The 144,179-nt window shown below is 37.1% G+C and overlaps 8 protein-coding genes and 1 non-coding gene across 11 annotated transcripts; 4 read left to right on the plus strand and 5 right to left on the minus strand.

Moving 5' to 3' along the window:
• Positions 1-12,004: 12,004 nt before the first annotated feature.
• Positions 12,005-12,111, minus strand: LOC140842199 (small nucleolar RNA R71). Its single transcript, XR_012120331.1, has one exon. It is a non-coding gene; the product is annotated as a small nucleolar RNA R71 (small nucleolar RNA).
• Positions 12,112-21,439: 9,328 nt separating this feature from the next.
• On the minus strand, positions 21,440-22,063 carry LOC140840689 (uncharacterized). Its single transcript, XM_073207862.1, has 2 exons — positions 22,043-22,063; positions 21,440-21,817 (listed from the first exon to the last, which is right to left on the minus strand). The coding sequence occupies exons 1-2, from the start codon at positions 22,061-22,063 to the stop codon at positions 21,440-21,442; spliced, it is 399 nt and encodes a 132-aa protein (XP_073063963.1).
• A 5,828-nt stretch (positions 22,064-27,891) lies between these two features.
• On the plus strand, positions 27,892-29,046 carry LOC140840690 (protein ANTAGONIST OF LIKE HETEROCHROMATIN PROTEIN 1-like). Its single transcript, XM_073207863.1, has one exon. The coding sequence runs from the start codon at positions 27,892-27,894 to the stop codon at positions 29,044-29,046; it is 1,155 nt and encodes a 384-aa protein (XP_073063964.1).
• A 7,388-nt stretch (positions 29,047-36,434) lies between these two features.
• Positions 36,435-40,451, plus strand: LOC140841220 (protein MANNAN SYNTHESIS-RELATED 2). Of its 2 annotated transcripts, none has more exons than XM_073208486.1 (6): positions 36,435-36,685; positions 37,294-37,417; positions 37,507-37,580; positions 38,104-38,189; positions 38,692-39,274; positions 39,911-40,451. In XM_073208486.1, exons 1-6 carry the CDS (start codon positions 36,584-36,586, stop codon positions 40,187-40,189), a joined length of 1,248 nt encoding a protein of 415 aa, XP_073064587.1. In that variant the 5' UTR covers positions 36,435-36,583; the 3' UTR covers positions 40,190-40,451. The 2 variants fall into 2 exon arrangements, with proteins under 2 accessions (XP_073064587.1, XP_073064588.1); XM_073208487.1 differs by having other exon boundaries at positions 37,510-37,580.
• A 1,333-nt stretch (positions 40,452-41,784) lies between these two features.
• On the minus strand, positions 41,785-46,345 carry LOC140841221 (GATA transcription factor 24-like). Of its 2 annotated transcripts, XM_073208489.1 has the most exons (8): positions 46,153-46,345; positions 45,590-46,030; positions 44,375-44,458; positions 44,164-44,297; positions 43,921-44,052; positions 42,794-42,899; positions 42,144-42,218; positions 41,785-42,066 (listed from the first exon to the last, which is right to left on the minus strand). In XM_073208489.1, exons 2-8 carry the CDS (start codon positions 45,893-45,895, stop codon positions 41,995-41,997), a joined length of 909 nt encoding a protein of 302 aa, XP_073064590.1. In that variant the 5' UTR covers positions 45,896-46,030; positions 46,153-46,345; the 3' UTR covers positions 41,785-41,994. The 2 variants fall into 2 exon arrangements, with proteins under 2 accessions (XP_073064590.1, XP_073064589.1); XM_073208488.1 differs by having other exon boundaries at positions 41,785-42,068; positions 42,143-42,218; positions 45,590-46,345.
• A 23,912-nt stretch (positions 46,346-70,257) lies between these two features.
• On the plus strand, positions 70,258-71,498 carry LOC140840414 (B-box zinc finger protein 32). Its single transcript, XM_073207616.1, has one exon. It carries the CDS (start codon positions 70,549-70,551, stop codon positions 71,173-71,175), a length of 627 nt encoding a protein of 208 aa, XP_073063717.1. The 5' UTR covers positions 70,258-70,548; the 3' UTR covers positions 71,176-71,498.
• A 9,201-nt stretch (positions 71,499-80,699) lies between these two features.
• LOC140841223 (F-box/kelch-repeat protein At1g51550-like) lies at positions 80,700-83,062 on the plus strand. Its single transcript, XM_073208490.1, is given in 3 exon segments — positions 80,700-81,155; positions 81,676-82,457; positions 82,459-83,062. Coding segments are annotated over 3 exon segments (1,323 nt in total). The 5' UTR covers positions 80,700-80,782; the 3' UTR covers positions 82,627-83,062.
• Positions 82,924-92,415, minus strand: LOC140841224 (kelch repeat-containing protein At3g27220). Its single transcript, XM_073208491.1, has 7 exons — positions 91,930-92,415; positions 91,634-91,822; positions 91,026-91,255; positions 90,392-90,562; positions 88,995-89,100; positions 88,348-88,554; positions 82,924-83,293 (listed from the first exon to the last, which is right to left on the minus strand). The coding sequence occupies exons 1-7, from the start codon at positions 92,128-92,130 to the stop codon at positions 83,129-83,131; spliced, it is 1,269 nt and encodes a 422-aa protein (XP_073064592.1). The 5' UTR covers positions 92,131-92,415; the 3' UTR covers positions 82,924-83,128.
• A 932-nt stretch (positions 92,416-93,347) lies between these two features.
• On the minus strand, positions 93,348-100,468 carry LOC140841225 (uncharacterized). The gene is made up of 2 exons (XM_073208493.1): positions 100,091-100,468; positions 93,348-93,538 (listed from the first exon to the last, which is right to left on the minus strand). The coding sequence occupies exon 1, from the start codon at positions 100,369-100,371 to the stop codon at positions 100,111-100,113; it is 261 nt and encodes an 86-aa protein (XP_073064594.1). The 5' UTR covers positions 100,372-100,468; the 3' UTR covers positions 93,348-93,538; positions 100,091-100,110.
• Between the last annotated feature and the right edge of the window lie 43,711 nt (positions 100,469-144,179).

A 144,179-nucleotide genomic window follows, 5' to 3' on the forward strand; every position in this document is an offset into this window, starting at 1 on the left:
GATATGCCGTCTAAACATCAGTTGGCGCAGATTGGTCAGATTCAGTATTGATTTATGTTATATTATGATCTTGTTGATATGAATCAGATTGTGGTTTGTTCAGATATGGATCAGATTATATACTGAATTGGGTATTGTTCAGAACAGATTGTGATTTGAACTACATATTGATACAGTGTATTTGTTATTGTCGTTTCAGATCAGGGATGAACAGATTCGACTTCGAGACGTCGTCTTCATCAGATCAGGAAGACAAAGGTATAATTCATGTGATATTCGGGACGCATAACTCAAATTAGATTAATTTGAGTTTCCCAATAAAATCACATACTAGATTATTGTTTATATTGTTATCTGATTATGCTTTGATTATAGAATCTGTATTCAAGCAGGTAAGATAATTGTGATATTCAGTTATGAATATGATTATGCTTTGTTTACAGATTGTTATTCATTGCAGTTAAGATAGGAAAGTCTTTGACAGGCATTGTCAAATATCTAGACGTTTCGGTGTATCTCAGCATAGGAGTAGGTATTACTCTTATTGCCGCCGTTGATACAGCTCAGACCGAAGTCTAGGAATGAGACGTTCATTACCCCGATTGGAGGGTAGGTAGTGACGTCTTATTCACACCGGGATCCCTAGAGTTCTAGTCGAGTCAAGTCTAGACGTGATTTGATTAGGACTGCATGCTTATATGGATGTGGTTCCTAGATCATAGGACCCATCATTATTGCTTCCAATTGTGCTAGCATGTTTTTATGATTTAGATTGGTTATATGCATGGTTGGTTGATTTGAAGTGCATGCTTGTTGTGTGATTAGATTTCATAGCTTATGAAATCTAATGTTTCGATTTTATTCGTAACAGCATGTTTCATGAATTATTTTATGTATATACATGTTTACCATGTTTTATACTGGGATTTATTCTCACCGGAGTTATCCGGCTGTTGTCTTGTTTTGTATGTGTGCATGACAACAGGTGGGGCTGGATCAGGGTCGAGATGACGATGAGAGAAGACGAGTTAGCGTGGTGATTCCGGACTTACAGTAGATTGGGTTTTATTACTTGAATTTAGTAGTTGAACCTTAGATTAGATTATTGTATGTTAATACTGAAATGTATTTTATACAGATATGTATATTATTAGATGCCATTACCTTCCGCGTTTATATTTTAAAAAGAAGAATTTTTAGACCCTGTTTATCAGAATAGATAATTACATCCCAGTGATGATTAAGAAGATGATTAGCGTCCGGGTCCCCACAACAGGTGGTATCAGAGCCGATAGTTCCTTTAGCGATAGTTCCTTTAGCGATAGTTCCTTTAGAGATAGATCTTTTAGATTGAGATAGTAAGAACTGATAGATCTTTTAGACTGACTCAGATTAAGATAGAAGAGAATGAGCGGGGTAGATGAATTTTCTTTCCTTGCATGTCTGTGCTAGCATGAGATTGATTTTCATGTTGATTGACATTGTGTGCTAGCATGAGACTATGTGTTATTGCTTTAAGATACATGCTTACCTGATTATATGATTTGAATTGGGATTATGTATTCTTGAATATGAATCGGATCGGATTCATGATCAGCAGTAAGATGATCATGATCAGCAAAAGATTGGCACATATTTGTATTATTGGGTTACTAATGTGTGTGGTAATCAGATGTACCTCCCAGAAGGATTGTGGAAACAGGCAGTACTTCGTATGATCCGCCATACATACCAGAACCGCAGATAGATGTGTCAGCGACTCCGATGGAAACTAAGTTGGCAGAATTTCAGTTATTTGAGCCGCCGATTCTGAATGGTACAGAGACGGCTGAAACGTGTCAGCACTGGGTTGAGGACATAGAGATATTGTTTGATCTACTGGATTGTACAGATGACCAAAGAGTTAAATTGGTATTTCACCAATTACAAGAGGTTGCCAGAAGTTGGTGGATTACAATCAAAAGAGTATTAGCACTACGGGGTACCGTGATCACGTGGGAAGTCTTCAAGACTGAATTCTATCAAAGGTTTTTCTCCGCCTCGTACCGAGAAGACAAGAAAGCAGAATTTGAGAATTTAAGTCAAGGTCAATTGAATATTGATGATTATGCTGCTAAATTTTCTACTCTGTTGCGTTTTGCTCCTCATATGGCTAGGGATGATGAAGCTGTAGTGAATCAATTCATTAGAGGATTGAATTCGGAGATAGTTGCATTCATGAATCTACAGCGACCCTATCACTTTGCTGATGTTTTGAGTAAAGCAAAGAGAGCAGAAGAGAGTCTGATTCGGCAATTAGCAAGGTTGTGTGTGAAGCAACCCCAGACACCACAATTCCCTTCGAGATTCGAACGTGGCAGCACGAGTGGAAAGCAAGATTTGCTGAAAGCTCGGAAGAAACAGTTCAAGAAGTTAGGCAGTGGTTCCTCCAGTTCCAGTGGTTCCAGTCCGAGTTATACTGGAGTTTATTGCGCTAGGTGTGGAGGGAGACATCCCACCGAACAATGCCAGGGAGTGACTGGTAGATGCAATGTCTGCGGACAACATGGGCATTTTGCTAGAGTGTGTCCTCAGAAGGGTTCCCAAAGATTTTGGGGAGCAGGACCATCGGGTGGCAATGCGTGAGAAACAAACCCAGAAACTACCACAGGTACTATTCTTTATGATTATACTGCAGATGTATTGATATATACTAATGCATTCGCCATGAGTATCTGTGATTGAGTAGCATGATGATATGCTATATTTATGGGGTCTGTTTGTGCTGTAGTATTGATTTCCTTACTGTTTGGAAGAATATGTTGATATCAGAGATTTCTGTGACATGTTATATACTACAGTAGAATGAAACCGGGATTGGGCTAGATATGATGTACTGGTGTTATATGATTTCGATCTCAGTATGGATATGTACTGCTAAACAAGTACAGAAATATTGTAGCATGTGTTCTGGAAATAGTTGATAAATGAGGATTCTAGATCTAGAATTCCTTAGATCATTGTACTGTTCTTGACTCGATTAGTACAGAAAGGAATAGATAGTATCCTTATGTATTCAGTAGATCCACTGAAATCGAGTCTAGCAGTAACACATGGGCTAGTAATCTAATAGTTGACTGGTGTTGGCCTAGATAGGATGTCAGATGTGTTTTATATCAGAATGAACAGGAAGAAGTGACAGATTAAAGTATGGGCTAAGGAATCCAGTTGATTGTGTATTTCTCTGGAAGACATTTTAGTTGGTTTCTAAATTGACAGATTATGTGTTCAGGGGTATTTTGAAGAATTATGCTTGTTATATCTATGATTCCGGGATATATCCATAGCATCTGATTGTTTATATTGAATATTTGAAGACTGGGTTAAATATTCCGAGAACTGTGATTATTGTATACAGCAATGGGTCAGGTATGGATCCGAATGCAGTTATTGATACAGGTTTATATTCAGACTATGTGGTATCAGGAATGTCAGAATTAGCAGAATGTCAGATATGTCAGAACTTCCTTATCTGATTTGGACAGATTATCTTATTCTGATTATCTTTTTCTTGTATTACTTTACATCTGCTGAGTATTGTTATGATTCTAAATCAGTATTTGAGACATCTTATATTGGTTGGGAGTATATTCTATTTGCAGATGAAATATAGCAGTTGATCTGGACAGTATGAAGATTGGTCAGCCAGCCAGAATCTATTATGTTATGAGTTTTCTTAAACTCACTAGATCAGCATAGGATATTTATATTCTGAGTTTGATTTGGTGTTATTGTAATTATTATTCAGTGTGTGATACTATGCAGTTCCAATTGTATCAGAGTTGTTTGTGGAAAATACAGTAGTCCCGAACAGTGATCCGAATTTTCAGACCTGTATTTTGTTGATCAGATCAATTTAACAGCTATATGAATTTGCATTTTATATGGGTTTGGTTATCGTGTGTTATCAGAATTGTTTACAGCTTTTGGTATTGATAGTCAGAGCCGAATACCAGGTAGGTATTTCTTCGTTCTTTTATGTTATTAACTGATCTTGTACAGCATTAGTTCGAATCTGAAGTCACAGGTAGTGTCAGAACTGCACTGGGGTGGATTCAGGTTTCATTCAGCTATTTCAGAATGTAAGATATTCGAACAGATAATGTGGCATAGATAGATGAGATCAGTTGGGACAGCAAATTATGTTGTAAGATTGGTAGAAATGGTACTGATATGTTTGAATTGAGAACAAAAGAAGCCAGAAAGATATGAATCAGAAGATGATTACCGATTTAGTATATTTCTGAATAAGAAAATGTGAGTATGGCTTTCGGGATAAAAGTACCGTCAATTCTACAGCTTATGATATGATATGATTATGATTGACAGAATATTCAATCTATATCTATCAGTTTGTACCAGATTACGTACAAACAGAACCAGATGACATAGATCAATGTCAAAGGAATTGTCAGATTTACTAGAATGCTGCATTAGATGATATCAGATTGTGATTTGGATGGAGCGGTACTTGTGACGGAAATATCATGAGTTCTCCCTCGCAGAGTTGTTACAGATTGACAGGTAGTCAGCGTGTAGTAACCAGATATTGGCGGATATGGGTAGAACTTTAGTACTAGATGTTAGTACTAGCTGTTATGAATGGTTGTCAGGGTATGACTTACGGTATGACCATAACTATCCAGCTAGATTAGAATGAATAGATGTAAGAAACCAATGTCGGATGATGACGATTGGTATTGGGAGCCGAAGATGGAATAGCAACTACAGGTGGTATTGCTTTGTTATAAATTGCAATTGGCGTATACAGGTGTTATATAGCCAGTAATATGGGATTGATTCGGCTAGTGAAATGAGTTTGGATGTTAAACTCTGTCATATATTTCTTCTGACAGATTTGGTTTGATGATTGGTGAGTTCGAGGACGAACTCAGATCTAAGAGGGGGAGAAATGTAATGCCCGAGAATTTAATTAACGTAATCTGAGATGATTTGTTGATTATGACTTGATGTAATTATAGCCGGGCCAGTTCGAGATCAAATTGGAAAAAATTATGAGGGACACAAGATTTGGGCCGAATGTCATTCGCCCGGGCGGGAGTTTATGACCGCCCGAGCGAGAGGGTTTAATGGTAGAAAGCCGAGAGTCCTTCGCCCGGGCGGCACTTTTTGTCCGCCCGAGCGCGCATGTAGAATTGTGAGGGCCGAGAGTGCTTCGCCCTAGCGAGCAAGTTTTGACCGCCCTAGCGAGCGACGTGCAGCATGAAGAATAAGCCACTTGCCTTTCATGCGAGATGTGTATATATATATGTATATACAAACGTAATTAACAAGAATCAGAAAGAAATAAGAAGGAGAAGGGAAAAAGAAGAAACCGAGGGAAAAGTTGGAGATTGTGAACAATCCGCCCGTCCGATTTTAAATCCGCCTACAGTACTGTGTTCCTATCAAAGCAGGCTTCATCTGGACGTAAGTTTTGTTACGTTTAGACCAGATTTGAATTTATGATATTGTCAGAATTGAATATGATTCAGATATGGTGTTTATACTACCGTAGATATTGTATAATCGAAGACAGATTTAAGAATAAGTTGGTTATACAATTGTTATGAATTTTAGAAGATATTGACTGAGACTTCAAACTAAATGGTAGTATTCTTGATTTAAGAATGAATAGAGGATTATTCTTATGGGTCTGGATAGGTTATTCAGTAGTTATGTGAAGTCAGATAGAGGAAATAATACCGTATGTCTGTATTATATATTTCAGCATTTCTGAAGATGCAGTTGTTAGACATTCATATGCTGGAATTAGAAGAATGATATTATGGTATTGACTCCAAGTTCTGATAGGTTATTTGTGATGTTGAGATTGTCGGGTTATCGACATGATATGATATGCCGTCTAAACATCAGTTGGCGCAGATTGGTCAGATTCAGTATTGATTTATGTTATATTATGATCTTGTTGATATGAATCAGATTGTGGTTTGTTCAGATATGGATCAGATTATATACTGAATTGGGTATTGTTCAGAACAGATTGTGATTTGAACTACATATTGATACAGTGTATTTGTTATTGTCGTTTCAGATCAGGGATGAACAGATTCGACTTCGAGACGTCGTCTTCATCAGATCAGGAAGACAAAGGTATAATTCATGTGATATTCGGGACGCATAACTCAAATTAGATTAATTTGAGTTTCCCAATAAAATCACATACTAGATTATTGTTTATATTGTTATCTGATTATGCTTTGATTATAGAATCTGTATTCAAGCAGGTAAGATAATTGTGATATTCAGTTATGAATATGATTATGCTTTGTTTACAGATTGTTATTCATTGCAGTTAAGATAGGAAAGTCTTTGACAGGCATTGTCAAATATCTAGACGTTTCGGTGTATCTCAGCATAGGAGTAGGTATTACTCTTATTGCCGCCGTTGATACAGCTCAGACCGAAGTCTAGGAATGAGACGTTCATTACCCCGATTGGAGGGTAGGTAGTGACGTCTTATTCACACCGGGATCCCTAGAGTTCTAGTCGAGTCAAGTCTAGACGTGATTTGATTAGGACTGCATGCTTATATGGATGTGGTTCCTAGATCATAGGACCCATCATTATTGCTTCCAATTGTGCTAGCATGTTTTTATGATTTAGATTGGTTATATGCATGGTTGGTTGATTTGAAGTGCATGCTTGTTGTGTGATTAGATTTCATAGCTTATGAAATCTAATGTTTCGATTTTATTCGTAACAGCATGTTTCATGAATTATTTTATGTATATACATGTTTACCATGTTTTATACTGGGATTTATTCTCACCGGAGTTATCCGGCTGTTGTCTTGTTTTGTATGTGTGCATGACAACAGGTGGGGCTGGATCAGGGTCGAGATGACGATGAGAGAAGACGAGTTAGCGTGGTGATTCCGGACTTACAGTAGATTGGGTTTTATTACTTGAATTTAGTAGTTGAACCTTAGATTAGATTATTGTATGTTAATACTGAAATGTATTTTATACAGATATGTATATTATTAGATGCCATTACCTTCCGCGTTTATATTTTAAAAAGAAGAATTTTTAGACCCTGTTTATCAGAATAGATAATTACATCCCAGTGATGATTAAGAAGATGATTAGCGTCCGGGTCCCCACAGCAAAAGCCTTATTTAAGAAATCAGTTGGGTCGACTTAGCGGTTGGATCATGTATGGTCTTTGCTTAAGGACCAAGAGAAGTTTAGGTCATCAAACGCTATTTTACCTAATTTCATACCAAACCACGGGATTATCGACTCATCCCAGTCTGGCTATTCTCCCAACACCGAATCACCGACACCCGATTCTCCAGGGCTATCTGGGTTTGCTATAAACTTGGATGAAGATAATCCGTCAAAAGAGAGTTCTCAGCGTCCAATTGACATATAAAAGGCCAAAGCCAAAAGAAAAGCTACTGAAGAACACTTGAAGCACATCTCCACCATGGACAAATGTACTGAGAAAATGGTGGCTATGATGGAGAATGATGAGGTACATCGACAACAGCTCATTGATATTGAGAAACAAAGGAATGCGATAATGACTTTTAAAGAAGAAAATAAAATACTAAGGATGAACCCTATGTACGTTGATGAATCAGTCCGTGCATACTTGATAAAAGAACAACAAAAAATTTGGCAGAAAAGAATGGAGACGGTGGATGGCTCTGACGGGAATTCTACACCGTTTGGGGAGTTCCTCGGAGGAACTTCACCATCCGAGTCCGACCTTCCACCGTACTAATTTACTCTCATGATTGCAATGAACTAAAAATATGTTTATCTTTATTGTTGTTGTGTGTGTGTGTTTTTTTTTATTGTTGGTGATACGTCACTTTTAGTATTGTCTACTTTTTTATGTCTAAAAATATCACATGTTTATCAATTTAAATTAAGTCGATAATAAGTGTTTGCAATAAATTGTGTTATGTATTTATTTGTCATTAAATTGTTCACTAGTTCCATTTGATAACTATTATAAATAATGAATTATAATTAATTCATTAAAAAATTAAAACAACGTTTGATCAACAAAACCGACCCACTTCCAAGCTTTATCTTGGTCGACCAAAGCAAAATACTTTTGTATCTTGCGACCAAAGTATACCATGAAATGGTATGCTTTGGTCGACCAAAGCACATGCTTTGGTCGAGTTGTGCTTTGGTTGGTCGACCAAAGCACCCAAAGCACAAGTGTTGTGCTTTGGTCGACCAAAGCACATGGGTGGCACAACACACTGCTTCCAAAGCACAAGTGTTGTGCTTTGGTCGACCAAAGCACAACACATGTGCTTTGTTGTGCTTTGGTCGACCAACCAAAGCACAACTCGACCAAAGCATGTGCTTTGGTCGACCAAAGTATACCATGAATTGTATGCTTTGGTCGACACACATATGTTGTGCCACCCATGTGCTTTGGTCGACCAAAGCACAACACATGTGCTTTGGGTGCTTTGGTCGGTCGACCAAAGCACAAAGTGACCAAAGTCCATGCTTTGGTTGGTGCTTTGGTCGATCTAAGTGTGGGTGTGTGAGTCGACAAAGTTTGTGTGTTGGTCGATCTTTTCTTCTTCAAATCACCAGTCGATCGAGAACAGTGATATTTTCTTAATTTTTTTTTTTCAAATGGACTATATTGCAATTGTTATGATGGCATTTCAGTAATTTGGTGGAATCTCTTTATTGATCTTCAAATGAATAGTGATCCTCCAAAAATAGAGGATCATTGTTGCAGTCTCTAAAATGGAGAGGGTTGGTGCTCCAACCCAACTCCAAATGCAATCTCCATTTTAGAGACTGCAACAATGATCCTCTATTTTTGGAGGATCACTATTCATTTGAAGATCAATATAGAGATTCCACCAAATTACTGAAATGACATCATAACAATTGCAATATATTCCTTTTGAAAAAAAAATTAAGAAAGTATCACTGTTCTCCATCGACTTGTGATTTGAAGGAGAAAAGATCGACCAACACACAAACTTGATCGACTCACACACCTACACTTAGGTCGACCAAACCACCAACCAAAGCATGGACTTTGGTCGCTTTGGTCGACCAAAGCACGTGCTTTGGTCGACCGACCAAAGCACCCAAAGCACATGTGTTGTGCTTTGGTGGACCAAAGCCCCAAAGCACATCACATGTGTTGTGCCACCCAAAACACTTGTGATGTGCTTTGGGTGGCACAACACATGTGATGTGCTTTGGGGCTTTGGTCCACCAAAGCACAACACATGTGCTTTGGGTGCTTCGGTCGGTCGACCAAAGCACATTTGGTCGACCAACCAAAGCACAACTCGACCAAAGCATGTGCTTTGGTCGACCAAAGCAAGATACAAAAGTATTTTGCTTTGGTCGACCAAGATAAAGCTTGGAAGTGGGTTGGTTTTGTTGATCAAACGTTGTTTTAATTTTTTAATGAATTAATTATAATTTATTATTTATAATAGTTATCAAATGGAACTAGTGAACAATTTAATGACAAAAAAATACATAAAACAATTTATTACAAACACTTATTATAGACTTAATTTAAATTGATAAACATGTGATATTTTTAGACATAAAAACGTAGACAATACTAAAAGTGACGTATCACCAACAATAAAAAAAACACACAACAACAATAAAGATAAAAATATTTTTAGTTCATTGCAATCATGAGAGTAAATTAGTACTGTGGAAGGTCGGACTCGGATGGTGAAGTTCCTCCGAGGAACTCCCCAAACGGTGTAGAATTCCCGTCAGAGCCATCCGCCGTCTCCATTCTTTTCTGCCAAATTTTTTGTTGTTCTTTTATCAAGTATGCACGGACTGATTCATCAACGTACATAGGGTTCATCCTTAGTATTTTATTTTCTTCTTTAAAAGCCATTATCGCATTCCTTTGTTTCTCAATATCAATGAGCTGTTGTCGATGTACCTCAGCATTCTTGATAGGACTCGTTTTTACGTGTTTTTAGTGTTGGTTTTGAGTCGCATTCATGCATCATATTAGTTTGTTTAGTTTAATTTTGCATCTTTTTAGCATTATTTAGCATTTGACTGACCTCGTATATTTTGTGGTGATTTTGTAGGAATTGAACCAAAAAAGTGGGAGAAACTTGGGCATAATGTCGAAGAGGATTCGCTAGGGCGGTCAAAAGTGACCGCCCCAGCGAGCATTGTGGTCTGCCGAGGATTTTTGCGCTAGTGTCTCGCTAGGGCGGTCACCCAGCGAAACCTGGGATATGATCGAGGAAGTTTATTCGAGGACCACTCGCTAGGGCGGTCAAAATATACCGCCCTAGCGAGAAGCGAGATTGAGAAAGATTTGTTTCCAAATTTTGAGGGACTCTATCCTACACCTAAACCTAACACACGAGATCAGCAGCCGTTTTTCACACTTTATCAGACTTTTCATCATTTTTCTTGGAGACGAGGCTAGGAGCAAAGGAGATTTCGAAGACCTCGAGATTTCCACGCGTCGTGGCCGTCACCCGTCGTCATCTTTAGTATTTTCATTATTCAGTATTTGATTTCTTACATTGATTGTGGTTTTTATCATGAATTTCAGTAGCTAAAACTCTAGATTTGTTGGGATTTGAGGGGATCCTACCCCGTACTCGTTGTTTAACATTATTTCTCGACGTTTTATTAGTGATTTGTTTATGCTATTGTTCTTTCTTATTTCAATCGAAGCCTAGCTAACTTCCTTTGATTATTTCATGTTGTTAATGATTTCGATAGAATAATTAACAATACGATCAAATAGTATAAACCACAGATTTACAATTTTAGTAGATATACGGAATTTGGTACGTGTCGATAGTGATAGTTCACCCGGATGAAAGCTAGTGGATTCCATAGAATGTAATGCAATCTTGAACTGTTAAATATTTGAGGACACTTGAGTACTGTATGTTTTTGATTAGTATTAATATAGCTCGACAGAGTATATTAATTAGTCTAGGGAATTCCGTCGAATGCACGAGTAAAAGTCGAGTGTAGTTAGTTAAACACGAGTGGTAGGTGAACTGATAATTTCCCAACAAATTCATTTCTCATTTGATTTAATCCAAATTAATCATTGCTCTCTTGAATACATTTTCTTTGCATTTTAATTATTTGAATTGTTTATTCTATAGTTCAATCATCAAATCAATTTATCGTTGCTAAAGGAATTTTACTTGAACATAAAAAGAGTGTGACGCAGTCCTCGTGGATCGATACTCGTATTCACTTACGTTTATTATAACTTGACTATTGTGCACTTGCGATATTTAAATCGAGCTTTCTTTTACAAAATAAATTTTGGGACTATTCACTGTGCAAGTTTTGCTCGATCAAGTTTTTGGCGCCGTTGCCGGGGACTGTTGATTCACAAATTTTTATTTTTCATTTAAATTCTTTAGTATTATTTATTTTATTATTATTTGATACTCTCATTGTGTTGCAGACTTTTCTTGTGGTGCATGCGAAGATCACTCGAGTTTAAGCTTGAGCCTTTTGACCCCGAGATCGAACGCACAGCTAGACGTCGACTACAGCAGCAAAGAGCGAAGGAAAGAATGGAAGGCGATCAACAAAGAGAGGAGCCAAGGCGTATACCGATGTTGGATTATGCACAGCCGTCTCTCGATGGAGCACGTCCGAGCATCGTTAGACCAGTCATCCGAGTCAATCAGTTTGAGATCAAGCCAGCTATCATTCAGATGATTCAGAACACTGTCCAATTTGGGGGAAGTGCACTTGACGACCCTAATTCTCATATAGCTGACTTTCTTGAAATTTGTGATACTTTTAAGTTTAATGGCGTGTCTGATGATGCTGTTCGTTTGCGTTTATTTCCATTTTCACTAAGAGATAAAGCTAAGTCGTGGTTAAACTGTTTGCCTGTAGGGTCTATTACTACATGGGAGGATATGGCAAAGGCATTCCTAATCAAGTACTTTCCTCCGTCGAAGACTATGAAGCTTAGAGCCGACATTACTACTTTTGCCCAATATGAGCAAGAGTCACTTTACGAGGCATGGGAGCGCTACAAGGACTTGTTGAGGAGATGTCCACACCATGAGCTGCCTCTTGGGTTAGTTGTTCAAACTTTCTACTACGGTCTGCTTACTCCTAACCGTACTATGATAGATGCTGCTGCCTGTGGTAACTTACTGAGAAAGACGGCGGAGGAAGGATATGAGTTATTGGAGGAGATGGCTGCTAGTAGCTATCATCCTCAGTCTGATAGGCATAGACGAGGTGCTGGAGTTAATCAAGTTAATGATTTGTCGGCGGTTTCAGCACAGTTAGAGGCTTTGAATAGAAAGATTGATGGGATGAGCATGAGTGGGTCGGCTATGCGTCTGCAAGAAATTTTCTGTGATAAGTGTGGGGGCGAGCATGATGTGCAGGATTGCCAAGATGGCAATCCATTCTATGTGCCTGAGGGAGCACCGGTAAAACAAGTGGGATTCCAGAACCGTCCTAGAAATGACCCTTACTCGAACACATATAATCCGGGATGGAGGAATCACCCAAACTTTTCATGGGGAGGTCTAAACAACCAAATCGCCAACAAAGAGGTCCACCATATGGGATGCACCAAGGATTCAAGCCAGAACCGTCTCGGGAGGAGAAGTCCAATTTAGAGCAAATGATGACTAAATTTATTTCTGCAACAGAGACGAGATTTCAGAACCAAGATGCATCCATAAAGGGGTTAGAGAATCAAATTGGACAATTGGCTAAGTTGATTGCTAACAGGGAGCAAGGAGCTTTGCCAAGCAACACGGAAACTAACCCAAGAGAACAATGTGAAGGCGGTGGAATTGCGTAGTGGAAAAACACTCGAGTCTAATGAGGAAAAGACCAAGCACGGTGAGGATGAGGTGGAAACTCGAGGAGGTAAGTCTTCTAACTCTACATCTACACCTATTGCACAAAATAAAATTGTTATCCCTCTACCTTTTCCTGCAGCAATGAAGAAAGCTAAATTAGATGCACAATTTGGTAAATTTCTTGAGATATTTAAAAAACTGCATATTAACATTCCTTTTGCTGATGCTTTATTGAATATGCCAAGTTATGCAAAATTCTTGAAAGATATCTTAGCAAATAAGCGGAAGCTAGAAGATCATATGATGGTGAATTTGACTGAAAATTGCTCCGCTTTAGTTCAAAACAAGATGCCTCCTAAGCAAAAAGATCCAGGGAGTATCTCTATACCTTGCATTATTGGTGACATTAATTTTCATAAAGCTCTATGTGATCTTGGTGCGAGTATTAATCTGATGCCTTTTTCTGTGTTCAGGAGACTGGGATTAGGTGAACCCAAGCCAACCAGGATGTCGTTGCAGCTGGCTGACAGATCTGTCAAGTATCCACGTGGGATTATCGAAGATGTTTTGGTGAAAGTGGATAAGTTCATTTTTCCTGCAGACTTTGTGGTGCTTGACATGGAGGAAGATTTAGAGATGCCTTTAATCCTAGGGAGACCGTTTCTGGCTACAGGGAAAGCACTGATTGATGTTGAGGAGGGGAAATTGAGACTGAGAGTTGGAGAAGAAGAAATTATTTTTATGTTTTCAATACTCTCAAGCACACAATGCACAATGATAGTTGCTTTCGTATTGATGTCTTGGATTCTCTTGTTTGTGATTTTGTGCAGGATGGATTGAAAGAACCATTGGAGGCCACTCTCACTACTGAAAAGCAGGCGGACGAGCTAGACGAGGAAAAGATGGAGATGGTAGCTCATTTGAATACCATTCCACCTTGGAGAAAGCAAGTGAGGCTTAGACTAGAGGAATTGGGAGACAGAAAAGATTTAATGCCTCAAAAGTCAAGCCTAGAGGAGCCACCTACTTTGGAGCTCAAACCACTACCTCCACATCTCAAGTACGTATATTTAGGAGAAAATAATAAATTGCCTGTTATTATTTTCTCTTCTTTGACAGATGATGTGGAGAGTAAGCTCTTGGGAGTCCTCAAGGAGCATAAAGGGGCGTTCGCTTGGAAGGTTTCAGACATAAAAGGGATAAGTCCTTCGATCTGCATGCACAAAATTCTGATGGAAGATAAATACTCACCTCTAGCACAACCACAAAGGAGACTCAATCCAAAGATGCAAGAGGTAGTAAAAGCTGAAACCATTAAACTTTTGGATGCAGGTATTATCTATCCTATCTCTAATAGTGCGTGGGTAAGCCCTGTACAATGTGTGCCTAAAAAGGGTGGGATTACTGTTATTACTAATGAAAAAAATGAGTTGATTCCCACTAGAACTGTTACGGGTTGGCGTGTGTGCATAGATTATAGGAAATTGAATGATGCAACCCGTAAAGATCACTTTCCCTTGCCATTTATCGATCAAATGATTGAACGATTAGCAGGTCATGAATTTTATTGCTTTTTAGATGGATATTCGGGATACAATCAAATCACAATTGCACCTGAGGACCAAGAGAAAACTACTTTCACTTGCCCTTATGGTACTTTTGCATTTAGGCGTATGCCCTTTGGTTTATGCAATGCACCTGCAACATTTCAAAGATGCATGACCGCTATCTTTCATGACATGACTGAAAATTTCCTTGAAATCTTTATGGATGACTTTTCTATTTTTGGCTCCTCATTTAATGAATGTTTAGAGAATTTGAACTTGGTGTTAGTTAGATGTGAGGAGAGCAATTTGGTGTTGAATTGGGAGAAGTGTCATTTTATGGTTCAAGAGGGGATTGTGTTAGGACACAAGGTATCGGAGAATGGAATTGAGGTTGACAAAGCCAAAGTGGAAGTAATCAAAAACTTACCCCCACCTTCATCAATAAAAGGAGTTAGAAGTTTCCTAGGGCATGCTGGTTTTTATAAGCGTTTCATTAAAGATTTTTCCAAAATTGCTTAACCTTTATCCTCTTTGTTGATGAAAGATGCTGAATTTAATTTTGATTCTACTTGTCTGCATGCATTCGAGATACTCAAGGAAAGTTTGGTGACAGCACCTGTTCTGACTGTCCCTGATTGGGAGCTACCGTTTGAGGTGATGTGCGATGCTAGTGATACAGCTGTTGGTGCGGTGTTGGGTCAAAGGAAGAACAAGGTATTTCATACCATCTACTATGCAAGTAAGACTTTAAATGATGCTCAATTGAATTACGCTACTACTGAAAAGGAATTGCTTGCTATAGTATTTGCTTTCGACAAATTTCATTCGTACCTTGTTCTGTCTAAAGTAACTGTGTATACAGATCATTCTGCCCTAAAATACTTGCTTGCTAAGAAAGATGCGAAACCTAGGTTAATTAGGTGGATTTTATTATTGCAAGAATTTGATCTCGAAATTCGAGATAAAAAGGGTGTGGAAAATGTAGTTGCTGACCACCTGTCTAGGCTTGAGTATGTTAGAATTAAGGGCAGTGACGATGATATAGATGACTGGTTTCCGGATGAACAATTGCTTGAGATGAAACTTTGTCCATGGTATGCAAATTTCGCTAACTTTCTTGTCACAGGCACACCTCCACCAAACCTATCGTTTCACCAATGAAAGAAATTCTTTTCTGACGTGAAATACTATTTTTGGGAGGAACCGTTTTTGTTTAAAATTTGTGCAGATTACATGATAAGACGGTGTTTTGCGGAGGAAGAGTTTGATCGAATTCTCAACCAATGCCATGACCGTGAGGTAGGTGGTCATTTCGGACCAATAAGGACGGCATCCAAGGTACTTGAAAGTGGTTTCTATTGGCCAACTCTTTTTAAAGATGCTCGTTCTTATGTGCTACATTGTGATAAATGCCAGCGGACAGGTAACATCTCTAACCATCACGAAATGCCTTTAAATAATATCATGGAGTGTGAGGTTTTTGATGTGTGGGGGATAGACTTTATGGGACCGTTTCCTAGTTCTTTCACGAAAAAATACATCTTGATTGCGATGGATTATGTGTCTAAGTGGGTAGAGGTGGAAGCGTATGCCACTAATGATGCTCAAGTGGTCCTAAAATTTTTAAAGAAAAACATTTTTAACCGATTTGGAACACCACGAGCAATCATTAGTGATGGTGGCACGCATTTTTGCAACAAACTATTTGAAAAACTTTTGAGCAAATATGGTGTCACACATAAGATATCTACCCCCTATCACCCCCAGACGAGTGGTCAAGTGGAAGTGTCGAACCGAGAGATAAAGCGAATTTTGGAGAAAGTGGTAGGTGTCAATAGGAAAGATTGGTCGGTGAGGTTAGATGATGCTTTGTGGGCGTATCGTACTACTTTTAAAACACCTATAGGCACTACACCATATAGGTTGCTTTTTGGTAAAGCATGTCCTCTACCAGTCGAATTAGAGCATAGAGCATATTGGGCGACCAAAGCACTAAGCTTTGATTTTGCTCTTGCAGGTGAAAAACGATTGCTGCAGTTGAATCAGTTAGATGAGTTTCGGGGAAGAGCTTATGATCTTGCACTATCTTACAAGGAACGCACCAAACGAGCCCATGACAAACACATTATAAGAAGGGAATTCAAAGTGGGTGAAGCGGTGTTGGTATACAATTCTCGCTTACGACTCTTTCCGGGCAAGCTAAAGTCAAGGTGGTCAGGACCATTCACTATAGCCAAGGTGTTCCCATCGGGTGCAGTGGTGTTGCATGATGGCAAGGAAGGGACATTTACTGTGAACGCGCAAATATTGAAGCACTATATCGGTGGCACAATTGAGCCACAAATTGGAGTCACTCGGCTCCATGACAGTCATTGAGGACATGGGTGAAAAGTCGAGCTCTAGACTATAAATTGAGAACTACTTCTACTCCTTATATTGATTTTGATTATATTTTTTTAGTTATTAATTGCATCATTTGCATTTAGGTAGTTGCATGGCATTGCATTCAATTGTTTTTTCCCGAACACTTCTCGCTCGGGCGGACAAAACTGACCGCCCCAGCGGGTACTCATTTTTTTAAAAATAAGTCTTTTGCGAAAACTTTTCGCTAGGGCGGGCGAAATATACCGCCCTAGCAAGTCGCGCAGAGTAAAAATGTTTTTTCCCCGAAAACTTCTCGCTCGGGCGTTCATTGTTGACCGCCCTAGCGAGTCGCACAGATTAACAAAAAAAATATATATATTTCCGAAAACTTCTCGCTCGGGCGGTCAGTTTTGACCGCCCTAGCGAGTCGCACAAATTTTTAAAAAAACTTTGTCGGCGAGAACCCCTCGCTAGGGCGGACACAATTGACCGCCCTAGCGAGTCGCACAGATCATAAATATTTTGTCGGCGAGAACCCCTCGCTAGGGCGGACACAATTGACCGCCCTAGCGAGTCGCGCAGAATATAAAAACTTTCCCCTTCTCTTTTCTTCTCCACTTCGAACCCTACTCTTTCCTCTCCAAATCTCGGCGCCCCCTTCCCTCTTTTGTGCTCAACACTCATTTATTTGGTGATTTTTCAGGGTAAAGACTCCATCTTGGTCCATACCCTCCACAAGGAAGCACTTAGGCTACAAGATTTTCTTCTCCGGTCATCTTCCACAGATTCCGGTGAGATTCTCCAGCGACCTTCAACAATTCTCCGGCGGTTGGATACTTGTGCTCTTCTCCAATTTCCCACAATGGCACCCAAAAGATCTAAGGTAACTCACGGTGCTTCTAGCTCTCGGTCCACTCCGTCTATGTTTGTGAATGATAATGCTAGGGAGAGATATGAAAATGCTAGACTACATAGGAAACCAATCCCTGAGCGAGGATTTAGCTCGTCTATTATCCATCATTTTGCGGAGTTCCTAGTAGCAGGAAGAGGGTGGACTGCCTTTGTGGCACAACCGAACGCAACAGTGGTTCCGGTTGTGCGTGAATTTTATGCCAATGCTCCGGAGGGGAATGAGCACAAGGCATTTGTGAGGGGACGTCTAGTCCCGTATGATTCCCATACTATCAATGACATGTTGGGTCTACCGCCGGTGGATGATTCGGTGTTTCAGGCGTGGGTGCTTAACCCGGATTATGATTTGATTATTCGCACACTCTGTTATCCGGGCACCATGTGGAAACAACCGGGGACGTATACGGTTTTTCTTGAAATTTTTTTGAAAGTGGACGCGTCATTGTGGTATGCGTTTTTGTCTAAGAGATTGATGCCGGTCGGTCATATGAGTGATGTGCAGCGTGAGCGGGCGGTTGTTCTTTATGCCATCTATACTGGGATGGTGATTGATGTGGGCAGGCTCATTTTCGGACAGCTTAACATGTGTATAAACAGCAGCAATTTGGCTTTTTACTTTCCGACGATAGTTACTGAGCTGTGTGCCCGAGCGGGGGTGATATTTGCAGATGATGATGAGTGGTTACCGCCGATGAGAGCCATTGATGAGGCTCTTTATAGAGCGAAGAGGGAGAAAAGACAGGCTGAGCTGCCCGAGGAGGTATTTTTCGATTATGGGGGAGCAGCTCAACCACCTCCGGCCTTAGGACATGCACCACCACTTCCGCAGCCACGCCGCCGTGCCATGCGAGATCGCATCGACGAATTGGGCGCTTGGGCCACTTATCAGACTGAGTACCAGGCCGTTAATCAAGCCCACATTCAGAACATCGAATACCTGGTGCAGGGGATCTCAACCCATTTGGGCATCGACACGTCCGGACGGCCACCTACACCAGCATACCTGCCACCCTTCCAGTTTCAGTACCATTATCCTATGCCCCCAGCGGCTGAAGAGGGAGTCCCACCGCCTGAGAATGAGGAGGAGGACGATTTCTGATTAGGGGAGTTTACTGTTTCCCCTTTCTTTTTATTTTGCATATTCTATCTTTGCATTTACATTCATGAGTTTTTTATGTTTTTAGTGTTTGTTTCGTTTTGTGCACTGAGGGCATTGCACAACTCTAGTATAAGGGGGGTAGATTGTTATGTTTGCTTAGTTAATTGGTTTTAAATTGTTGCATTTCTTTTATTTGGTGTCGTTTATGGTGAGAAGACGTAGTGTATGAGCCAATGATGATGTTGAATTGATAGTATACAAAAGTATTGATTGGGTCACCTCATGAATGGTACTCTTGATTGTTAAAGCATGAATTTTGGCACAAAATTGAACTTTTTGAGCACATATGTGTGGGGACTAGAATTTTGTAGGAATAATGGTGAAATTTGAAAGTTTTGTGTGGTTAACTTGAAAGGCATCATTTATGAGTTGATTTAGCATGTAAACCCGTGAAAATAAGTCACTAATTGGGACCTTGAATGAGAACATGTGATTTGCCTTGAACTCTACATATACCCCCTTTTTCAATGCACTGAATTAAAATATCATACTCCTAACCAGCTGTAATCCAAAGTATATATTCTTAGCCTAGGGAGTACACGTGTGAAAATTGTGCATCAAAAAAAATATATCGAAAAAGAAAAAATTGGTGGAGATGTAAGGTGAGGGGGAGCCGAAATAAAAGGAATGAAATTCTATTCCTGGGCTAAAAGTTGGAGATGTAAGGAGACGAGGAAATTCAGACGAAAAGTCTTGACGATTGCACAATGAAAATGATCGGTGTACTCCCGACTGTTAGCCACTTGAGCTTACTTTCCTTCTTTTCGACACCCTTCTCTGCACTTAAGAATCGAATAAAGTTCAAATTATGGTTAGTGATAAATGGACACGGGGGTGCATGCTAGTGAGACTTGTATTGAAGTGCTAATTGAGTGACTCGCATGATCGGATGATTGATCTATTTGAAGTACGAATGACTAGACCCATCATGACACACACGCACGTTCAAATTAGTGTCGAGATTTATGTGTAGATGAGAATGAGTATTCGTTTGTGATTTGACTTGATTATGATTTGTATGTGGGAAAGTTCATTGAGGCATGAGCATAACAGTTGTTAACTCACCATTGACATTTACTTGTGTTGGTTATTTCATGTTTAAGTATTTTGTGTTTGTTTTGTTAGTTTAGAATCTCGTGCTTTAACATATTTTGCTCGAGGGCGAGCAAAAGGTTAGTATGAGGGGGTTGATAGGACTCGTTTTTACGTGTTTTTAGTGTTGGTTTTGAGTCGCATTCATGCATAATATTAGTTTGTTTAGTTTAATTTTGCATATTTTTAGCATTATTTAGCATTTGACTGACCTCGTGTATTTTTTGGTGATTTTGTAGGAATTGAACCAAAAAAGTGGGAGAAACTTGGGCATAATGTCGAAGAGGATTCGCTAGGCAGGTCAAAAGTGACCGCCCCAGCGAGCATTGTGGTCTGCCGAGGATTTTTGCGCGAGTGTCTCGCTAGGACGGTCAAAAGTGACCGCCCCAGCGAAACCTGGGATATGATCGAGGAAGTTTATTCGAGGACCACTCGCTAGGGCGGTCAAAATATACCGCTCTAGCGAGAAGCGAGATTGAGAAAGATTTGTTTCCAAATTTTGAGGAACTCTATCCTACACCTAAACCTAACACACGAGATCAGCAGCCGTTTTCACACTTTATCAGACTTTTCATCATTTTTCTTGGAGACGAGGCTAGGAGCAAAGGAGATTTCGAAGACCTCGAGATTTCCACGCGTCGTGGCCGTCACCCGTCGTCATCTTTAGTATTTTCATTATTCAGTATTTGATTTCTTACATTGATTGTGGTTTTTATCATGAATTTCAGTAGCTAAAACTCTAGATTTGTTGGGATTTGAGGGGATCCTACCCCGTACTCGTTGTTTAACATTATTTCTCGATGTTTTATTAGTGATTTGTTTATGCTATTGTTCTTTCTTATTTCAATCGAAGCCTAGCTAACTTCCTTTGATTATTTCATGTTGTTAATGATTTCGATAGAATAATTAACAATACGATCAAATAGTATAAACCACGGATTTACAATTTTAGTAGATATACAGAATTGGGTACGTGTCGATAGTGATTGTTCACCCGGATGAAAGCTAGTGGATTCCATAGAATGTAATGCAATCTTGAACTGTTAAATATTTGAGGACACTTGAGTACTGTATGTTTTTTATTAGTATTAATATAGCTCGACAGAGTATATTAATTAGTCTAGGGAATTCCGTCGAATGCACGAGTAAAAGTCGAGTGTAGTTAGTTAAACACGAGTGGTAGGTGAACTGATAATTTCCCAACAAATTCATTTCTCATTTGATTTAATCCAAATTAATCATTGCTCTCTTGAATACATTTCCTTTGCATTTTAATTATTTGAATTGTTTATTCTACATTAGTTCAATCATCAAATCAATTTATCGTTGCTAAAGAAATTTTACTTGAAAATAAAAAGAGTGTGACGCAGTCCTCGTGGATCGATACTCGTATTCACTTACGTTTATTATAACTTGACTATCGTGCACTTGCGATATTTAAATCGAGCTTTCTTTTATAAAATAAATTTTGGGACTATTCACTGTGCAAGTTTTGCTCGATCAATTCTCCATCACAACCACCATTTTCTCAGTACATTTGGCCATGGTGGAGATGTCCTTCAAGTGTTCTTCAGTAGCTTTTCTTTTGGCTTTGGCCTTTTTTATGCCAATTGAACGCTGAGAACTCTCTCCTGACGGATTATCTTCATCCAGGTTTATTGCAAACCCAGATAGCCCTGGAGAATTGGGTGTCGGTGATTCGGTGTTGGGAGAATAGTCAGACTTGGATGAGTCGATACTCCCGTGGTTTGGTATGAAATTAGGTAAAATAGCGTTTGATGACCTAAACTTCTCTTGGTCCTTAAGCAAAGACCATACATGATCCAACCGCCAAGTCGACCCAGCTGATTGCTTAAATAAGGCGTTTGCTTGATCCAACTATAATAAGGTATGAATTGTATCTTAGTCACATAAAGTAAAAAAAAAATATAGTTTCACAGAAATATGATAAAAAAAAAATTAATTACTCACAATGTCTTTCTCAGAAGCACCACTTGGACGGCTAAGTTCCACCTGGCTAACAAATGAACTAAAGTGTAAGGCCCGAGATTTAATTACTGTAATCAGACGTTGATTAATTGACATGATTGAGGTTATACGAACTTGAATAAAGAAGCAGGGCATCGTTACATTATAAGCCAAGATGTTGAACCGAACATCTCAAGATGTTGGGCCGAACATCTCGCGCCCGAGCGGTAGAAAAAAACCTCCCGAGCGCCAATTTTACTTCTTGGACAGAATGTTTGGCGCCCGAGCGGTAGAATATTACCGCCCGAGCGCCAGGAGATGTTCAACTGAGTATCTCGAAAGAAAATTCCGCGCCCGAGCGGTCAAAATTAACCGCCCGAGCGCCGCTTGCAAAATATGGAAAATCAGCCACGTATCGTGGCATGCAAGTGGTATATATATATAGATATATATCCTTCATATTCCTCAGAACAAAAGGAAGAAACGAGGAAAGGGAAGCACGAGAAAGAATTGAAGAATTCTTACGCCTTTAGATTTCGATCCGCCCGTCTGATTTTGAATCCAACTTCAGTACCGAGTTCCTATTGACGCAGGCTACAACTGGATGTAAGTTTTGTTACGTTTAGACACGAGTTGAAATTATGCTATTGTCAGAATCAAATATGAATCATATATGGTGTTTCTGATACAGTAGACATTGTAAAATTGAAGTCAGATTGAAGAACAGAATGTTTTTGTCATTGTTATGATTTTCAGAGTTGAATTGATTGAGATTTGATATCAGAGTTGTGTTGTTACTGATTTTAAGTGTACCGATATGGAGCTTATAAATGGTATTGATACTGATTATGAATTCTGGTAGTATCTCTGTGATGTTGAGATTGACGGGGTTATCAAGATTGTATTGTTATGCTGTCGAAACATCAGTTGATTGAGATTGATCAGATTCAGTAATGATTTCGAGTGTATCGTGATATCGTTGATATGAATAAGATTGTACATTGTTCCGATATGGATCAGATTATGTATTGATTTGAGTATTGACCAGAATAGGTTTTGAATTGAGTTATATACTGATATTGTCATTGCCAGGCTGGGTATGGACAGATTGGAATACAAGACTTCGTCTTCGTCAGACCGGGAAGACAGAGGTATAATTCATGTTTTGTTTTGGGAAGACACAACTCAAATGAGATTCAATTTGAGTTTCCCAACAAAATCATATACTAGAATTGTTGTTTATCTTTTGATATGATTTTGATTTGTTTATAGACTTATATTCATATCTCTTGATATGATGATGTCTTGTTTATAGATTTATATTCAAGCATTTGTGATAGGAGAGTCATTGGCAGACTTGCCAAACTAGACGTTCGGTGGTATCGACGCTTCGGATCAGAGTCACTCCGATTGTAGACATTCGATACAGACATGACCGATGTAAGGTCCAAATTTAAGGCGACGTAATCCAACTGCATGCAAATCTAAAAATTATGAAAAATGAGTAATTTATTCTAATTGCTATTAAATTATGTGACATACATGCTTATTATGATTTTTATTGTCACTATTGCATGAAAATACATTTTTAAAAGTTTATTCAGGTGACGATCGAGGAACGGAGACCGGGGGCTGAAAAATGTGAAAAAGGTGTTAATTAAATAATTAATTTTAATTATTTAATTTAGGGGAGTTGTTTTCTTATTCTTTTGAAATCAAGAATTTTTTAAAGTGATTTTATACGCCGGGACTAATTTTTATCGGTGTTGGAATTTTTTTAACAAAAACTCGATCTTTTAGAAGTCCGGCTATTTAATTCACTAATTAATTTTTTTTATGAAAACTTTTTGACTTTTATTTAAGTCTAGCTTGCACTAGTGGGCTTAATTAAATTTATCTAGCCTTAAGCCTTTTTATCATTTAGTTAGCATATTAAAGTGAGATTAACCTAAACCTAACACTCACTCTCACGCCTCACACATCATACACGCCGCACAGAATTTAAAAAAAAAAAAAAAGAACCGCAGATCTTTCCTCGGCCAGCTTCACCTCTCGGCCGTGAGGAAATCACTTTGTTCTTCAAGGTTTTTAGCGGTTCTAGCCTCGGTTCTTCCCGTTCTTCGTCGTCGTCGGTATATCGTGCGTTTATTACGCAAAGGCACGCCAATATCTTCCTTTTTCTCATCCAATACATCATATACCGATTGTTTGATTGCATGTGTAAAGATTATGAAATTTTAGTACGGTTTTTACGTATTCGTGTTGCGATCTAACGTGTTCATGTGTCGATTCATGTCTTGCTTGTTTTAGGGGACTGCCATGATGTTACATGTTGTCTAGATAACGTTTTTTTGGCAAGACACAGCCACACGAACTCACCACAACCAGCAGAAAACAGAAAACCAATGGAACCATCGGCTGTGGTGTTGTCAAGGGGGGTTTGGGTTTCGGGTTCTATGTTAGAGGTAGAGGCTTGGCCGGGGCTGGGGCCAGGGCTCGGCCAGGGGTTGTTCATGGTCTAGGGAGAGTCCTAGCCATGCTAGGACTCGATCTGGATGGGGCAGGGAGGAGTCCTTGCAAGCAAGGACTCCACCCGAGGAGCTGCACCATGAGGTGCAGGCTTCGCACGTTCGGACTAGGGCAGGGGCTCGTTCCAGGCTTGCTGGGCGGTGTCAAGGCGAGTCCTCAGGGTCCTAGGTAAGGGTTAGGCACGTGGGTTCGTGGCCAGGGTAGTCGGCTCGAGACCAGTGGGCAGAAACGAGGGTGCATCCACAGCACAGCTCTCGGCAGAACATGGGGGGAACTTGGGGTGGTTAGTTTGTGTTGTTGGCTAGTAACTTGACAAATTACGAGGTCCAGTAGGGCTACTTTGACATGTTGGGGACGGGAAGGGAAAAGGAGAACAAAAAAAGAAAAGGAGAGAGCAAGTTTGGGGGGGAGAGGACAGGGAATTTGGTAGAGGAGAAAGGAGTCAGGATATGGTAATCTGCGGGGGTTTGGAACTCTAGATTGTAAGGTGTGTTGGATTGTACAGTGAGGTTGAGGGAAGTCCTGTGACTATGAGATGAATGATGAAGATGCAAACACACCCCCCCGAGAGGACCATCGCTTTTCTATCTGTTTTTCCGCACTCATGTTATTATTATGATTGTTACGTTAAAAAGTATTTTTAAAACCATTTATTTATGCTGTTATAGTGGTTGTTGGAGCGGGAAAAATGACTTTCCCAACGATTATTGCTTTTCCTATAGTTTGGTAATAGTGCCATTTATTTATGTTTAATTTAATGACGATTGCAATTGATTTTTAAATGCTAGCTAGCGAATGTTCTAGATCATGGACAAAAATATTTTATTAAAATATTTTTACAAGGACCGAAATTTAAAAAAAAAAAAATTTCTAGTACATTTTAAACACAAGAACATGGGACGTTACAACCGAAGTCTAGGAATAAGACGTACTGTCACCCCGATTGGGAGGGTAATTGACAGACAGTGACGTCTTATTCACACCGGGATCCCTAGAGTTAGAGTCGAGTCGAGTCAAGATATGAATTGAATTGAGCTGCATGCTTATTTCGTTTTGGTTTCATAGATTATGGAACCCATTGTTACTGCATGCATATTTTGATTTGATTTCATAGACTATGGAACCTATTGTTATTGATTTTATGCATGCTAATGTGCTTTATGATTTATATTGTGTATATGCATGTCTACCATGTTTTATATTGGGATTTATTCTCACCCGAGTATCCGGCTGTTGTCTTATTTTGTATGTGTACATGACAACAGGTGGGACAAGATCGGGGTCAAGAAGATGATGAGGGAAGACGAGTTTAGAGTGGTGATTTCGGACTTATTGTAGACTTGGTATAATACTTGAAATTTAGTAGTTGAACCTTAGACTAGTTTGAATAATTGATGTACCTTATTATACTTATATACTGAGATGTATATTAGTTACACTCCATTACGTTCCGCATTTACATTTTAAAAAGAAAAATTTTTAGACCATGTTTATCTTAATTGATAATTAAATCCCCAAAGATGAATAACAAGATAATTAGCGTCCGGGTCCCCACATAAAGTTTTGGAGAATCTTGTTTATGTTGAACCAGCGACATTGGAGGGCCTTAGTACTTCGAGGCTCTGTTGAGTTACCAGCGAGTTGTTCGTTGTATGTAGCTGCCACTCGTGACCATAACCTATCGCGTGATTGGTTTATACCAATCATTGGATTTTGGGAGACATCAAGATAAGTCATCACAAGTAATTTGTCCTCCTCGATTGAGAAGGCTGCACCACGTTTAGATGAAGTCATTTGATTGTAAATAATTATTCAATTTGTAGGAGTGGTCTCAATGCTTCGTATGATGCTTCAATTTATAGCCAAAACATTTTGATAAGAAATCTGGATCAATTATAATTAAATCTGATCTAACTGTAGAAATTTAAATTAATTAGATTGATTTGTTTGGGGATACGAAATTTGATCTAAAGGTGTGTATTGAAAGAACTTTATTTTAAATGTACAATGCATCTCTGACATATTATAGAGTTTCTTTATTAGTGGGTGAAAACTCGTGCCAGATGACTTTTCTTTGCTGACAAATACACAACCCGTGACAACTGCAAAAAATATAGACAAGAGTTAACAAATGAGTTGTCTCTGACTGTGACTAGACAACACGTGATTGATGACTGCAACTAGACAACCCATCACATGGCTTTTATTTTAAATGCACAACCCGTGACAACTAGTATATAGACAAGAGTGGGCTATTGAGTTGTCTCTGATTGTGACTAGACAACACGTGACTGCTGACTGCAACTAGACAACTCCTCAGTAGAGATGTCAATAGGGCGGGTATGGGGCGGGTTTGGCTAAACCCAAGACCCTCCCCATGAAAAAAACTTTAACCCATTACCCGCCCCACCCCGGTTAAATATTCTTCGGACCCACCCCACCTCGAGTACGAAATGGGGCCGGGTAGACCCATGAGACCCGTGAGACCCGAATTTTTTAAAAATAAAAAAGCAATCTTTCTTCTCACATGACTGAATTATGAAACAGACAAGCCTATAAATACAACATTGTGGAAAATTAATTCATGTCTTCGACCACACTTAATAATAACAAACAAAATATTTTCACGACATAAAGAATTACATAAAAAAAAGAGTTACTAGCTCTCCAAAAAAATCTTGACATCCCCAAAAAAAGTCATAACATTATTTAAACAGATCAATATAAAATCAGTGATCAGACAATATTTAATTCTACTAAGATGAGGAACAACTATTCTTCCACTATTGCTAAAAGCAGATTCAAATGCAACAGTTCACATAAGAATAGCTAAGATCGTTATAGTTGAGGTGAGCTACTAAAAAATGAAAATTAATAAAACTAAAACCCTAGAATATTTATATGCACATATATATGGGGCGGGTATGGGCCTGGTATTATAGGACCCATGACCCGCCCCATATCCGGACGGGTCTGAAAATTGGACCCGAGACCCACCCCATGACCCATTTAGTATGCCCAAACCCACCCCATACACGCGGGTCTATTGTGGGTCTGGGTAAAATCCGAACCCATTGACATCCCTACTCCTCAGTTGGCTTTTAGTGGAAATGCATAGCCCGCGACAACATGCATTATATAAATTAGACAACCCCCCTCGTCAGTTGGCTGTGTTGAAATACACAACCTGTGACAAAAAAATGAGTTTGCTTTTATTCCATATAATATTAAAAATAAATTAAAATATCTAATATAAATAAACTCATAAGTGTCACCACTTATTTAAAGACCAGTGACTTCTTGATAATTTACTCAACTTGCTCAAAAATGAATTTTGATGAAGGAGATCCTTCAAGTTTTTCTTTCTATGCGTCCTCGTCGTCATCTGAGATGACGACGAAGATCGATCTAGTGCCAACGTACAGAATGAGTTGAATCGCATTGACGAACAACAAATGGTTTTAAGCCAGCTCATAAACAGTGCTACCGTTGTCTCCAGTTACTTCCAAGAAAGTGATAATTTGCACCGACAAGGCTCGATCACTGGCCATGTTGTGATTAATCGAGACAGATTAGCTGTCGAACAACGCGTGTACAATGACTATTTTTCTGAGTCTCCAATGTACAATGAATCAATGTTCAAGAGACGTTTTCGAATGTCCCGTCGGCTATTCTTGCGAATTATGGAATTCGTTCAACAACATGACAATTACTTCGTACAGAAAGTAGATGCGTTGGGGAGGCCCGGGTTGTCCCCATACCAGAAGATAACAGCTGCAATGCGTATCTTAGCATACGGTATGGCAGCAGATTCAACGGATGAGTATATTAAAATCGGGGAGTCTACTGCGATTGAAAGTTTAAAAAGATTTTTTCGGGCTGTGGTGGAGGTTTTTGGTGACTGGTATCTTCGGTCTCCAAATGCTGAGGACATTGAAAGGATTCTCCTTATTGGAAAACAACGTGGATTCCCGGGGATGTTAGGAAGCCTAGATTGTATGCATTGGAAGTGGAAAAACTGTCCAAAAGGTTGGGCTGGACAATATGCTGGTCGTAGCGGAAAACCAACTATCATTTTGGAGGCCGTAGCAGATTACGAGTTGTGGATATGGCATGCATATTTTGGTTTGCCAGGTTCAAACAATGACATTAATGTGTTATCAAAATCTCATCTCTTTGTTAATTTGGCCAATGGTGTAGCTCCCCCTGCTAACTATGTCATACAAGGAAAAGAATATACCATGGGATACTACCTAGCAGATGGTATATATCCAAAGTGGGCTACTCTAGTGCAAACAATCCACAATCCACAAGATCCAAAGAAGAAATATTTTGCAGCACGACAAGAAAGTTGTAGAAAAGATGTTGAACAAGCATTTGGAGTATTGCAATCAAAGTGGGCGATAATCACTGGACCTGCACGAGTTTGGAGCAAACAAATGCTGCATGATATCATGACAACATGCATTATAATACGCAATATGATTATTGAAGACGAAAGGGAATTGAATGTGCCAGTCACAGATTATCGCGAGGCACCCATCCCAGATGTTGAAATGGCACGTGATGAGCATGCCCGATTTCCAAGAGTTTCTTGCACGCCATCGTAAAATAAAAGATAAATCGGCTCACTATGCACTCCGAGATGCTCTTATTGACCATTTGTGGGAGGAGTACAATAATTCGGAATATTAGTATTTTTAATGGTCAATTTGTATGTTGTTCTTTAAATCATGTGTCGTTTATGTTTGTCTTCATTTATATTTTATGTCTGTTTGATGAATGTTGTCTTTTGTTTGCAATTTGATGACAAAATAAATGTATTGTTTTAAATAAACGAGTCGAATACACATGTAGTTGTGTTATGTTTAGCGAATTAATTAAGTTTAGTTAAATAATACATTATGAAATTAATTAATTATATATATATGTGTGTGTGTGTGTGTGTGTGTATTTGAAAATGAAATAAATTAGAGAAATGAAATATTTGAAAGATATGGGTTGAAAATGAAATAAATTAAAGAATTAGAGTATTTCTTAATATTTAAAGGAAATGGGTTGAAAATGAAATAAATTAAAAAAATAAAGTATTTGGTAATATTTAGAGGATATGAGTTGGAGAAGATTTTTAAAACTAGATATCATGAATCTCTATTTTAGAGAATAGAGGATGAAAAATAGAGAATATGGGTTGGAGATTGCCTTAGAGCCATCCCCAACTTCAAGTCAGGATGGTGAACAACGTTGCTTGAAGGAGCTACAGCTCCTGCAGATATTAGAGTTGAGATGTGAGCGAGCAAAGAAAAGTGAAGCAATGTCTGATTGATTTGTTTTCCTTATTTTTCTTTTTTTTTTGGCCATCAATATATATATATATATATATATATATATATATATATATATATATATATATATGTATTATTTTTTTAAAAAATTTGGAACTTTTAGTGGGTCGGGACCTAAGCGGTGACTTGTTTGGCCTCATAAGAGGTCTGGCTTTGATAGTGAGATCCCTCATTTTAACACTTAGAATCAAGGTTTGTGTAATTTATTTCTATTTTTTTCATTTCTATATTTATTACGCTCGTATTAAAAGTTAAAGAGAACTAACGCACGTACCATAAGTCTGAAGAGTGAAACTGACAACCCCCACTGGAAATTGGTAATGCTGGCACCGCCTCAAACTGTCGTCCCTGTGGCTTCCCAAACATAAAATTCTGGATTTGCCCATATATATAAATTGAGCATTTTAACTATAAATTTGCAAATTTCAAATAGAAGAAACCAACTGAAACTACCGAACCGTTTGAATATTTTCTTAAACCTGCATATTTCCAAGATTTTCGAGCACACTCAAAACTTTCATATTTTAAGCCGCTAACAAAGCACACTTATCAGAATTTCTTAGATCTTCAATTATCAATTTGTGATACATAAGCAACTCAAGCAATTAAGCTGAATATTGGGTTATTTTGTATTGCTTTTTCGGTGAACCGATTATATTTAAACATCCAAATCTTGTAAAGTGAGCATAAAAAGTTTCAGTTTAGACAGTAATAAGTCCTAGTGGTCGCACTATGCTCCGACGTGCTCCATCAAGCAAAGGTTGTAAGTACTCCAGCATGGGTATGCGCCCTGGCTCCTCTACACGTAGGTCTTCATGATTCTCTTCCTCACGCTCGTTCCTGTTCATCATGTATTTAAGCCTCTATTTTGTTGTCTTCTTTTGCGGAGGGTTCTTTCAATCTCGGGATCAAATACCTCAAGTTCAGATTCAAGAGACTTTGCATGCACCGAAAGGTATATCAACAAAGAAATTGAAGATGTCAATTCAAATAAAATATAATAAAGAATGCTAAAGTAAATAACTGAGAATAAATTGTAGATTAACAGTTCCTGGCAACGGCGCCAAAAAAAAAAACTTAATCTAGCAAAACTTGCACTGTATAATCCTCGGTAAAACGTAATATAATTAAAGTTCAATATAATCGTTAGTGCACGATGTCAAGTAATAATATAGTGTACACAAGTACGAGTATCATTCCTCCAAAGATCGTGTTTCACAATTTTATTTTCAATTATTAAACATTTAGCAACAATGATTTAAAAAATTATGACTACTACAGTGATGAAATAAGCGAATACTCAATATTTTCAGGATTAAACGATGAAATTAGCAAACTAAAATGATTAATCAAAGATTCAAGGAGAAATGAATTTGTTGGGAATCTCGATTCACATGTCCCTCGTTCATTTACTTAATTTGTTCGACAATGATCCACTCTTTCGACGTGATTTCCTATACAATTGAACACGCCCTCTCGAGCTATACCAAACTATTTCAACTCAATGAAGTAATTAAATATCTTTAATTGTTTCTCAAAGTTGAATTGCACGTCGCTCTATGAAATCTCCTAGCTTTCGACCTACTGGACTATGACTATCGATGTGTATCCAATTTCATATATCTATGCAAATTGTAAATCCACGGATTATGCTACTCGTTCATGTCACAAATTATTCTCTCGAACTCACTCGCAATATGAGCAGTGAGATCATACCGCCCGAGCGCCAACCTCTTTGTCAACATGTTCAGGAAATCAGTCTTCGTGCTCCAGTAAGATTCTATCACCCGAGCGCCACCCTTTCTACCAAATTCTCTCCTTTTTCTTGTGGCTCGTATATTCTCCCCCGATTTAAGTTTTCCGGTCATTTCCTCTGCAAATTTAACAAGTACAACTGAGTCACGATCATATGCATATGTTAATTCTAAAATGAACAAAATGTAGATGAAATGCATGCACACACACACAATGCAAATACACAAAAAATTAATGCAATAAAACACGTAAAACGACACATATCACTGCTTCTTCTAAAATATTTGTTAATATCATCGGCTTGACTTTGAATTAATTTCACATACCTTCGTTTCATTTCTCTTTTTGACCCCAAGATTGATATTTAGGCATTTTCATTTTATTATATCTACAAGTGATTAAAAATTAATGATTTTCAAAATTTTCAATCAACAACAACAAAATAAATTATGTATTAAAAATTTTAAAAAAACTAAAACAAAATCAATCATTTTCAATTGACATATACAAAATAATAAAAATTTCCAAAAATTCATTCAAAATTTTACATTATACAAATGAAAACAAGAATCAAACCTTTATATAACGAAAAATAATAATAATAAAACCCTGATTTGTTTTCCTTATTTTTATTTTTAATTTGCCATCAACAACATATATATGTGTGTGTGTTTAACACTTAGACTCAAGGTTTGTGTCATTTACATTTCTATATATATCTTACACTCATATAAAAAGTTAAAGAGAACTAACGCACGTACCATAACTCTGAGTCTGAAGAGTGAAACTAACGACCCCACTAGAAATTGGTAGTTCTGGCACCGCCTCAAACTGTCGTCACTGCGGTTTCCCAAACATAAAATTCTGGATTTGCTCATATACATAAATTGAGCATTTTAACTATAAATTTGCAAATTTCAAATAGAAGAAACCAACTAAAATTGCAGAACTATTTGAATATTTTCTCAAACCTTCATATTTCAAAGATTTTCGAGCACACTCAAAACTTTCATATTTTAAGCCGCTCACAAAGCACACCTGTCAGAATATATTAGATCTTCAATTATCAATTTATGCAACATTAACAACTCAAGCCATCAAGCTGAATATTGGGTTATTTTGTATTATTTTTCTGGCAAACCGATGATATTTAAACATCCAAATGTTGTAAAGTGAGCACCAAGAGTTTCAGTTTAGACAATAATAAGTCCTAGTTGAAGTAAGTTATTACAAGACGTTGTACAACCAAAGTTTTTAAGTGAAATCATTCCTAAGTGAAAGAAAGAGATGACATAAGAGTGCTATATCCAAACATCCATAAAACATATGTCTTATTTCCTTATGCACTTAACATTTTTACATGTTATTTTCAAGTCGTTTCTTGTTAACTGTCAATTGCATTTTATAATTGATCACTAATCAAGAGGGACAGTTTCTGACTAATTCACTTTTTAATAGTCCAGCAAAACTAGTCATTCAAGAATATTTTCTTACAACTTTTAAAGAACAACTCAAAGTTTCGAAAATATTAAAAGAGATTCATCTCTTCTAAAGTATAGTGTGATCCTAAGAAATGGATATATTTGAATGAACTATCTAACACTTGAGATATGTTGTTTATTCGTTAAAAAACAAAATGGCGACAGCCGAGTTATTAATTTAAAGTCAGATTTCCATGCCTAAACACATGTAATTAGTGCTTGATGAGCAGCAAGTGCATGATTGACGGCTTCACCCGACATTTGATAAGACTTCTTAATTAATTAAGATTCTTAATTAATTAAGAGTGGATCTCTTGTGAGACCGTTTCACGGATCATAATATGTGAAATGGGTCAATCCTACTCATATTCACAATAAAAAATAATACTTTTAGCATAAATAGTAATACTTTTCATGGGTGACCCAAATAAGAGATCTGTCTCACAAATACGACCCGTGAGATCGTCTCACACAAGTTTTTGTCATTAATTAAATGTTTTGATTCCTTGTTCTCTTCACTATATCTTACGTTGAAGAAAAATTTTGTTATATTTGACGTCTTAAATCATGTTATATTGCTAAATCAAATTTTGTTCGTAAAAATTATTGAAAAGTAAATGTACTAAACACTATGCATAAAAAGATTAAAAAAAAATATATATATATATACCGTTCAAAAAAAAAAAAGATAAAATATAACATAAATAAAAATTCGATTTATCTATTTTTTATTAAAAATTATCAATATATTGTTTTATTTTTTATTGTGCTTGTGATAGAATTTATTATCGATTTCTTTTATAAAAAAAAATAAATGAATCGAATGTTTTATTGATGATTAATTGTATTTTGTTCATACATGATGTTTAATGCGTTTACTTTTTAATAATTTGTGTAAACATAGTTTGTTTGAGCAAAATGTTACACAGTTTGGAATATGAAATATTACAGATGATTTTGTTCCGTCTTACGTGAGCACCATATGTGAATTACATTTCACAATTTTTTTCAAAAAAAAAACATTGTTTCAGTAGGAAAATAACATAAAAAACACAACTCTATATTACATGAGATAAATTTAGTTTTGTTAAAAAAATTATAAAGTTCACACATGACGTACCACGTGATATCACAATTTTAAAATTGAGACGAGCTATGAAGTTCAAAATCAGATTTATAACTTTCAATTTGAAATCGACATATAATTTTGTTAGATGTGACACATTGACTAAATTAAGTATAAGTTTTATATATATGGAACAATGATTCATTTGAGTTCAAATCCAAATTTTTACGACCATATTTGCGATATAATAAATAAAATATATTTAAAATTTTCTTTTATCTAATTGTGAAAAAAAATTAGGGTTCTATTTTCATTTTTGGGTTGAATTTTGTCACTCATGGCACACAGAGTAAGGATTTATTTTTATAATAAATTTTAACTTCAAAGACAACATACTATTTATGAGTTAATTCACTATTTTAATTTTCAATTAACGATTTATATTAATTTCAATATTAATGTGAAATTATTATTATTTAAAATTTGTAACTCATTTCATAAATTCCTTTCAATGTGTCAACCTTTCATGTCACTTTTGTATATTATTATATAAATCATCTCAATCCATTTTCATTTTTCTTATAAAAAGAGTAGAGAGACAAACCATAAACCTTATATTTTATCACCATCAAATTTACTAACTACTATTCTAATTAATTTCATTTTGTCAAATTACCACCGCAACTTATTTCCTACCATATTAATATCTACTAATTCTTTTTATTAAATTAGAGCAGTGACATAAGGATTGAAGGGCACTAAAAATAATCATCTTTTATGTGGATACATTGGGTATTGTGTATTTGTGGATATTCAAGGATTTCTTTATGAAATATAATTCTTAAGCCATACCATGAAATTAATGATAGAAGATGATCAATAATAGTTTCCATTATATGAAGCTGAGATCGAGGTAAGTGGGTTGTATATGTGTTTTAAAATAATGGTGTTTCTGCTTTTGAAAACTCGATCGTATATAAATCGTTTCATGTCTTTTGATTTCATATATGTTCGTTTCGCATGATTCCTTTATCATTCCATGAAATTTTGAAAATGCACTATTATGATTCGAATTAAAAGTGGTAAGAAAATTTCCGAAACATAATAAGATAAGATAAGGCTATGATGAGGTGAGTTATAATAATCGATATATGGCATCGTCCCTTTAAAAGAGTAACAATTAGGGACTGATCAGTATACAATGAATAAAAAATGAATAACAGTGTCTTGTTTTGATATGTTTTGATGTCTTGTTTCGAGTTCTGTTTGGTTTTGATTTATGTTGCGATATGTTCTGCCACATTTCACCATTGAACTCATATTATATGTACATTTCGATGTTCTGGTATATATACGATTGACCCCATTTGCTGAGTGTTTCCTCAAACAATCACCCTCTTATTTCCTACCCCAGATAAAAATGAAAAGGAACTCGAAGAGGAAGAGTATACATAATCTTGGGCTGATGAAAAAGAAGACATTCAGAAGTGCTACTATTATTTGATTTTATTCTCCCTGTGATGATAAGTTTTAGCTTCCGTTGATGTATTTGATTATGATTTGTACTTCGGGATGTAAGAAAAAATTTCGTAATAAAATAATATACTGATTTTTGGTTAAATTCTATACTATAAGGCTTGTTGTTTTTGAATTTTATTTGAAAGCCACGCCGATATTGTGCTCTCAAGTTTGGTGCGTGATAGTCTTAACATGGTATCAGAGCTAAAACTCATCGTTATATGTTATATTGTCTTATTGGTCAACCACTAATGTCTAGTAAACTTCACGCTCCAGTTGTTCGATGTTGAGTGTGATGAGGTGTGTTAGATATCACATTGATGAGGTGTGTTAGATATCACATATTGGCTGAATTAAATCAAATTGTCTAGTCTAAGCTCCCATTGTTCATTTTTGGTCGTGAGACGTGATGAAATGTGTTATTAATGTTAAAAATTACGTCTTTGAAAATTGTATATATTTTATAACAAAAACTTGTGTGAGATGGTCTCACGAGTCATATTTGTGAGACAGATATCTTATTTGGGTCACCCATGAAAAAATATTACTTTTTATGCTAAGAGTATTACTTTTTATTGTGAATATGAGTAGGGTTGACGGTCTCACAGATTATGATCCGTGAGACGGTCTCATATGAGACCCACTCATACTTTATTTAAGGTATTTTTTTTAGATTAGGTTAAATTCAAATCCTAATATTAACAAAATTATCCTACAAAAAATAGATAAATAGAATTAAGGTCAGTTCTAATTTCTAAATCTTAACAAATCTGTATTTCTAAAAAATAGATAAATAAATAAATTATCGTTGGATGTTCACGAAAAATAGTAGAATTAGGAGGTCAATGTTTTCGGCAAAGTGTCGGTGTTTCTCTTCCCGTATGCTCACTCTACTTGTCCGGAAAATGCGCCAAAAATACCGCTGTTAAATCACGATTCTCTCTGTCTCTCAGTGCCTGGTTTTGGAGAGAGTTCCCAAGCAATGGCGTTTGATCCCAGACAAGTATTGGCAGCTGTGTTGACCTTCACCATGTTTGTGATGCTTGCCAACATGATTAAGCGCGATCATTTCGATTCTGTTCATGTAAGTTCTTCATATCCAAACCATCTTTTTTGTTCAAGGTACGTCTTCTTATGTTCTTCCTAAGTAAATTGGTAGTGTTCTTTTTTTCTTTCTTCGAATTTTTGAAGCTTAGAGTGTAGAAATGGGAGAGATTTTGCATTGTCTGTCTTCCCTTGCGCGCAAGCTTCGGCCTTTACGTTGGACTTTTTGTCTTTTAGTTTATCAATCTGATGCCTACTTGGATCCAAATCGATTGTCCTTATGTGCTTTTTGTTATGGTACTATAAGATCTAATATTGGAAGCTTGCAGCCGGATCAACTTCTCGATTTTTTTTTCTCATTTTGATTTCGTCGAAGCTGTGCTACTGCCTTGTGGTTGAACTGACATTTGACGCTCACACAAGCTGGTCATCGGTCCCTCCTGTCTGAATATGACAAATGTGAATGGCTGGGGTTTTGGGATCTGTAACATCTGTAACATCTGATCCAACTACAGTTTTACACTGCTTTATCTTTTTACCAATGTGCTTCAGTCGTTCTTGTTCTGGATCTGATTAAAAGTTAAGGAATTGGGAAATTGGGTTTTGTTGTCGGCTCAAACACTTTTTTTCTTGTTTCTGTTTATGAAGCCAACCGTTCATGAGACAAACAAAGCTTCTGATAACAGCCTTGCTAGTGTCACAAAAGGGGACGATGGACCTTGGAAGGAGGACGGCGTCACCTTGAAGCCTTGTTGGGAGAAGCCAGTTTTGCGTTAGTAGAAGATAATTTCAGCTCTGTTTTTGTATGTCTTAATTTTGGATTATCATATAATGTGTTTGTGTTATGTGATGTATTGGTCGCAGAGGAGACAGATGAGATGCAAGGATATGCCACCTTCTCATTGACTAATGGCCCTGAATACCATGTCTCTCAGGTATAATGAATTATCACCTAGACTTCAATTTGGTAAAAGAAGTCAAATAAGATGCATGTATGCGTAATTCGTTGTCTTGATTAATTTCATTTATCAAAGTTCGAAGAGTTTTCGCATTGGACTTGTTTCTTCTGGTCTATTTCTTTCAAAAACCGACTATGATGATGTCAAGATATATTTTCTAGTCCCTTACCTTCAGAATTCCCTAGAAGCAACAGTCCCCGAAGTGTTACGGCAATGATGGTGTGAACCTTCTCAGACTACTTCAGAAAAGTTTATCTGTGCATATCCCTAGCCAAAACTTACATGAATTGCTAATTTTGTTACTTGTGCTTCTGATAAACCAGAAGTTGACTTCAGTATGAGTCATCTTATTAATTTTCTGAATAATTGTCTTGTTAATTTTCTGATTAGTTGCTTCATGAGTCGTCTTATTAATTTCTGAATAATTGTCTTGTTAATTTTCTGATTAGTTGCTTCATTATTTTTAATCTGACATCGTCATTTCATTGTAATTCATTAGATTGCTGATGCGGTGGTTGTGGCCAGATATCTACGGGCTACCCTTGTAATCCCAGATATTAGAGGCAGCAAACCTGGTGATAAGAGGTTAAAGCCAATTTCTTTAATTAGAACTTTTGTCTGCTTGTATGTTTGTTTGCATGTGTACTTTCTTTTTGTGTTATCTGAGATTGGCTTCTTGCTCTAATTTATGGATTTGGCATCAATAAAATTAACTGCTAAAATAAACCGCTGCATATTTATCTCAGAGCAGGAAAAAGAAAGATGCAATATGTGCATTTGGGTTTCATCATGTACCAGTGGTTATCTCTCTCCCACTTTTTGCTTCATTTGGTGTGTATTTGACGCCTTTGAGCCACAGCAGTTTGTGATAAAATTATGGATGACCGATATTTTGTCTTATTTTGCTAGAAATGTGTACAGTTATCACCGCTGTATAGAGAATCTTCTTTATTGAGTAAACTTATGTGCAATAGTCTTTTAATTCTCATCAGCATGGGTATTTCTTTGTAAATATTAGCTTAAATGAATGACATTGTTCAGCTTCTTTGGTGCCCATCTAGACAAATTAATTTTTCGCGACTTTCAGGAGCTTTGAGGATGTCTATGATGTTGAAAAGTTCATAGCAAGCCTCGAGGGCGTGGTCAAAGTTGTCAAATCTCAGCCTTCTGATGTATCAGCTCGTAATCTAGCAGTAGTGAAAGTTCCTAATCGGGTTACTGAAGAGTACATTGCAGAAAATGTAGAACCAGTTTTCAGAACAAAGGGAAACGTAAGGATATCCACTTACTTCCCATCAGTAAACATGAAAAAGACAAAGGAAAAGACCAATACAGACTCTATTGCATGTCTGGCAATGTTTGGAACCCTGGAGCCACAATCCGGGATTCGCGAAGTGGTTGACTCAATGATTGACCACCTAAAATCCGCAAGTCGGAAGTCAAATGGTCAGTTTGTGGCAGTTGACTTAAGAGTTGATATATTGGAGAAGAAGGGCTGTCACAAAGACAATGGTTCTCCAGGGTCCAAAAGCTGTTATGGTCCACAAGAGATAGCTCTCTTTTTGAGAAAGATTGGCTTCGACAAGGATACCACAGTGTATGTGACTCAAACAAGATGGGACAGCAGGCTTGATGCTCTGAAGGACTTCTTCCCAAAAACTTATACGAAGGTAGAATTTTCGTTGTCTTATGTTTTCCTTGAAATAATGATGTTCGTTTCTCTCCCTCTGTTCATCTTTTCTGAGAATAATTTTAGCTTTTCTCTTGCTTGATAATCTCATTGAATGTTTCTTATCTCTTACATCACTTTTTTTTTCCATCAGAGGCTGATGGGGTATAAATGAGTTAGGTTCAGCTGAGTTTTGGAATTTTTTTGGCTAGGACATTATGAATTTGAGCTCGAGAGCTACCTCATTTACCCAAATTATTGTTGATCTGATGAAAATGGAGTTCAATTTAGGATATCACGCCTTATGTTATGAAGAAAAAATTTGGACCAATTTTTCAATAATAAAGATAAGTATTTTTATATACTAAATGATTGTCACATATCTTTGGTTTGTATGATATTTTTAATACATATTTATATAGTATATATACATATGGATATATAAATAAATAATAATTATAATAAATGCTTTCTTGTCGGTTTATGACTTCTTGATAACAATGTAAAAGCTCAGATTTGGAAATAATTGAGCTCAAGTAGAATAGATCACGAGTCAATTCGACTTATCTTATACCCTTTGTAGATGATAAAAGTCTAACCTCACTAACATTTTTCGCTGCCTTCATAACTGTTCCAGGAGGCAATAATGCCTATGGATAAAAAGGACGAATTTCTAGACTCTGAAACTTCTGAATTTGAGAAAGTTATTGACTTCTATATTTCTTCCGAGAGCGATGTATTTGTTCCGGCCATCTCAGGCCTATTTTACGCCAATGTTGCTGGAAGGAGAATCGCTTTTGGCAGAAATCAGATACTTGTACCCACAGATATTCCTGATTCTTCAGCTTCTTCTGAAGACTTCATATCACATTATGTTTCGAAGAAGAACCACTTTGCCTATTCATGTTTTTGCTAGCTCAATTGTTACGATGGGAACACAGTACGAGTTTGGGGTGTTGGAATCAATAATGAAGGAACTAAAAACATTGGCTTAGTATTGTATTATATTGTGTTTGATTTTAAGAAGAGATGTATTTCAGTGTTTCTGCCTACAAGGTTTTTGGTAGGAATGTAATAGTTACAGGTCTCTGTTTGCTTTGTAAGATGTTATACTTTATGTTTCTTGTAACTAATGCCACATCCATGTTTTAATATGGACTCGGAACAAGTTTCATTCACTCTCATTGCCATGCATTTTCTGATTATTTTGTTCGAGCACAAATATGATTGTTGGACCACTTCCCATGTATTCTTACTTTTCCATGAAGTGATTGCTAATATAATCAGAACCACAGATCATAAACAAATCGTGACCTTGAGTGACTTTTTTCATCCAATATTCAACCAATGTGTATGCGTATGTGTGTGTGTATATATATATATATATAAATTTCTAGCAACATTTCCTAGTTTTTGGTCACGTACAAAGGATGTATATGGAAAGTGATGTAACATAAGCGTAAGATATTACAAAGGGATTATGACATATTGATTCACACAAAATGTCGAAAATAACAAGAGAAGACTCAATAATTTTATTTAATCCAAAAACCTGTTTATATATATATATAAAAAACATGCTTATATTTATAGAACATACTCACAATAATCAAAATCAAAAAATATTTCAAAAAATGAAAAGTACGTAATTAACGTAACAAACTTGCATATATTTTATTTTTGGTTTACTATTCAGTTTAAATTATCTGACCATAGTTTGAATTGTTCTAATATGTCAGTTTGACTTATTTTGACACATATTTTGCTAGCCAACTGATATTAACAATCGAAAATACCAAGTTTTCGTTAACCGATTTATTATCGTTCGTACTGTTCCGAAATTTTTGTAAATAAAAACGGTATTACGCTTATTGATGCAATGATAAAGTCTTTGTCTATTTTCTTTTTCTTATTCATCGAGCTGCTGAAACATTTCGTTTTCAGATTTGTATTAGATCAGCTAATTGCAGCCCATCCATGACTTGCATCTGTTTTGGTTGCAAGATGCAGCTTGAACTTCTCTTATAAGCAAAAGCTATCATGATCATGAACTTTCCAATAGCCATGTTCGAGAATGTGTTAATAAATGTAATAATAATTTTATATGATGCCATATCAAAAAGATTAAACGTCTATACTCTTTAATATAACTCTAGCCTAACATATAAAGACAGAAACATGTGGCAGCAATAGTAATGATTATAACAAGAAGACTAGGTTCACTCTTTTAGCTTACGATCTCCTTCCCCCTTTAAAAAAAATCTCATTTTACTTGTAATATTACTTTATTAGCACCACCGACGCCATTATGGTTCTACGTTTCATTATTCTCGTTCAAACTCTTTCATAGTTCAAAGTAGCATGCTCGAGTTTGCATGAACGGTCACAGCAAGAGCAATCCGCATCTGTTTCTTTGGATAATTATTACCAGAAAACCAAACCTCAGAGACCATTGGTAGCCTATCATTATGTTTGTTTCTAACAGTGTCAACAATAATAACACACACAGAATAGAGTACAAGCCAGATATCTGATTATGTCAAATCCACTATCACAGACATGTAGATCAGTTTCTCCCTAGATATCGTCACAACTTCCACTACGAAATGGATTAGCTGAACTCGAGCCTATTTTACACAAAGTTAAACTCATTTCACCGAATTATCACAAACCAAAATGTATTGTACTGTATTATATACACTGTATAGTATATATACATTGTCATGATGAATCATTAGCATTTCCAGGAATAGTAGCAGTCAATACCATTTCATCCGCCTCCAAATTACCATTCTGCATTATCAAAAACAAGCCAGGTCAATCTCATATACCTATCTATACTCTGCACAATTTATATATAGCATATATACCTCCTCACTCCTGTTATGTAGGGGAGTCGTTCCCAGCGAGGTGGTCGTTGCCTTTGAAAGGTCCCGCAGAGTTCCCTAAAACATTCACATCTATGTTGGCAAATCTTGTATACTTACAAATCAATCAATCTAACTACAAAAATAGTATACCCACTGCCAAAAAAATTGGTCTAAGGCAGATAGACGCTTCGTAAACAAAACCAAACAGAAATAATAGAAAATATTTCCAGTTCCAGGGCTTGCTAGTAGTAACAACATGAAATTCCTTACATAGGGCGTAACAGTAAGATGGAGGCAAAAGAAAGCAAAAACAACTGCAACTAACAGAAATCAAGAAAAGCCTGCCATCTTGCAATGACTATAAAATCACAAATGTTCACAAATGGCATCGCAGATATATCATAAAATGTGGTTTTCAGAGGCTTCACGATGGTACTTGGCAATATGCTATGGTAGCCTTCTAAAACTTGGGGATTTCAGGCTTAGATATGAGCAGCATAGAAATATCAGAAAATGAGTAATTCACCTGCTAACAGTTTGTGATTTGTGAGACTGGTGCATCTCATCAAGGTGAGCACACGGGACATGATCGCATATCAATGATAGAAAACAAACCAGAGAAAGAATAATTATATCAACCCCCAATGTACCTTATTAGCCCACATTAGTCCGCATGCATTACAAAGTGTCCTAGGTCCTTCTGGTCCCCGGCGCATCATTGGGGTAGATTTTTCATTAATACCACAATGCCGGCAGCTGGCAAATATGTTGTAAAAAATTCAGATGTATATTTAATAATCACAGTTAAACTCTTTTAACCGATGCAATAACTCAACATATAAAGTGTTCATACACGCCTGCTCAATGCCTAGCTAACAAGAAAGCTTCTCCCCACCTGAACAATCAAATTCTCAAAACTAGAGTTTATTTGATTTGATTTGAAGCACTCTCTGAAAAGAGCCACAGGGAAAGAGAACCATAAAGAATGATAGAGTGATCTCCCTCCCTAAGTCCATTTCTTATATACCAAGTTTTCCTTCTTTCATCAAACTATTATCAGTCAATTTTGAGCAATTAGCAGTAGTGCAGTACTTCTGAATGATTTTGCACACTCATCTGGACTCCTATGAGCAGTCATGAGTGTCTACATGACTACATATGCCTGCTTTCATGCAAGTCAACTTCACAAAACTATGAACTACGATTAAAGATTGTTCCTGCTTTCATGCAAGTCATCTTCACAAAACTATGAACTACGATTAAAGATTGTTCCTGCTTTCATGCAAGTCATCTTCACAAAACTATGAACTACGATTAAAGATTGTTCCTGCTTTCATGCAAGTCATCTTCACAAAACTATGAACTACGAGTAAACATTGTTCCACCACAACATTTCCAATATATGCGTTAGCAATAACAGAGCCACAAATCAAAACTTAAAAGGAACGAATCATTAGCCATTTAAGATGAAGTTAACTACAGGAATCCGAATCATTTTTTCATAAACAATCGGATAAACAGAAGTGCTGTAAATAGATAGATTTACAATGTCAAGAACCTGCAATTGCATAGCACAACTCTTTAGCACCAGTTATCATAAGAGACAGAAAGCAATATTTATTTTGAGTTGGGGGAGGAGTTTATTACAAATGAGTTTTGAACCCGAGACACGTCCCAAACTTCGGACCTTGGTGCCAAAGGCGGTATAAGACATCGGCAACAGAAAGCAAAGTTCTGTGTTAAAATACACAAAAATTGCAAAGATGATAGAACTCACAAAGAATCTTGAGTTTGCGATCCATGGCCATCAATTGCCCAGCTTTTATTTGAGTCCCAACTCGATGCAGCTGATGCAGAATCGTCAAAATTGGGCTTCGAGGATGTAAACTGTCCTTTATTCCTTTGCATTCTTTAAATGAATAAAAAATAATTTCACCACAGAAATTGAAAAATCTCGAACATCAAAACTCTCATCTCAAATCAGACATAAAACTTGATTAAAAAAAAAGGACTCTCGTACCTCAAAGCAACTTCCTTGCGAACAGTGTAACGTATTTTCTTGTCGAAATTTCGTTCTTTCCGCTTCTCTCGGAATCTTATAAGTGAAGCCAATCTCTGAGGAACATTTAGCTTTTGTGGGGCACTAGATAAACCCTATTGGAAAAGTATCAAAAGGTGTCACCAGAAAAAAGATGCTACCATATCAGAGTCAAATACAGAGAGTAACGTACTCTGCTATTAGGAGTAGATATTGGATCTGTAGGAATGATAGGGGCTACTTCACGCCCTCCCACTAGTAGAAGTGCCGCTTGAACCTGAAAGACATAATCAAAACAAGTTGCCTAAACAGTCTAAAGGAAAACGGGGAAGAGATTATTGAACCCCTAGAAAACTTAACAGATTAACCAAGAAAACTTATGTTCTGAAAATCACAGCACATTATATCTTTTAGAATTAAAACTTTGAAAGCTTCAAAGTAAAACTCAGTATATTGACATAAAAATTCCATCATATTACATGTAAAAACCTTTCACCAAGATGCAGGTAAAAACAGTCTTGAATTACCTAAATTAAGCATCATTAGTACATAAGATTCATAATTATGTAAGAGGACAAGAATTGGATATTAAAATGGTGTAATTTAAAAAACCCAAGATTTTTCCGTCTAGAGGATGGAGTGGCTAAATGTTTTGTGGAGAAAAAAGTATAAATTCCAAAATATTTCCCCAAAAATTGTACTGCTTTAAATGACCAAGCAAAAACCATACAGAAAAGACAGCTAAATAAGTCCAAGAGACCTGTATTAACATTACTTTGTGCCTGTTGGAAATAAATGGTGAGAACTCCAAGGAAGATTCATAACGAGGAAATAGAAATAATATTGAATAAACCAACTGAGATTATGTGAATGGAACCTTAAACAAAGGTTGCCAAGTGCACTATCAAAATAAGTTACCAGACCAGTACTCTATTCTAGGTGAAACTACCAATTTGAATGATTTGAATTTTGAAATAGGGTAACTAAAAGGGATACAGCTTTCAAGATGGCCATAAAAATAATAGAAACTTGAACCGTTCAAAGGCATGTATGATTTTGTTGATTGAGAGCATCATCACGAAAGAAATCCAATTGAACAGTCATTCGTTGAAGATTAACAAACCAAAAGTGTAACAGGCAATAAAACAATGCAGTCTTCATTCCACACTGAAACAAGTTAACTTTTTGCTTGTACTCAGATATGTGATCTGATACCCTTTCATAAATAGAATAATTGGATTCATCATATGCTTGTTTCCTAGAAGATACACGTGAGTTATCTAGTTTTAGATAGTACTGGAACGTACGTCATAATATGAAATCTAGGAATTAACTCAAATAAAATAAAATGATTGCAATGCAAAAACAAGGATGGTATAAATTTCAGTTTACATGGGTATGAAGGAACCTTTTCTGGAGAGACAGAATCAAACACATAAACTTGACCCTGAAAGGACAATGTGAGCTGATTATTGTTCTCACTATGCCGCACCAATGCGCCATGGTTATCAGCTCGATTTTCCATATCAGCTGAAACATCTCCATCAAGCACTTCATTCACCCCACTACTACTAACAACATTATTATTGTCGCCATTCTCGTCTTGATCTAGTACACTCCCATTGCTTATGTGATGATGCAACCCGTGATGATGCTGATCTTGCAAGTAGTGCATCATTCCCGATTCGATTCCATGCATTCCATTTCCATCCATCTTCAGCCTATACAGTAACACAGTCACCTGCACTCACACGCCGACCACTTCCATTCTTTCTTAAATAGGAATCGCATCCAGCAGTAAAAGAAATCTACTTTGATCCCTCACAGAACTCCTCTAATTCCTGCCCGCCTGAATTGTTTCAGCAACAATATAGAAAATTAAGAAAAAAATCAAAATTTAATTTTTTTTAAAAAAAAAAGAATGAAGTAGGTGCTTTTAAAACATTTAAAATCTCCGTGCTGATTAATTACCACGAATATGAGAGATTAAAGATATTAGATACAAAAACAAGAATTCTAGTGGAGAAGATGGTGGTATGACGGAGGTGATCGGAGATGTGGGGCAATGAACGGCGGAGACTGGGGGAGGTACAGGGAAGATGAAGATCAGGTGGTGGGCCGTCTTTGCGCTAGGGTTTGAGCGATGATTAGAACGGACGGTGTTTTGTTCTTTTTATTTTCTCAAATTAGTAAATTTGATTTTATATATAAAAAAATATGAAATATAATAAATAAATAGATTAAAAACAATTTGGTAAAAAAAATACATTTAAAAAATAACTTAATACACAAATATCACTAGAAAAATTCATATATGAATTTAAATTAAAATTTTAATTTTACCTTTAATCTAAATTGTTTTTAAGTTGAATTACGTTTACTAATTTAATTAGTTACAAGTTTTTTTTAAATTATTTAATTATTTGAAAATGTAAAAATATATTTTTATTTAGGCTTTTATATTAAGTTTTTTTGGTTTTTGGACATATATATTAGTATAAATATAAACAAAATACGGTCATTTATTATATTTTTATAAATATTAAATTAAATATATTAAAGTTGTGTATAAAAAATTTTGTATCTGTGATAACAAACGACATCGAACTGTTTTAGTGTACAACTGTTATTTCTTAATATTAACGAGTTTCTAGTTGGACATTTTGAAGTCAAGTCGGACTGTCTGATCGTCAAGATCTCAATTGATGTGCACAATTCTCCGGCTAGATATTCTAATGCCATCGTGGGTAAAGAACAACCAGGTCATAAGAAGCACCTGAGCTAGAAGCATTACACCACCTAGCAACGCCTGAGGAACAAAGCATATGATAACTTGACTAACATGATGGTATCTCGGGCTGGAAGAGCTGGTTCTCGATATGGAAAGGTGAGCCGATTCTTTATGAGGCTACACATCTTTCTTCTAGAACAAGCTGCTTTCAAGAGTCAAACCAGACTGCATAAGAAGATGAAGTTGGAAAATTGATCTCTAGTCGGTACACTTGCACACCAAGTGAGTTTGCTAGTCGCTTTCCAAGACGAGTTGTGAAACGCTCTTGGAGTAGGCGGCAACTCAAGGATCGAGATAGCGTCTGGACCCCATCCCATTTTTGGGCCAATTCCCCTCCTCTAATTCAAGAGCTTTAGGCCGGATACTAGCTTGGAATTGGAATTAGGTAACTAAAAAAATAGGGATCAGAAATGTGGTCAATATTACGAAAAATAAAGAGATATCGTTTATACCCAAATCAAAATTCCTGATCAACCGAACAACAATGATCTTGCACTTGGTTTTCAGGTATCCGGGAGGTAAATCAAAGGGAAAGGCTATAACCAACCTCACAGCGAAGCGAACGTTGTCAAAGGACTGACAACGATGAAGATATAATCTGAAAGCCTTATTAATAGTTTGGAGATATAATATAAGATTTATAAAAACATGTTTAAAAAGAAGATCGCTCTAGCTATAAAAAATATATATGAACCTGGAACGTTAGTAATATATGTCTTTTGTTTCAATGTATATGATCAAAGCATAGACATTCCCAATATAATTTAAACGTATTGAGATATTCAAGAGTAAGCATTCTTATTTTTTGCATACTTGTCATATGATGCACTTTTAAGGTCGTGATATATATGTTGCATTGCATTTCACGTTAAGCATGTTAACCTTTTAAATAATTTTGAACAATTAGGGACGATCAGCCCTCTTTCTTGGACGATCGAGTAGCAAGTAACACCCACCAAATCTACGGAGCAGCGTGTATGGTGACTTAGAACTTTACATGTCCAAGATTTTATTAAGTGTGCAAGACACCCATTGAATCTATTGATTAGTGTGCTACACACAAAGCAATTTCATTAGTAAGGGCACGAAGATGTCCACTCATACAGATGAGTGATCATATGATAATGCATTAAACAACCCTCTCTCGGGTTGTCCAAATGGTTCTCATTTATCGAATGGAATAGTCCGCGGTTATAGTCACCATTAATCCTTTTACCCGGGACAATATTGTAGAGGCTCTACATAATAGCATGCAATTTGATCTGTTTACCGACTCCACTGAGGGGTCATTAGGTTGCGGGGTTGAGTGTCATTTCAAAATACGTGAATCAAATGTATTGTAGTTGGTGATTCACCGTTTGCCTATATATGAAGATATCCTACGTGGTCTGATGAGTTAATAGTGCAAGGAATATCTGACAAGAATAAGAACGTGCATTTTGGAAAAGTGTTTCCTCAGTTACATGTATCATGTTACTATTAATACTCAAAGATATATCACATCGTTATCAAATTCTTATACAACTCTCGATATTCCAGTGGTTGCTGATTTGATCGGGGTATATGAGTTGAAGGGACTGCAGTGTACGCTAACCATAACTTAAAGTTCTTACAGACACTATCAGTGATGACTATGGGATTATGGGGTGATGCTACTAGACGCTCTTACCATTATCCGATGGGTGCAATCAAAAATAAATTCTTACATTCTTGATCAAGGGATTGATGAAAAGAATTTGGCTAAATTAAGGTAAGCCCGAATAATAATAAATGTTATTCTGAATCACATGGAGATTTGAACATATAGCTAGCTGTATGTCAGAACAATTGTAGGTCACACAAGTATCGGATTCTGTGTTTTTGTTAAGAAGGTCAAAATTCAAGGAATTGAATTTGAAGACTATAGTTTGATGGAGATCAAACACAATGCTTATAAAAGGGTTTGTAAGTTGATTTCATAATATAAAAGAAACGGAAGTTACTTTAATTACTAAGGACACCCACACATTGGTGCATTAATGGGTGATTATTAACGTCCATTAATGTTCATGTACAAATGTGGGTGTAGAAGTTATTAATTTTGGGTGACATGGCAGCCAAAAAATTCATCAGAATGAACGGCATTATTTCGCAAATAGCGACGGTTTTTCGTAAATCGTCGCAACTTGAAAAGCATCGTTACTTGCGACTGTTTTTTAATGAAAGTCGCTACTTGCGGCGGTTTTTTAACAATAGCGACGGTTTTTGAAAACCGTCGCTAATTAAGGCATGTTCTGAAGAAAATCTCCCGAACGGAATCACCAACGGCTCTTTTCAAACAGCAAAATTATTCACCAACGGCTAGTTAAATAAAATAATAATAAAAAATCATTAGAAATACAAATCAATTTCTACAAATTTATTCATTCATCCAACACATTTCTACTCATCAACCACACTCGATATATATTCTCTACCATTCTCAAACTTCTATTTGTAGGTTCAATATTTATTTCTTTAATCCTTATTTGTATACAATGTCTCATTCTTCGAGCAGCTCCAGCTCTAGCCCAACAAGCGAAGACGAAGTACAAGTTGAAGTTAATGACAAAATTTATGATCCGGGAGAAGAAATGATGTTATGCATATTTGAACTAAGCAGAAAAATACATGAATCTTCTGAAAGTAGTAACGAGATTCGACGAAGAAGAAGGTTCATCCAAAGAAATCGTGAAGCCGGTCACTTGCGGCTTGTCAATGATTATTTTTCCGCCAGCCCAGTGTATCAAGATCATATATTTCGAAGAAGATTTCGTATGCGAAGAGAGTTATTCCTTCACATTGTGAATGCACTTGAGGCCAATTCAATGTATTTTCAACTGAGGAACGATGCTGCTAGAGGGAAAGGATTGTCACCACTAAAAAAATGCACAGCTGCTATACGTCAATTGGCTTATAGAGTCCCTGCCGACCATCTTGATGAGTACCTACGTATGGGGGAATCAACTGCCATCAAGTGTCTTTACAAATTCTGCCAAAATGTGGTTGAAATATTTGGTGATCGATACCTGAGAAGGCCGAATGCTGATGATATTCAACGTCTTCTTCAAATGCACGAAGAGAACACAAATTCCCTGGCATGTTGGGTAGCATTGATTGTATGCACTGGCAGTGGAAAAAGTGTCCAGTTGCTTGGAAAGGGCAGTTTACCAGAGGCCATGGGTCGCCGACAATCGTACTTGAAGCAGTCGCATCTCAAGATCTGTGGATATGGCACACATTCTTCGGGGTCGCGGGTTCACGTAATGATATTAACGTGTTGTACGAATCTCCCATATTCAACAATATCTTGCAAGGAAATGCCCTGGAGATCAATTTCACAGTTAATGGTACTCATTATACGAAGGGTTACTATCTAACAGATGGAATATATCCGGAATGAGCTACTTTCGTTAAGGCTTTTCCTTGTCCGGAGGATCCTAAAAGGAGATTGTTTAAGGAAAGACAAGAGTCTGCAAGAAAATATGTTGAACTGGCATTTGGAGTGCTCCACTCTAGATGGGCGATTGTTAGAGGTCCAGCTCGTTATTGGTACAGAAAAAAATAAAAATATATTATGTTAAAATGCATTATTTTTCACAACAGAGGATGAGGGGTGTAACGTGACAAATTGGTCTAACGACGAAGGTGACGAACCCGCACAACATGTCCAGGGCTCAAACCGAGGATTTCATGATTATCTCCGTAGAAATTCCGAACTACGTGACTCTCAAGTACATCACCAACTTCGTGCCGACTTAGTTGAGCATAGTTGGACAGAGTACAACAACAATTAGTGAAGTCAGTTTATTACAAATTTTAAAATGTTTGAAATATATGTTGTTTTTCATTATATTCAACTGTTGTTTCCTATGTGTACGCTTTCAGTCAAATTTGTAATAAATTTTTAAATTTACATAAATGAAACTCGTAAAATAATCAATAAAACTATTAAACAGTTGTTTTTTCATTTTTTAAATAATATTTTAAATAAAAGAGTCCAACTTTTTTTTTTCATTTCTTAATAATATTTTAATGAATATTGGAATTAAGTTATTTTTAAAATAATAATACTATTTATTTTTAGTAATATTTGTTGTAAAATTTTAAAAATATTAGAAAGATATTGAAATAATTAAAAATAAAAAAACTGAGTAAGTGGACAGTGGGACCCATAAATAATGAAAGTTGATATTAAATGAATGTGGGTGTGTGTTAATAATGTGAAAGTGTTAATGTAATGAATAAGTGGCTCGTGGACCCCATAATTTTTGAGGAGATGGAGAGTTATTAACATGGATTAATGGAAACGGATGCAGATGCTCTAATTGAGGAATGCTAGTGAAACTGTCTGTTTTGGTGAAGGAGTTCACAAACTGGTCGCTGTCAAATATGGACAGTCGAAATTTTCAATTTTCATTATACGAACAAGATTTGTATCATTGATACATCGGTGCTATCAGATCGTCAATCGATGTTATAATGATTTCACAATAATTTATTTAGTGGATTTAATATTTATTAATTAAATAATTGTACTAGAGTGATGGCCGCCTATATGTACAAAATTCTCATTAATATTCTAGAGGGTTTATAATTAATTAACTAAAAATTTACTTAAATAATAGTTATTTAATTTAATTAAAATATCTATCTATGTATGTGTGTATTAAATGTATATGTGTAAATATATTGATGTTTACATATATACACTTTATATAGAGATATAAAGATGCATTATATAATATAAAAATATCATGCATTATCAAAAATTGATAAATACATAATATAATATTAATATAAAAATTTTAATTAATGAAAATTAAGAGTCCTAATGATACTAGGATAGGAATCCTCATGACATAACAACCACCAAAACTGTTGGCCTCTTGAGAATTTTTGAAGAAATATTCAATCGAAATTTCTTCCTTGTGCCATGCTACGCTGCCGCTGCACCAACTCCAGATTTCTTAAATTCGGGTGTCTCATTCTCAACGCAAAATTGTTTGCGATTTCTAGTAAAATTCAAACAAGGAACACAATTTCCCATCGTGGACCAAATTTGACGTTTAAAGGCAGAGATCCATTCGAAAGAAGATACAAAAAGGATTATCTCCACTAATCTCGGATTAGTTTGGAGTCCAACATTTAAAACACAGATATACAAAAGAAAAGTTTCGAGCTTTGATATTAAAATTAATGCGTCTTGAATGCGAGAAATCGGTACCCCAACACAAATATGCTGACAAAAACATATATCAATTTCATTTCTTTCACTTGAAGCATAAACAAATTTGGACTTATTGGCAGTGCAAGGATTTAACACTAACATGTTTTATGCGTTATTTTTTTGCCTTGGAAATATGAGATTTATGCTAGTTTCACTACAAAAAAAATTCTTCTTAACGACGGAAATTACCACTGTCGCTAAAGTCGCCGTCGCAAATTGTAGTGCCCAAATTCAGTACACGTAAAACCCATGCATTCATTTAAGTATTAAATTATTTTTAATTAATTTTTAAAACAAGCCTTTGCAGTGCATGATTTATTTAAATGCATTATTTTAAATTACTCATGTTTATGTGATGCACGTTAAAATGTTTTTCAAGTTTCATGTTTCAGGCGATTATTTGAGGCGGGATCAAGGAAGAGGCCGGTGACGATTTTGACATTTTGTAACGTGGTATTTTATTTTTAGTTGGGTTTGAGGCATTTTAAATAATTTAATTAGTATTTAACCTTTTAAAGCCTAAAATGTTTATTTAGTGTTATTGAAGCTTCGAAATTTTAAAAGTTTAGGGAGTGTGAGTTTTATTTAATTGGGGGAATTTGTAAATGGGGAGATTATCTTTTAATTAGCATTTTTAATTGTTAACTTAGCATATTATATTCCCCTAATCTACTAAACTCACGCCCACACACACACACACTTTTACACACACTAAGAATCGTTTAACACACACACACTTTCACAAAATCAGATTTTTTATCTTTTTGAGAGAAGAAATATTAGGGTTCTTGGCTAGGGCAGCAGCCGCCCCTCCCCTAAACATTTCCAGCAAGTTTTTGGTGAGTTTTATTGCAAGAAAGTCGAGCCGCAAGTCGTTCCGGATCAACCTCGCTTTTTTCTCGCGTCGGTGTCGTCGTCACGGTATTTTAATATCAAAAAGGCACGTATAATCTGTTCTTTCTGCATCGATCTTGCCATAGTATGCGTCGTGTTATTTTATGCGTGAAAATCCATGTGTGACGTTCGTCGTTTGAGCGGAAAATGGTTTGAATGCGTTTGAAATACTTTTTAGATCTGAAATCTCGTAATTTACTGTTCTGATGAAAACTGCGATTTTTTTGTCGGGATTTTGAGAAAACTTTCAACTATAAAATTATAGAATTTTTCGATACCTTCGATTTGATATAAAATTCGAGATTTTTGGATGAAAATTGAGTGAGTTATGATGCTTTTCGTGGGACCGCTCAAACTGTGACTTTTACGAAAATTGTGTTTCTCTAAGTTTGTTGCAGGCTTCGTTGGAGATCGACGGACGATCGTTGTTGCACCTAGGTATGATTATTATGTTGTTGAGTCGATATGTTGTACATCGTTTGGTGTCGATAGGCACTCGAAGGCATTAGAAGTCGTAGGAAAGAAATTAGCGTCAATTGCCACGTTTCGAATGGTATGTGTCGTGGGGTGATCGTCATCACTTTGGGAATTGGTACAAATATGGTTTGGTGTCATAGCGTGCTAGGATGGGTCTCGGGGTGTCGTTTCTTAGTCCGTGCAACCGGGTCTAGAAAGTTAAGACAGGCATGTACAAGAGTTTTCGTAAGTTCGCGATCACAGAGCCTACACGGACCCTTACACGGACCCTGGCACGGGGTCCGTGCCTTTGTTCTTCCGGAGTGCATTTTTCCAGAGTCTGCACGGACCCTGGCACGGGGTCCGTGTCCACCCTTTTCATGGAGTCTTTCACCCGAGTCTACACGGACCCCTACACGGGGGTAGGCACGGGGTCCGTGTTCTTTCTTTCTTTCGGGCATTTCCTTTGCAGTAGGTAGACGGACCTGTACACGGGCCCGGGGTCGGGGTCCGTGTACTCACGTTTTTGGGAAAGATTTGTAAGTATGTGCGGGGTTTGATGTCATGGTTTAGTGCAAGGGTTATCAAGGTCGTGTCATGGGAAATTTTAGAATGTCCTAAGTATGATTTCCACGTTTAAGTTATGCGAGTTAAGTATGCAAAATTCAGGTTAGTGTGCAGCAACGGCCCCGATCGAAGTCCCAACGAATCCCTCAACGCCAAGTAAGTATGTTGACGTGCAAAGAAAATATTTGAAGTTTTTGAGGTATGCTAAATGTCTTGTGACCAAAAGTGAATGGGTTTGGAAGTCGGTGAACGTGGCCGAGGATCTCTCCACCCCATTAAATTATGAACGGGTTTGAAGTTAGGATTGGAAAGTGTTAAATTATGAACGGGGACCAATCCGCCCGTTAAATTATGAACGGGTTAGATCGTGGTTGTGAAGCGTTAAATTATGAACGTGGATCAACTGGCCTGTTAAATTATGAACAGGGATCTCATGTATGTGGCAGTGGATACGTCCCTGTCAGCCCAGTACTGTGGTGTGTCTGATCAGGCGTTTATTATGTATGGGTCACTTGCTTTGAAACATGCCTCTACGCAAAATGATGAAGTTATGTATGTTCAATTATGCAGTATGTTTATGAAAGTTTAAGTTGATGGCACGTCTAAGTATGTATGTACATATGTTCAAGTTGTAATACGCAAGTCAAGTTTTAAGTATGTAGGTCCTATTTTAAAGTTGCATGTGATTTTATTATGTACTACTCGTTACTACCAGTTTATACGTGTTGAGTCTTTAGACTCACTAGACTTGATCGATGCAGGTGACTATGTTGATGAGGAGACGGGAGGTGGCGACCAAGGGGCAGGCTTGGATTGAGTGGGAGGCTAGACCCGAGGACCGCCTACGTTATTTTAAGATTTTAAGCATGAAAACATTTACACTCTGATTCTATGATTTGAATGTTAGATATTATGAGGCAGCTCTTCTTTTAGCAAATTTTAGTTGGCGACATTGATTTCAAATATTATTTTGATGAATGATGAGTGACGACTGTATGGATGTTTATATTCAAGAAAATTTTTAATTTTTCCGCAAATTTTAAGTATGAGAGGTACGGTTCGTTACACAAATATATTGCGATGGTTTTTCAAAACGCGTCGCTAATTAGCGACAGTTTTGAGTAGATAAACCATCGCAAATTTAGCGATGGAATATAACTAAAACCGTCGCTAAACTTTCGTTAATCAGCGACTGTTTTATCAAAACCCGTCGCTAATTAGAAAACCGTCGCTACTTAGCGACTGTTATTTTCATATTTCGTCGTTAATTGTTTCTTTTTTATAAAAAAAATGTTGTTTTATAATTTCTTAAATAAATTATTTTTATAATTATTTATACAAATTTTAAATAATCTCTCAACTCATCTAAATTAATGATTTTCAAATTTGTAAATAATGAATGAAACGATTAAATCTTGCGATAATAAGCAAACAACAAAATCGCTTAAGAGAGAAAAATATAATACAGATGTGAAGAGGCGTATAGAAAATGGACCGAAATACTCAAATATAGACAATTTGTGACAAATTTTTGAAAAACCGTCGCTAATGTTTTTTTCAAAAACCACGGTTTTTCAAAAACCGTCGCTATTAGCGACGTCGCCGAGTTAATTAATCGGTGACGGTTCATAAAACCGTCGCTATTAGTGACAGTTTTATGAAAAAAGGTCGCTAATTATAGCGACGGTTTCATCAAAATCGTCGCTAATTAGCGACAGGTCTCGACAGTTCCCTTGCACCGTAGTCGTTGATGTTTTTGTTTACAGATTTCAGTGAGAATGTCAGCGCAATAGTAATGCTGACAGTTTTATCTTCTCCCCTTTACAGCGGTACTCAGTTTCTTTGCAACTGCTGACACTCCCTATTATGTTTGTTATCTTCAATGTGCCCCGGCCAGATTTCAGTGAGAATGTCGCTCCTAGTGACTTTACCTCATTTGCTCGATCTTCGATTCAGTTTCTTGCTGCTGGCCAACCAACAGGAGTTGAAGAAGTTGATCTTTTGATCCTTTCATCTCAACTAAAAGAACAAGTAATTATATAGAGAGAATTACAAAATTTTCCAGAAGCAATAACAGCCACGGTGTCGTCGTCACGGTATTTTAATATCAAAAAGGTACGTATAATCTGTTCTTTCTGCATCGATCTTGCCATAGTATGCGTCGTGTTATTTTATGCGTGAAAATCCATGTGTGACGTTTGTCGTTTGAGCGGAAAATGGTTTGAATGCGTTTGAAATACTTTTTAGATCTGAAATCTCGTAATTTACTGTTCTGATGAAAACTGCGATTTTTCTGTCGGGATTTTGAGAAAACTTTCAACTATAAAATTATATAATTTTTCGATACCTTCAATTTGATATAAAATTCGAGATTTTTGGATGAAAATTGAGTGAGTTATGATGCTTTTCGTGGGACCGCTCAAACTGTGACTTTTACGAAAATTGTGTTTCTCTAAGTTTGTTGCAGGCTTCGTTGGAGATCGACGGACGATCGTTGTTGCACCTAGGTATGATTATTATGTTGTTGAGTCGATATGTTGTACATCGTTTGGTGTCGATAGGCACTCGAAGGCATTAGAAGTCGTAGGAAAGAAATTAGCGTCAATTGCCACGTTTCGAATGGTATGTGTCCTGGGGTGAACGTCATCACTTTGGGAATTGGTACGAATATGGTTTGGTGTCATAGCGTGCTAGGATGGGTCTCGGGGTGTCGTTTCTTAGTCCGTGCAACCGGGTCTAGAAAGTTAAGACAATCATGTACAAGAGTTTTCGTAAGTTCGCGATCACAGAGCCTACACGGACCCTTACACGGACCCTGGCACGGGGTCCGTGCCTTTGTTCTTCCGGAGTGCATTTTTCCAGAGTCTGCACGGACCCTGGCACGGGGTCCGTGTCCACCCTTTTCATGGAGTCTTTCACCCGAGTCTACACGGACCCCTACACGGGGGTAGGCACGGGGTCCGTGTTCCTTCTTTCTTCCGGGCATTTCCTTTGCAGTAGGTAGACGGACCTGTACACGGGCCCGGGGTCGGGGTCCGTGTACTCACGTTTTTGGGAAAGATTTGTAAGTATGTGCGGGGTTTGATGTCATGGTTTAGTGCAAGGGTTATCAAGGTCGTGTCATGGCAAATTTTAGAATGTCCTAAGTATGATTTTCACGTTTAAGTTATGCGAGTTAAGTATGCAAAATTCAGGTTAGTGTGCAGCAACGGCCCCGATCGAAGTCCCAACGAATCCCTCAACGCCAAGTAAGTATGTTGACGTGCAAAGAAAATATTTGAAGTTTTTGAGGTATGCTAAATGTCTTGTGACCAAAAGTGAATGGGTTTGGAAGTCGGTGAACGTGGCCGAGGACCTCTCCACCCCGTTAAATTATGAACGGGTTTGAACTTAGGATTGGAAAGCGTTAAATTATGAACGGGGACCAATCCGCCCGTTAAATTATGAACGGGTTAGATCGTGGTTGTGAAGCGTTAAATTATGAACGTGGATCAACTGGCCTGTTAAATTATGAACAGGGATCTCATGTATGTGGCAGTGGATACGTCCCTGTCAGCCCAGTACTGTGGTGTGTATGATCAGGCGTTTATTATGTATGGGTCACTTGCTTTGAAACATGCCTCTACGCAAAATGATGAAGTTATGTATGTTCAAGTATGCAGTATGTTTATGAAAGTTTAAGTTGATGGCACGTCTAAGTATGTATGTACATATGTTCAAGTTGTAATACGCAAGTCAAGTTTTAAGTATGTAGGTCCTATTTTAAAGTTGCATGTGATTTTATTATGTACTACTCGTTACTACCAGTTTATACGTGTTGAGTCTTTAGACTCACTAGACTTGATCGATGCAGGTGACTATGTTGATGAGGAGACGAGAGGTGGCGACCAAGGGGCAGGCTTGGACTGAGTGGGAGGCTAGACCCGAGGACCGCCTACGTTATTTTAAGATTTTAAGCATGAAAACATTTACACTCTGATTCTATGATTTGAATGTTAGATATTATGAGGCAGCTCTTCTTTTAGCAAATTTTAGTTGGCGACATTGATTTCAAATATTATTTTGATGAATGATGAGTGACGACCGTATGGATGTTTATATTCAAGAAAATTTTTAATTTTTCCGCAAATTTTAAGTATGAGAGGTACGGTTCGTTACAGTTGGTATCAGAGCGGTGTTCTTGTAAAGGGTTACGCCTACTGCCAGTCGCAAGAAGCTCTCGAAGTCACACCTCAAGTCTGTAAGTTTTAAGGCTTCAAAACTATATGCTATGTACTATGCATTAAGTCATGATTTCAACATGTCTATGTTTTAAGTTCAATTTACGTGCATCTTATGATATCGATATTATTCACGCATGTTGGGTTTACGTGTTGGGTAATTGGTGGAACAGTATGCCTCCTAGACGTACGATTAATTAGGAAGCTCGGACTGAGAACATGGAGCATCGAGAGGAGGAAAGGGCCAATCCTCTGCCACCACCACCTCCAGACATGCAGGCACAGATGCTTGCAGGCATGACACAGTTCTTCGCACAGTTTGCGGGGAACCAGGCGGCAGCAGTAGGTGCAGGGGCGAGGCCCCAACCAGAGGCAGTTTATGAGAGGTTCCGGAGGATGAGTCCGAAGGAGTTTCCGGGCACTACTGACCCGATGGTGGCTGAGGGATGGATCAAGTCCATCGAAGTGATTTTCGACTTTATGGAACTGGCAGATGCTGACAGGGTCCGTTGTGCCACTTTCTTATTGACTGGAGACGCTAGACTGTGGTGGGAGAGTGCGTCAGTGGCGGTGAACTTACAGGTGCTACCTTGGAATGGTTTCAAGGAGGTCTTCTACTCCAAGTACTTCACTGAGGAAGTACGAACCAGACTCACCAACGAGTTTATGACGCTGCGACAAGGAGACAGTAGCGTGGCAGAGTTTGTGAGAAAGTTTGAGAGGGGGTGTCACTTCGTGCCCCTCATTGCGAATGACGTACATGCAAAATTGAGGCATTTCCTGAATGGGTTGCGGCCGATCCTGCGCCGGGATGTGAGAGTAGCTGGCCCTACTTCTTATGCAGTTGCCGTTTCTAGAGCATTGGCTGCAGAGCAAGATCTGAGAGATATTGAGGCGGACAGACAGCGCAAGAGGCCCTATCAGAATCCATCGCCGCAGCTGCACCACCAGCAGCAGAATCAGAGACCTCAGTTTAAGAGGCCGTTTCAAGGGCCGCCAGCGAAGAAGCCTTTTCATGGACCACCAAAGGGTAAGGGTCCAGTTCAGCAGCAAGGAGCGCCTCAGAAGCCCGTTAATTTTCCGGTGTGTCCTAAATGCAACCGTCAGCACCCGGGGCAGTGCTTGTATGGATCGGACAAGTGCTTCAAATGTGGAGCTACGGATCATATGCTTAAAGACTGCCCGCAGTGGAAGCAGCCAACTCAAGGGAGAGTTTTCGCCATGCATGCTCAGGAGGCGAACCCAGACACTACACTACTGACCGGTAAACTTTCTTAACAAAGTTCAGTATTATTTTGCCTTGCATGTGGATTTTTGTTTGGGATTATTAGTGTGCTAGTATTATTTTTGAGTAACTTGAGATATTGGGTTCTTCTATGCTTAAGGTTTATGTTAGTGATTTTGGGGATTGTAAGTTAGGTTGTTGTGTTAACGCCTCCCAGGAAACATTTTTATTAAGAGACTGTAACGCCCCAGATTTGACGACTGTCCTCACTGTACCAAGACGAGTCTTTCCAGCGTGCTTATGTCCTCACTCACACGCACCCTAGAAAACTTCCCAGGAGGTCACCCATCCCAAAATTGCCCCAAGTCAAGCACGCTTAACTTTGGAGTTCTTATGTGATGAGCTACCGAAAAGAAGATGCACCTTCGTGATATGAGTAGTACAAATCAAATCTTTTAAGCCCTCTTCAACTGTTCAGTCCATTACATTGCCCAGTCTCGGAATCCCTCTCATTCCCGTGTGGGTCGGTTCATTCATGTTCCCTTCACTTAGAAGCCTGCCAGGAGCCGCTCATTGTCCGTGAAACTAATGGCACCGGCGTTCACCCCCCGCCCTCTTTCTGAAACCGAGAAGGAGAGGAGCTGAGGGGAGGTGTCGGCTGAGTAAAGTGATTAGGTTTAGGGTTAATGGTAGGTTATGCAATATTTAAATAGCTAACAACCAACTAATGGGCCTAATTTTGATAATTAAAAGTTTAACAAAGATTTTTAAGCCCAACAAACTTAAACATAAGCCCATTAAGTCCACACGCGTTCCCGAAAAATATTTTGAGTTGAAAAGATTTTTAAAATATTAGTCGAATCATTAAAAAGTCCCCCGATTCGATAAAATTTGCGTACCGATGAAAAATAAAATCTTACGGGTAAAAACACCCAAAAATTTCTATTTTTGTAAAATACACTTAAAAAATGCTTTAACTTAATTTATAAAAATAAATCATGTAATAAAATAATTTTTCTGAAAATTCTCCGGTCTCCGTTCCTCGATCGAACGTGAAATGCACTTAGAAATCCTAATGCATGAACTTTTAAAATTTCGTGGAGCAAATCCTATCATGCATGAATTATGCCCAAAATGCATAAAAGTAATCAAACATAAATTAATGAAATAAACATGCTAAAATACCACTTCTTAAATAAGTCTTTATAACTTATTTCAATACTCCATCTCCAGTCCGGCCTCACTGAATTAACTGAAAAGAAACAAAATTTAAACTGCTGGCTAAAATAATTAACTTCAAAGAAAAGCATTTAAATAATCATGCAATGAAGTCAATTTAATTTAAAATACTAGAATTATGCATGGCTTATACGTAGACTGATTTACGGGTTCTACAGAGACTATCCACAACCGCACTGATAGACTCAGGAGCCACTCACTCCTTCATATCGGAGACATTCGCCAATCATTTGGACCTCAAGTCCATTGGCCTAGACGTGAACTTTTCAGTGACAGTCCCATCAGGGGAAGAACTGTTAGCTACCAGCGTGGTCAGAGAAATCGACCTAGAATTGCACGGCCACCTGGTATATGCAGATCTAATCCTATTGCCGATGCGAGAATTCGACATCATATTGGGAATGGACTGGCTGGCCAAGAACAGGGTTCTAATCGACTTTCAGAAGAGATCAGTACTAGTCAGACCTTTGGGTATGGAGCAGTTTCTTTTTGAGCCAGACAGATGGAGAAGTTTCCCTCGCATGATTTCGTGCATGCAGGCGAGGAGACTGATTTCCAAGGGGTGCCAGGCCTTCTTAGCTAGTATTATTTCAGCACCTGATGCGCCTACTCCATCTTTAGCTGAAGTGCCAGTAGTCAATGAATTCCCAGACGTCTTCCCAGACGATATTTCAGGTCTTCCACCAGAGAGAGAGGTGGAGTTTGTCATTGATCTCATGCCAGGCACAGTGCCAATCTCTAAGGCACCGTATCGATTAGCTCCAGCAGAAATGTTAGAACTCAAACAATAGATTCAAGAGCTCTTAGGCAAGGAGTTTATCCGCCCGAGTTTCTCTCCGTGGGGCGCACCAGTACTTTTTGTGAAAAAGAAAGATGGAAGCATGAGACTGTGCATCGATTACCGTGAGCTGAACAAGGTAACGATCAAGAATAAGTACCCATTGCCGAGAATCGAAGATTTGTTTGATCAATTACAGGGAGCTACAGTGTTCTCTAAGATAGATCTTCGATCAGGGTACCATCAGCTGAAAGTGAAGGATGCAGACGTCCACAAGACGGCTTTCAGGACCCGGTATGGGCATTACGAATTCTTAGTGATGCCATTTGGGTTGACTAATGCTCCAGCAATTTTCATGGATCTCATGAACCGAGTATTTCAGCCGTTCCTCGACCAGTTCGTCATAATATTCATTGACGATATTCTAATATACTCGAAGAGCCATGAAGAGCACGACCAGCACTTGAGGACAGTATTACAGAACTTGCAGAGCCGTAAGTTATTTGCGAAGTTCAGTAAGTGTGAATTTTGGCTTGAGAAAGTAGCGTTTTTGGGGCATATAGTGTCTAGCAGTGGAATCGAGGTGGATCCAGCGAAAGTAACGGCTGTCAAAGAATGGGTTGAGCCAAGGAATGCATCTGAAATTCGCAGCTTTTTGGGTTTAGCCGGTTACTACCGTAAGTTTATTCGGGGATTTTCGTCCATAGCAGTGCCACTCACGTCACTCACCAAGAAGAATGCTAAATTCGTGTGGAGCGACGAATGCCAGAAGAGCTTCGATACCTTGAAGCAAGCTCTTATTTCAGCTCCAGTGCTATCCATGCCGACAGGAGAAGGTGAGTTTGTGCTTTATACCGACGCATCTAAGCTCGGATTAGGCGCAGTGTTGATGCAGTAAGGTCGGGTGATAGCTTATGCTTCCAGACAGTTAAAGGTGCACGAGAAGAACTACCCGACGCACGATCTTGAGTTAGCCGCCGTCGTTTTCGCACTGAAAATTTGGAGACACTACCTATACGGCGAGAAATGTTAGATTTTCACCGACCACAAGAGTCTCAAATACTTCTTCACGCAGAATGAGTTGAATATGAGACAGAGACGGTGGTTAGAACTTGTGAAAGATTACGACTGCGAAATTAGCTACCATCCGGGAAAAGCTAATGTTGTCGTAGACGCGTTGAGCAGAAAAGTGGCAGTGGTCGCTCAGTTGTCAGCTCAGAGACCGCCACAGTCAGAAATTCAGAGATTTGGTCTAGAGGTTTATCGAGAGGGCAGAGCTCCTAGACTGTCCAATCTGACAGTCAAATCTGATTTGCTAGACCGTAACCGAGTAGGACAGTCTTTAGATGAGCAGTTACAGAAATGGAAACTGAAAGATGAGGCCAAGGGCAGTGTTCTTTACACAGTGTCAGATGGGATTGTGAGATACAGAGGTAGAATGTGGGTGCCTAGTGTTGGCTCGATCAGACAGGATATTTTGAAACAGGCACACGCATCTCCGTATTCTATCCACCCGGGAGGTACCAAGATGTATAAGGACCTCCAGATTTTGTATTGGTGGCCAGGGATGAAGCGAGACATCCGTAGATTCGTATCAGAATATCTCACTTGCCAGCAAGTAAAAGCTGAACATCAGAGGCCAGCAGGATTGGTTAAGCCACTCCCCATCCCTGAGTGGAAGTGGGAGAACATTACTATGGATTTTGTGGTTGGGTTGCCGAAGTCAGCCAGAGGATCGAATTCTATTTGGGTTATAGTTGACCGACTCACTAAGTCAGCACACTTTTTGCCAGTGAAGACGACTTTCTCTATGACGCAGTATGCGGAGCTTTACATCAAGGAGATAGTCCGTTTACATGGGTTTCCAGTTTCCATTGTGTCCGACAGGGAACCGAGGTTCACCTCGTCCTTCTGGAAAAGCTTACATGCAGCCATGGGGACGAAATTCCTTTTCAGTACCGCATTCCACCCGCAGACAGATGGCCAGTCTGAGCGAGTGATACAGATTTTGGAAGATTTGCTGAGAGCATGCATGATTGATTTTCAAGGAGCTTGGGAGTCTAGACTACCTCTAGTGGAGTTCACCTACAACAACAGCTTCCAAGCATCCATTGGTATGGCTCCCTATGAGGTGTTGTACGGGAGGAAGTGCAGATCACCAGTTCATTGGGATGAAGTTGGTGAGAGGACAGAACTTGGTCCAGAGATAGTTCAACAGACTGCAGACGTGGTGGTCAAGATTCGTGAGAGAATGAAGACTGCCCAAAGCCGTCAAAAGAGTTTTGATGATAAGAGGAGGAGAGATCTCGAATTTTCGGTGGGTGATCACGTTTTCGTCAAGATAGCACCCATGAAGGGTGTGATGAGATTTGGAAAAAGAGGCAAGTTGAGTCCGAGGTTCATAGGGCCATTCGAGATTTTGGAGAGGGTTGGAACATTAGCTTATCGTGTTGCCCTTCCGCCGAATCTGGCCGGGGTGCACAATGTGTTCCATGTCTCAATGCTGAGGAAATATCTGGCTAATCCTTCGCACATTCTGAGTTATGAGCCGTTGCAGCTAACTCCAGACCTGTCTTATGAGGAGAAACCAGTCCAAATCTTAGACAGGCAAGAGCGTAGGCTTCGGAACAAAGTGACTAGGCTAGTCAAAGTCCGGTGGCTAAAACAATCAGTGGAAGAGGCCACATGGGAGTCCGAAGAAGATATGAGACTTCGCTACCCGGAGTTGTTCGGTAAGATTTAATTTCGAGGACGAAATTTTTATAAGTGGGGGAGGAACTGTATTGCCCAAATTCAGTACACGTAAAACCCATGCATTCATTTAAGTATTAAATTATTTTTAATTAATTTTTAAAACAAGCCTTTGCAGTGCATGATTTATTTAAATGCATTATTTTAAATTACTCATGTTTATGTGATGCACGTTAAAATGTTTTTCAAGTTTCATGTTTCAGGCGATTATTTGAGGCGGGATCGAGGAAGAGGCCGGTGACGATTTTGACATTTTGTAACGTGGTATTTTATTTTTAGTTGGGTTTGAGGCATTCTAAATAATTTAATTAGTATTTAACCTTTTAAAGCCTAAAATGTTTATTTAGTGTTATTGAAGCTTCGAAATTTTAAAAGTTTAGGGAGTGTGGGTTTTATTTAATTGGGGGAATTTGTAAATGGGGAGATTATCTTTTAATTAGCATTTTTAATTGTTAACTTAGCATATTATATTCCCCTAATCTACTAAACTCACGCCCACACACACACACACACTTTTACACACACTAAGAATCGTTTAACACACACACACTTTCACAAAATCAGATTTTTTATCTTTTTGAGAGAAGAAATATTAGGGTTCTTGGCTAGGGCAGCAGCCGCCCCTCCCCTAAACATTTCCAGCAAGTTTTTGGTGAGTTTTATTGCAAGAAAGTCGAGCCGCAAGTCGTCCCGGATCAACCTCGCTTCTTTCTCGCGTCGGTGTCGTCGTCACGGTATTTTAATATCAAAAAGGCACGTATAATCTGTTCTTTCTGCATCGATCTTGCCATAGTATGCGTCGTGTTATTTTATGCGTGAAAATCCATGTGTGACGTTCGTCGTTTGAGCGGAAAATGGTTTGAATGCGTTTGAAATATTTTTTAGATCTGAAATCTCGTAATTTACTGTTCTGATGAAAACTGCGATTTTTTTGTCGGGATTTTGAGAAAACTTTCAACTAGAAAATTATAGAATTTTTCGATACCTTCGATTTGATATAAAATTCGAGATTTTTGGATGAAAATTGAGTGAGTTATGATGCTTTTCGTGGGACCGCTCAAACTGTGACTTTTACGAAAATTGTGTTTCTCTAAGTTTGTTGCAGGCTTCGTTGGAGATCGACGGACGATCGTTGTTGCACCTAGGTATGATTATTATGTTGTTGAGTCGATATGTTGTACATCTTTTGGTGTCGATAGGCACTCGAAGGCATTAGAAGTCGTAGGAAAGAAATTAGCGTCAATTGCCACGTTTCGAATGGTATGTGTCGTGGGGTGATCGTCATCACTTTGGGAATTGGTACGAATATGGTTTGGTGTCATAGCGTGCTAGGATGGGTCTCGGGGTGTCGTTTCATAGTCCGTGCAACCGGGTCCTGAAAGTTAAGACAGGCATGTACAAGAGTTTTCGTAAGTTCGCGATCACAGAGCCTACACGGACCCTTACACGGACCCTGGCACGGGGTCCGTGCCTTTGTTCTTCCGGAGTGCATTTTTCCAGAGTCTGCACGGACCCTGGCACGGGGTCCGTGTCCACCCTTTTCATGGAGTCTTTCACCCAAGTCTACACGGACCCCTACACGGGGGTAGGCACGGGGTCCGTGTTCCTTCTTTCTTCCGGGCATTTCCTTTGCAGTAGGTAGACGGACCTGTACACGGGCCCGGGGTCGGGGTCCGTGTACTCACGTTTTTGGGAAAGATTTGTAAGTATGTGCGAGGTTTGATGTCATGGTTTAGTGCAAGGGTTATCAAGGTCGTGTCATGGGAAATTTTAGAATGTCCTAAGTATGATTTCCACGTTTAAGTTATGCGAGTTAAGTATGCGAAATTCAGGTTAGTGTGCAGCAACGGCCCCGATCGAAGTCCCAACGAATCCCTCAACGCCAAGTAAGTATGTTGACGTGCAAAGAAAATATTTGAAGTTTTTGAGGTATGCTAAATGTCTTGTGACCAAAAGTGAATGGGTTTGGAAGTCGGTGAACGTGGCCGAGGACCTCTCCACCCCATTAAATTATGAACGGGTTTGAAGTTAGGATTGGAAAGTGTTAAATTATGAACGGGGACCAATCCGCCCGTTAAATTATGAACGGGTTAGATCGTGGTTGTGAAGCGTTAAATTATGAACGTGGATCAACTGGCCTGTTAAATTATGAACAGGGATCTCATGTATGTGGCAGTGGATACGTCCCTGTCAGCCCAGTACTGTGGTGTGTCTGATCAGGCGTTTATTATGTATGGGTCACTTGCTTTGAAACATGCCTCTACGCAAAATGATGAAGTTATGTATGTTCAATTATGCAGTATGTTTATGAAAGTTTAAGTTGATGGCACGTCTAAGTATGTATGTACATATGTTCAAGTTGTAATACGCAAGTCAAGTTTTAAGTATGTAGGTCCTATTTTAAAGTTGCATGTGATTTTATTATGTACTACTCGTTACTACCAGTTTATACGTGTTGAGTCTTTAGACTCACTAGACTTGATCGATGCAGGTGACTATGTTGATGAGGAGACGGGAGGTGGCGACCAAGGGGCAGGCTTGGACTGAGTGGGAGGCTAGACCCGAGGACCGCCTACGTTATTTTAAGATTTTAAGCATGAAAACATTTACACTCTGATTCTATGATTTGAATGTTAGATATTATGAGGCAGCTCTTCTTTTAGCAAATTTTAGTTGGCGACATTGATTTCAAATATTATTTTGATGAATGATGAGTGACGACTGTATGGATGTTTATATTCAAGAAAATTTTTAATTTTTCCGCAAATTTTAAGTATGAGAGGTACGGTTCGTTACACAAATATATTGCGATGGTTTTTCAAAACGCGTCGCTAATTAGCGACAGTTTTGAGTAGATAAACCATCGCAAATTTAGCGATGGAATATAACTAAAACCGTCGCTAAACTTTCGTTAATCAGCGACTGTTTTATCAAAACCCGTCGCTAATTAGAAAACCGTCGCTACTTAGCGACTGTTATTTTCATATTTCGTCGTTAATTGTTTCTTTTTTATAAAAAAAATGTTGTTTTATAATTTCTTAAATAAATTATTTTTATAATTATTTATACAAATTTTAAATAATCTCTCAACTCATCTAAATTAATGATTTTCAAATTTGTAAATAATGAATGAAACGATTAAATCTTGCGATAATAAGCAAACAACAAAATCGCTTAAGAGAGAAAAATATAATACAGATGTGAAGAGGCGTATAGAAAATGGACCGAAATACTCAAATATAGACAATTTGTGACAAATTTTTGAAAAACCGTCGCTAATGTTTTTTCAAAAACCACGGTTTTTCAAAAACCGTCGCTATTAGCGACGTCGCCGAGTTAATTAATCGGTGACGGTTCATAAAACCGTCGCTATTAGTGACAGTTTTATGAAAAAAGGTCGCTAATTATAGCGACGGTTTCATCAAAATCGTCGCTAATTAGCGACAGGTCTCGACAGTTCCCTTGCACCGTAGTCGTTGATGTTTTTGTTTACAGATTTCAGTGAGAATGTCAGCGCAATAGTAATGCTGACAGTTTTATCTTCTCCCCTTTACAGCGGTACTCAGTTTCTTTGCAACTGCTGACACTCCCTATTATGTTTGTTATCTTCAATGTGCCCCGGCCAGATTTCAGTGAGAATGTCGCTCCTAGTGACTTTACCTCATTTGCTCGATCTTCGATTCAGTTTCTTGCTGCTGGCCAACCAACAGGAGTTGAAGAAGTTGATCTTTTGATCCTTTCATCTCAACTAAAAGAACAAGTAATTATATAGAGAGAATTACAAAATTTTCCAGAAGCAATAACAGCCACGGGGTTGTGCGTTATGCGTTAGAGCCGCTGAGGACAAATCAATATGATGGTTATTACCATCTCCCTTTTGCATGCAATGGCATCTCAGATATTGGAGTCCATTGCTATCTTTTCTATGATGTAAAAAAAAAAAACATTGGCATGACATTAAAATGTAAATTTGTGATGATTATTAGCTTCAGTTAATGTTACCAGCTACCTGCAGTGACTATTACATATTTTGCAGTTCAATTCCAAAGGGTTTGTTTTATGTTTTAGATATTTTGTCTCACTTGGGCTTGAATGGCACGACCTGACTGCTGAATGTATAGCTTTTCTTTTGCCGTCCTTCAATTTTTTTTTTCTAAAAAAAGCATCTATGCAGGAAAACTATGGAAGAAGGTCATCGGCACCTAGAAAGAGTAGCTCATGAGTAGCTCAATTCGAAGAGCCCGAGGATTCAAAGAGCAAGAAGCCCACTACTTATTTCATTTTTCCCAGGTAGTCCGACTGTTAATCCACTGGTCTTGCAGGAATTTCGGTGGTTGTCAGCATGATTGTTATTAGTTAATGGAGGAGACTAGTGGGTATGGCCATAGTTGATGCGCATGTGAATTGATGTAATAGTATTTAGTAATAGACACATGTTTGATTTTGGTCCAGTCCAAGGATGAAAGGCAACCAAAATATGAGGTGCCTGAAATTGTTCAAATGAATGAATGTTCAACCACGGGTAATCTGTCAACAAGCTTTTCTGATCTTGGGCGTGAAAGATTACGTGAAGTTATTGGATGCTTGTTTTTTTTTTTTTTTTTTATCAAAATCAAAACATGATCAAATTTAAGATACGTGTCATTTCTGTATGCCTTTATTCTATTTGCTTTATATATAATAAAGGGATACGAGAACACATGAAACATTGTATGTATTCATGATGTAAGAATGATGTGAAATGTGTGACTGAGATTGAATTATGTCCAACAACCACAGGATAGCCACCACGAGTAAATAGATTATTAAAAGTCATGATGTTTATTCAACACTTTGCATTCTGGTCTAAACACGTGCCACGTGGCGTGCATATTTCCATATAACGAATAGTAACATGCAATATATCTAAACGTACACTACACTACATGGTTTGTTTTTTCACCACAGAAAGACTGCAATAGTGATCCATGCTGATTCCTTTCTTATTCTCTTTTCCACTTGCCCAAATTAACCAAACGGAACTAGCTAGCTTTTCTCTTCTCTTTTGACTCTTCTTAAGATAGTGTTTGGTTTGAGTGACATCGTGGGATTGTGAGGTTTTTTTTTTTGGGTTTTATTCCATGTTTGATACGTTTTTTTTAACAAAATCATAATATCCCTCGTATTTGTGACTAGTCGTGTTTAAAGTTGGGTAAATAAAGCTTCCACAACCAAAAATGTCCTTTGCACTAGTAAAACCAACATTCACTTTCCTTCTCTCCTTTGTAATCATAATTTACTTTAAAAGGGTAATCTGATCATAGAATTAAAAAATTTTTAACTTAAAAATCATACCAAACATAATGTTATTTATTACCACGTATTACATTTTCTTGTCAAACTTTTATTTACAAATCATTCAATAATGGAACCAAACGAAACGATCGCTAATTGGTTGAGGTATCCAAAACAAACAAGTATCGGAGTATGCATGAACCAACACCTGGAATTAAAAAGACAACATGGCCGTCGGTAAAGTTAAACAAATTAAGTAGGTATGAAAGTAAAACAGGATTAATTGTGCTTGAGAGTTGTGGGTTCGAGGGGAAACAGCTGTATGTGGACAGAGACTGGCGTGGATATTTTTATTTGGAGAGAGGTTGGGGTTGTTTTGTGGTGTATAATAAAATAATAATGATGATTATATATGAGGGGGAGTTGATGAAAAATTGTGAATCAAAATATTTCTTTGGGTTCATTCTCTATCCACAAAATTGTGGTACTATGTCATACAAAATGTGGTACATTTCATGTGGAAATGTGGTACTAAAAAAGTATCCAGAGACTGAACACAAAAAAAACGACGACTAGAGACTTAAGGCCAATTTTCTCGTATATTATAATAAATGGATGTAAATTATATGTGCCCATCTCTCTCTATATATATATATAGGGATTGATCGTGTCGTTGTGTAATTTTGTAGCTCAACCATTTGATCGTATTTGTACCATGCAATTCTGAAGATGATCCTACATTCTGTCTGCAAATCTTTTTCTTGAATCTCCGGCAAAGTCGGACCCTTTCTCCTACCACCACCATTCCTTTTCGACTCCCAATTTTCACTCTCACACCGCACAGTCTTTCTACTTCCCCGCTCTGTCCTTTCTTATTTACGTCTAGTACGATCTAACCACAACCACCTTCATTTTCTTCTCATCATGGAAACTCGAATCTGTGAGCTCTGCGATGCGGAGGCAGTCGTATTCTGCCCTTCAGACGCCGCATATCTCTGCTGGACCTGCGATGCTCGAGTTCACCAGGCTAACTTCCTCGTCGCTCGCCATTTTCGGCACCCACTAATCCGTACTCAACCTGGAGATCATGACGATGGACTCGATTCACTGTCATCTTCCAATTCTTCTTCCAAGGAGTGCTCCTTCGCCTGCAGGAAGAAATCATGTTCTTCGTCGTCTGTAGGAGAGTTGAAGACTCAACATTCAAATCCTAGGCCGCCGGCGGGTTATTTCAAGACTGAAGGCATTTTCTTGAATTGGATCGGTAAGCTTGGCGTACTGGGTGGTGAGGAGGCCGTAGGGATTGGTTGCAGGGCGTTCAACGTGTGTTTGGATCGGTGGAAGGGTTGGCCTCTCCGCTTGTGCCTTGCGGCGTCTCTATGTTTGGGGTTGAGGGCCAAGTCGGTGATCACCTGGAAAGTCCTGAAGAGGCTTGAACAGTTATCCGGCGTTCCGGCGAATCTCATATTAGCGGCGGAGTCCAAGCTGGAACTGAGAGGCGGCCGGCGCCGGCGGCGGGTGGAGCTGGAAGAGGGATGGGCTGAATGCTAGTGTTCTCTAAAATGAACAAAAGAATCTGAAAATTAAAATTGGTGTGTAATTTTTGTGTGGTTCCGATTACACATTTTCTACTTTATTATTATAAACACTAGGATAATTTCATATTTATATTATTATTAAATATCAATGAAGGGAATAATATCGCATTTAATTTGGAGTTAACAATATATTTTTGTTCAACCTAACCTAATAATATAATGCAAGCAAGCAAGCAAGCGGTGGATAAAAAAAAAAACACCGGGACGGAAGTGATCTCATCAACTCAATATCTTATACGTGTATTGGCTTATGAACTATAGTCGATCATTTATATATCATGGTTATATATTATGGTTGAATCATGAATGAGTATATATGTGTCATGTATTGAACGGATAAGTATAATATTCTCATGACATGTGTGGTGAGTGATAAATCATGATAACTCATTGATACATTATGATTGAATATTATATGTGTCATATGTTGAATATATAAGTTATATAACATGACAAAACCATGACAAAATCGTAATAGTTCGCTGCTAATTAATATATATATATATATATATATATATATATATATATATATATATATATATATATATATATGATACTCATTATACATTATGATTAATATTAATTGTCATATTACTATATAAGTTATATAACATGACAAAACCTGAAAAATTGTAATAGTCGTGCTAAATTAATATATTATATATATATATATATATATATAGATATAGTATATACTATATATAATATATATATATATATTTATGACTTTGAATGTGAATATTAATTATATATGTCCTCGTTATCAATAATAATAATAATCAATAGATGTCTAGTGTTTGTTTGTTTTGCATTTATTAATTATGCAAGTCTCAAAATAAAGTGAATAATAATGCATTAGCTTCCTTTATTGGAATAAAATTACACTTTATTTTTTTTAAAAAACAATTATATATTTATTTAAATTCAAAATTAATAGAAGAATTAATGAAATTGACATGTATGTTTTAAAAATAAACTATATCTTTATTTTATAAATACTTTTTTTTGTTTGATTTATCAATTTTTTTTTGTTTGATTGAACTCTATTTTTTTTTTTATGTCCTTTTGTTTGATTTCTATTTTTCTATTAATTAATAATTTTAAAATAAATCCAATGAAAATGAAATTTACACTCTTGCTCAAAATTTTATATTTCTTCAATTTTTGAGTATATCTTCTGTAAGATGATATCATGAATATATATCTCTAAAATGGATCGACTTTTTTCATTAATTAATGTTAATGTATTTTAAAATAAATCGAAAGAAAATGAATTTTACACTCTTGTTTTGAAAAAATTGAAATTTAACCTATTTTTTGAAATGAAATAAAAATAATAAATAAATGTTTTTTCATCTATTAAGACTTGTAAAATAAATTGAAAAAATATGAAATTTAGTCACCATTTTTTTGAATGAAATTTAACTTTTGTTTTCATTTTTCGGAATGAAATTTAACTGTATATATATAAAAAATTATCTTTAATGAAATTTAAAATAATAATAATAATAATAATAATAATAATAATAATAATAATAATAATAAATACATGTTTTATTGTTTGTTTTTTCTCAACTGTTAATGAATTTTAAAATAAATCGAAAAAATGAAATTTAGCCAATTTTTTGAAATGAAATGTATACTGTATTTTTTTAATAAAAAACTATATTTTTAAAGAATTTAAAGTAAATAGAAAAATAATAAAATTTATAATTCATTTTTAAAAAATGAATTATATCCTTATTTTAAAAATAATTTTTTTTGTTTAATTCTATTTTTCTTTTGTTTGATTTATGAACTTTATTTTTATTTTTTGGGATGTCTCTTTGTTTGATTTATTTTTCCTATTAATTAATTAATTTAAAATAAATCGAATGAAAATGAAGTTACATTCTTGTTTTAAAATTTTATTGTTTTCCAATTTTTTAGTAGGTATTCTCTAATATGGTTTCATGGATATATATCTCTAACAAGTGTCAACTTTTTTCACTAGCTATTGTCAATTGATTTTAAATAAATCGAAGGAAAATGAAGTTTACATTGTTGTTCAAAATTTTATAGTTTTTCTAATTTTTAAGTAGGTTTTCTGTGAGCAAGTCTCATGGATATATCACTGAGATAGGTCGACCCAGTCCATTTCCTGAGTGAAAAACAATATTTTTTCATAATTTGTGTTGGATAAAAGATATGTTTCACAAAATTGACTTATGAAACAGTCTCATAGGAGTTTTTGTGCCAATTTTTATTTTTAACTTGAGTAAAATAACATCCACGAATAACGTAAATAATATGTGAATATTAAATTTGAAAACTCTAATAAAATTGTGTGAATTTACATATATGTCCTTATCTTCGTTAAATAGTATTAATAAATACATGTATTTTTTGTTTGTTTTTTCAGGCATTAATGAATTTTATTATAAATTTTTTCGAATGCAATTTACACTCAATTTTTTATATAAAAAATATTTTTTAATGAAATTTTAAATAAGTGATACAATGTGTTGGAACATTTCATGTTTGTAATCTTAATTTTGATGTTAACAAAACTTGTTATTGTATTTCTAATATATTTACTCACGTGTGAAGTTGCAAACACAAGAAAAAACTGAAACTGAATTTAGCCAAACTGAATTTCTGACGAGCTTCGGTATTTTGATGATATCTCTCAGCTGGATGATTCAAATGACGATTTTCCAACTTGAATGATCAGAAAACTCAATTTGAAACAAGTCGTATTTCACGTCAGTTGGGCAAAATCGGATGCTATCTAGGTCTAACCTATCGCTGAATTACCAAAATGATTGCACGAAAACAACAATCAGTTGAGTATAAGCAGTTGCGGTATTTTGGTCATATCTCTCAGCTAGGTTATTGGAATGAATCGATTCAGTATGCATTGGAAATATAAGATGATGATATACAAATCATCTTCAGGATTCAAAGTCTGGATTGAAGCTTAAAATGCTGATAAATGATGATGAAGCTATTAGTTCAGCACAATCTTTCAGCACATGAGATGAAACTGAAATGGACTAGTGGAGCAGACAAGAACTGAACTGAACTGAACTGAACCAGACTAGGTGAACTGAACCAGTTGAGCAGCTGACCAATTGACCAAAGTTGACCAGTTTAGGCTCAGGAAAATGTCCAGCAAGACAAATTTGACCGTTGCAATTTCAGAAACAGTACATAAATTTTTCAAACGGTCATATTATTGTATCTAATGTATATATCATTTTTGGGGCTATAAATACAATATCTTGAAGATCAAACAAGAGTTTTTGAAAGGGATTTAAAGTATAAGCAGTTAGCAAGCAAAAATCTACTAGTTGAGAGCACAAATCCTTGTGTGAGGATTCATTTGATATGTATACTGTAAAGATAAATTCCTTACATACAATCACTCACACGTATATAAGAGAGTTGAACTTCAAATATTATATGAGTGAGTTACGTGTTTGTAGTTTTTGTATACGAGACAATAAAATATATGCTGATTGTAAGATGCTGCCTCCAATCTTCAGTGCTAGGATTTCAGTTAGGCAGTAGTGTAAGTCCTAAGCTGAGTGTGTTTGTACAAAGAGTTGTATAAATCAAAGTCTTTTAGTGGATCCTTCTCAATGGGAGGAAGGGGTGACATAGGAGTATTTGAAGTCTCCGAACATCCATAAACAAATTCGTGTCTATTTATTCATTGCATTTACTTATCATTTTCATTGTTTTAAAGATGCATTGTTAAAGCATTTTATGTGTTCTTCAAATATCAAAAATATTGCATACCAAGTGTTTGAGAAAATGCTTCAACCAAAATATTTTTACTCATTCAACTTGCAGATATTTTAAATACTTTTTAAAATATTTAATCGGCTTCTATGAAAAATTATTTTGAGTGTCTTCCTTTTGGTTTGAAAACCAAACTCGAATTAATTAATCAGTGTTCAATATTTCAAAAACCGAGCTATTGTAGCTCAACGATTTTCCCCAAACCGATCCTTTCACAATGTCAGCAACTTGACGCAATATAACTTACCAAGAGTTCACCTATCATGCATGTTTAACCCATCAGAACTGAATGATAGTGAAATATTTATCTTCTAGTTCAAACGATTCTTGATCTTCAAGTTTAAAGTTATATTTGTTAACCACGACATAAATTTTATTTCTTATAATTATGATCTACCGTGCAAAGTCATATACTAAACTAATGGTGAACATAATGAGGATTGCACCGACGTGAGTGTCAGTGGGACAAACCATAAAACCCTATGTGTGACAAAGATAAATAATTGTTTGGTGTCATAAGAGAACACTCAAAAGAATCAAAATGAGTTTAAACTGATTTTATGTATAATAATTACTCTTATATACATCAAGTGGTAGAAAATGAGGAATAATAATGAATTCAAATCGTTTTTATGGGAAAAAAATTTCTCTTACTTCAATAATTATTTAAAATGCTTTAAAAGATTTTTAGAATTTTCTTATGTTTTTAAATATTTTTTGCTCGAAAAATAAAAGTTTTTAAAAATATTATAATTATCTTCATGTTTTATGTTATATCAAATTTCCATCGATAAATACTTGTTGATATTTTTTCAAAGACATGATTTATGTATATAACTTTATAACTTCAAAATATATTATGAGAAATTTAGAGATTATGGTTGTTATTATGGTTGTTGCAAAAAAAATTATTTGATATATTTGTTTTTGTTTTATTACTTAGAATACTCATATTCTAACTATATTTTTTTTTTTACAAATTTAAGGTTGTAATATTAAAATATGTATTACAATAATAGTAAAATTATGGTTCTGATTATGAATCACATTAATAAATATTTTTATGTTTAGACATATAATTACAACATTATATACTTATCTGTATATCAAACTTAAAACAACTCAATTATATTTGTATGTTTAGACATATAATGACAACACTATATACTTATATGTATATCAAACCTAAAACAACTCAATTATATTAGTATCCAGGAACTCAAACAACAATAAAATTTGAACTTTATTGAGGTATCGTAGATTGAATTAATGGTTAAAAAATAACAGATAGTGAGAGTGATGTGATAATTGTTCTATTCATATCATCCTTGTATCGACCAACCTGCATATCTTCTTCTAGTATACATACATACATATATATATATACATATGGTCACACGCCCCTTATTTATGGGTGAGCAAGATTTCGGTTAAACCGATTAACCGACCGAATTGAGCCAATTCGGAAATTCGGTTCGGTTATTTCGGAAATTCGATTTTCCAATTAAAAAAATCATTTATATCGGTTAATTCGGTTCGGTTACGGTTTTCATAATATTTAAATCGGTTAAATACCTCGGGTTTGGTACCACCGTTTGAGCCTAGCCGACCAAAATATTATCAACAACTTGATCGGTTTTGATATTCTCGCAACCAATGTTAAACCCGAGGGCTTAAGGCTCAATCAGACCGACCAAATGGTCTAAAATTCAATACTTATTTTAGACCACAGAGGGTATTACTGATGCCCCCAATATTTAACCGTGTCTGAGTCCTACTTCTTCTCGAGGACCTTAGATGTAGGGGTGTTCAAATTTTGGATAAAACGAAAAAACCGACTGAACCGTAAAATTCATGTTTTTCGATTATTTGACCGGTTTCGGTTTCGTGTTTAGATATTTCGATTTTCCGGTTGGTTTTCGATTTTTTTAAAAAAAATCTGAATAACCGAAAAATCAAAATATATGAGAATTCTTTGTTTTTTTACCCCGAATTCTTTTGCCCAGCATATTTTCGAATATTAGGGTAAAATCCTTCAATTTCATGAAATCATGCACTTTAAATATTTAAGCATGTAAAATATATCAATTAAGTAGTTAAAATCAATTAAGTAAAATAAATATGCAATTTAAATAATTTGCATACATGCTGTTTACGTGGGTTGGCTTTTGGACGTTACAAATCCTCCCCCCCCCCCCCCTAAATAAAATTTCGTCCTCGAAATTAAGATGTATCAAATAATTCGGGATATCGAATCCGCATATGCGATTGCATCTCCCAAGTGGCAAGACCGAGTGATTTAGCCATTTGACTTTGACCATCTTTATCACCTTGTTGCGCAACCTTCTTTCTTGTCTACCCAAGATTTGAGTAGGCTTTTCTCATCTGACAAGTTTGGTGTAAGTTGTAGTGTTCAAAGTTCAGTATATGTGAAGGGTTTGACATGTACTTGCGGAGCATTGATATGTGGAAGACATTGTGAAATCCTGCGATATTAGGTGGTAACGCCACTCGATATGCTAATACTCTCACTCTTTTCAAGTATCTCAAATGGTCTAATGAATCTTGGACTAAGCTTTTTTTTCTTGCCCAATCTCATAACACCCTTCATAGGTGCTATCTTCACAAATACATGATCACCAACTGCAAACTCGAGATTTCGTCTTCTTTGGTTCATGTAGCTCTTTTGTCGACTCTGAGCAGTTTTCATTCTTTCTCGCATCTTAGCTCTCTCCCCTACCACGTCCCATTGGATAAGAGATCAACATTTTCATCCATAGAGTGCCTCGTATGGAGCCATTCCTATTGATGACTGATAACTATTGTTGTAAGTGAACTCCACTAGAGGTAACTTTGGTTCCCAACTCTCTTGGAAATCGATCACGCATGCTTGGAGTAGATTTTCTAATATTTGTATGACTCTCTCGGACTAACCATCAGTCTGAGGATGAAATGTGGTACTGAATAGTAGCTTAGCACCCAATGCTGCATGCACACTCTTTCAAACTGAGGAAGTGAAATGTGTCTCGATCAGACACTGGAATACTATGCAGTCTAACTATCTCTCGAATGTATAGCTCTGCATACCGCTTCATGGAAAAATTCTTCTTCACTGGTATTAAATGTGATGATTTAGTAAGACGGTCCACTATTACCCAAATGACATTGAGTCCTTTCACCGTCTTTGGCAATCCTACCATGAAATCCATAGTAATATTCTCCCACTTCCACTCGAGAATGGGGAGTGGTCGAAGCATTCCCGTCGGTCTTTGATGCTCTGCCTTCACTTGTTGACATGTCAAGTATTCAGATACAAGGCGCATAACGTCTCGTTTCATTCCCAGCCACCAATATAAAAGTTTCAAATTCTTGTACATCTTGGAACTTTTGGGATGAACAGAATAAAGAGTACTGTGAGCTTCTGTCATACTTTCAACTCTAAGTGAATCACCACTAGGGACCCATAGTCAACCTTTATACTTAAAAATGCAATCCTCGACTGAATATAACATCCTGCCCTTCGCTTCGTCTCCATTTCTGTAATTGCTCATCACTAGACTGTCCGGCTCGAATTCTATATCGTAGAGTAGAATGCACTGTCAATGTAGTGATATTAGAGGCCTCTCCTCTAGCATAAACTTTGAGATCAAATTGCTGAATTTCCGCTTGTAGAGGCCTCTGTACTGATAAATGTGCCAAGACTGTCCACTTTCTACTCAAAGCATTCACAACTATATTAGCTTTGCCAGGATGGTAGCTAATGTCACAGTCGTAGTCTTTTACAAGCTCTATCCACCGTTTTTGTCTCATATTCAAATCTTTTTGGGTGAAGAAAAATTTAAGGCTTTTATGGTCCGTAAATATCTTGCATTTCTCATTATACATGCAGTGTCTCCAAATTTTCAATGCAAATACAACTGCAACAAGATGCATATGCTATGACTACATCATTTTGCATGAGAACGGCGCCAATCCAAGTTTCGAACCATCAGTAAATACTACATATTCCCCTTGCTTTGTCCGCATAGCTAAAACTGACGTTGTAGTGAGTGCTTGCTTTAATTGATCAAAAATCTTTTGACATTCCAGCCCCCAAACAAATTTCACATTTTCTTCGTCAATGTATTCAAGGGTACTGCAATGGATGAAAAACCCTTGATCAACTTGCGATAGTAGCCAGCTAAACCCAAGAAACTACTTATTTCTGTCACACTTTAGGCACTGACCACCGCTTGACTGACTCGATCTTAGATGGGTTGACCTCTACTCCTTCTTTTGACACAATGTGGCCTAAGAATGCCACCCTTTCTAACCAAAATTCACACTTGTTGAATTTTGCATACAATTTTGTTCTCATAATATTAGCAAGGTTGTCCTCAAATGTTGTTCATGCTCCTCATGGCTCTTGGAATAGATCATGATGTCATCGATAAAAACAATACTGAACTGATCAAGATACGACTAAAATACGCGATTAATGAGATCCATGAAGATCGCTGGTGCATTAGTCAATCTGAAAGGCATCACTAAAAACTCATAATGCCCATAACTTGTTCTGAAAGCCGTCTTGTGTACATCTGATTCCTTTACCCTCAATTGGTGATAATGAGCTTGAGTTTTGAGCTTTCAAGTATAGGAACAATTGAGCCTACTCAAAATAGTTAAATTGGGCCCCATAACACCTATTTAATTGAAAAATAAAAGTTTATAAAAATTAGTTTTCAAAAATAACGCATTTGATATTTAAAAATTCCCTCGTTTGCCCAAAACCGGTTTACCGGATAAAATCTAGCTCGTCTCGTAAAATAATTTGAACTCTATCATTTTTAGAAAAATTTAATCATATTAATAAGCCACGAAATTTTTTACTGAAAAATATTTATTTTGTATTTGTCGTCCCCGGCCTCCTTTCCCTAGCCTATTATCGAATATTCGGATAAAATCCTTCAATTTCACAAATCATGCACTTTAAATATTTAAGCATGTAAAATATGTCAATTAAGTATTTAAAATCAATTAAGTATAATAAATATGTAATTTAAATCATTTGCATGCATGCGGTTTACGTGGGTTGGCTTTTGGACGTTACACGAGCTAACCCGATAACTCTCAACTCCAACCCGAATCAACTCAATTTTGATTTTATTTTTAAAGAAAATTAAATTAATTTAAATATACAATAACAAAATCTATCTCATATATATGCTTTAAATTTAAAATCCTAATCGTATAAAAATAAAATATATTTACTAAATCAAATAAATAATTATTTAAAAATTTAAAAAAAGTTCAAAATAAATATTAAATTATGAAAATTTATGATATAAATATATAATAAATATTTTTTTAAACATACAGTATATAAAAATGTGGAACAATATTTATTATTTATATATATATTTTTTAAAATATAAAATTTTCGGGGTCAACTCGGGTTAATTTGAACCTTATCCAATCCGATCATTTTTTTTGGGTAAGCTATTAGATCCAACCCCATCTGATCTGAACTCGAAAATCTCAAACTCAAACTTGATTTTATTCGGATTAAACCTGTGTCGAATTGACGATTCGTATCTGATTTTGACATGTTATTAATTATTATCACGAGCTAAAGCATGCGTGCATACATTCCATGGCATATTAGTAAATTAGCACAATAAGATACGGAAATAGTGAATAAATTAGGAACAGGAAATTTCACACCTTTTTCTCGTACGAACAGTAGAACGAAAAAGAAGCGAAAGGAAGAAGTATTATTAAATCATCATCAACAGATGGCGGATGCATTGGTATCTTCATCTCCAATAGCAAGATTATCCCAAGACCAACTGTTCTCGATCTTGCTCCTCTTACCCATACAATCAATTCTCTGCTTCGCCACCACATGCAAAAGGTTGAATCTTTTGGCATACTCAGATGCTCTGTGGGAGTCTGTATACAGGAGGGACTGGGGACATCCACCAGCGGATGCGTCCCAGCTTCCATGGAAGAATATGTACCGGCAGGTTTACCAGTTGGACACTGTGAATTGCCACAGTCTCTTGTTGGGCGACGATGATGAGTGGCCGTGCCCAAGACCCAGAGCTTCCCATTCTCTGAATTTGGTGTCCGGATGCTTGGTTCTGTTCGGTGGGGGATGTGAAGGAGGTTAACCTTACCAAATCACTCTTTCTACTTGCTTTCTCCCTGGAGGGTTCTTGATCAATTTCTTCAATTAAGTCATCCTAGTAACGTAGTGTGCATATGTATTGGAGATTGAATTGATATTCCCCACCCTTAATACTTGTATAGCATGGTCAGCAGAAAGGAAAAGCAACAATTTCATTCATCTTGATAGCTTGGATTTGTTACTCTGCTGACATACAAAGAGGAGCTTCTAGTTTTGAAATGTATTATTGAGCTATCATTCAACATTTGACAAAAGAACCATCACCCATAGTTGTAGAAAAACATCATCTACTCTATACTAGATGTATTTTCGTTTCTCAAGGCCTTTATCTTTATTTCACAAAGATAAAGATGGAGTCATTGGATAATTTCATTCTATTAAGTATTATTGTTGCAGATGCTGGGAAACTGACCAAATACTTGTTATTTCAATCAATTTGATTGCTGAATTTCTGTCATTTCTTGTTTGTCATTGCTGCTCTCTGTTTTGATGGTTCAGGAAGGCACCTCGAAGACACATGGACGGCTTATGCAGGAGTTGATGAGTTGAAGAGGAGAAGAATAAAATGGCAAAAGACAAGTTCGGGCATTCCTAAGGGGAGGTTTGGTCACTCGTGTGTTGTAGTTGGCAATTATCTTGTCTTGTTTGGAGGGATCAATCAACATGGTGTCCGCCAAAATGACACATGGGTTGGCCAGGTCACAGTTGAAGAAAGACTTGGTAATGTTAAATTATCTTGGCGGCTTCTTGATGTGAGTTGTTCGAGTACATCGCCACCATCACCGAGGGGTGCTCATGCTGGTTGCTGTATTGATAATAGAAGAATGCTTATCCATGGAGGCATCGGGCCATCCGGTGTGAGATTATGTGACACATGGGTTCTGGATCTTGCAGAAGATGTCTGTTTTGGGACGTGGAGAGAAATTTTGACTCAACCATGTCCTCCATCTCGGTCGGGACACACATTAACTCATATTGATGAAGCAAAGAATATATTATTTGGAGGGAGGGGATCGAGTTATGAAGTGCTTAATGATGTATGGCTCTTTGATTCATCAGCCGGTAGATGGATTCAATTAGCGTTTGATTTATGCAACAGCGTGCCTATGCCAATGCCCCGAGTGGGGCACTCTGCCAACCTTATAATAGGACATAGACTTCTTATTTACGGAGGTGAAGATTCAAATAGGCATAGGAAAGATGACTTTTGGGTTTTAGACATTGAGTCGATGACAACAAAGCAGCAGCATAGAAAAACATGGAGAAGGCTTGAATTCACTGGGGGGCCACAAACCCAAGTGTAGGTCATTTCACAGTGCTTGTGTTGATAATTCAGGGTGTTATTTGTATGTGCATGGTGGAATGGTTGATGGGTTAGTCGAGCCTGCTAGTTCATCAGGCTTAAGGTTCGATGGAGAATTTTTCTTGGTCGAGCTTATATTACACTAGTCTCTGTGATTTCGCATGTATAGAAGAAGAAATAGGCTGGTGAGGTAACGGTATTGCTTTCCATGTAAGGAATCAGCTGTTTAAAACGCAAAACTACTCAGAAGAAAACTAATCAACGGGGAATGTTATGTAAATATTGAGGTGCATGCATGTGCCAGTGTGTACCTGCGCAATTAACGTTTTTGGTATGCCATTTAAACTGCTTTGTGATCGTATATGGAGATGCATTCATATGCCGAATTTAGTTGTCGGTCTACTTTTATCCTTTTGAGAATGTTTGTAGAGACCCGGATGGCATATGGCACGAGCAAGATGTATAAAATTGTATATAACATAGCAAGCATTGATACTCTTGCCTCAAGTCGTTATTCTACAGGGTCTGGACTTGTTCTTCCATTACTTGGGACTTCTAAAACAATAAATAAAATAAAAACAAGTGTACCTACCACTACTTATACGACTAATGATATTGTGGCATCCATTGCAACCACGAAAAAAATTCTCACAATATCAGCTTCGTTCTCCACATCTCACCTATTACCTTTCGTGGCGCTGGATCCTCAGGTCCTCTGTCTCGTTGCCCAGATGTGAAATACAGCATTCCATTCCAAAATCCTACTAGAGTGGTTTTGACTCGGTAAGGGAGCTTTCCAATCACCGACCATTTCTGTTAAAATGATTCAAAATAAATGAACCTGATACAAATATATGAAGACTAGTTCCGAGTACAAGGCTAGAAACATTACTTGTTGCATCATGCTAGATATGCTCATCAATCAAGAATAATTTGCATCTTGTTACACTCTGTGTCATGTGTTCTCATGTTATTAGTCTTATAGTCTTTTAGTCAGTTAGTTGACCAAGTTTGACTCTTGTACATATATAAATAGGAACACTGTAAATAAATGGTTTTAGTTCTCTTCAATAATAAAATCATCTCTTTCATTTTTTCTGATCTATAGAGCTGTTAATCTCATCTCTGTTCTTCATCTTTAATTGATCGATTTGTTCAGATTGCACAATTTACGTGCACTTTAACATGGTATCAGAGCAATCGATTCTTCAATCGATCGGCATTCATATAATTGAAGATTCATCTGCGTAGAACAATTAGATCGAGAATGGCAGCTCAGATCTCAAACTTCGGCTTTAATGATCCCCTGTATTTGCATCCATCTGATGCTCCAGGAGTTTCTCTTGTTCTCGATCCACTGATTGGATCGGAGAATTATGGCATTTGGAGCAGAGCCATGAAGATTGCTCTGCACGCGACGAATAAGCTTGGATTTGTCGATGGTACGTACCGAAAACCAGCTGCAAATTCACCATCTCTTCATCAATGGGAGCGTTGCAATGCAGTTGTTTTGTCTTGGTTATTTTCTTCTGTATCCAAGGAGATTTTTTGTGGCCTGGTTTATGCGAAAGATGCATCTAGTGTTTGGGCAGATTTAAAGGAACGGTTCGATAAGATTTGTGGTTCACGCATCTATGCTATTCATCGCGATATCGTTCGATTATCACAAGGATCGAGCACCATTTCAATTTATTTTTCGAAGCTTAAACAATTATGGGATGAGTTAGCTTCAATGGTGATCTCTCCTGCTTGTGAATGTCCTACTTCGAGATCTTATGCTGAATACGAGCAACAGCAACGGCTGATCCAGTTTCTTATGGGTCTTAACGACAGTTATGGTCCAATTCGAAGTCAGATTCTTCTCATGAATCCACTTCCCTCAGTTAGTCAAGCGTATTCCCTAGTTAGTCAAGAAGAATCACATAGGCATGTGATGACATTTCAATCAGTAACAGATGCTCCTACGACAGCTTTTTATTCTTCATCCTCCAAGCAATCTGACACTATTAAATGTGCTCACTGCTCCATACCGGGACATCTGAAGGAAAATTGTTTTAGATTGATTGGCTATCCACCGGGGCATAAACTCCACAAGAAATTTCCTCCAGTCAAAAGTACTAAAGCCATTTTGAAGCCCCCTCGAGTATCTGTACACAACACTATAAGTGATACATCTGCAACCACTGATGTTTCGAGAGTCACCTTCACACCTACTCAATATGCACAAATTATTCGTCTGCTTGAGAATACTAATGTCCAGCAAGAACATTCAGCCAATTTGGCAGGTACGGTTACTAGCTTGATGTCTATTTCTGCTAGCCGTGATTGGATATTGGATAGTGGTGCAAATGCTCATATTTTAGGTACCTCTACTGGACTTCAAAATCCTCAGCCATGTCCTTCATCTAATGGATCAGTTCGTTTGCCTAATGGTAACTCTACCTCTGTTTCTTCAACCGGTTCAATTCCACTGTCACCCTCATGTACATTACCAAAAGTTCTTCATGTTCCTGATTTCAAATTTAATCTACTCTCAATATCTCAATTCACCAAAGACAACCAGTGTTGTGTGGTGTTCTATCCAACTTTTTGCTTATTTCAGGAACTCTTGACTGGGAAGATAATGGGGATTGGTAGATTGAAAGACGGCTTGTATTATCTTGTCAACCCATCCTCACTTGTTGTGCAAAAGAATCCATTATCTGTTTTTCCTTGTACTCCAGTTGATTCTATACCAAAACATTTGAAACATTTGCTAACCTGTAATGTTTCTTCATCTATCAATAATAATATTGATCTTTGGCACAAGAGATTTGGTCATATGTCTGTTACTCGATTGAAGTGCTTGCCTTTTATTACACAAACTCAACTCTCACAATATTGTGCTATATGTCCAATGGCCAAGCAAACCAGAACCGTGTTTCCATCTGTTGAGAGACACAAATCTCCACATATTTTTCATCTTGTTCATATAGACATATGGGGTCCTCATCGCACTTCCACTCATGAAGGTGCTCAGTATTTTCTCACCTTAGTTGACGATTTTTCGAGATGCGTTTGGGTATTTCTAATGCAATTTAAATCTGATACTCTTCGCATTTTGAAACAATTTTTTGCTTTTGTGTCAACTCATTTTCACACCCAAATCCAACATATTCGTTCGGACAATGCTGCTGAATTTTTTAACACTGAGTGCAATGAATATTTCAGTAATCTTGGTGTCATTCATCAGAGCTCGTGTCCTTACACACCACAACAAAATGGGTTAGTAGAGCGCAAACACCGTCACATTCTTAATGTGGCTCGTGCTCTCAAATTTCAAGGATCCATACCTGATGTTTATTGGGGTGAATGTGTTCTACATGCAACCTATCTAATCAACCGAACCCCAACTCCACTTCTTGAAAATAAAACTCCTTTTGAAGCTCTATTCAACAAAATACCTTCCTTTGATCATATTAAGGTGTTTGGTTGTCTTTGTTTTGCAAAAAAACCTTCGCCCAATTCACAAGTTTGACGTTCGTGCCAAGCCATATATTTTCTTGGGTTATCCTCCCCATCAAAAAGGTTTCAAGCTTCTTGATCCTACCACTCATAGGTTTCTTATATCACGAGACGTGGTATTTCATGAAGATGTATTTCTTTTTGCAGAAGCTACTGCCCCTGCTACTTTTTTTTCCTCCCTCTATCAACATGAACTCTGATGATGATGTCCAACTTCCTTCAATGCCCATACCATTACCTAGCTCACCACCTCTTTCATCAATTATTTCAGAACCTAGACGTTCATCCAGGCAGTCTAAACCACCCATTTGGACTAAAGATTTTGTTTGTTCTGCTGTGTCTACTTCATCTCCTAACAGCACTCCTTATGGCTTATCCAAATACCTTAGCTACACCAGCATTTCTCCAACTCATCTATCTTATCTTGCCTCCATCTCTCATTTGTCCGAACCAACCTCGTTTCAAGAAGCCTCTTCTGATCCAAGATGGCAAAAGGCTATGGCTGCTGAGATTGAAGCCCTTGAGGCCAACAAAACTTGGGCTATCGTGCCACTTCCTCCGGATAAAAAACCCATTGGTTGTCGTTGGGTTTATAAAATTAAATACAATGCGGATGGTAGTGTTAACAAATTCAAAGCCCGGCTTGTGGCGAAGGGCTATACTCAACAATATGGGATAGACTATCATGACACTTTTTCCCCCGTTGCCAAAATTGTCACCGTAAGATGCCTTTTGTCGATAGCCGCTGCCAAAAGATGGCCTTTATATCAAATAGACGTCACTAATGCTTTTTTGCAAGGTGATCTCACAGAGGACATTTATATGTCTATTCCTCCGGGTATTGCACGACAGCACAAGAACTTTGCTTGCAAATTATTGAAATCTTTATATGGACTAAAGCAAGCTTCTAGGCAATGGAATTCAAAGTTCTGTTCTGTGATGATTCAACATGGCTTTACTCAGTCGGTGCATGATCATTCTCTGTTTATTAAACAACGCGATTCTTTTATTACCATTCTTTTGGTTTATGTGGATGACATTGTTATTTCTGGCAATGATCATGAGTCTATTGTCGAATTGAAATCTCATCTTCATTCTAAGTTTGCTATCAAGGATCTTGGTCCTCTCAAGTATTTTTTGGGACTCGAAGTGGCTCGTTCTACTCAAGGTATCTGTTTGAATCAACGCAAATATGTCTTGGAATTGATATCCGATACTGGCATGGCTGGTTGCAAGCCTTTTCCTACTTCTATGGAACAACACCTCAAGTTAACATCTTCTGAATTTGATGAAAGTTTCGCCACAGTGCAGCCTTGCTCTACCACAGATCCCCTTCTCCCTGATCCTACTGTTTTTCAACGGCTTATTGGGCGCCTCATTTATCTCACAATTACCCGCCCCGATATCTGTTTTGCTGTACAACATTTAAGTCAGTTCATGCAGGCCCCGAAGTCTTCTCATATGCGTGCTGCAGAAAGAATAATTGGCTATTTGAAAGGGTCTCCTGGCACTGGTATTTTCTTATCAGCTTCTTGTGATTTTAGCCTATATGCTTATTGCGATTCGGACTGGGCATCATGTCCCATGAGTCGTAATGTCTGTCTCTGGCTATCTTATTACACTTGGTACATCCCCGATCTCATGGAAGTCCAAGAAACAAAGTACCGTTTCTCGTTCCTCGGCGGAAGCAGAATATAGATCAATGGCTTTCACTGTGTGTGAAATTGTATGGTTGCGTGGACTCCTTACTGATATGGGTCTCTCTTTTAACAGTCCTACTATGCTTCACTGTGACAATAAGGCAGCCCTTCACATAGCTGCTAATCCCTTGTACCACGAACGAACCAAACACATCGAGATTGATTGCCACTTTATTCGCGCCAAAATCCGAGATCATATTATTAGTACAGCTCATGTTTCTACCCACTGTCAACCAGCAGATGTTTTTACAAAGGCGCTTGGTTCTGATCAACATCGTTTTCTGCTCTCCAAGCTTGGTTTGCTTAATCTACTCCAAGCTAGAGGGGGGATGTTACACTCTGTGTCATGTGTTCTCATGTTATTAGTCTTATAGTCTTTTAGTCAGTTAGTTGACCAAGTTTGACTCTTGTACATATATAAATAGGAACACTGTAAATAAATGGTTTTAGTTCTCTTCAATAATAAAATCATCTCTTTCATTTTTTCTGATCTATAGAGCTGTTCATCTCATCTCTGTTCTTCATCTTTAATTGATCGATTTGTTCAGATTGCACAATTTACGTGCACTTTAACACATCTATGCTAGATATACCCATCAATCAAGATAAACAAGAACGAGGGATCAGTGATGACAAAGTGTTTAAAAGGTATGGAGAAGATACCAGCGTATCAAACTGAAACTGAAATATTTCGCCAACCAGCGTCATCTTTTTGGTGACAGGATGCTTTTCCGTGGTACCTCCAACAATAACAATCGAATTATTAACAATCGCCCAAGCAAATTCAATATGAGAATCAGGTTTCGGCATAGGAGGTAGCACTTTCCACTTCATATCATCATCTATCATGTAGACATCAGCGTACACAACCTACATAAATAAAACCTACAGAGTCATAATGAATTACAGCAAACGAAAGGCAAAAGGCATTTTCATAATATTTCAGCGTTTCCCTTGCATTATAACATTTTCAATCATGTTTTCTTTTCTTTTGTTTTTTTCCCTTGGGAACATAATGTCGTCAAAATATTTTGCTATTATTTCAACCAGTTCCCGCATCTTTCAAATTATAATCCAAAAATGGCCATTTTGTGAAGAGTTCGCAAACCCTAGAGAAGAGACACCAAGAAGAAAACGAAGGACATTAAAATTCTAGCGCTTTTAACATCATATGTTTTGAGAAATTGGCCTGCATCTAGTAGGGCAGTTAAGATTTTTTTAAAAAATCATATATTGAAATAAGAAATTTTATCAGATCTATCCCTTCATGCAACCAGCTGCTTATTCATAAAAACATGAAGTAAGATTACCTCATTACGGCGGGAGCATTTAAAAATTGGAGATCCAGGTTTAGCCATGAAATCACCTTCTTGACCACCCATAACATACAGACGATCATTGAACACCACACATGTCCTACACAGATAGTCAAGTAATAGACCATGATTAAGATAATTAAACTGCGATGAGAAAATATTATCCAAACGAGAATAGAATAAGAAAATTTCGTTATGCTGAAAATTATTGGGGAATGTAAATGACATCTTCAAACTAAATAATTCATGTGTCGACAGCTTTTGATATAGGAAAATTGGTTACCATCACAATTAATCAAGGTTGTAGTTGCAGCTGATAAAATCAAAATCCTTAACTGCTACACCAACGCAACAAACATGTCAATAAGCAAATTACAGATTTTGTCTTTAACAAGAGTAATTTGGTATCCCTTCTAATTTACCACAATCAGAAAACCGTGCAAACGTTTAAAAATGGCTACCACATGAGCAATCACTAAATCATTTTAAGTTATAATCAATAATCAGATATCAATAAATTCTTACAAACACCACTAAAGAATCTACAAATTTCTTCCATAACCTCATCCCCATCACTGAACATGGCATAAAATGAAGCAAGAATATGAAATATCAGGTGTTTTAGTCACATTGAGGATTTGATGGAATGAGACATTCTTACGAAATTGCTAAAAAATTAGTCAAAAGATATAGTTTGCTTAAATGTCACCCAGTATCTAACGTCTTGATAACATAGAAACATCAACTGACTATGAAGCTAATGTCACAAATTTTTTTATCATGTTTCATGTGAGTCAAAATGATAAAGATCATGAAATAAATCTATTTGTGGCATTGCAACTATTAAATCCTTACACATTATAACATTACTAAGTAGAGAAATTTTTTGTTTAGAATGTTCACAAAGAGAATTCCAACAGAATACAGAAAATCTACAAGCTTTCGCCATAGTCCAAAATAGCCCCGTGGAACTTCCTTCTATAGCTACCATGCGGCCAGTTTAAACATGTCAGAAACCTAAAATCATTTTCTGCGAATCGATCTAACTAATCTTTGAGAACTTCTAGGATTTCATTAATTCTAGTAAACCCAAAGCATATACGCATAAGAATAAAAGTTGAGGCTCAACAATTAGCTAAAAAAATTGAAATCATAGCCAGGAAAACATGTAACCTGGTAGGCTGTGTTCATAAATAAGCAACATATATGCACATAATTAAAACTATTAAGAAAACAGTAGAACCAAATCCCATATATGAAGTTTTCAATCTACCACGGTCAAAAAACAAACAGGTGCCTATGGAGAAAAGAGCCAAAAATTTCATATTGAGGTAGACGTAAAATCTGGAACTAGTAATATATTTAATTTCTATAAGGACAACCAGGAAAACCTGTGAGGTCCACCACGAGGGATAGGGATTTCAGTTCTCCATTCCTCTTCTAAGGCTTTGCCATCTTTTACAGCAATACTCCAATGTTCTACAGCAGGTGTATGTCGGTTCTCTTTGCTGCCCCCCATCACATGGAGTCGGCCCCTCCAAAGCTGTGTTGCAGGAGCATACCTGGAAGAACACTCAAGAGACTGGTAACCGTAATCCAAGAAAATTTTATTTATAATTTTATCTTGAAGGCATTGATTATACTATAGTCAGTCGAATTTTAATAAAAAGTTTGAACTAGTGAATAAGACTGGTTGTTATGAAATGTTTCCAGACAGAATAACAATATCAACAAAAACATCACGAGACTAAAAAGGGAGGCACAGCTTGTCATCAAGTCCTCGAGGCAATCCAGGACCGTATGTACAACAAGGGTTTGTAAAACTGTGGGAGACACATTACACGGTTGTCCAGAATTTTTGAAAAATAATGGAAATGAGTGCAGATAACAGGCAAAAGAAAAAATCATGCCGCAAAAACTGGCAAGATGTCCAGCATGGCCTCAAAGAATAAAAAAAGAATTCTTCCATGAACGTTGAAACTGCAAAAGGGTAACATCACTTACAACCACATTACTAGGGCATACCTGGGTACGGGTAATGGTGGCATGCTACGCCATTGCTTTGTCTCTGTGTCCAGTACAAATGTTTGTGCTGTAGGTCCCCGACATTGAGGACCATATTGTCCAGTAACTACATAAATGTACCTTCCATCTGTTACCATGCCTAAATGTGAGTGCGCCATTTCTTTTGGCATATCAAACCTTCCTCCCCAAGTGTTATCAGTGAAATTGTAAATGTCGACGTGAGAATGCACCTGAGGAAAAAGAAAAAGAACCCATCAAATCCCATAGTTTTATGTTTCCACATAAGCACTCAGAAAAACACAAGGAAGGAACTGCAAGATATATGCGAACATAGAATTCGTTTTAGAATAGTGCACTGGTTCACTTTTCTAACTCCACCATGGCTGGTTCCAGTCAGCGTAAAGGAGGAGGGTTGCATTAGGTTGCTAACCAGCAAAAAATATAGGCAAAAGTTTCAATGCATGGATCCATCAGACTATTGTGCTAATGCTAGACTAATTCACTTTTCTTGATGTTACATCATTGTAAAAACTCTTAAACTGATGCAACAGAAGTTTACATATGCATCAAATGGTATAATGGTGTGAGAAAGCAGATCAGATCCTCACGTAATCAATGGTTCCATATCCAGCAAATACAAAAAGAAGATTCTTGATTTGTATTGCCGCACCATCAAGCCGAGGCACTGGCGCTGTTGCCATCTTATCCCATTTTAACTCGGGAGCTGGTAAATCGGCAAACGTTGCTGACAAGACCCTTCCAGGTACAACTTCCTTGTTATTCTGCTCAGGCGCTTCCTGCCGGATAGATAATTGATACATTCAATACTAATGTAAGTAAGCAAAAAGCAATCACTCGTACATATTAAAATGTGATCAATCAATACACAAAAACACACACAAACCTTAATTGGAGAGGTACGATTAGATTGAATGAGATGTGGAAGGAGAAAAGTAGCGGAATCTCGTAGAGGCAAATTGACGGAAGTAGAAGACGATGAGGATGCCCAAAGTAGATCTGCAAGAAGAAATGCTCCCAACAGTCCTACCAATAACAACGCGTATTTGGTTGTGGTTCTATGCTTAGCCGCAGCTAACTTCTTCATCACTATGACTCCAGATGAAACCAAAAAGATTCAACATTCATTCCACCTCCTACTCAGATTGAACCCCAATCCGCAATTCATTCCGCCTTATTGAAACCCAATCCGCAATTCATTCGAGATGGACGAAGATCACTTCAAATCAAGCGTCGCATCTCAATAAAATTCTACACAATCTCAGGATGGTTGCTCGATTCGTCTACGAGAATTATTTGAAGAGAAATTGGAATTCACGGGTTGTAAATCAACTGCGGCGTGGGAGGTTCGATATATTCAATATATTCAAAAACTTTGTAGACAATTTTATAAAAGTTTATTTTATGAAATATATTTTTATTTGGTCATTTACAAAAAAAATAATATTTTTAATATTAAGAATATTATTTTTAATTATAAATATTAATAAAATTCAGTAGTCTCACAGATAAAGATTCGTGAAACAACGTACTATTAAATCTAAAAATTAATTGCATTGTATCTCAATATTGTAGTTCAAGACATTACGTAGGTTTTGTATTTTGTTGGTATATGTTCAATTTTAACACACCAAAGTTTATTACCTATGAATTGTAAAAACCTAATTAACCAAACCTGTTTATATTGCAGCTTTTTGTCTGTTTTGTGGAGAGATGACGTGTCAAAATCAAATACCAAAGCTTTCATACGTCATCTCTCGAAAAACAGGCAAAGAATTACAACGTGAACTTATAAATTCTTGATTATTTTTGTGAAATATCCATCTTTATTAGAATTATATTATATTATAAATACTTGAAAGAAAAGAAAAATACCAAAATAATGACTCTTTTTTATTTGATATAGAGGAGTATCTTTATATTAATACCAAAGTAATGACTCTCCATTGGTTGAGTCTCGATTAACTCTACAAACATTTAATCAAATACTTCAACCATAATTACCATCAAATGATTCTTAATTATGATTTTTTTTTGTTTTAATTAATAGTAATCCTATTTAGATGCCATCCTTTGAAAATAATTTAAGACCATTATGCATGCATGGAGGTGACAGAGGCTGCGGAGCTTGGACAGAAAGGTGGATTCAGCTACTCCTTGAAGAAGTTGAGGAGAATCTTCGTTGCAAGGGAAAGGTACAAACATGATTGAAATTTTTTTCCCCTCCCAGAAAATGATACACTCAAAGGCAAAAGTCAAATACATAAAGAGTTTCAACAAAATATACTAATAGAACAAAACAAATGCCGGAATTCAAGGCCTGAAGAACACTAACAAAACAAATATCACAATAGTTTTACATAGATTTAGTAGCATCAATTTGCAAATGTATTTGCATCAGCTGCTTTTTTATTCTCTTCGATGCATAAAAACAAAAAAAACTATTGATGCTCCCCACATTGGCATCAATGGCCGCCCAGGAATTTTGGCTGAAACTGCAATTAAAATGTATTAAACATGTTATGGAATTCAGTGGGGGTATAATAGAGCATTGTCTGAAATAAGCAGCAGTGCACACTGACCACACAAGCAATTCCTTCCATTATGTCCTACGAAACAATGATATATACGTTCGCAAAGCATTTGACATAGAATCTATGCAGCATACATCATCGAAGATGTGTAAAAGGACAATGTGATTGTTTCTGAGAGCAATGATCTAGTCTATCAACAGTCTCATGCAAAATAATGATAACGAGGAAATTCAAATAACATGTTGAAAATGCATCATGTTATGCATTTCAAAGTATCATTATCGGCATTCCAAGCAATACACCAGAAATCCTAAATGACAAGATGAAAGTTAAGAATACCAGCAATTAGCGCAAAATGAAAGGTATGCCTGAGTACTTTCCCCATCAAAACCTTTTGGACAACTTTGCATGACAGTGTCAAGGATTAAGGACTCTTCCAACAGAAATTATTTGCAGGATCGGTACCGAGCTCATTTTTTTGACAGGAAACGATGTTCATTAATAATTTAAAAGTACAGCTAAAAGATAAAAACATCCTTCCAAAAGCAATTTTATGTGTAATTTTTTGGATTTTTTAACCATTCCAAGCAAATAATAGGTTACCCATTAGTCATAACCATGTCACATTTTTCCGGCCGTGCCCATTAAAAAATGGGTTTCTCGAAGATCTTATACAAAATAGACGCAGCGAAAGTACAGGATAAGAAAGAGTGGAATCCCAAGCTAAAACAAAAGCAAAGATTGCAGTGATGGTTGTGGGATTGTCCAATTTCAAAGTGATAGCAGGGGAAGATAATCAACAACCATTAGGGGTGATCTGTGAGAACAGGGATAATCATTTCGATTTCATTATTGGTAAGGGTAGCGTATATAATGGTATTAACTCCTCTCTAGATGATAAACTTGGTTTTGCCATCATCCTTACTAGCACAGCTTGTGTTTTATCTTGGCCATGAATTCTCTTTTACACCAACTAATAGCCCACAAGATCGCTTGCCGAAGACGGTGTTATGTGAATTGCCACCATACTGCATTTACGATGGTTAGTGGGGGGCATCATGATTTGTAAAAAATGACAGGCGGCACATTCAATTGTTTATGAGAATTTGCATCTACAAAGAGATGCGTCTTTCGATCATTTCAGATCATCCCAACATAGGTTTTCAGCATTGTAAAATAGAGATCAAAGATAAAAAAATATTGTTTTTTCTCAAGTGTAAAGGTTCTCTTGTGTGAGAAAATATATTTTCAGTTATCCTCTGGGTTGAAATGGTTAGATAGAGATCAAAGAAAAAAATTATTGTTTTTTCTCGAGTGTAGAGGTTCTCTTGTGTGAGAAAATATATTTTCAGTTATCCTCTGGGTTGAAATGGTGAGATATTGAGTTTTTGTACATTTGTAATATTTCTTCCAATAAAGATTTGCTTTAGCTCGGTGGACGTAGCTTATATTGGATAAACTACGTAAATCTTTGCACGTTTTGATTCCACATTTTTTTTTTGGTAATATATTATCATAATAATCGTCATCGTTTGGACGTAATCCCCAACAACTGGTATCAGAGCCTTGTTGTAAAATTTCTTACATTTTTTAGTATGATCTATGATTGTAGCTTTATCTAATCTTCTACATCAAAACAGATTTTTTAGATTTTTTGCTAAGGCTAGAGAAGCGATGGCCGGAGATGATGGATCGGGACCTGAAATCAAAAAGTTTGATAGTACATATTTCACGTTCTGGTGGTTACAGATTGGATATTATCTGTATAGTAAGAAGTTGCATCAAACTCTATGAGGAAAGAAGCCGGAAAAGATTGATGATGATGACTGGGAACTCCTTGACCAACAGGTGTTAGGTGTAATACGATTGATCCTAACGAAAAACGTAAGACATAACGTGGCGAGGGCACAAACCACATAATAAATGATGTTCATTTTATCAGACATGTAAGATAAGAGATCAGCAAACAACAAAATACATCTCATGAAAAAGTTATTTAACTTAGAAATGGGAGAAAGTGCTTCGATGGCTAAACACATCAATGAGTTCAACACAATTGTTTCTCAGCTAACATCGGTTGAAATTAATTTTGATGATAAGATTCGTGCATTTATTCTTTTAACTGTTTGGACCAAATGTTTGGGAATCAAAGCTGACAGCGGTTAGCAACTTTGTCGGAAAAAGAAAGCTACAATTCAATGATGTCAGAGATCAAATTCTTGATGAAGAAGTTCACATGAAGTATTCGGGTGAAGGAACATCATCGAGATCTGCTATAAATCACGAAAACAGACAAAGTGGCGAAAAGAGTTCTAACCGAGATCCAAGTCAAGAAATGGAAAAGAAAAAAGTAATTTTGAAAAGAATTTGAAGTACTTGAGCTCTGGTCACTTAAAAAAAACTGCAAATCAACAAAGAATAATGCAAATGTTTTTAATAAGGAGGTACATGATAGTCTATTATTATCCATGAAAAGCCTGATTGATTCTTGGGTTATAGAAAGCTTCGTTTCATACAACTGATAATTGCGATATATTCGATAATTACATCACTGGCGATTACAGAAAAGCTTTCCTGGCAGATGGAAAAGCTTTGAAAATAATTGGCATGAGAGATGTTTGGATGAATATGTCAAATGGATCTGACTGGAAAATTAACAAAGTTAGCATGTACCGAAATCGACACGCAATCTGATCTCAAAAGGACAGCTAGACGACGAAGGCCTTAATGTGACCTTTGCTGATGGTTCCTGAAAAGTGAAGAAAAGAGCCATGATTGTTGCTCGAGGAAAGAAAAGCGGAACACTTTATATGACTTCAAGTTACAGAGATACATTAGCAGCCGTGGCTGCTGGAGCTAATTCAAGTCTATGGCATTATAGGTCCGGGCATATGAGTGCAAAGGGAATGAAGATGCTTACATCAAACGGGAAGCTACTAGAATTAAAGACCGTTGAACACGAGCTATGTAAAAGTTATATCTTTGGAAAGCAGAAAATTGTGGGCTTTTCAAAAGACAGTATATAACCGAAAGAAGTAAAGTTGAAGCTGGTTCATACTGATGTATGAGGACCATGTGACATCCCTTGGAGGCTCAAGATATTATGTCACACTTATCAACGATTCAAGCAAGAAAGTTTGGGTTATTTTCTGAAAAATAAATCTAATGTTTATGAGACCTTTAAAAGATAGAAAGCCATGGTTGAGAATGAGACCAACTTGAAGGTGAGGTGCTTTCGATCGGTGGTGAGTACGAAGATGATGAGTTCAAGAAATATTGTGCATAGAACGGGATCAAGATGGAAAAAACCATTTCTGGTACACCTCAACAAAATGATGTAGCTGAAAGAATGAACAGAAACCTGAATGAACGTGCTAAGAGCATGATATTACACTTTGCATTAATGAAATCATTCTGGGCTGATGCGGTTAATACTGCAACATATATGATCAACAGAGAACATTCGGTACCGCTTGACTACAGAATATCCGAAAAGGTATGGAACGACAAAGAAGAAAATCTTTCTTTCTTGAAAGTGTTTGGATGTCCTATGTTCATATTGATTCAGCTAGCAGAAGAAAACTTGATCCGAAATCAAAGAGTGTTTCTATATTGGTTATGGAGATAATGAGTTTGGTTGTCGTTTTTGGAATAACCAAAATCGGAAGAATATTCTGAGAGGAGATGTAATTTTCGATGAGCAAGTATTGTACAAGGACAACTCAACCATTGGAGTTGGAGATGAATGTTCTGAAGTCAAGAAGACTGATAAAGTGCCCTTGATAGATATTCCTGTGAATGAATCGAAAGCAGAAGATGAAGAAGCAACTACACAAGATGATAACCCACAAACTCTGATGATTGAACTCATGAAATCTATGAGAACAATTAGACCACCTAATAGATACTCCCATGCATTTCACTATATTTTGCTGACAGACAAGGGTGAACTGAAGACCTTTGAAGAAGCAATGAAAAATGATGATTCAAATAGTTCATCCTACCACAGTACATCAGAAAAAATGTATGTTATTATCGAGTAACATATAAAGGTACACATAAAATTAGATATTTGATGAACGTGATTTATGTGACATTTATTGTCTCAATGAATTATTTGTGGCATTGCATAAACATCGATGGGTGAAAAAAAAGATATTTTATACACACATTTTTTGTCTGCATATAATATCAATGCATGACATGAAATTGCACAACATTTTGAGCCTCAAGCCTATTGATTACCATTTTGATATTGTTTGTATGATCGAGTTGATTGTCGAGATGGTACGAAACTAAGTGAGAGATAGCCGGGGAAGATGAGATGGATTCACTTTCATCCAATCAAACATGGGAGTTGACATAAATTCCGCAAGGCAAAAAGGGGTTACATAACAAGTGGGTGTACCGATTAAAAGAAGAACACGATGATAAAGCGGTACAAGGTAAGACTTGTCGTAAAAGATTTTCAACAAAAGAAAAGCATTATTACACTGAGATTTTCTCTCAAATAGTTAAGTTAACCACTATTAGGTTTGTACTCGAACTAAAAGCAAAATAAAATTTACATCTAGATCAGTTAGATATAAAGAAGGTGTTTCTTCATTGTGACCTAGTCGAAGAAATTTATATAAATCAGTCGCATGGATTTGTAGTACGAGCAAAAGAGAAAATGGTGTGCAAACTTCAGAAGAGCTTGTACTGTATCAAACAAGCTCCAAGACAGTGGTACAATAAGCTTGATAGATTCATGAGTACAAATGATTTCCTGAAGTGTCAGGCTGATTACTGTTGTTATGTGAAGAAGCTTGACTACTATATGTAGATGATATGTTGATAACATGAGTTTAAAATCAAGAAAGATTTATCACAGAATTTGCTATGAAGGATTTAAGCGTTGCCAAACAAATCTTTAGAATGACGATCTTAAGAGATCGGGTGAGTACTCATTTGGCTAGTTATTTTAAACTAACCAAAGCACAATAACCATCAACGTAGCCGGAGCAGATTTATATGAACAAGGTTCCTCATGCTTATGCAGTCGGAAGCCTCATGTATGCAATGGTGTGCACTAGATCAGACATAGCACGTGCAGTGGGAGTTGTGAACAGGTTTATAAGCAATCCAGGAAAACAACATTCGGAAAAAGTTAAATGGATTATGAAGTACTTGAAAGGTACTGCTAGTTTATCGTTGTGCTTCAAAAGGTCAAATTTGGGATTACAAGATTTGTTGATGCCGACATGGGTAAGTACCACTGGATATGTGTTCATATTAGGTGGTACGACAGTAAGTTGGGTATCTAAATTGAAAATATAGTTGCGTTTTCGAATACTGAAGCGGAGTACGTTGCAGTTACCGAAGCTAGCAAGAATATGGTATGGTTGAGATTCTTTTTGGAGGAATTGGGTCAGAAGCTTGAGGGGAGCACATTACATTGCGACAGTCAGAGTGCTATTCATTTAGCAAAAATCTTGTTTATCATCCTAAGACAAAGCATATACAAGTTCGGTATCGTTTCATCAAATCAATATTGGAATATAGAGTCTTGATGCTTGAAAAGATTCCTGGAAGTAAAAATCTAGCCGATATGCTCACAAAAGTTGTGACCATTGACAAACTGAAGTTATGTTCAACTTTCAGCTGAACTCCATACATAAATGAGTAGATATGAGTTGTTGCATTAATGGTGTGAAGTCATTATTGGAATCAAGTCTTCAAGTGGGAGAAATATTAGGTGAGTTGCCACCATCTTGTATTTATGAATGTTGGTAGTGGCAGCATGATTTGTCAAAAATAACAGGTTGTGCATTCAATTGTTGCTAAGAATTTGCATTTATAGATGTGTCCTTCGACCATTTCAGGTCATCCAATAAAGCTTTTCAACATTGTAAAATAGAGATCAAAGAAAAAAGAGTGTTTTTCTTAAGTGTAGAGGTTCTCTTGTGCGAGATAAAGAAAATCTATTATCGGTTATACAATGGGTTGGAATTGTGAGATATTGAGTGTTTTGTATATATTTGTAATATTTCTTCCAATAAAAATTTTAGTAGCTCCGTAGACGAATCTATATTGGGTGAACTACGTATACCTTTGTATTCTTGTTGATTGTTTTAATTCTGCATTTTTTTGTACTATATTATTATTATGATCGTCCTCGCTTCAGCGTAATCCCCAACAGACAAGATTTATAGTCAATTCAATCGTGACGGCTAAACTCAATTGGTCGATTAAAATCTAAAGCTATTGGAACCTTCTCAGTAGACAATTGTTTTACAAGTAGTGACAAAGTGAAACAAGCATGAGTCCATTGGCCAGGACGTCCGTCCGAGTAAGGCCACTAAATGAGAATTAAGATTCCAACACGTTCTGAAATTAAGCACTGGAGCAATTCCCTTGTATAAATATTTTTAATTTTCCCAATTTAAAAGTGAATGACCAGCAATATAGCATCGCATTCCATGAAAATTATATGGCTAACGAGAACATTGATAAAAAGTGGATGCTCGGAACCTGAGCGGCGGGCCGTCAAATCAATGGCCACCGTGTTGCTTGTGCTCGAGGTGACGGCGCTCCTCAGGCAGGGCAAGGAGGTAGGACAAGGCCATTCCTCCGAAACACACGTGATAGAGAGGATCGATGGAACTGGTCTCGATATACTTGGCGTGGTAATTGTCGAGTCCACGCTTCACAGAGTTACTGACAAAACTGAAGGTGAAAATGGGCTTCAAACGAGCAGGCAACTCCTTCACCTTCAGCCCCTTGATCTCGTTGTAGAAACTCCTCAACGCCATTTTCGTTCGCCGAGTACCTGAATTGATGAGGAACGAACCCTAATTGCGTTCGTAAGGAGAACCTTTGAAATATTTTGCCTTGGGATCGATTGTTTAAAAATAAAAATAAACAACTGAAAGATAAATGGTATATAAATATCTTTTTTAGCATAAAATTTATTTACGTTTACGATCTTAATCATATCACCACATCGCTCTTTATATAATTATTTACATATTAACTATTTTGTTGAATCTTTTATTTAACAAGATGGTTGCTCGAAAACTTTATAACGAGTTTGGTGTTTCATCGTTAAAATCTTGATAATAAAACTCAGTCAAAAAAATTTCAACGAAAGAAAAAGAGTACAACAATATATATTTCTCCTTTATGTTCTCTTGACGATCAACGCGTCTTGTTAAAATCTTACTATGAAAAACCCAATGAAACAAAAACTCAGTGAAGGAAAAAGAAGATGAAATATCTTGCTTCTGTCTAACAGCCTCATTAAAACCTTGTTATGAAAAATCACTTGAGAAAATTCATAAATAGTATAGTCTGAATTACTCATGTTGCAAGCATCACTCGAAATTTGATATCAGTAATGCTCTTATGAAAAGATCAGTCACATTGTCTTCAATTGATGTTTATATATGATACTTTTGTACTAAAGATCTGTTGAACGTTAATAATGTAAGGACCTCGCATCATATTATCGTAAATCATATTTTGATTCTCGATAATTCATGAAATTGTCATATTATTAAGTGTGAAGTATATAATTGACAATGGAAGCGAGAAAATATGTGATAATGAAAGACTATATTAGTAATTAATTTGTATTTGAAAAGTATGTTGAACCGCAATAGAGAAGTGACACATTTTACGGTTTGTAGCATAATTGTCAGAATATTATTTCAAATGAGATGAGACCAAGTTCATTAGAAGGTTAATACATAGCACTAAAACTTTTATGTTTTGATTTTTTGTCCAAATCCACTTGGAAATATGGGCAAAATCACCCCAAGTGTGTCGTGTGCATTAAAGTTCCTGCACTGACACATTTTAGGAGAATGCGCATAATTTTCGTGTCCAATGTCCACATTTAGTGAGGTCATTGGAAAATGAAAGCCAAAATATATATCTACTGTAGTGTCCAAAAATCAGTAAACGTAAAGTGTATGTATAATTTAATAGGTTAATTAATTTAAAATAATTAAATGATGAATTCAACATGTTTAATTTATTTTAAATATTTATAGGTTTAATTTTATGTGATTTAAATGTATTTCTTGAATTTGAGTTTTTCAAACAAATATTCGATGCTTTGGCCGGGAATCAGAGACGATTAAGACGATAAAATTAATGCTATATTTTATTTTAAGTTAAGAAATTATTTATTTTAAATTATTTATGAGATATAGCATTTTAAGGTCAAATTTAATTTATTAGATGAATTAAAATATTTTAAACATCTTATTTGCAATTTTGGAAAATTAGGAGTTACTACTTTAACTTATAGTTTATTATTTTATACATTTTTTGGGCTTAATTATTTAGCCAAAATCATTTAATTTAATTAAAAAAATTAAAAAAAAACAAAAAGAAGAAGAAAGCCTCTAAAACTCACGCGCACACACAAACACACACACTCATACTTTTACACACACTAAAAAACGTGAAAAGCTAGGGTTCTAAGCTCTTCTTTCAGCAGCCACCATCTCAGCCTCTTCCTTGCAAATTTTTGAAGATTCATGTTCTTTTTCTAGCAAGAAAATGTGCAGCAAGCGTCTCCCGGTCATCCCATGTAATCCACCGCGTCGGTATTCGTTATCTTCGTGCGTTTTAACGGAAAATATACTTTTCTTTTACGCATCGATCTCGTCATATTATGTATTTTGATGTATATTGTGCATGAAAATTCGTTTGTTATGTGAAAAGTTTGATATGTTACGATTTAAAGGATTTCTGAAAATTTTGAGTCACAAAACCCGTCATTAGCTGTCATTTTGATTCATGCGGTTTATAGGTCAGTTTTCTGGAAACATCTTCAACTTATTATTAATAGTACTTTGTAATACCTTATATTTGATAGCAAATTCGTAATTTTCTGATAAGAAACGAGGAAGATATGATTTTTACCGTAAAACCGCACAAGCTGTGAAATTTTTGTGTCACAAAACTCATCACCCTCGGTTATTTCGAATTCTGCAACTTATAGGTTGGTTTTTTGGAAATGTTTTCAACATATTATTTGTAGCACTCTGTGTTATCTTTGATTCGATAGGAAATTCGTAATTTTCATATAAGAAACGTGGGAGATATGATTTTTATCGTAAAATCGCACAAGCTGTGAAATTTCTATGTTACAAAACCCGTCACCCTCTGTTATTTCGGATTCTGCGATGTATAGATTGGTTTTCTGTAAATGTTTTCAACATATGATTTGTAGCACTCTGTGTTATTTTCGATTCTATAGCAATTTCGTAATTTTCCAATAAGAAACGAAGGAGATATGATTTTTTTTTCTAAAACAGCATAAGCTGTGAAATTTGGTTTTATGGAAATTTTTTCGACAAATGATTTGTAGTACTCCGTGTTATCTTTGATTCGATAGCAAATTCATAATTTTCTGATACAAAATGAGAGAGATATGATCTTTATCGTAAAACCGCACAAGCTGTGCAATTTCTATGTCACAAAACCCTTCACCCTCCGTTATTTCGAATTCTGTGACTTATAGATCGGTTATCTGAAAATTTTTTCAACATATCTCTGTGTTATTTTTGATTCGATAATAAACTCGTAATTTTCTGATAAGAAATGAGAGAGATATGATTTTTATAGTAAAACCGCTCAATCTGTGAAAAGTTGTGCATGTTCTTCAAGTTTTCTCAAATTTTGGTTGCAGGCTTCTTTGGAATCTCCTGGATCTTTGCTGTTGTGGTTGGGGTAGCATGTCCAGAGCGTTCCAACGAAGCCCTCGACGTTTTGAAGTATGATTGACGTGCAAAAATATTTTATTTTGAAGGTATGTTATTGGTCTTGTGGCCACCCAGTAAAGCATGACTGGGGAAGTATGATTATAGGATTGGAAAGCGATAAAACATGACTGGGGACCTCTCCACCCGATAAAGTATGATCGAGGATTTATGTATGTGGGAGTGGACATCCGGTCGAAAGGCTGTGGTGATCATTGCCAGCCCAGTACTGTGGTTTAGTCTGATCAAACGATTAATGTTACGAGTCACTTGCTTTAAACATATTTTTACGCAAAATTAAGTATGATTATGTATGTTATGATGGAAGTACTTTTATGAAAATGTTTATGCAATTATGGCACGTCTATGTTTATGTATGTTCAGCTGTTATTTCGTACTCATTACTTTTAAATGCATGTGATTTTATTAAGTGTCGTAACCTTTGTAAAACTGTTATTAAAGCCAGTGTTGTTAAATGGTTCGCTCAAAGACAACAGTTTTTCACCGTTGTCGTAGTTACAATTTGCGACAGTTTTGAACAACCGTCGCAAATGATCTTTGCGACGGAATGCATTATAAACTGTCGCTAAACTTAGCGACGGCTAAACTTAGCGACGGTTTATTAATAACCGTCGCTAAATGTAGCGACAGCATTCATGTGCGCAACCGTCGCTAACGAGCGACGGTTTATACATGAATTCCGTCGCTAATATTTTAGGTAAAATAAAAAAATTAATAATTTAATAAATATGTGTTGTGAATTGGTACAATCATGTAAGAGTTAAAAAAATTTAAATGTCTTGAAGTGATAAAATCGTGTAAGAGATAAAAATTTTAATTGTTTTGAAGTGGTAAAATCATGTAAGAGATAAAAATTTTAAGTGTTGTGAAGTTGTAAAATCGTGTAAGTAAGAAAAATTTTAAGTGTTGTATAGTGAAGTGGAAGAAAATGGAAGGAATTTGCAGTGGAAGAAAATGGAGGGACTTTTGGGTGGGGTCGAATTTTTGAAATTAGCGACGGTTTACCTACATCCGTCGGTACTGTTAGCGACGGTTACATCTAAATGGAATCAGCGACGGTTTTACTTGATTCTGTTGCTAACGTTAGCGACGGTGGAAATTAAACCGTCGCTAATTTGAAAGTAGCGTCGGTAACTGTAGTGACGATTTATTTTTTGCAAATTTTAAAGTAATATTAGTTATTTTATTACGAGATGTTACATCTACAAATTTCATGTTGACCGCTTTTGCTAATTCGAAACCTAAAATAGCGCTTCGGACAGAACAAAACGCGCACCTGCGAACGAAGCAATCTATAACGGCCCGAAAATTCGTGTTTGAAAATTTACGGAAAAATTAAAAATTTTCTTTTTAAAATAATCAAAATTTTCTCATTCACAATATCGACTGATAAATCAAGTTTAAATGTTCAAAAAACAGCGGAAGAAATTATTACTTGCCAAAATAACAAGTTAAAGTGTTCAACAACTGATAAAATATTTGAGCATCAAAAATAAAATGGCAAGTGCTGAAACTGAGGTCCTCGGGTGCCACTACTGCCGACCCAAGCTAGCTCACTGGTCCCCGCCCTCGATCCCGACATCATCAGTACCTACAACAATCAAGTCTAGTGAGTCTTAAGACTCAACATACATATATCGTAAATAACAAGTAAATCTAGTAAAATCTCATGGGAGTAAAAATATCATGTCATGAGGCATAATGTAAAGTATCGTGTCAAGATTAATTATAATACGTGCATAGCTAAACTGAAAATCATAGTGAAACTGTTTGCTCCTTAGAGCCATGTACTGAAATAGCTTGTAATAATTTTCTGGTGAGCTTATGCTCTACGCAAGTGGTCCCTGAATTGAACTGAACTGAGCTGACCGATACTGGGGACCGGATTTAATACTGATAGTAAAGTGACCACAAGCAAGTCGCATAAATCTCAAAATTTGTATTTTATGCACGTAATATAATGAAATAACTGAATTAAATATCCTGTACCCATTTACTGATTGGATTGGATCGCTCCCAGGCTCGCTGCAACCTGCATATGCCATGAAAAATATGCAATAGATTTATGGGACCAAACTATGCAATAACCTTCAAAAATGTGACAATTACGCCTACCGACTTCGTATTTAATCATGACTCCGAACCAACCCGAACCAACACTGAACCATCATGTAGTCATGATTAACATACGCCTAAAATGATAAAATAATGCTCCTAAAATGGTGAGGGCCGAAATCTAGGTGAATGGAGGCCAAAACATGAAACGCTCTTTCGAGAGTCAATTTGGCACATCGCACCGTAAATTCTCGTACGACCTCAAAAATTATCCGAATGACAAAAGGTCAAAAACATGACCTTCCCAACTCAATGAGGGACTGTCCAGTCCAAGTCCATAGGCTAAAAGCCAACCGAGAACTCGAATGAGCCACCAAACCGATGCAGCAAGCTGCTGTCCAGAAATTCCAGCAGCTGCGTGTGGGTTGCTTATGTCGTTTGCGAGGCTAATGGCCATTGGGGCTTGAACCACCGACCAGAACCTCTTACCAACATCCTAAGGAATGATTTGAACCATGTCTATGGGCCCTAGACCAACCACAATTCGCACCATTCAGCAAACACCAGAAAAACTCCAACCGAGAACACCATGCATGCGTGTGTGGTGTTGTGCTTCGCTTGCTGTCTTGTCTCGTTCCAGTGGCCATTTGATTGACCATGGCATGATCTAGACATCTTGGGGTATGGTATGAACCGTGGCTAAGGGCCATAGGTCAACCAAGATCCACACCAAACCACCAAAACCGAACCATACATGCTGTACAAGTGAGAAGCCGAATGGGGAAGGGGCTGTTCTTGCGTTTTTAATTAAAACCCATTAACCATGGACCGAGCCACCAAAAGGGCGACTTAGTCACGTCAGAGACGTGCTAGGGAAGTGATCTAACCATGGCTATAGGCCCCTAGGGCAGCCATGATCAGATCCATTTCCTTGGACAACAACAACATATTTTCGAACTCAATATGGCAAAGGTGGTGAGTTGCTGTCATTTTCTTGCTTTCCAGCGAGTATGGGGTTAAACCAATGGACAAATGGGGTCCTAATGCATCCTATTACATGTATAGACGTCGCCTTGGGAGCCTGGAATCGAACCAATACCTGAAATCCACAACACGAAGCAAACCGTGAAACTGCACAATAAAAGCCGAAATTCTGCATGTTGGTTTTTCAGAAAAATGCTGCTGTATTTCGATTTTTGCCATAGAAAACTGATCATGTAATGAAAATAAATGATATTAGGACTTGATTGAAGAGTCAAGGAAGGATATATGCATGCCTGGTTTCGTTTTGAAAGAAAACAAACGAATAAGACGATTCGGCGCGGAGGAGGTGGAGTGCTTTCTTATCTTGCTTCTTGCTCGATTTTTCTGTCTTATTTTCTCTAGTGCTAGCCACGATTTTTCTCTCAAAAATACTCTGAATTTTGTGAATGGGGAGGGGGAATAATGGTTAGGAGAGATGGAGATCCAATAATAAAGGGATACCAAGGGTATGACCAAGTCTCCTCTTTTTAAATTTTGAATTTGGTTTGCTATCAAATCTTCTTGGGGGGAAAAAGAGGTGACCGATTCTTACATGCTAGATGTAGGTTGATTATGATCTAAAATTAATTAAGGGTGATTAATAAATGAAAAGATTATTAAGTTAAGGGGTGGCAAGGAAAGGGTCAAAGGTGAGTTGGCATAGACTTGTTGTCTCACTAAGGGGGTTGGCCGAAATTCACAATAAAATGAAGGGAAATTGTTGTTTAGTTACTAAATTTATACCCCTTAAAAGCCTCACATATCCTTTAAATAATTTAGTGAACTAACCCCTTAATTAAGGAACTTAAATGAATTTATTTTCTACTCACCTCAAATAACTAAAATAATTCTTTAAACTTCCTTATTAACTTAAATGAACTTACTTGCTAGCTAAAATAAATTCTGGAAATGTTTTCTGAATCTTAAATTTTTATCTCTAAACTCCAACTCCAGTCCGGCCTCACTGAATTAACTGAAATGATAAAAATTAAACTACTACGGAAAAAAATTAAATTAAAGAAAGGCATTTAAATACTCATGCAATAAAATTATTTTAATTTAAATACTAGAATTATGCATGGCTTATACGTAGTCCAATTTACGGGTTCCATACAATCTCAAACCACTTTCGGACTGAACTAGGTGTGCGGCCGCACGAGATCTCGTGCACCTATGCGCACCGCCTCAGCTGCACACAATTTAAAGTTGATAAGATTTTCTCTGAATTCTTCCCATTTCCGCTGAAGCTTCGAGAGATAAACAATAAAATCAAGTTCTATCGTGCAAATCTACCTCGAAATGTTGTCAAAACTAAAAAAAAATTATATGTTCGGAATCCTCGTGTTGAAAGCGTTCTTTGAGGTAATTCACTTCTCGATTCAAAACTTTTACTTATTGAATTTCTTTGCAAGAGATATAGATATCGGAATCAGATATGGATAATTTATGCTTCATCTGAGAGATAACAGAGGACGAGAGCTGGGAGAATTCCGAAATCCCTACAATAGTAAAGAGAAAATTGAAGCAAACATGTCTTCATCAAATGGATATGCTTGCCCATTGAAAGAATATGAAATTTGCTTTTGAGTAATGACTGTAGCCTAGGCATAGAAGTTCAATATAGTGTCTTCATAGATAACTATTAGAAGGCTGAGAATTGAAAAAGTCCAGTATTATATGGGGTTATGAACATCTCTACCATAGCATCATCTTCTACGGTTATGTCATGTGTCTTTGGATATGTCCCAATAATATAAGGCAGAAAAAAATTCTTGATATGTCTGTCAGAATAATTTACATAATAACAGTTTTGAACATTCCTGAGTATCTGATTTGTTGAATCAATGTTTCAATTAATAAATCCATTGCTCATAAATGACTATTGACAATATAAAAAAACAATTAGTGGAGAAATCAGTAGGTTTTTATTGTACGTAAGGAGTCTGCTGAACTTATCGGCTACTGAATATTGAATTTCTTCGTGGTGATAAATTGTAATAATCCTGAGTTAATTTCTTGCGCCGATCACATGATCAGAACTTAATTGTTTCAACAATGTTTAATATTTTCTAGAATTTCAACGGATCAATACCATATTTTGAAGAAAAAAAAGATTATTTTTTCTTCGTTCGTCCGGAAACAATACATGTAAAACTTTTGTGACTAATTATTATTTGTTATATTTTTATATGATAAAAAATGTAGTTTTATATTTGAGTTCATAATATATTTTTTAATAGATATATTTTTTCTTAAAAAAATTTTGAAAATAAAAGTGTATACCTGATTGAATTTATTAGTGATAACTGGACTTAAAAATAAATTAGATTAAGAGTAAAATTTAGTTTTTAGCTTGATCATGTATCAGTGAAGCTATTTACAATAGTTTATGTACCAATTTACCAAATTATAAATAGTTCATGTATCAATTAAGTCATTACAATAGTTCATGTATCAACAGTTTGTTTATTAAAATAAATTTTACTTTTTAATTTTTGTATATATGCTATCTTTTTATTGCTATAAATTTTTAAATTAACAACAAGACACACTTTTTTTTTTTTTATTACAATTACATATAATGAGGGGTGGATGTTTTGCGGGAAAATTGCAATATTATCTTCAATTCAATAGTTATTATATAATAAAAACAACACACTTATTTAAAAATTATATAATAATAAATAAGTATCATACTCTTAATATTGAAATGTTAATTTCAATCAGTTTTCTAAAATACGTCGCTTAAGACCGTCTAGGACTAGGCGGTCGTTTATCATCCTAATATTTTTAGAAAGGTGAAGCCTCTTAGCACTGTTAAAAAAATTGACCGCATAGGCGACCACCTAATTTAATATATAAACTTTTATTTTTTAAAAAAAAATTGTTCGACATATTTTTCAATAATTTTTTATCGGATAAAGATGAGAAATATTTCATTAATTTTGAGTTTGAATCCAATATAGATTAATTATTGGAATATTATGAAGATAAACAAGAATAATTAATTATTTAGGCAAAAAAAATTACTTAGACCTTAGGCGGTGAGTGTGTAAGGTCCAAAATACGATAACATAATCCAAGATCATGCAAATATATGAATAATAGAAAAAGACTAATTAAATTATTTTAATTGCAATTATTGAATGCAGTAGGCATGTGTACATGTTTAAACTATAGTTTTTCTACTAGAATGCATAAAACCGTGTTTTAAAAGTTATTCGAGACGCGATCGATGAACCGTGGACCGTAAAGGAAAAATATTTTTATTAAATGATTATTTTAAATTATTTAATATATGGTATATTTAAATGGTATTTTCGAAAATGATGTTTTTGAGGTGTTTTTACGCGCCGAATCGTATTTTTAACCGGTAGCCGATTTTGACAAAAATAAGAACTTTTTGAGAACTCGACTAATATTTTCGAAAAATTTCCTAAAAAAAATATTGTAACTATATTATAGTGGGCCTATTATACCAAGGTTATTGGGTATAGCTTATTCAAAATATATAGTTTCCTAAACCTTAAACACCTCAAACCGCAAGCCGCCAAGCATCAAAGACTCATAGTTTTCTCTCCACCATCACACAGCCACACACCTCAGTTTTTCAAAGGCAATTCATGTGAGGTTGAAGGAGAAACGCAGCAAGCTTCCTCCCCGTCTCTACGCCAACGTCCCTCGCGTCAAGGATTGTTTTTCGTTCGTGAAACACCCAAAGACACGTCTTAATCTTCATTCACTCATCAGTTCATATCATATTATGTGTCTTTAACATGTTTGCATGAAAAATATGATACACTTTCTTATATTTTCATTTTTATGGCAATACATGATCAAAACTTGAGTTTTCATGTTTTTAAATCCATATAATGTTGCACAAGGGGCTGCCACAATAGGGTAATGAGAAGGGACATTTTTCAGTATGATTAAGGGTCCATAGAGGCTTGGCTCAGGGCTGGACAAGAGGGGAAACATGCTGAACGAAATTTGGGTTTGTAGGAGAACTAGGGTTTCCTTTTTTGGTCCTTGAAGGGTGCGGCTGCTGGCTGTTTTTGGGGCACATCCAGGGGTCCTAAAAGGGACTAGCCATGGTCCTAGAAGGGTTAAGGGATGGCTGGAGCGAGGAGTAGGGCTGGAGCGCTAGGTTTGGTCACATAAAACTTGTGGAGGTCGTGTTTGGTGGATGCTCGTGCACGGCCTATAGGGCATGGTCCAGCAGCTAGTCTAGGCTTCGATCTAGGCCCTAGGATGGTTGGTCAGGGTCTGTACATGATGGTTAAGGTCTAGGCTTGAAGGAACTCATGGTTTGTTCAAAATAGGGTTTTCGAAAAAGGTGCAGAAAAATTCAGTAGGTTGTTAGGATTTTTCGAGGGTTCAAAATGGCTTGATTTGGGTTGAAAAATAGTTATTTAGGTGTTAATAAGCTATGGTTCAAGTTTGGTAAAGTTTGGTTAATTTTCGAGTCAATTCGAGATAAAACCGAGAAAGAGGTTCAAGTTTTAAAACGAATTGAGAAATTAGTCGATGAGCTTAAATTTACACCTAAGAAATATTTATGGGTGTATTTTAAGATGTTATGTTAAGTTTGGATGGATTTAGGTCGTCTTTTTAAGGTCTAAGCCCTAAGGATAAATTGAGAAAGTTAGAGTTTCAGGGGCAAAACGGTCATTTTACATCTAAAAATTGTTAGACGTCTTGGCAGTGCCCTGAATGATGAAATGAATGTTAAAAATATTTATTTTGAAAGGTTATGAAATTTTATGATGAAAAACGATAAATGCTAAAAGACATGTTGCATATTTAGTTTAAAAGAAAATAATATTATTGTGTGTATTTTATTAAAGTGATGGAAACAAAGAAAAATATTTGGAAGGAACTGATTTAAATTGCGACCTAAGGAAATGGAGATTCATGAGGGACAAAGCCCCAGTGGAATCCATTTATGGGACAAAGCCCCGTGAGAACCCAACGACCGAATTTCCATCGAAAGATATGATGATATATGTGGGGACCCGGACGCTAACTCATTTTCTAATCATCTTTTGGAATTAAATAGATCAATTAAATAAACTGAGTCAATTTTTTTAAAAAAAATACACAAGTGTACAAAATGTGACAACATGTGATAATCAATCTTATTTTATTTACAAGACCAAGTTTAATATCTCAACCTGATCAAAAGTACAAACTTGTTCAAAATAAACTCATACAAACTAAGGTTCAACCACTAAATATCAAGTGTTGAAAACCAATTTTACTTCTGGGCTCGGATCTCCACTCTAATTTCCATCTCTCATCCTCTTCTCGACCATGATCATGTCCCACCTATTGTTATGCACACATACAAACAAAACAACAGCCGGATAACTCCGGTGAGAATATAATTCCCAGTATAAACAATGTTTACATACATTTTATATAAGCATATACAAAAGCATAAACATTTATCAAATAACATGTATCAAAATCTGAGGAACATGAATCGATATAAATTGTAAATCAAACTCTTAGGCTCTTAATTTCTGACTCGACTCTTATCTAGGGATCCTGGTTCCTGGACTTTGGTACATTTTATCGAATCTACTCCTAAGCATATCGATATAAAACAAACATCCAGTGACTTGGCACCTCTGCCAAAGACTTGACACATCTGCCAAAGATTCTTTCTCGATATCTATCTTCTATTCTCTGCTTTTCTATAAATCAATAGAATAAGCATGCACATTCAAGGAATACAAAAGTATTAAAACAATAAAAAATAAGTATGTGTGTAAGGCTCGAGAATTATCGGTTGTTATTGATGCTAGACTTGAAGCCGTAAGAATGCATGACATTTAAATGAGAATTTTGAATGAATGGTCGAAGCTACACTGCACCTGCAGTGCTAGGAATACCGCACCCGCGGTGCATTGAGAAGAAATTGGTGAATTTGTGCGAAGCCACACCGCACCCGCGGTGTTGACAAGAACGCACCCGCGGTGGTGAGACCGCACCCGCGGTCATGCAAGGACCGCACCCGCGGTCTAAGTGCTACATTTTTGGATGAACTCGCCGTGAGCACAGCGCACCCGCGGTGCAATAGGAGCGCACCCGCGGTGCTGCATGCGAATTGCCACCTTCGATTTTTATGTTGACACATGGCATGCTATATAAATACCTTGCATTGACACTTCATTTCATCATCTTCAGAAGGCAAGAACCGAGAACTCCCCTCTAAATTCCTCAAGTTCTTCATGGCTTTAAATTGAGCTTGTGCATGATTTAGCCATTTGATTTTAATTCCGAGTCCGGATTATTGATCCTTGCAGCATTGGCAACGAAAGGATGTAAGTATTATACATTTTTAGCATGGTTCGAAACATATGTGTTGGAGAATTTATGATTTTGTTGAAGATATGTGTTCTTGATAGTATGAGCTTGATATATTCACTACCGAATCGAATTATGGATGTCATATGCTATGGGTTCGATTTTCCAGCATACATGGATCGAGTATATGCAGATTTCAGAATATATATGGATGTGTTGATGAGATTAGGAACGAATTATGATTGTGTATTATTGTTGGAGTTGATCGGTATTGCGAGATTACGCTGTTATGCCGTCAATTTGTACCGAGACTGATTATTGATTATTCCAAGACTTGCTTGAGTGGTGTTTTGATATAGAACATTTGTATATTGCCATTTCAGATTTAAAGTGACAGGTTTGACATTTGATTCGAGATCTTGACAAACAGTGCGACAAGAAAGGTATAATTCATGTGGTCACGGGATTGCACAACTCGATTCAGATTTGATACGAGTTTCCCTAAATCACATACTAGATTGTTATTACATTTCATTATGTAATGCCTTGTTTATTGATTTATAGTCGAGTCCTGAGATAGGAGATATTGGCAGACTTGCCAAAACTAGACGTTTCGGTGTATCGACGCATAGGAGTAGATTTGCTCTATGTGTAGACCCTCGATACAGAGTTGACCGAAGTCTAGGAATAAGACGTACCGTCGCCCCGATTGGTTGAGTAGGTGACAGACCGTCTTATTCACACCGGGATCCCTAGATTAGAAATGAATCGAGTCGAGAATTAGAGGTTGAATACAGATTTGTATTCATTTACATGTTTTAGATTTTCATTCATGTTACTTGATATATGCTATGCTTTTGTACATGATTATGACATTGCATGCATCCATGTTTTATACTGGGATATGTTCTCACCGGAGTTATCCGGCTATTGTCGTGTCTGTATGTGTGCATGGCAACAGGTGGGGCAGGATCTGGGTCTCGAGCTAGATGAGAGATTGACGATAGCGTGGAGATCACGGGCGTTGCAGATTTCTAGTGTTTTCCTTTTGACTTGTACTACTTATGTTGTAGTTGGGATTTGAACACTAGCGTATGATTTTACCAAACAGACATGTATGTATATTATGTTGTTTATTTAATATCAAGACATGATATGCTTTAGTTATACATTTAAATTAATGTTAAAAGCAAAATTTTGACCCACATTTTCGAACAAAGATCCAATTAAATCCCAAAAGAATTGAGTTAGAGCCCGGATCCCCACAACAGGTGGTATCAGAGCTGGAGGTTCTGTAGACTGAGATAGAATAGAATGAGTGGGGTAGATCGAGTCATCTTCCTTGCTTTTGAGATGCTAGCATGATTTATTGCTTTCTCTATTATATGTTGTATTGTTATCTGAATTGATTTACAGCATTTCAAGCCTGATACAGAACCGATTCTCGATCAGAGTCTATGATCAGAGGAGGGCTGAGACAGATGATATTGATTGTGTACTAATCAGTTTGGTAATCAGATTTATGCCGCCTAGACGTATACCACAGCCAGAGCAGGGTAGCACGTCCGGTGCACAAATGGATGTTACCGCTACGCCGATGGAGACCTTATTGAAGAGATTTCAGTCTTTCCATCCGCCTACCTTGAAGGGCACAGAGAATGCAGTAGAGTGCGAGAGCTGGCTCGATGATATCGAGATGTTATTTGAGTCTTTGGCATATACTGATGAGCGACGTGTGAAATTGATAGGGCACCAGATGCAAGAGGTTGCCAAGAGCTGGTGGTTGACTACGAAGAGAGCCTTGGAGCACCGAGGTATTGACATTACGTGGAAAGTCTTCAAAGATGAGTTCTATCAGCACTTCTTCCCCGTTTCCTACCGAAAAGATAAAGGAGTTGAATTTGCGAATCTGAAGCAGGGACAGTGGAACATCGAGGAGTATGTTGCTAAATTTTCTGCATTGCTACGATTTGCACCGCATGTAGCAGAGAACGACGAGGCAGTGGCTGATCAGTTTATCAACGGGCTGAACCCCGATGTTTTTACTTTGGTGAACATGGGACGGCCTAGTACTTTTTCAGAGGCACTGAACCGAGCGAAGGGAGCAGAGGCTGGCTTGATCAGGCAGCGGGGAGCTTCCTACGGTGTTCAGGGGCAGAGACCGCCACAGCCTACTACCGTACAGTTTCCACCACCTCCTCCTCGTTTTGACAGTGGAGCTAGTGGTAGTGGCAAGAAGGAATATCTGAAGGCTAAGGGCAAGCAATTTAAGAAATCTGGGAGTAGTTCATCGAGCTCAGGTGGATCTCGACAGAGAGGTCAGGGGTCAGATTATAGTGGCGCATACTGTGGCTCGTGTGGAGGACGACATGCGACGGAGCAGTGTCAAGGAGTTATGGGACGCTGCAACATCTGTAGGCAACAGGGACACTTTGCTAGAGTTTGTCCCCAGAGAGGTGCACAACGATTCCAGAGCACAGGATCATCAGCACCAGCGCCACAGATGGAGAGACAGGCATCTTCTGTACACTCCTTCCAGTCACCCTCCACACAGACTCAGCAGAGACCAGGAGGTAGTCAGACGGTGAGTCAGCCTCCCCGACAGCAGGCACGTGTTTTTGCCCTGACAGAGGAGCAGGCGCAGGAGGCGCCAGATGACGTCATTGCAGGTAACTATTTTCTTTGCGGTTATCCTGCATATGTGTTGATTGACACAGGTGCATCTCATACATTCATCTCTGAACATTTTGCATTGAGACATGCATTGCCTGTTGAGTCGATGTCTACGGTAGTGTCTATAGCTTCTCCGTTGGGGAGTGGGTTGATATCGGTGACTACTGTTAGACACTGTATGCTTCAGTTTGAGGGGCATGAGATTAATCTTGATTGTGTAGTACTTGGTTTAGCTGATTTTGACTGTATAGTTGGTATAGACATGTTGACCAAGTACAGGGCCACTGTAGATTGTTTCCACAAGATTGTCAGATTCAGACCTGAGATGACAGATGAGTGGAAATTCTACGGCAAGGGTTCCAGATCTCGGATTCCCTTAGTATCTGCTCTGACTATGAGTAGATTGCTTCAGAGAGGAGCAGAGGGCTTTCTCGTATATTCAGTAGATTTACTGAAGTCGAGCCCAGCATTGGCAGATTTGCCAGTGGTTTGCGAGTTTGCAGATATTTTTCCTGATGAGATTCCAGGGTTGCCTCCAGTTCGAGAGGTTGATTTCAGCATTGATCTGGTACCAGGCAGTGTTCCTATCTCGAGAGCTCCGTATAGGATGGCACCGATAGAGCTGAAAGAGTTGAAAGCACAGTTGGAAGATCTTCTGTCCAAGGGGTACATTAGACCGAGTGTATCACCTTGGGGTGCTCCGGTGCTATTCGTTCGAAAGAAAGATGGTTCGATGCGACTGTGTATTGATTATAGGCAGTTGAACAAGGCAACAGTGAAGAACAAGTATCATTTGCCTCGCATCGACGACTTGTTTGATCAGTTACAGGGATCGTCTGTATACTCGAAGATTGATTTGAGATCAGGGTATCATCAGCTCCGAGTTAGAGACGTTGATATTCCGAAGACTGCATTCCGAACCAGGTATGGGCACTACGAGTTTGTTGTTATGCCTTTTGGTTTGACGAATGCACCTGCGGTGTTTATGAGTTTAATGAACCGCATTTTTCAGAGATATTTAGATGATTTTGTGATTGTGTTTATTGACGACATTTTGGTGTATTCGAAGAATTTGACTGAGCATGCAGATCACCTGAGGATTGTATTGAAGACTTTGAGAAATGAGCAGTTGTATGCCAAACTGTCCAAGTGTGAATTCTGGCTGAGACAGGTCGTCTTCTTGGGTCACCTTATATCTGGAGATGGTATTGCGGTAGATCCGAGTAAAGTTGAAGCTGTTATCAGTTGGTCGAGACCGACTTCTGTGCCTGAGATACGCAGTTTCATGGGCATAGCCGGGTATTATCGTCGTTTTATCCGAGATTTCTCCAGTATAGCGAAGCCTATCACCCAGTTGACACAGAAGAATATACCATTTGTGTGGTTTGAAGATTGTGAAGCCAGTTTTGTAAAATTGAGGAAGAGGCTGACCAGTGCGCCTGTCTTGACGATTCCTTCAGGTACAGGTGAGTTCGTTGTATACTGTGATGCATCTCACAGAGGGCTTGGATGTGTTCTTATGCAGCGAGGGCACGTGATAGCGTACGCCTCTAGACAGCTGAAGCTGCACGAGACTCGTTACCCGATTCATGATCTTGAATTGGCGGCGATTGTTTTTGCACTCAAGATCTGGCGTCATTATCTGTATGGCGAGAAATTTGAGATCTATTCCGATCATAAGAGCCTGAAGTATCTCTTTTCTCAGTCAGAGTTGAACATGAGGCAGCGACGATGGCTTGATCTGCTGAAAGATTTTGATTGCGAGATCAAATACCATCCAGGAAAGTCGAATGCAGCGGCAGACGCCTTGGGTCGAAAGGTATGTGCTCTTTCCTTATCGACTGTAGGTGTATCGAATTTAGTAGAAGATTGTTGCTTGTCCAGATTGACATCTGATACAGATAGTAGGCCGTTGCGACTTGCTGTGATTCAGATTGAGCCAGATTTGATTTTGAGGATCAAAGAAGTGCAGAGAATCGATCCGAGAGTTCAGAAATCGATTGATATGGTCAGAACTGGTCATATATCAGAGTATCAGATTAGAGATTCTGTTCTGTATGTGAATCACCGCTTAGTTGTGCCAGAGGTTCCAGAATTGAGACGACAGATCATGTCAGAGGCACACTGTAGTCGGTTCAGCATTCATCCTGGTGGCAGGAAGATGTACAATGATTTGAAGACGCAATTCTGGTGGAAGCAAATGAAAATAGACATTGCAGAATTTGTGTCTAAATGTCTGAATTGCCAGCAGGTGAAGGCAGAAAGAAAGAAGCCCGGAGGATTACTTCAGAGTTTGTCTGTTCCTGAATGGAAATGGGACCACATTTCCATGGATTTCGTAACGAAATTACCTCGATCTTCGCGGGGCTGTGACGCGATTTGGGTTGTGATAGACAGACTGACCAAATCAGCGTGCTTTATTCCGTACAGGATGACCTATCGACACGATCAGATGGCAGAGTTGTATGTCAGAGAGGTCGTCAGATTGCATGGTGTGCCGAAGTCGATCGTATCAGATCGTGATCCACGATTTACTTCTCACTTTTGGCACAGCTTACAGCAGGCTTTGGGTATGACTTTACACCTGAGCACTGCTTATCATCCTCAGACGGATGGACAGTCAGAGCGGACTATCCAGACTTTAGAGGACATGCTGAGAGCGGTGGTACTAGATTTTGGTACTAGTTGGCAGGATTCATTGTCGTTGTGTGAGTTTTCATACAACAACAGCTATCAGACTAGCATTGAGATGGCACCGTTCGAAGCTTTATACGGAAAGAAGTGCAGATCTCCGTTGTACTGGGATGATATTTCCGAGGTACCAGAGTTGGGACCTGATATGATTCGTGAGATGACCGAGAAAGTGAAGATCATTCAGAGGAGAATGAAGACAGCTCAGGATAGACAAGCGAAGTACACCAATGTCAGACGCAGACCGTTGGTATTCGAGCAGGGAGACAGAGTATTTTTGAAGATTTCACCTTTCAGAGGCGTTGTCAGATTTGGCAAGCGAGGGAAGTTGTCTCCTAGATACGTCGGTCCGTACGAGATCCTTGAGAAGATTGGCGATCGAGCTTACAGACTTGCTCTTCCTCCTTCACTGTCCGGTATACATGATGTTTTTCATGTATCGATGTTGCGCAAATATATGCCAGATGATTCTCATGTCATTCAGCCTGACGAAGCCGAGTTAGATCATACTCTGAGCTATATTGAAAGACCGATACAGATTCTTGATCGGAAAGAGAAACAACTTAGAACCAAGACCATTCCGCTTGTGAAGGTTCAGTGGAGTTGTCATGGCATCGAGGAAGCAACTTGGGAGACAGAGTCTGAGATGAGACAGAGGCATCCCGAACTATTCAGTTGATGTAAGTATTTTGATAGTTTGATTTTACTGCTTTTGTATATACTTGCATGATTACTGATTTACAAGTTCGAGGACGAACTCCGATCTAAGAGGGGGAGAAATGTAAGGCTCGAGAATTATCGGTTGTTATTGATGCTAGACTTGAAGCCGTAAGAATGCATGACATTTAAATGAGAATTTTGAATGAATGGTCGAAGCTACACTGCACCTGCGGTGCTAGGAATACCGCACCCGCGGTGCATTGAGAAGAAATTGGTGAATTTGTGCGAAGCCACACCGCACCCGCGATGTTGACAAGAACGCACCCGCGGTGGTGAGACCGCACCCGCGGCCATGCAAGGACCGCACCCGCGGTCTAAGTGCTACATTTTTGGATGAACTCGCCGTGAGCACAGCGCACCCGCGGTGCAAGAGGAGCGCACCCGCGGTGCTGCATGCGAATTGCCACCTTCGATTTTTATGTTGACACATGGCATGCTATATAAATACCTTGCATTGACACTTCATTTCATCATCTTCAGAAGGCAAGAACCGAGAACTCCCCTCTAAATTCCTCAAGTTCTTCATGGCTTTAAATTGAGCTTGTGCATGATTTAGCCATTTGATTTTAATTCCGAGTCCGGATTATTGATCCTTGCAGCATTGGCAACGAAAGGATGTAAGTATTATACATTTTCAGCATGGTTCGAAACATATGTGTTGGAGAATTTATGATTTTGTTGAAGATATGTGTTCTTGATAGTATGAGCTTGATATATTCACTACCGAATCGAATTATGGATGTCATATGCTATGGGTTCGATTTTCCAGCATACGTGGATCGAGTATATGCAGATTTCAGAATATATATGGATGTGTTGATGAGATTAGGAACGAATTATGATTGTGTATTATTGTTGGAGTTGATCGGTATTGCGAGATTACGCTGTTATGCCGTCAATTTGTACCGAGACTGATTATTGATTATTCCAAGACTTGCTTGAGTGGTGTTTTGATATAGAACATTTGTATATTGCCATTTCAGATTTAAAGTGACAGGTTTGACATTTGATTCGAGATCTTGACAAACAGTGCGACAAGAAAGGTATAATTCATGTGGTCACGGGATTGCACAACTCGATTCAGATTTGATACGAGTTTCCCTAAATCACATACTAGATTGTTATTACATTTCATTATGTAATGCCTTGTTTATTGATTTATAGTCGAGTCCTGAGATAGGAGATATTGGCAGACTTGCCAAAACTAGACGTTTCGGTGTATCGACGCATAGGAGTTGATTTGCTCTATGTGTAGACCCTCGATACAGAGTTGACCGAAGTCTAGGAATAAGACGTACCGTCGCCCCGATTGGTTGAGTAGGTGACAGACCATCTTATTCACACCGGGATCCCTAGATTAGAAATGAATCGAGTCGAGAATTAGAGGTTGAATACAGATTTGTATTCATTTACATGTTTTAGATTTTCATTCATGTTACTTGATATATGCTATGATTTTGTACATGATTATGACATTGCATGCATCCATGTTTTATACTGGGATATGTTCTCACCGGAGTTATCCGGCTGTTGTCGTGTCTGTATGTGTGCATGGCAACAGGTGGGGCAGGATCTGGGTCTCGAGCTAGATGAGAGATTGACGATAGCGTGGAGATCACGGGCGTTGCAGATTTCTAGTGTTTTCCTTTTGACTTGTACTACTTATGTTGTAGTTGGGATTTGAACACTAGCGTATGATTTTACCAAACAGACATGTATGTATATTATGTTGTTTATTTAATATCAAGACATGATATGCTTTAGTTATACATTTAAATTAATGTTAAAAGCAAAATTTTGACCCACATTTTCGAACAAAGATCCAATTAAATCCCAAAAGAATTGAGTTAGAGCCCGGATCCCCACAATGTGGTTTTGAGAAACTCAAGTTATCTCTTACTCGAGTTATATCTCCCGGTTAACATTGATTTATACCTTTCTTTTGTCGATCTGACGAAGTCGAAGTCTTGAATTCGAAGCTGTCAACACTCAATCTGGCAATGACATTCGAAAAGTACAATATCAATATACAACTCAAATCAAAACATGATTGATCATTCTCAATCTAATTCCGTTTCGACGGCATAACATCGCATCTCGATATATCCCAACAACTCAATATTAACATATACAAATCATAACGCATAATCAACAACACAATCTGATATTCTCAAATCTGCATAATCTCAATCAAATCAAATCTGAAAAATGATAACAATTTCATACGTTATTCATTCTTCGACTGGTTTCGATTATACGATTATCACAATCTCAGGAACTCATAATATAAATCAAACTCTAGTTCATTTAACATCAAACTTTCAAATCATACCGAAACATAAGAAAACTTACATTCTTTTGAAGTCTTCGTAAGAGAAACACGTACTGAACTCGGATTAAAATTCTAACGACCGGATCTTGTATAAGTCAAAATTTCTAAAAGATGAAAAGCTTGAGGGGCTATGGAGCTTTCCTCTTTCTTCTTCACTATATTATTGAGGAAACTGATAAGTTTACATATACTAATATGCATGAGAAGACATGTGGCTTGATATTCATACTGCACGTCTCGCGCATATGCGCGACTATCATCGGCGCATATGCGCGAGACCTACTGTCTCGGCGCAACAGAATTCCTCTGCTCGCGCATATGCGTGCCCTGTCCCCACGCATATGCGCGAGACCTACTGTCTCGGCACTTGTAAGCTTCACATGCTCGCGCATATGCGCGCCTTATCTCGCGCATATGCGCGAGGTATTCTGCCTTGCTCGCGCATATGCGCGCCTCTTCTCGCACATACGCGCAAGGTGTTCTGTCCTCGCACATATAACATGCCTTTCTCTTGTCTTTCTTGGTTTATTTCTTTCATTATCACATCAATTTATTAATTAATGATTTCTTATTACAGTAATATAATCTCGGGCATTACAAGCCCCCCTCTATGATCTGATTTCGTCCTCGAAATCGCAGACAATCAAATCACATATATAAATGTATAACAGAAGCTAAATAGAAAACTCACATCAGTGAAATAATTCTGAGAATTTCTGTCTCATGTCTGATTCAGTTTCTCAAGTAGCTTATTCAATACCATGACAACTCCACTTAACTTTCACAAGCAGAATAGTCTTCGTTTTGAGCTGCTTTTCTTTGTGATCAAGAATCTGGATTGGTTTTTCAAAATAACTCAGAGTTTCATCAAGTTCGGCCTCATCTGGTTGAAGAACATGAGAAGCATCAAGAAGATATTTCCGCAATAAAAAGATACATGAAAGACATCATGTATTCCAGATAGAGACGGAGGTAGGGCAAGTCGATTGGCACGATCACCTATCTTCTCCAGAATTTCATACGGACCAATATAACGTGGAGATAACTTCATCGCTTGCCAAATCTGACAATGCCTCTGAAAGGAGAAATCTTCAGAAATATGTTGTCTCCTCCCTCAAATACCAACGGTCGTCGTCGAACATTGGCATATTTGGCCTGTCTATCCTGAGATGTCGTCATTCTTTGACGAATCAATTTCACTTTTTCAGTCATTTCTAGAATCATATCAGGTCCAAGTTTAGGTACCTCAGAAATATCATCCCAGTAAAGAGGGGATCTGCTCTTCTTGCCGTATAACTCTTCAAACGGAGCCATCTCTATACTCGTATGATAGCTGTTGTTGTACGAAAATTCACAAAGTGGTAGGGAATCTTGCCAACTAGTGCCAAAATCTAGCACTACAGCTCTAAGCATATCCTCTCATGTCTGGATAGTCCGCTCTGACTGTCCATCTGTCTGTGGATGATATGCGGTACTCAGATGTAACTTCATACCTAGAGCTTGTTGCAAACTGTGCCAGAAGTGTGAAGTAAATCGAGGATCACGATATGATACAATGGACTTTGACACTCCATGCAATCTGACCACTTATCTGACATAAATCTCTGTCATCTGGTCATGTCTGTACATCATTCTGTAATGAATGAAACAAGCTGATTTGGTCATTCTGTCAATACAACCCAAATCGCATCACAACCTCTGGAGGAACGTGGTAGCTTCATAACAAAATCCATAGAAATGTGGTCTCATTTCCATTATGTAATCGATAATCTATGCAATAGACCTCCTAGTTTCTTTCTTTCAGCTTTCACCTGTTGGAAATTCAGACATTTGGATACAAAATCTGCAATATCTGATTTCATCTGTTTCCACCAAAACTTTTTCTTCAAATCATTATACATTTTTCTGCCACCAGGATGAATACTGAACCGAATACTATGTGCTTTTGTCAGATTCTGTATTTTCAAGTCTGAAACACTGGCACAATATGACGATTATTCACATATAAGACATTATCACGAACCTGATATTCCGATTGATGCCCTGATCTGACCATCATAATCGATTTCTGTATATTTTGATCAACTTTTTGAGCTTTTTTAATTCTCAAAAGTAGCTCTGGTTCAACTTGAACGACATAGAGTCTCAATGGTTTACACTCTGTTTCAAATACTAATCCAGACAAACAGAAATCTTCAATCAAATTTGAAACACCAATTATCGATAAGGATAAAGAACATACCTTTCAACTCAGTGCATCAGCTGCTGCATTTGACTTTCCCGGGTTTTATTTGATTTCACAATCAAAATCTTTTAATAAATCAAGCCATCTTCGTTGCCTCATATTCAATTCTGACTGTGAAAATAGGTATTTCAGAATCTTGTAATCAGAATAAATCTCAAACTTCTCACCATATAGATAGTGTCGCCAGATCTTCAATGCAAATACAATAGTAGCCAATTCAAGATCATGAATCGGTTAGCGAGTCTCATGTGCTTTCAATTGTCTCGAGGCATAAGCAATAGCATGTTCTCGCTGCATCAGAACACAACCTAATCCTCTGTGAGAAACATCACAATAAACAACAAAATCACCAGTACCTGACGGAATAGTCAACACCGGAGCACTGGTTAATTTCTTCTTGAACTCTAGAAAACTGGATTCACAGGCTTCTGACCAAATAAAAGGAGTATTCTTCTGAGTCAGCTGAGTAATCGGCTTAGCAATACTGGAGAAATCTTTAATAAATCGTCGATAATAACCTGCTAAACCCATAAAACTGCGTATCTCTGGAACTGATGTCGGTCTAGGCCAATTGATCACAGCTTTAAATTATCTAGGATCGACAGAGATTCCATCTCTATATATAATGTGTCCCAAAAACACAACATGTCTCAGCCAAAACTCACATTTCGACAGTTTTGCATACAGTTTCTCAGCTCTCAGAGTTTTCAATACAATTCTTAAACGGCCAGCAAGATCATTCAAATTCTTTGAGTAAATCGGAATATCATCGATAAAGATAATCACAAAATTATCAAGACACTTCTGAAATATACGGTTCATCAAACCCAAAAATATAGCTGAAGCATTCGTTAAACCAAACGGCATGACTATAAACTCATAAAGGTCATACCTGGTTTTGAAAGCTGTCTTCGGTATATCAGAATCTCTGACTCTCAGCTGATGATATCCAGATCTCAGATCAATCTTGGAATAAACAGAAGGACCCTATAATTGATCAAATAAATCATCGATACGAGGTAAAGGGTATTTATTATTTACCGTAGCCTTGTTCAATTGTCGATAATCAATAGAGAGCCTCATCGAACCATCTTTCTTTCTGACAAAAAATAATGGAGCACCCCAAGGAGAAACACTCGTCTGATGTAACCCTTGGCCAGTAAATCCTCTAGCTGATCTTTCAATTCTTTTAGTTCAATTGGTGTCATTCTGTATGGAGTTTTAGAAATAGGTACAGTACCTGGTACCAATTCAATGCTGAAATCTATTTCTCGGATTCGAGGCAATCCTGGAATCTCATCTGGAAAGACATCAGCAAGATAATGCAGTCAAAATCAGACAAACCGAGTACAATACAATCTAACTCAATCTCATTGCCATCATATTGTAGCACACAATGTCTAACAAAATTCACTGATATAAGACCTCTCCCCAAAGGTGAAGAGACAGATACTACAGTAGATAAAGACTCAACAGGCAAAGCATGCATCAATGCAAATCATTCAAAAATAAAAGTATGGGATGCACCCGTATCTATCAACACATAAGCAGGATAACCATAAAGAGAACAGTTACCTACAACCACATCATCTAGTGCTTCTTGAGCATGTTCTTCAATCAATGCAAACACTCTGTTCTGCTATCTTGGAGGTTGGCTAACAGTCTGGCTTCCTCCTGGCCTTGGCTGTGACTGAGTCAGTGCTGGCTGGAAAGAGTGAACAGCAGATGATCGTCTATAAGTCTGAGCCACGGATCCAAATGAATCTGCTCCCTGGGATCGTTGAGAACCTCGCTGTGGACAAACTCTGGCAAAATGTCCCTGTTGTCTGCAGATGTTGCAATTACCAAACACTCCTTGGCATTGCTTTGTGGGATGCCTTCCTCCACATGTTCTACAATAGATCCCGATATAAATCTGGCTTTGTCGTGAACCACTGGAGTTAGATGAACTACTACCAAACTTTTTAAAATATTTCCCTCTGGCTTTCAGTTGATTTTTCTTCCCGCTGCTGCTACTATCACTCTCAAATCTGGGAGGGGGTTGGTGGAACTGAATCGAGGGTTGTTGTTGTTTCGGTGCTGGTGCAACATACAAAGCTCCCTTTTGCCTAATCAGGCCCCGCTTCAACTCCTTTTGCTCTATTCAAAGCATCAGCAAAATTATTCGGTCTTCCTGTATTTACCAATGTAAAGATCTCAGGATTCAGCCCATTGATGAACTGATCAGCCACTACTTCATCATTCTCAGCAATATGTGGATCAAAGCGTAACAAGGTAGAGAATTTAGCCACATATTCTTCCATATTCAGTTGGCCATGTCTCAGATTAGCAAACTCTGCACCCTTGTCCTTTCTGTATGACACTAGAAAGAATCTTTGATAAAACTCAATCTTAAAGATTTTCCAAGTAATAACCGTACCTCGATGATCCACTGCTCTCTTGGTTGTAAGCCACCAATTATTCGCAACATCATGCAATTGGTGCCCAATCAATCTAACTCTCTGCTCATCTGTATAATCAAGTGAATCAAACAACATCTCAATGTCGTCAAGCCAGCTCACACAGTCAACAGATGTAAGACTCGAGAATTTTATTACCGTAATCTGAAATGATTTGAGTATAAGTACTGTAATCTGAGATTAATCTGGAATGATTTCCGGATCGATTGAGGTGATTATAGATGGAACGGAGTAGATCTGGAAAGCCGCAAGGAAATATTAAAAGAGGTGCAAGAAGGGTCCTCGCGCACATGCGCGGCGTTGATGCGCGCACCTGCGCGGAGTGTCCAGAAACTTGCGTGCACATGCGCGGCTGGAGGCGCGCACATGCGCTTGAAGGGCAGGAGGTTTGGCGCATATGCGCGGGATTGATGGCGCATATGCGCGAGGAGATAAAAATGCCGAGCCGAACCTTCGGCGCATATGCGCGGTGCTGGGCGCGCATATGCGCCAGTCATGCAGCACGTAAACTCGCCATTTGTTTGTATGGGGTGACGTGTGTATATATATATATATATATATATATATATATATATATACATACAAACATTTATATTGTAAAAAAAGAAAGAAAACGAAGGAATCTTTGAAGAAATTCTTCGTGGTGATTCAAATCACGATTTCGCGAAATCCAACCGATAGATTTTGAATCCGACTTCAGTACTGTGTTCCTATCGACATAGGCTACAACTTGACGTAAGTTTTGCTACGTTTTGGCATGTTTTGAAATTAGACTATTGTCAGAATTGAATAGGATTCATATATGATGTTCTTGTCATGTTAGACATCATAGAATCGAAGTCAGAGTGAGAAACGGACTGATTATGTAATTGTTATGATTTTTGGAATCGATTTGACTGAGAATTCATATCAGATATGTATTGTTATTGAGATTATGACTGGTATCGATACTGATTAGGAATTCTGGTATTATATCTGTGATGTTCGGACTGACGGAGTTATCGAGACTATATTGTTATACCGTCGAAACATCAGTTAATTGATATTGATCAGATTCAGTAGTGATTTCGATTATATCGTAGTATTGTCGATATGAATTGGATTGTGTCTTGATTCGACATTGATCAGATTATGTGTTTTGATTTGAATTGATCAGAACAGGTTCGGAATTGAGTTGCTTATTGATATTATATCTGTTCAGTATTGTTATTACCAGATTGGGAATGGACCGAGACAGAGTCGGGACTTCTTCTTCTTCTTCTGAACAAGAAGATAAAGGTATAAATTAATGTTGAGTTGGGATTGCACAACTCGAGTGAGGTTTAACTCGAGTTTCCCTAAATCACATACTTTACTTATTGCATTGATATTTGCATTGAGTTGATTGATATACTTGTTCTCTTGAATTATAGATGACAGGTGTTAGACGAGTAATCTTGTGACATAAGTTCCTGATCGTGGTGGAATCACCACGGGAACATTGCACGATGTCTCAAGATAATGATATTAGCGATAGAATTACATGAGTCCATGACGGATAGGTCAGGACACCGGATGTTTGGTTATATCGAGTAAATAGAATTGGAATCTTTCTATTACGGAAATCGATATAGGAACACCAAAATTGGTTATATCGGAATTCGATATAGGAACACCATATTTGGTTATATCGAGTAATAGGAACAGAGTTCCTTCTATTACGGAATTCGATACAAGAATACCACATTTGGAAACCAGGATCCCTAGGCTAGGATTGAATCTAGTCTAAAACGTAGAGTCACGAGTTTGAGTGACAGTTATATCGATTGATATTGATGAATGTTGAATTATGTTCATGATATTGGTACATGCTTAGAATATGATTTATTCTTGATATTGAATTATGTTCCGGATCAGGGTACATGTTTAGAATATGACTTATTATTGTTATGGATTTATATCATTATTTTGATATATGATATGATTTTTGATATATGCTTTTATATTGTTTATATGATTTCATGTATACATGATTTATACTGGGATATTTATATCTCACCGGAGTTATCCGGCTGTTGTCTTGTTTGTATGTGTGCATGGAAACAGGTGGGCTAGGATCGGGGTCAAGAAGAGAACGAGGCTGGACTAGATAGCGTGGAGATCCGGGCTTTGAAGCAACTTAGGATTCAGCACTGACTTGTAGTTGAACCTAATTGGATTATTGTAGATCATATAATAATTGTATGTTATGTTCAATAAGTAATTTGAATTTAATTACATTACGCTTCCGCTTTGCATTTTAAAAAAAAATTTAGACCCAGTTTATTATACTTGATTATTTATTCCTAAAGACGATTAAGGAATGAATTAGCGTCCGGGTCCCCACAGCAGGTGGTATCAGAGCTGTAGGTCCTTGAACTATAGGTTCCTTAGCGCTGAGATAGAGAATAGTGAACGTGGTAGAATGAGTTTCCTTTCCTTGCATGTGATTGCTAGCATGTGATTGATTATAATGTAGAATTACATTGTGTATGCTAGCATGATACTATATTTTACTGCCTGGATTTATATATGGCATATGATTGAATATAGTGTTGAAATTACATTGTATATGCTAAGATTTCAGTATGTTTTTACTGTATATTAAGCTACATGTTACCTGAATATCTGAGTTGATTTTGTAATATGTATTATTTAATATGTATTATTTGAAACTGAATCCGAACCAATTCGTGATCAGAGGTAAGCTGATCAGGATTGGGATTGAGACGGATTTGTCTCCTGTTATTACTAACATCTGTGATTATCAGATATTCCTCCTAGAAGAATTGCAGAAAGAGGTAGTACTTCGTCTGATCAGCTAGATGTATCAGAAACTCAGATGGAAGTAAAGCTGAGAGAGTTTCAGTTACTACAACCGCCGATTTTGAGTTGTGTCGAGACGTCTGAAGATTGTGAAAACTGGTTTGATGACATAGAAATCCTGTTTGATTTAGTTGATTGTACAGATGAACAGAGAGTTAAACTGGTATTCCATCAGTTACAAGAGGCCGCCAGGAGTTGGTGGATTACAACCAAAGGAATACTAGAACTGCGTGGTACTGTGATCACATGGGAAGTCTTTAAAGTTGAATTTTATCGAAGATTCTTCTCCGGATCATACCGAGAGGACAAGAAAGTAGAATTTGAGAATTTAAGCCAAGGTCAACTGAATATTGAAGGATATGTTGATAAATTCTCTACTCTACTGCGTTTTGCTCCTCATGTAGCTGGGAATGATGAATCTGTAACGGCTCAGTTCATTAGAGGATTGAACTCGGAGATAGTTGCATTGATGAATATGCAGCGGCCGTACCATTTTGTTGATATCCTGAGTAGAGCGAAGAGAGCGGAGACGAGTCTGATTAGACAACTAAAAAGGTTGTGTGCGGTGCAACCCCAGACACAGCAACCTTCTCTCCGGATTGATCGCGGTAGTACGAGTGGAAAGCAGGATTTGCTAAAAGCTCGGAAGAAGCCATTCAAGAAGTTAGGGAGTGGTTCATCTAGCTCCAGTGGTTCTAGCCCGAGTTATACTGGAGTTTATTGCAGAAATTGCGGTGGAAGACATTCCACGGAGCAATGCCGGGGAGTAACTGGTAGGTGCAATATCTGTAAACAGCAAGGACATTTTGCTAAAGCTTGTCCACAGAGGGTTCCCCGACGATTTCAGGGAGCAGAATCCTCTGGTGGGAGGGATCGAGGAACAGACCCAGGACATACTTGATGATACAGTGACAGGTACTGATCTTTTATGATTATGTTGCATATGTATTGATGTATACTAATGCATTCCTTATGATTATCCTTGATTGAGTTGCATTGATATATGCTTTACTTGTTGGGTCCACATTTACTGTAAAACTTGATTCCTTACCTTTTGGGGGAAAGAAAGTGATATCAGTGATACTCTGTGACATATTGTATACTGCAGTAAGTTGAGAATGAGATTAAATGAGACTAGCTTGTACTTGTATTGTCTGATGATGACTGCGTGATTGTTATTGATATATCGAACAAGTACAGAGCTATTTTAGAGTCTTGCCAGGAAATGGTAAGATTCGGACCTGAAATGGCCAAAGAATGAATGATATACGGTAAGGATTCTTGATTTTGAATTCTTTGATATCCGTATTATATAAGATTCGATGATTATCGAAAAGAATGGAGTAATTCCTCGTATATACGTTGATTTTTGAAGATGAGCCTATTATGAATGGATTTACTAGTAGCCGGAAGTTTGCTATAATCTGGCAGATGAGATTTCAGGTTTGTCCTGTATCAGGGAGAATGATTTCAGCCTTGATGTGATTCCAGGTATTGGTTTCATTTTAGAATTTCTTATAGACTGATACTGATTGAATTGAGAGAATTGAGATATCAGTGGAAAGATTTATTGCCTGAAGAGTTAGAGTTACATCTGATTATATGTTTCTCTGTAAAGTACTTCAGTGCCAACTATGGGTTGATAAATCCGATATTCAGAGATACTCTCATGATACATGCTCGTTTTATCTATGATATTTTGATATATTCGCAGCGTATGATTGATTGAATCAGACAATTGACAGTTGTATTGAATATTCTGGGTACTGAGAGTGTTGTATACAGAATTGTTCGGATATGAATTTTGATTGTAACAGATGATTGTATTCAGAGTCTATGATATTTGAGGATAGTATACTGATTGAGTATAGCCCAGTGAGACCGTGATCAGTGGCTGAGAACGACATTGAATATAGCAGAATTTCAGAGATGTCAGAAATGTCAGAGATTGCGTCTTATGCAGTTATTAAATCAGTATTGCGTATTGATATTCTGAATCTGATCTGATATTGTTATCATTCTGAATCCGTGTTTGATACCGATTGTTATGAACCGTTGAGCTTATATACAGTTTAGTCGAGTCAGAACTGATTTTGAAGATTAAAGCAGTTCAGAAGTTTGATCAGACTGTTCAGAACTTGATTTTGATAGTCATAACAGAATACCAGGTAGGTATCTTTCTTTAATTTATATTATTACCTGATTTGTTTGTGTCGGATATTCGAATTTGAAATGACAGGTTTTGTCAGATGCACACAGTAGTAGATTCAGTACTATTCTGGTAACTGGAAATGTGTGATAATTCGAATAGACAGTTTTGATATAAACAGATGGAAATCAGTTATGTCAGAAACAGGAGTCAGAGTGTATTGAATGCCAGAGTTGATTTTATCAGACTGTGATTTTCGTTTGATTTTATACTTTTGGCTGAGTGTATGACATGATTTTTCATCTATGATTTATAGATTGACGGATAGTCGGAGTGAACTATTCTGATACTGGAGGATATCCAGGAAATGTAGTGCTGGATTATAGCACTAGTTGACATGATTCATTGTCACTCTTGAACTATTGTACGATAATAGCTATTAGATGAGTATCGAAATAGCATTAATCAAGGTATTGTACAGTGAAAACTGCTATTTTCCTTCTTATAGTAATGATATTGCAGTGATTCCTGAGATTGGAATTGATAGGATCAGATATCGGATAAGAAAAATGAAACTGATTCAGAAGAAATGAGGATAGCTCAGAATACATAGACTATTAAGCCAATGTCGGACGATGACTGTTGGTATTTGAAACCGAAGATTGAGTATATCTCTGACCGGGATATTGATTGTTATGAGTTGTTGATTGGTATATACGGATGTGGTATAGCCATTGTTCTGAAATTAGTTTTATCACGAGTGATTTCGTTGATAAAAGATTATTGTCGTTTCGGTATGTCTCCTTCTAATATCTGATTTGAGATCTGATATGATTATCTGTATTACACGAGTGGATTGCTTGTGATTTCTAGGACGAAATCACATCTTAGAGGGGGAGAAATGTAAGGCCCGAGAATTTGATTACCGTAATCTGAAATGATTTGAGTATAATTACTGTAATCTGAGATTAATCTGGAATGATTTCCGGATCGATTGAGGTGATTATAGACGGAACGGAATAGACCTGGAAAGCCGCAAGGAAATATTAAAAAAGGTGCAAGAAGGGTCCTCGCGCACATGCGCGGCGTTGATGCGCGCACCTGCGCGGAGTGTCCAGAAACTTGCGCGCACATGCGCGGCTGGAGGCGCGCACATGCGCTTGAAGGGCAGGAGGTTTGGCGCATATGCGCGGGATTGATGGCGCATATGCGCGAGGAGATAAAAATGCCGAGCCGAACCTTCGGCGCATATGCGCGGTGCTGGGCGCGCATATGCGCCAGTCATGCAGCACGTAAACTCGCCATTTGTTTGTATGGGGCGACGTGTATATATATATATATATATATACATACAAACGTTTATACTGTAAAAAAAGAAAGAAAACGAAGGAATCTTTGAAAAAATTCTTCGTGGTGATTCAAATCACGATTTCGCGAAATCCAACCGGTAGATTTTGAATCCGACTTCAGTACTGTGTTCCTATCGACATAGGCTACAACTTGACGTAAGTTTTGCTACGTTTTGGCATGTTTTGAAATTAGACTATTGTCAGAATTGAATAGGATTCATATATGATGTTCTTGTCATGTTAGACATCATAGAATCGAAGTCAGAGTGAGAAACAGACTGATTATGTAATTGTTATGATTTTTGGAATCGATTTGACTGAGAATTCATATCAGATATGTATTGTTATTGAGATTATGACTGGTATCGATACTGATTAGGAATTCTGGTATTATATCTGTGATGTTCGGACTGACGGAGTTATCGAGACTGTATTGTTATATCGTCGAAACATCAGTTAATTGATATTGATCAGATTCAGTAGTGATTTCGATTATATCGTAGTATTGTCGATATGAATTGGATTGTGTCTTGATTCGACATTGATCAGATTATGTGTTTTGATTTGAATTGATCAGAACAGGTTCGGAATTTAGTTGTTTATTGATATTATATCTGTTCGGTATTGTTATTACCAGATTGGGAACGGACCGAGATAGAGTCGGGACTTCTTCTTCTTCTTCTGAGCGAGAAGATAAAGGTATAAATTAATGTTGAGTTGGGATTGCACAACTCGAGTGAGGTTTGACTCGAGTTTCCCTAAATCACATACTTTACTTATTGCATTGATATTTGCATTGAGTTGATTGATATACTTGTTCTCTTGAATTATAGATGACAGGTGTTAGACGAGTAATCTTGTGACAGAAGTTCCTGATCGTGGTGGAATCACCACGGGAACATTGCACGATGTCTCAAGATAATGATATTAACGATAGAATTACAGTCCATGACGGATAGGTCAGGACACCGGATGTTTGGTTATATCGAGTAAATAGAATTGGAATCTCTCTATTACGGAAATCGATATAGGAACACCAAAATTGGTTATATCGGAATTCGATATAGGAACACCATATTTGGTTATATCGAGTAATAGGAACAGAGTTCCTTCTATTACGGAATTCGATATAGGAATACCACATTTGGAAACCGGGATCCCTAGGCTAGGATTGAATCTAGTCTAAAACGTAGAGTCACGAGTTTGAGTGACAGTTATATTGATTGATATTGATGAATGTTGAATTATGTTCATGATATTGGTACATGCTTAGAATATGATTTATTCTTGATATTGAATTATGTTCCGGATCAGGGTACATGTTTTTAATATGACTTATTATTGTTATGGATTTATATCATGATTTTGATATATGATATGATTTTTGATATATGCTTTTATATTGTTTATATGATGGCATGTATACATGATTTATACTGGGATATTTATATCTCACCGGAGTTATCCGGCTGTTGTCTTGTTTGTATGTGTGCATGGCAACAGGTGGGCTAGGATCAGGGTCAAGAAGAGAACGAGGCTGGACTAGATAGCGTGGAGATCCGGGCTTTGAAGCAACTTAGGATTCAGCACTGACTTGTAGTTGAACCTAGTTGGATTATTGTAGATCATATAATAATTGTATGTTATGTTCAATACGTAATTTGAATTTAATTACATTACGTTTCCGCTTTGCATTTAAAAAAAAAAATTAGACCCAGTTTATTATACTTGATTATTTATTCCTAAAGACGATTAAGGAATGAATTAGCGTCCGGGTCCCCACAACAGACGTCTCAGTGCCTTTCAAAGTCGGCGGTTTGAATGACTGAAATCTCTATAATAGTGTTTCCATAGGTGTTGCTGTGACATCCATCGGATTATTGGAAGTACTACCCTGTTCTGGGATTCTTCGAGGAGGCATATCTGATTATCAAAATGGTTAGTGATCAAGTCTAACAAATCTGTTTCAGTCCTCCTCTATTCATCTTACTGCTGATCAAGAATCGGTTCTGATTCATTCTTCAATAATACATGTTTCCAATCAAATCAGATAATCAGGTAAACATATATTTTAGGAAGCAGTAAAACATGCTAGCACCACAAAAGCAAGGAAAGAAAACTCAATCTACCCCGCTCACTCCCTTCTAGTTCAATCTTAGGGATCTACTGCTCTGATACCACCTGGTGTAGAGACACGGACGCTAACTCATCTTCTAATCATCTTTTGGGATTAAATGGATCAATTGAATAAACTGGGTCAATTTTTTTTAAAAAAAATACACAAGTGTACAAGATGTGACAACATGTGATAATCAATCTTATTTTATTTACAAGATTAAGTTTAATATCTCAACATGATCAAAAGTACAAACTTGTTCAAAATAAACTCATACAAACTAAGGTTCAACCACTACATATCAAGTGCTGAAAACCAATTCTAATTCTGGGCCCGAATATCCACTCTAATCTCTATCTCTCATCCTCTTCTCGACCTTGATCTTGTCCCGCCTGTTGTTCTGCACACATACAAGCACAACAACAGTCGGATAACTCTGGTGAGAATATAATTCTCAGTATAAACAATGTATACATGCATTTCATTTAAGCATATACAAAAGCATAAACATTTATCAAATAACATGTATCAAAATCTGAGGAACATGAATCGATATAAACTGTAAATCAAACTCTTAAGCTCTTAATTTCTGACTCGAATCTTATCTAGGGATCCTGGTTCCCGGAATTTGGTACATTATATCGAATCTCTACAATAAGAGTCAATCTACTCCTAAGCACATCGATATAAACCAAACATCCAGTGACTTGGCACCTCTGCCAAAGATTCTTTCTCGATATCTAACTTCTATTCTCTGCTTTTTTATAAATCAATTGAATAAGCATCCACATTCAAGGAATACAAAAGTATTAAAACAATAACAAATAAGTATGTGGTTTTGGGAAACTCAAGTTATCTCTTACTCGAGTTATATCTTCCGGTTAACATCGATTTATACTTTTCTTTTGTCGATCTGATGAAGTCCAATTCTTGAATTTGAAGTTGTCAACACTCAATCTGGCAATGACATTCGAAAAATATAATATCAATATACAACTCAAATCAAAACATGATTGATCAATCTCAATCTAATTTCGTTTCGACGGCATAACATCGCATCTCGATATATCCCGACAACTCAATATTAATACTGTATTTATGAGGAAATTGATAAGTTTACATATACTAATATGCATGAGAAGACATGTGGCTTGATATTCATACTGCACGTCTCGCGCATATGCGCGACTATCATCGGCGCATATGCGCGAGACCTACTGTCTCAGCGCAACAGAATTCCTCTGCTCGCGCATATGCGTGCCCTGTCCCCGCGCATATGCGCGAGACCTACTGTCTCGGCACTTGTAAGTTTCACATGCTCGCGCATATGGGCTATCTCGCGCATATGCGTGAGGTTTTCTGCCTTGCTCGCGCATATGCGCGATGCGCGCCTCTTCTCGCGCATATGCACAAGGTGTTCTGTCCTCGCACATATAACATGCCTTTCTCTTGTCTTTCTCGGTTTATTTCTTTCATAATCACATCAATTTATCAATTAATTATTTCTGATTACAGTAATATAATCTCGGGCATTACAATATGTAAGGCCAATGCTCAGTTGACGGGTGAGAGAGTCGCTGAAGTTCCCGCAGACTATAGGCTAAGGCACATAACGAAAAAAGTGGTTAATGTTGTCTTGCCACCTGGTACCATGGTTAAAGTTGAGATTGATCAATCGACTGAAGGATGTAAGGATGATCACAATTAATGAACGAAATTCATGTTAAAGAGAATGTATATGTATATGTTTATGATGAAAGAAAAAAGTCTAAAGTTAAGCATATTCATGAAAGCTATTTTATTAAAATATATTTTAACTATTACTTGCTATAACGGTTAAGGTTTGCTGAGTCATTAGACTCATTAGGTGTGAATGATGCAGGTGAGAATAATTTTGATGATGATGGAAGACTTGATGGTTGAATTGGCTGGACTAATAGTGCACATAACCCAATGACCCTTGCTAGTTTTTCCGCAATAGTCTGATTTTAAAGATTTTGACGAATTTTATGATTTTTTATGCTTACGAGAAGTTTTGAGATGATTTAAGTATTTGATCTCGGTTTTCTCGTACCCAAATCGCAGCGGAAGTTTTAAAATTTTTATTTTTATTTTGACAATCAAAATATTTGTTTGGATACTCGTATGATTTTAATAAATAAATAAACATTCATAGGATGTTAAAGAATTATACCTTTGGTGAATAATTTCACTTTGCTTCAACTATTCCGATTTTAGCGGATATAGCTCTTGTTGAAAATCCCTACGAACTTTATTCGATCTCCGAATCAGTTCTATGACCGGATTAACGGTTCCTCTTCTAATTTGCACTAGAAAATTAGAATACATTTTGCATAGAGATAGAACACGAAAAATCGACTCAATTCGAATTTTTCTTGTAACAAGAAAATAAAATCGAGAGCAGCACTTCAATCCTTTGAAATTGGAAGAGCCGAAAGAATTCAATTGTGTCTTGCCAAAGTTTCGGATGCAATATATATTAAATAATAATCAAAATCATTATTTTATTTCTAACCCATAATTTACTTAAATAATCCATTTAATCAAGTTAATTAAGGATTCAAAATACATCTCATATTTTTGCCAATCTCGATTGAATGCCATTTAATGAGGAAAAAAAATTATTCTAATTATTTTCTAACCTTTCTTTTTACTTAATTAATCCAATTAATTAAGTCAACTAAAGATTTTAAATCCATAGCATATTAAATGCGATCTCGAATATTAATACATATATTTTGAGAATATTATGCATTAACATTATTTTACTTTGTGTGCAAGTTATTAAAATTATGGTATCATAAATATTTCCATATTACATAAATCAATACCATATTTTATAAAAACTTAATGAGATATATTTTAATTCAAATATAATTTAATTATTAAAGCTCATTTGAACTTTAATAAATTAGCATAATGGGTTTATACTCTTACAAGCTCATGATCCATGCTCTCATTACATTAATCTTATCATAATCCCGATCGACGATTCAACATCATCGATATGACAATTTCAACTTATTGTTATTATGATGCATACTTTAATTTCGAGATCACCAATATCCAAATAAGGCAGGTGTAATGCCCGGGAATTTAATCCTGTTAATCTGTAATTATTGATTTATAATTTGATATGATTACGAAAGGATTAATCGGGACACGAAATACAAGTACGTGTGAAAAGTGTGTGTTTATGTGCGAAGGATTCACGCACATGCGCGAGCCAAGGCGCGCACTTGCGCGGACCAGGCAGTAGGCTTCGCGCATATGCGCGGCGTGACTGCGCGCATATGCGCGAAGGAGGCAGTAGGGTGCCTCGAGATGAAATTTCCCTCGCGCACATGCGTCGATTGATGCGCGCATATGCGCGAGGCGATGGAAGCAGCACGCGCTGAGACACTAGTCTCGCGCATATGCGCGAAGACATGCGCGCATATGCGCGAGAAGATTTGGGCGAATTGTAAGGATGACACGTATGGAATTTTGCATGCAATATATATATATACAATCGGTTCCTCAGAAGCAAGAAAGGAAAGAAAAAGAATTGGAGAGGAAACGTTGTTCTTGATTTTAGAATTCAATCGTGCGATCAATCCGTCCGTCTGAATTATAATCCGACTTCAGTACCGAGTTCCTATCAACGTAGGCTACGACTGGACGTAAGTTTTGCTACGTTTTGACATGTTTTGAAATTAAAATATTGTCAGAATTGAATAGGATTCATATATGATGTTCTTGTCATGATAGACATCATAGAATCGAGGTCAGATTAAAGAACGGACTGGTTATGTAATTGTTATGATTTTCGGAGTCGATGTGACTGAGAATTCATATCAGATATGTATTGTTATTGAGATTATGACTGGTATCGATATTGATTATGAGTTCTGGTATTATATTTGTGATGTTTGGACTGACGGAATTATTGAGACAATATTGTTATGCCGTCGAAACATCAGTTGATTGAAATTGATCAGAGTCGGTATTGATTTAGATTGTATTGATATACTGTATGTCGATTGACATTGATCAGATTGTATTGTGATTTGATATTGATCAGAACAGGTATTGAATTGAATTGTGTATTGATATTATACCTATTCAACTGTTATTACCAGATTGAGAATGGACCGAGATAGAGTCGGGACTTCTTCTTCTTCGTCAGACCGAGAAAATAAAGGTATAAATTAATGTTGAGTTGGGATTGCACAACTCGAGTGAGATTTGACTCGAGTTTCCCTAAATCACATACTTTACCTTATTGCATTGATATTTGCATTAAGTTGATTGATGTACTTGTTCTCTTGATATTAGATGACAGGTATTAGACGAGTTATCTTGTGACAGAAGTGCCGGATAGTGGTGGTATCGCCACGGCACATTGCACGATGTCTCGGGATAGGATATTAGCGATAGAGCTACAGTCTTTGACGGTTAGGTCAGGACACTGGATGTTTGGTTATATCGAGTAATGGAATCTATTACGGAATTCGATATAGGAACACCATATTTGGTTATATCGAGTAAAGGGTATTGGAATTCTTCTATTACGGAATTCGATATAGGAATACCAGGGCACTGGTTATATCGAGTAATAGAGATTATGGTTCCATCCTTTACGGAATTCGATATAGGAATACCACATCTGGAAACCGGGATCCCTAGACTAGGATTGAGTCTAGTCTAAAACGTAGAGTCACGAGCTTGAGTGACAGTTATATTGATTGATATTGATTGATGTTGATTATGTTCCTGAATATGGTTCATGTCCTTTTATGTTCCTGATATTGGTACATATTTAGAATAGAAATTATTCTTGATACTGATCATGTTCCAGATGTTGGTCCATGTTTAGAATAGAAGTTATTCTTGAGATTGAGTATGTTCCTGATATTGGTACATGTTTAGAATAGGAATTATTCTTGATATTGATTTATGTTCCTGATATTGGTACATGCCGAGAATAGGATTTATTCTAGATATTGAATTATGTTCCTGATTAGGGTACATGTTTAGAATATGATTTATTCTTGTTATTGATTTATATCATGATGTTGATATAGGATATGATTTTGTTATATGCTCTTATATGATTTATATGATTGCATGTATACATGATTTATACTGGGATATTTATATATCACCGGAGTTATCCGGCTGTTGTCTTGTTTGTATGTGTGCATGGCAACAGGTGGGCTAGAATCAGGGTCGTGAAGAGAATGAGGCTGGACATGATAGCGTGGAGATCCGGGCTTCAGAAGCAACTTAGGATTCAGTACTGATATGTAGTTGAACCTAGTTGAATTATGGTAGATCCTACAGGAATTGTATATTATGTATGTTATGTAATTTGAATTTAATTACATTATGTTTCCGCTGTGTATTTTAGAAAAAAAAAAAAATTTAGACCCTGTTTATTATGAATGATTAAATATTCCTAAAGATGATTAAGGAATGGATTAGCGTCCGGGTCCCCACAACAGGTGGTATCAGAGCTGTAGGTCCTTGAATTGTAGGTTCCTTAGCACTGAGATAGAAAAGAGTGAGCGGGGTAGATTGAGTTTTCTTTCCTGCTTTTGATTGCTAGCATGTGATATAGTATTATGTTGATTTACATTGAGTATGCTAGCATGCCAGCATGTTTTATTGCGTTTAAATGTACGTTACCTGAATATCTGAATTGATTTGGTAATATATCTTATTTGAAAATAAATCAGAACCAATTTTGATCAGAAGGTAAGCTGATCAGAAAGGGATTGAGATTGATTATCTACTGTGATTACTGACTCCTGTGATCATCAGATATACCTCGTAGAAGAATTTCAGAAAGGGGTAGTACTTCGTCTGATCAGATAGATGTATCAGAAATTCAGATGGAAATTAAATTGAAAGAGTTTCAGTTATTTCAGCTGCCGATTCTGAGTGGTATCGAGACGTCTGAAGAGTATGAGAACTGGGTTGATGACATGGAAATACTGTTCGATTTACTTAATTGTACAGATGAACAGAGAATTACACTGGTATTCCCTCAGTTACGAGATGCTGCCAGAAGTTGGTGGATTACAACCAAAGGAGTACTAGAACTGAGAGGTTCCCGAGGATTTCAGGGAGCTGGATCATCTGGATATGGTGATCAAGGAACAGACCCAGGACACACTTGATGATATAGTGGCAGGTACTGTTCCTTTAGGATTATGGTGCATATGTATTGATATATACTAATGCAATCATTATGATTATCCTTGATTGGGTGGCACGGATATATACTTTACCTGTTGGTTTTGTATCTACTGTAGTATTGCTTCTTTACCTTTTGGAGAAAGAATTTGATATCAGTGATATTCTGTGGGATATTATATACTGCAGTAAGTTGAGAATAGGATTGAATTAGGACAGATTGTACTTGTATTGTCTGATGATGACTGCATAATGGATATTGATATATCGAACAAGTACAGAGCTATGATAGAGTCTTGCCAGGAGATGGTAAGATTCGGACCTGAAATGGCCAATGAATGAATGATATACAGTAAGGGATTTAGATTTTGAATTCCTTGATATCTGTATTGTTTATGATTCAATGATTATCGAAAGGAATGGAATAATTCCTTATGTATTCAGTTGATGACTGAAGTTGAGTATATCAGGGATTGATTTACTAATAGCAGGAAGTTTGCTATAGTCTTTCAGATGAGATTTCAGATTTGTCCTGTATCAGAGGAAGTGATTTCAGCTTTGATTTGATTCCAGGTATTGGTTTCATTTTATAATTTCTTATAGACTGATACTGATTGAATTGAGAGAATTGAAAAAAATCAGTTGAAAGAATTATTGTCTAAGAGTTAGAGTTACATTTGAATATATGTTTCTCTGGAAAATACTTTAGTTCCAATGATGGATTGATAAATCCTGTGTTCAGCAATATTCTGAAGACATTATGCTCGTTTTATCTATGACATTTTGATATATTCGTAGCGTATGAGTGAATTGAATATTCTGGGAACTGAGATTGTGGTATACAGAATTGTTCGGATATGAATCTCGATTGTGACAGATTGTACTTAGAGTCTATGATATCTGAAGATAGTATACTGACTGAATTATAGTACTGTTGAGACAGGGATCAGTGACGGAGAATGACATTGAAGATGGCAGAATGTCAGAGATGTCAGAAATGTCAGAGATTGTGTCTTATGCAGTCATTAGATCAGCATTGTGTACTGATATTCTGAATCTGATATGATATTATTATCACTCTGAGTCTGTGTTTGATATCGATTGTTATGAACCGTTGAGGTTATATACAGTTCAGTCGAGTCAGAACTGATTTTGAAGATTAAAACAGTTCAGAAGTTTGATCAGACTGTTCAGAACTTGATTTGATAGTTAGAACAGTGTGTCAGAGCAGATTACCAGGTAGGTAATATTTTATTTTATATGATTAGCTGATTTGTTTGTGTCAGATATTCGGATTTGAATGGCAGGTATTGTCAGATGCACACAGTAGTAGATTCAGTACTGTTCTGGTAACAGGAAATGTGTGATAATTCGAATGGATAGTTTTGATATAAACAGATGAAATCAGTTATGTCAGAATTTATATTGAAATGTCTAAATCGCTGACTGATGAAAACAGGAAGATAGAAACCAGGAGATTGGTTATATCGATTATTGATTTTTAAATAGAAATGGGAGTACATTTCTATAGATCTGGTGATGGAATTACCGAAATTTTGCCAACATTGTACCAGTAGGTGGTTATGATTGAACGATTGTTCAAATCTGCCTATGTCATATGGTACAGGATGACGTATTGATATGACCAGACGACTGAGAGATAGGTCAGAAACGGAGGTCAGATTGTAGTGAATGCCAAAGTTGATTGTATCATACTGTGATATTCGTTTGATTTTGTATTTTTGGCTGAGGGTATAGCTTGATGGTTAGCTATAATTTATAGATTGACAGATAGTCGGAGTGAACTATCCTGATACTGGAGGATATCCAGGAAATGTAGTGCTTGATTTTAGCACTAGTTGACAGGATTGATTGTCATTTATGAATTATTGTACAATAATAGCTATTAGATGATTATCGAAATAGCTTAAGTTGAAGTATTGTACAGTGAGAACTGTGAATTTCCTTCGTATGGAAACGATATTGCAGTGTTACCTGAGATCAGATTTGATAAATCAGAAGACATAAATTAATAAGCCAACGTCGGACGATGACTGTTGGTATTTGAAGCCGAAGATGGAGTATGTCTTTGCAGGGATTAACAGATAATGAGATTGATTGTGTTGAGTTATCGATTGGTATATACGGATGTTGTATAGCCATTGTTCTGAGATTGATGGTATCACGAGTGATTTCATTGATACGAAGTTATTGTAGTTATGTATATCTCCTTCTTGTATCCGATTTGGGATCTGATATGATTACCATGATATATGAGTTGTGATTGCTTGTGATTTCGGGGACGAAATCATATCTTAGGGGGGGAGAAATGTAATGCCCGGGAATTTAATCCTGTTAATCTGTAATTATTGATTTATAATTTGATATGATTACGAAAGGATTAATCGGGACACGAAATACAAGTACGTGTGAAAAGTGTGTGTTTATGTGCGAAGGATTCACGCACATGCGCGAGCCAAGGCGCGCACTTGCACGGACCAGGCAGTAGGCTTCGCGCATATGCGCGGCGTGACTGCGCGCATATGCGCGAAGGAGGCAGTAGGGTGCCTCGAGATGAAATTTCCCTCGCACACATGCGTCGATTGATGCGCGCATATGCGCGAGGCGATGGAAGCAGCACGCGCTGAGACACTAGTCTCGCGCATATGCGCGAAGACATGCGCGCATATGCGCGAGAAGATTTGGGCGAATTGTAAGGATGACACGTATGGAATTTTGCATGCAATATATATATATATACAATCGGTTCCTCAGAAGCAAGAAAGGAAAGAAAAAGAATTGGAGAGGAAACATTGTTCTTGATTTTAGAATTCAATCGTGCGATCAATCCGTCCGTCTGAATTATAATCCGACTTCAGTACCGAGTTCCTATCAACGTAGGCTACGACTGGATGTAAGTTTTGCTACGTTTTGACATGTTTTGAAATTAAAATATTGTCAGAATTGAATAGGATTCATATATGATGTTCTTGTCATGATAGACATCATAGAATCGAGGTCAGATTAAAGAACGGACTGGTTATGTAATTGTTATGATTTTCGGAGTCGATGTGACTGAGAATTCATATCAGATATGTATTATTATTGAGATTATGACTGGTATCGATATTGATTATGAGTTCTGGTATTATATCTGTGATGTTTGGACTGACGGAATTATTGAGACAGTATTGTTATGCCGTCGAAACATCAGTTGATTGAAATTGATCAGAGTCGGTATTGATTTAGATTGTATTGATATACCGTATGTCGATTGACATTGATCAGATTGTATTGTGATTTGATATTGATCAGAACAGGTATTGAATTGAATTGTGTATTGATATTATACCTATTCAACTGTTATTACCAGATTGAGAATGGACCGAGATAGAGTCGGGACTTCTTCTTCTTCGTCAGACCGAGAAAATAAAGGTATAAATTAATGTTGAGTTGGGATTGCACAACTCGAGTGATATTTGACTCGAGTTTCCCTAAATCACATACTTTACCTTATTGCATTGATATTTGCATTAAGTTGATTGATGTACTTGTTCTCTTGATATTAGATGACAGGTATTAGACGAGTTATCTTGTGACAGAAGTGCCGGATAGTGGTGGTATCGCCACGGCACATTGCACGATGTCTCGAGATAG

Source organism: Primulina eburnea, chromosome 9 (assembly GCF_022965805.1).
Source record: "Primulina eburnea isolate SZY01 chromosome 9, ASM2296580v1, whole genome shotgun sequence".
Lineage (NCBI taxonomy): Eukaryota > Viridiplantae > Streptophyta > Magnoliopsida > Lamiales > Gesneriaceae > Primulina > Primulina eburnea.

Bases quoted from the DNA above. Each gene is read 5' to 3' on its own strand.
- LOC140840689 (XM_073207862.1), bottom strand. From the start codon at position 22,063: ATGCCCTGCTTCTTTATTCAA. The intron at 21,818-22,042 runs GTTCGTATAACC...ACCTTATTATAG, and splicing joins TGCCCTGCTTCTTTATTCAA to TTGGATCAAGCAAACGCCTT.
- LOC140840690 (XM_073207863.1), top strand. From the start codon at position 27,892: ATGGTTTTAAGCCAGCTCATAAACAGTGCTACCGTTGTCTCCAGTTAC.
- LOC140841220 (XM_073208486.1), top strand. From the start codon at position 36,584: ATGGCGTTTGATCCCAGACAAGTATTGGCAGCTGTGTTGACCTTCACC. The intron at 38,190-38,691 runs GTTAAAGCCAAT...CGCGACTTTCAG, and splicing joins AGCAAACCTGGTGATAAGAG to GAGCTTTGAGGATGTCTATG. The intron at 39,275-39,910 runs GTAGAATTTTCG...TAACTGTTCCAG, and splicing joins TCCCAAAAACTTATACGAAG to GAGGCAATAATGCCTATGGA.
- LOC140841221 (XM_073208488.1), bottom strand. From the start codon at position 45,895: ATGGATGGAAATGGAATGCATGGAATCGAATCGGGAATGATGCACTAC. The intron at 44,298-44,374 runs GTACGTTACTCT...CTTTTCCAATAG, and splicing joins TATCTACTCCTAATAGCAGA to GGTTTATCTAGTGCCCCACA. The intron at 42,219-42,793 runs GTACATTGGGGG...TGAATGTTTTAG, and splicing joins GACTAATGTGGGCTAATAAG to GGAACTCTGCGGGACCTTTC.
- LOC140840414 (XM_073207616.1), top strand. From the start codon at position 70,549: ATGGAAACTCGAATCTGTGAGCTCTGCGATGCGGAGGCAGTCGTATTC.
- LOC140841224 (XM_073208491.1), bottom strand. From the start codon at position 92,130: ATGAAGAAGTTAGCTGCGGCTAAGCATAGAACCACAACCAAATACGCG. The intron at 90,563-91,025 runs GTATGCCCTAGT...GTGTTCTTCCAG, and splicing joins CCACCATTACCCGTACCCAG to GTATGCTCCTGCAACACAGC. The intron at 83,294-88,347 runs GTATCTTCTCCA...TCATTTTAACAG, and splicing joins AGTTTCAGTTTGATACGCTG to AAATGGTCGGTGATTGGAAA.
- LOC140841225 (XM_073208493.1), bottom strand. From the start codon at position 100,371: ATGGCGTTGAGGAGTTTCTACAACGAGATCAAGGGGCTGAAGGTGAAG.